Below are 123,641 nucleotides of genomic sequence, written 5' to 3' on the forward strand. Positions count from 1 at the left end.
GTCTTGGACATGTTTTAAAAATAAGAGGTCTAGCATTGTACACATTTTTTTTTATTGAGAATTGCCAATATGATAACTAACATGCCTTTTATTCTTGTTACAGGATCTCTTTCTTTATACAACAGAAATATCTGCCAGACTGTGCGTCATGTTGGAGAACCGTGATATTCAGAAGCTTGTATTGCCCTCTGGAATACCTGCCGAACTTAGCTCAATTGTGCAAGAGACATTTCAGCTTCAAAGGGATTTTAGTCTACAGTACATGGACAGTGATTCAGTTAGGTTTTTCATCTGAATAAACAATAATTATTGGACACCAGCTTTACCATGCTATCGGATGACACCTTCTCCTCTGGGTCCCATGACACTGTGATATTGTCCTCTCCAGAGTGCACCTCATCCAACGTTTACATCCATGGCGATCTCAATTTGAAATTCCGCTCTTTGCGTACGACACAGAGCTTGTTCTTGAGGCAGCAAATGAAGCATACAGACAGGATAGAACACTATTCAACAGTCCGGGTGGGAAGTCCGACATCCTGGAGAGACTGTCTGAATGTATATTCCAGTTTATAGCCTTCAAGTCTACAGATATGCCAAGTTGCAGAAGCCTTGGTACAAAAGCATCCATGCCTTAAGGAGCCTAAGTCCTTCTCAGGCATGTACGGGTGGCAATGCAGCCTGAAGTATAAGATGGGAAATGACAGTGCAAAACTGAGAGTAATCGGATGCCAAGAGCTGGATGTAAACTCTATGAAGAGAAAAACAGTCAATAATTACATTTGGTGACATTTATTTAGTTACCTGTAGTAAATACAACAATTTTTATTCCCGCATGACAGCGCAGCACCATAGAGAGACTGGGTGATCCGTAGCCTGATCATATACCTCGGCGAAAGGGTTTAAAATTATCAAGGAATACAAGAGAAATGTTTTTTTTATTTTCAATTTAAAAAAATAGTAATAATGAATTGACCTTGTATACAGTATGTACATTTACTTTGTTTTTAATAACTTCTCAGGATGCTGACGACAACATATCCCAAGAGGACCTCGCTCAGCATGTGCTGAACATGTTCGTGGTAATGGATCTGCATCGGATCCAGAGCATGGGAACTGCATTGAAGGAGCCAAGGTCCTGGCTGGTATTCACAGTGTTGCACAGGTATGTATCTTGCTTATGGGCCTTATCTATTGCTTAAAGGTTACAAAGGGCCAATTGCAAATCGTCCCCTAAACCCGACTCATTTGTTAAGATCTGAGAGGATTTGATTGGTATTCACAATATGGTGTAAGTACCAGCAAGGAAGGCAAGGTGTAGTTATTATCAGATTGATAACAAATGTCAAATCTTCTCAGTTCTCCACAAGTGCAGAGTGTCTGGTTTTGGTGATGAGTTGGTATTGGGCCTAACTTTGCCTGCTCATATTTGTTTAAAATCACATGATGAACATTACTGTAGCATCAGTTTCCAGTTTCATTAAAAACACTCATATTTTTTACTATAAAACATGACGTTTTCACATATGTTGATGTTGGGGAGCTCCTAGAGGACAAATGAGGTTGAAAAGTGATAAAATGTCCCTTTTGTTAACTTTGCCATTTAAACTTAATTATTTTGCCAGTTGTTTTCTCTTGCAGAAACACATTGCACTTACCATAAAATAAAGTTAACAATAAAAGTGAAGTTACAAAGTTCCTCTGATGTGTGTTACTTCTATGCATATTGCCATGTAATTAGGTGTTGTTGCATCAAACAAATAATGTTGAGAAAATTATCCAAAAGAAATTGAGGCAACTCTTTGCATCAGCTGTTTAAGTATATTTGTAATAACTATTTCAAGTTATAGGAACCTAATTGAAATGTATTTTACAAACCTGTATATTATACATACAAAAAACAACTAAAGTTGGAAATACTCAAAAAGCAGATGCAAATAGTTGCCTAATTTTTTAAAAGTAGTACAGGCACATAATGTTTTACAGTGCAAGCTTATCACCAAGCTGTGGACACTGGGACTGAACACCTCCCTCTGTAACTGGATCCCGGACTTCCTGACAGGACGGCCCCAGATGGTGAGAGTAGGCAACAACACTGGGGCCTCACAGGGGTGTGTGCTTAGTCCCCTCCTGTACTCCCTGTTCATCCACGACTTTGTGGCCACGCACAACTCCAACACCATCATCAAGCTTGCTGACTACACAACAGTGGTAGGCCTGATCAATGACGGCAATGAGCCAGCCTACAGGGAGGAGGTCAGAGACTTGACAGTGTGTTGCCATGACAACAACCTCTTCCGCAATGTCAGTAAGCCCAAGGACCTGATGGTGGACTACAGGAGAAAGAGGGAAGAGCACGCCCCCATCCACATCAATGGGGCTGTAGTGGAGCGGGTCAAGAGCTTCAAGTTCCATGGAATCCACATTACTAAGGACTTAACATGGTCCACACACACCTGCACAGTCGTGAAGAGGGCACGACAGCGTCTCTTCCCCCTCAGGAGGCTGAAAAGATTTGGTGTAACACGCAGGATATGAACCCGGGTCTCCCACAGGACCAACCAATATCTTAAACCGTTAGACTCTTGGACCGAGGGCAGACAATGGTTTTGAAGTTCACAGGCGGGGCTATCTCATCACGTGACCATGACCGACTCATGTCCACTACATTGGTATAGGCCCTCAGATCCTCAAAACGTTCTACAGATGCATCATCGAGAGCATCTTGACTGGCTGCATCATCACTTGGTATGGCAAATGCACCACCCTCGACCGCAAAGTGCTACAGAGGTTGGTGTGGACAGCCAAGTACATCACTGGGGTCGAGCTCCCTGCCATCCAGAACCTATATATCAGGCCTGAAAAATTGCCAAAAACTCCAGCCACCCAAGCCATAGACTGTTCACTCTGCTACCGTCCAGGAAATAGTACTGGAGCATCGGCTCTCAGTCCAACAGTCAATTAATGGTTACCCGGTCTATCTGCACTGACGCCATCTTGCACCGACTCTACGCAACTCACAAAACTATATATACCTTCAGAAAGTATTCATACCCCTTGACTTTTTCCACATTTTGTTGTGATACAGCCTGAATTTAAAATTGATTAAAATTGAGATTGTGTGTCAATGGCCTACACACAATACCCCATAATGTCAAAGTGGAATTATGTTTTTAGAATGTTTACAAATGAATGAAAAATTAACATCTGAAGTGTCTTGAGTCAATAAATATTAAACCCCTTTGTTATGGCATGCCTAAATAAGTTCAGGAGTAAACATTTGCTAAACAAGTCACATAAGTTGCATAGACTCACACTGTGTGCAAAAATAGTGTTTATTTTTGAATGACTACCTCATCTCTGTACCCCACACATATAATTATCTGTAAGGTCAAAAATATAACTGTTTGGCCATAATGACCATTGTTATGTTTGGAGGAAAAAGGCGGAGGCTTGCAAGCCTGTATCTATCCTACCCTGTCTTTCTAAGGTCTTCGAAAGCCAAGTTAACAAACAGATTACCGACCATTTCGAATCCCACCGTACCTTCTCCGCTATGCAATCTGGTTTCAGAGCTGGTCATGGGTGCAACTCAGCCACGCTCAAGGTCCTAAACGATGACATAACCGCCATCAATAAGAGACATTACTGTGCAGCCGTATTCATCAACCTGGCCAAGGCTTTCGACTCTTGTCAATCACCACATTCTTATTGGCAGACTCGACAGCCTTGGTTTCTCAAATGATTGCCTTGCCTGGTTTACCAACTACTTCTCTGATATAGGTCAGTGTGTCAAATCGGAGGGCCTGTTGTCCGGACCTCTGGCAGTCTCTATGGGGGTGCCACAGGGTTCAATTCTCGGGCCGACTCTCTTCTCTGTATACATCAATGATGTCGCTCTTGCTGCTGGGGATTCTCTGATCCACCTCTACGCAGACGACACCATTCTGTAAACTTCTGGCCCCTCTTAGGACACTGTGTTAACTAACCTCCAGACGAGCTTCAATGCCATACAACTCTCCTTCCGTGGCCTCCAACTGCTCTTAAACGCAAGTAAAACTAAATGCATGCTATTCAATCGATCACTGTCCGCACCTGCTCGCCCGTCCAGCATCACTACTCTGGACGGCTCTGAATTAGAATACGTGGACAACTACAAATACCTAGGTGTCTGGTTAGACTGCAAACTCTCCTTCCAGACTCACATTAAGCATCTCCAATCCAAAATTAAATCTAGAATCGGCTTCCTATATCGCAACAAAGCATCCTTCACTCATGCTGCCAAACGTACCCTCGTAAAACTGACCATCCTACTGATCCTCGACTTCGGCAATGTCATCTATAAAATAGCCTCCAACACTCTACTCAACAAATTGGATGCAGTCTATTACAGTGCCATCCGTTTTGTCACCAAAGCCCCATACACTACCCACCACTGCGACCTGTATGCTCTCGTTGGTTGGCCCTCGCTTCATACTCATCGCCAAACCCACTGGCTACAGGTTATCTACAAGTCTCTGCTAGGTAAAGCCCCGCCTTATCTCAGCTCACTGGTCACCATAGCAGCACCCACTCGTAGCACGCCCTCAAGCAGGTATATCTCACTGGTCACCCCCAAAGCCAATTCCTCCTTTGGTCGTCTTTCCTTCCAGTTCTCTGCTGCCAATGATTGGAACGAACTGAAGCTGGAGACTCATATCTCCCTCACTAGCTTTAAGCACCAGCTGTCAGAGCAGCTCACAGATCACTGCACCTGTACATAGCCCATCTGTAAACAGCCCATCTATCTATCTACCTACCTCATCCCCGTACTGTATTTATTTATTTATCTTGCTCCTTTGCACCCCAGTATCTCTACTTGCACATTCATCTTCTGCACATCTACCATTCCAGTGTTTAATGGCTATATTGTAATTACTTCGCCACCATGGCCTATTTATTGCCTTAACTCCCTTATCTTACCTCATTTGCACTCACTGTATATATACTTTTTTTGGATTTCTTTTGTTTTACTGTATTATTGACTGTATGTTTTGTTTATTCCATGTGTAACTCTGTGTTGTTGTATGTGTCGAATTGCTATGCTTTATCTTGGCCAGGTCGCAGTTGCAAATAAGAACTTGTTCTCAACTAGCCTATCTGGTTAAATAAAGGTGAAATAAAAAAATAAATTTAAAAAAAGCAGAAGAACACCATCCCATCCATGAAGCACGGGATGGCAGCATCATGTTGTGGGGGTGCTTTGCTGCAGGAGGGACTGGTGCACTTCACAAAATAGATGGCATCATGAGAAAGGGAAATTATTTGGATATATTGAAGCAACATCTCAAGACATCGGTCAGGAAGTTAAAGCTTGGTCGCAAATGGGTCTTCCAAATGGACAATGACCCCAAGCATACTTCCAAAGTTGTGGCAAAATGGCTTAAGGACAACAAAGTCAAGGAATTGGAGTGGCCATCACAAAGCCCTGACCTCAATCCTATAGAAAAGTTGTTGGCAGAACTGAAAAAGCGTGTGTGAGCAAGGAGGCCTACAAACAGGACTCAGTTACACCAGCTATTTGAAAGGAAACACTTTGAAGTTTGTGGAAATGTGAATAGAATGTAAGAGAATATAACACAATAGATCTGGTAGAAGACCAACCTTTTCTTTTTTTTCTCCCACCATGTTTGAAATGCAACAGAAAGGTCGCAAATCTAGCCATCACGCTGGTTGTAATTCCGATGGTGTCCACAAGATGGCAGCAGTGTATGTGCAAAGTTTCAGACTGATAACTTGAATTATGAGCAAGCTACATGACATTTTGTGTGAATTCACCCAGGTACATTTGGGAAAATCGTGAAGGACACGTTTACATTTACATTATTTTTTTCTGCAAGAATATCGTAAAATCTGTATACTTGCACTTTAGCTTTTCCAGTATTAGTAGCCATATTGTAAGTTCAACATTTGCAAAACAACCAGTTTTCATAACTTTATAACTCTCCAATTTCTTGCATTTTTTGTCCAAAAGGAAAAGGCTTGTTGTCGCACAAGGTTAGCAGCAAAATTGTGCGACAGACTCGGGATACTCCCGTGAAGCCCAGCTCATTGGCTATCTAGCTAGCTTTGTTCGACCCCGATTGGTGCTTATTTGACAAAGTTACAGTCAATTAAGTGAAGACCGCTCGTGTCATCGGCATGCCATGAAGGCGTCGCTCAGTGAAGTCTGGTTATGTTCTAGGATCTCTGAGGAATAAATATGAACGGAATTTGACTGGTTGAAACAACGTTTAGGCTTAGATTTTCACAGATTCCTTTCTTTGCAAATTTAACGAGTGGAAATACAAAATCGATTGTGCATGCTATATGGACCTTTTTAGGATACGATAAGGGATTTTATCTAACAAAACGACACTTCATGTTATCTCTGGGACCCTTGGGATGATAAATCAGAGCAAGATTTCAGAATGTAAGTATAGATTGGATTTTTTTTGCAGTAATAGCTACTGTAAATTGGACAGTGCAGTTATATTAACAATAATTTAAGCTTTCAGCCGATATAAGACACTTATATGTACCGACATTTGTTGTTTCTCTAAAATCTACGATCGTGACACATGGCGCTGCATGATTTACAACTGCCCCGTTGACCGGACGCCTATCCCGAAGAAGTTTAATTTTGCAGGGCCGACAGGCAAGTTCCTTAACTCCTCCCCCTTCCTCTTGCCTCCTCCATTTTTGCGGTAATGCTACAATCAGTTGGTTGTAATTTTGGATGGAGCAGACATTTCCATATATTTTTGTAAACTGCATGTGTGACATAACACCACCTGTCCTATTTATGATATAATTTACAAATATGATATATATATGTTTTTGTCCCCTGAATAGTTTTTATCAATTATTATATTTTAGTTTAACCATAATATTTGTTGTAATATTTGTTCTATCTTTCTTGTGGATTAAACTGCAGCCAGCTTTCTATGTCTTATTTTAAAAATAGCAATATTTTGGAGATTATTTCATTTTCAAATAACTGAAAGTAAGAGGTTGTAATCTGAATAAAGGGACAGTTTATTCCGGCACCGTAATAACAATAAACATTAGAATGCTAAACTACTATAAGTAGAGGGACAAACCTGTAGTTGAAAAATTGGATATGGGATATATGCATGATCTTATTGCTCTTTAAAGGCTGTCAAAGAAGTGTTAACCTCTGCTATCAGAGCCAGAGGTCTGAACAAGGCTGAAGTGAAGCAGTAGTAGTAGTACCCCCTGCATCTGTCGCTGTGAACTGGGCCCATGTAGAAGAGAGGCACTGCTGGGAGCCTGAATAATTCAAATGCTCCACTGCGCTCCGGTTGACAAGTAGAACAACAGGAGTGCGGAACCTGGTGTAAGACGAAAGAAGAGCGAAATCACTCCACAAAAGCAGAGAGGATGATACCATGGATGACTAGAAAGAGTATTTTGGGGTTTTCAAGTTCAGTGATAGCATGGTGTCACGTCCTGACCAGTAAAGGGGTTATTTGTTATTGTAGTTTGGTCAGGACGTGGCAGGGGTGTGTTTGTTTAGAGTGTTTCGGGGTTTGTTGGGTTATGTTCTAGTATGTCTATTTCTATGTGGTGTTTGTTGGGTTGACCTTCAATTGGAAGCAGCTGCTCCTATTTGCTTCTAATTGAAGGTCCTATTTAAGAGGGGTGTTTTTCTATGGGATTTTGTGGGTAGTTGTTTCTTGTTTAGCTGTGTGCCTGACAAGACTGTTATTGTCGTTATTTTTGTATATGTTTGTTTTGGTTTTCCTTCTTTCTGCCTAATAAAAGAAGATGAGTATACACATTCCCGCTGCATTTTGGTCTAATCCCTACGACACCCGTGACACATGGAAAAAGAGTTGTATGAGCAGTGTGTAAAAGGTGACAGAGGATTGTTTTTGTTGGGTTTAATTGCTGGCTCAGCATTCACAGTTTTGTCATACATTATTTCTCATACCACAATGTCAGTATGAGGCAGGTACCTATTCCTGTATGTTCATGTTCAATCATGATAAGGATAAGCATGCAATTTAAAGGATTGTGGAAACATCAGAGATCTGATTTTGAAAATGAATAATTTGAACAATGAGGGATTTAAATGAATTCGGAATTGCAGATACATGCATTTCTTGTTTAGCCTTTGAGTGTGTACTGTAGTCCCATTAGGATTGCAGATGATTTGATATGAGGAGCTATACTGTTTAGAGAGACGTGGTCTACATCAGGGGTCTCAAACCCTGTTCCTGGAGAGTTACCCTCCTGTAGATTTTCCCTCCAACCCCAGTTGTAACTAATCAGATGTGCTAGACTAGGGTTGGAATGAAAACCTACAGGATGGTAGCTCTCCAGGAACAGGGTTGGAGAGCCCTGGTCTACATCCTCCATGTTTTCAGAAGTAATATAGAAAAAAACACAATTAATGAGCAATTAGATACAATTATAAACAAAACCTCTTGAAAATGCATGCTTGCCACTTGCTTTTTGCAAAATGTGATCCATACATACCACCTGAGCAAGGATGTCATAAAGTCATGTAAAATAAAATGCTGAAATAACAGTCTGTTAAAATTCCATAAGGCCATATGTCATGGATATGTTTGCTACATTCTTATCATGCACAGGTTATTAACTTTTATGATCGCATCTGAACAACAGGAGAAGTTGCACACGTTCTCACTAAATATGTTGACGAAATCTGTTTAGGTGTTTTTCTTGTCAACGACTTTCCGGCCTTGTCAGCCAGATCCAGGCAAATTAGGTACGGATGCAGACGTGCACATAAATCTCACAAACACTGTGGTCATTTATTTCAAGGTTGCTTATCTTGTGTAATTTGTCAGAAAAGTCTCAGTTACACACAGGTCTCTTTGTAAATTCTTCCTCTGAGAAAAAAGCTCGTGCCATTATGCCATTATGTACTGTAATATACACATATAACATCTTACTCACAGCTCAACCCATCACTGGGATATTCATGGTTAGTCACAAAATTAGGCCCTTGCTGTAAAGTATCCAAATGAGTTGTATAATTACAGTGAACTGTTTAGGGGCTTTTGGGCTCATCTTGGTTGATTGATGGCCTCAGGATTAGCTTTATGTGCTGCTAATTTTAGATGGTTGTATTTAAACTGGCAGTCAGCACCTCATTATCACAAACAGCACAAGCCGTGCTCTATTGCTCTCTAATCACTGCGAGTGCACACTTGGTTACGGCTGTGGTGGTCATGAAATTTTGTCAGCTGGCGATTGTCATGCAAATAACTGCCGATCTCACAGTAATTGACCGTTAATTAACACAAATACGTTTAGCATCTCCTGGCTTCCATGCATAGCCTAGCATTGGAACATCTAGCCTACAATTTAAAAAGTCTAATAAATCAATTTAATATAGACTACACCATCACAATAAATCCATTACTTATTTAAGACACGTCTAAAGAAACATGATATGAAGAAATGCAGCCTATTTCAGATGAACCACCCATTGTATAATGCTTAATTATTTCATACTACGAAGAATACAATTGAACATAGCTGAACAAAGTACATTAAATAGTACCCGCAAAACACCAGTCTCAATGTCAACAGTGAAGAGAAGACTCCGGGATGCTGGCCTTCGAGGCAGAGTTGCAAAGAAAAAGCCATATCTCAGATTGGCCAATAAAAATGAAAGATTAAGATGGACAAAAGAACAGAGACACTGGACAGAGGAACTCTGCCTTGAAGGCCAGTATCCCGGAGTCGCCTCTTCACTGTTGACGTTGAGACTGGTGTTTTGCGGGTACTATTTAATGAAGCTGCCAGCTTAGGACTTGTGAGGCGTCTGTTTCTCAAACTAGACACTCTAATGTACTTGTCCTCTTGCTCAGTTGTGCACCGGGGCGTCCCACTCCTCTTTCTTTTCTGGTTAGCGCCAATTTGCGCTGTTCTGTGAAGGGAGTAGTGCACAGCGTTGTACGAGATCTTCAGTTTCTTGGCAATTTCTCACATGGAATAGCCTTAATTTCTCAGAACAAGAATAGACTGACGCGTTTCAGAAGAAAGTTATTTGTTTCTGGCCATTTTGAGCCTGTAATCGAACCCACAAATGCTGATGCTCCAGATACTCAACTAGTCTAAAGAAGGCCAGTTTTATTGCTTCTTTAATTAGAACAACAGTTTTCAGCTGTGTTAACATTATTGCGAAGGGGTTTTCTAATGAACAATTAGCCTTTTAAAATTATAAACTTGGATTAGCTAACACAACGTGCCATTGGAACACAGAAGGGATGTTTGCTGATAATGGGCCTCTGTACGTCTATGTAGATATTCCATGAAAAATCTGCTGTTTCCAGCTTCAATAGTCATTTACAACATTAACGATGTCTACACTGTATTTCTGATCAATTTGATGTTATTTTAATGGACAAAAAATTTGCTTTTCTTTCAAAAACAAGGACATTTCTAAGTGACCCCAAACTTTTGAATGCTAGTGTATATGAGAATAAATCATGAGAAAGGACTGATTGTAAGTGCGAGCTATTATGACAGTACCCCAGGAACCGTATTAGAATGTTTCAAAGAGTGGGGCTATCATGATTATGGTGAAAGACCAGATTTAAAAAAAAAAATTAATCACGTGAAGGAATAAAAGTGATACGAGTTGTGAACTCGCCATTAGAAGTAAAACATGGAAAACCAGTAAGAAGACAGCCTCACGAAAACATCAATGCTCACAGTCGGAGGGCTGTGCATATGCTTTAGAATAGGAAGTCGCAGGTAGTTTAGAAATTAAAACTAATGGGTTGCAATGAAGAAGAGTTGTGCTAATTGAATATGAATGGCAATGATGGCATGAGACAAAATGAGGCATTGAAATAATATGATTCGTCTAGTGTGTGACATGCTGTTGCTACGCCTAAGAATTAAGGCCCACTATAGCGAGTTACCAATTATCTGTAATGTAAGGCCAATGAATTTCAGACTACTGAGCCTGAATATCCCCCCAAATTAACAGATGGGAAGCATCCGTATTAAAAACTTGTCCTCAGAGGGCCAACTGTCCAATGCATAATGAGATCTTGAGATCAGGCACTGTTGCAATATTACCACGGAACTGTAGGACCACCCATGAAAAGGAACTTGAGTAAAAGTGTTATGAAAAATGTAGTGCTATTCAAGGATGCACAGGTTCCAGATGAATCTTGCACGTTAGCAGTAAGGGAACCAATCTGGTGAAACCCTTTGCTGGGTAGCCTTAATTTGCAAACAGAAGGTGGTGACTCTGTGACGGATGTTTGAAGTTTGCATAGAGAAGAATTTCCCCGAATCAGTTCAGGCAAGGTGTAACACGGCTCTTAAACTGAAACGCTACCTGTAACAATGAACAAATGTATTAGAATGATGACAAAAAAACAGTCAATTAGCATTACAGGTAACATAACTGAAGCTGAAAGCCACAGTTCTTATTTGATATATTACTGTCGATGGTCACCCTGCAACTTTGTTTGCTGCTGGGAGGCTGGAGAATATAGCCATTATTCGAAATTGAAAAAATTGCAAGGATAGACTCAACATAGCAAGTTATTGTAGAAGACATTTTGTTCATGACTAGATGAAATACAAATGAAAACACCTAGAGGGATGAGAGTTAAAGACAGTAGTAGGTCTACAGATATCACAAAGCATGGATTAAATATATTTTTTAAAAGATCACTGAAGAAACGACTAATATTGCAAAGCACCACATGTAAAATAGGCTATGATTATGAATGTTAGCCAACTCAATGTCAAATATGAATGACTATACTTTCAGACTTTAGGAAACATTTTGTCTCTGATTATTACACGATACCAATCCAGTATTACTGGCGATGGAGTGTCGGCAAGGTTGTTCGACGTCCTTCTCTTGGGTTCATCTTAATTCGAGTCCACTCCCTTGCAACCATACAGCTGTGAACAGCACGACAGCAATCGGCCTGTGTAGACCAGTGGACAGGAGTGCTCACGGCCGGCGGGGCATGACCATGTAAGTCCTGTATGGCGTTCCAACATTCCAATAGAATTGACAGAGAGGCAAGAGCAAAAGCGAGGGGAGAGGAAAAAGCACAACACTTTAAGGGGTAAGAGTAGGCCTGTGGGCTATACACCTGAAACCAAACATGAAGTCTAGACCGCAAACGTGCGCTAGAGCCATGCTACATCAACATGACATGATAAAAAACATAGCCCAATTAGTGAATAAGATTTCCTCCAGTAAGCATTTCATTGAACTGTGAAGCCTATACCACATACAGTTGAAGTCGGAAGTTTACATACACTTAGGTTGGAGTCATTAAAACTCGTTTTTCAACCACTCCACAAATTTCTTGTTAACAAACTATAGTTTTGGCAAGTCGGTTAGGACATCTACTTTGCGCATGAGACAAGTAATTTTTCCAACAATTGTTTAAAGACAGATTATTTCACTTATAATTCACTGTATCACAATTCCAGTGGGTCAGAAGTTTCCGTACACTAAGTTGACTGTGCCTTTAAACAGCTTGGAAAATTCCAGAAAATGAAGCTTAGAAGCTTCTGATAGGCTAATTTAAATCATTTGAACCAATTGGAGGTGTACCTGTGGATGTATTCAAGGCCGACCTTCAAACTCAGTGCCTCTTTGCTTGACATCATGGAAAATCAAAAGAAATCAGCCAAGACCTCAGAAAAAAAATTGTACACCTCCACAAGTCTGGTTCATCCTTGGGAGCAATTTACAAACGCCTGAAGGTACCACGTTCATCTGTACAAACAATAGTACGCAAGTATAAACACCATGGGACCACGCAGCCGTCATACCGCTCAGGAAGGAGATGCGTTCTGTCCCCTAGAGATGAACGTACTTTGGTGCGAAAAGTGCAAATCAATCCCAGAACAACAGCAAAGGACCTTGTGAAGATGCTGGAGGAAACAGGTACAAAAGTATGTATATCCACAGTAAAACGAGTCCTATATTGACATAACCTGAAAGGCTGCTCAGCAAGGAAGAAGCCACTGCTACCCAAAATGTTTGACCCAAGTTAAACAATTTAAAGGCAATGCTACCAAATACTAATTGAGTGTATGTAAACTTCTGACCCACTGGGAATGTGATGAAGGAAATTAAAGCTGAAATAAATCATTCTCGCTACTATTATTCTGATATTTCGCATAGTTAAAATAAAGTGGTGTTCCTAACTGACCTAAGATAGGGAATTTTTACTAGGATTAAATGTCAGGAATTGTGAAAAACTAAGTTTAAATGTATTTGCCAAAGTTGTATGTAAGCTTCCGACTTCAACTGTATATCCTGTACTTGTACATATGACAATAACATTTAATTGTATTGATTTGTGCAGGCACCATATCTGCTACAATCAGTGCTTGACTTGGACTGAAATGGGTGCTGGTACTCATTTTGGATGACGGTACTGTTTATATTTAGGTGCAGGAGCTCCACAATACGTTTCAGCTAATATTCTATAAGAGGAACTGGAGCTCAAGCAGGAGAACATTTGAGGTGCCAGTACTCAGCTCCAGTGAGCCCCTGCCCAAGTCAAGCACTGCCTACGATGAAGGCTATATTATAATGACTGTGCCTATGCATTGCGTGCAGAATTTAAGAATACAGTGACAATGAGTAACGATGAACATCGTCAGATAACTATAGTCTAATCATGAATTATACTTGCAAGCCATGACCAGCAGCATTTATGAGCCCTTTTTGCTGCAGAAGATAGCTACATTTAGAAATAACTCCATACACTACCTGCGAAATGCATTTTATGACGCAAGACAACATGCTGTTTAGCAAACAGCCATAGTAATATATTAATTGTAATGTTACTGATATTGACCACCTTGACAGCAGAGGGCGCACTGTTGGTAATGCCATTTACGTTATCATTGAAAAACAGGAAGTTAGTTAAAATCAAACTTTATGTGCCGAATACAACCTTACCTTGAAATGCTTACTTACAAGCCCTTAACCAACAGCGTAGTTCAAGAAGAGTTAAGAAAATATTCACCAAACTAAAGTAAAGAATTATAAAAAGTAACACAAAATAACAATAACGAGACTATATACAGGGGGTACCGGTACCGAGTCAATGTGCGGGGGTACAGGTTAGTCCAGGTAATTTGTACATGTAGGTAGGGGTGAAGTGGCTCCACATCACATAGATAATAAACAGCGAGTAGCAGCAGTGTACAAAACATATGGGGGGGGTCGTCAATGTAAATAGTCCTGTGGCCAATTGATTAATTGTTCAGCAGTCTTATGTCTTGGGGGTAGAAGCTGTTAAGGAGCCTTTTGGTACTAGACTTGGCGCACCGGTACAGCTTGTCGTGCAGTAGAAGAGAAAACAGTCTCTGACTCTGTCTGGAGTCTCTGACAATTTTATTGGCTTTCCTCTGACACTGCCTTTTAAATAGGTCCTGGATGGCAGGAAGCTTGGCCCCAGCGATGTACTGGGCTGTACGCATTACGGTCAGATGCCGAGCAGTTGCCATAACAGGTGGTGATGCAACTGGTCAGGATGCTCTCAATGGTGCAGCTGTAGAACTTTTTGAGGATCTGGGGACCCATGGCAAATCTTTTCAGTCTCCTGAGAGGGAAAGGGTTTTGTCATGCCCTCTTCACGACTGTCTTGGTGTGTTTGGACTATGATAGTTCGTTGGTGATGTGGACACCAAGGACCTTGAAACTCTCGACCCGCTCCCCTACAGCCCCGTCGATGTTAATGGGGGCCTGTTCAGCCCGCCTGTTCCTGTAGTCCAAGATCAGCTCCTTTGTCACACTCACATTGAGGGAGAGGTTGTTGTCCTGGCACCACACTCTCATGTCTCTGACCTCCTCCCTATAGGCCATCTCATCGTTGTCGGTGATCAGGCCTACCACTGTTGTGTCGTCAGCAAAATTAATGATGGTGTTGGAGCCGTGTTTCACCACGCATTCGTGGGTGAACAGGGTCTACAGAAGGGGACTAAGTACACACCCCTGACGAGCCACAGTGTTGAAGATCAGCGTGGCAGACGTGTTGTTGCCTACCCTTAACCCCTGGGGGCGGCCTATCAGGAAGCCCAGGATACAGTTGCAAAGGGAGGTGTTTAGTCCCAGAGTCCTTAGCTTAGTGATGAGCTTCGTGGGCACTATGGTGTTGAACGCTGAGCTGTAGTCAATGAACAGCATTCTCACATAGGTGTTCCTTTTGTCCAGGTGGGAAAGGGCGATGTGGAGTGTGATTGAGATTAGGGGCGGCAGGTAGCCTAGTGGTTAGTGCGTTAGACTAGTAACCGGAAGGTTGCAAGATTGAATAACCGAGCTGACAAGGTAAAAATCTGTCGTTCTGTCCCTGAACAGGCAGTTAACCCACTGTTCCTAGGCTGTCATTGAAAATAAGAATTTGTTCTTAACTGACTTGCCATAGTTAAATAAAGGTAAAAAAAAATATTATGGATCTTCTGGGGTGGTATGTGTGGACTGCCCTAGACCCACTCCAATTGGAGTGGGTCTAGGGCAGGGGTGGGCAGTTCCAGTCCTCGAGGGCCTGATTAGTGTCACAGTTTTGTCGACTCCAATTCTCACCTAATCATGATCTCTTCAGTTTAGAATGCAATTTGATTAAACAGCTGTATTTGCTAGGGATGGAGAAAAAGTGTGACACCAATCAGGCCCTCGAGGACTGGAGTTGCCCACCACTGGTCTAGGGTATCTGGGAGGATGTTGTTGATGTGAGCCATGACCAGCCTTTCAAAGCACTTCATGGCTACCAATGTGAGTGCTACAGTGAGGTAATCATTTAGGCAGGTTACCTTTGTTTCCTTGGGAACAGGGACTAAGGGACTGCTTGAAACATTTAGATATTACAGACTCGGTCAGGGATGGGTTGAAAATGTCAGTGAATACACTTGACAGTTGGTCCGCGCATGCTTTGAGTACACGTCCTGATAATCCATCTGGCCCCGAGGAGTTGTGAATTTGACCTGTTTAAAGATCTTGCTCACATCGGCTACCGAGAGCGTTATCACACAGTCTTCCAGAACAGCTGGTGCTCTCATGCGTGCTCAGTGTTGCTTGCCTCGAAGAGAGCATAAAAGGCATTTAGCTCGTCTGGTAGGCTCACAGCTGGGTTTCGCCTTGTAGTCTGTAATAGTTTTCAAGCCCTGCCACATCCGACGAGCGTCAGAGCCGGTGTAGTAGGATTCAATCTTAATACTGTATTGACGCTTTGCTTGTTTGATCGTTCTTCTGAAGGGATTTCTTATACACGTCCGGATTAGTGTCCCGCTCCTAGCCTTTAGCTCGATGTGGATGTTGCCTGTAATGTATGGCTTCTGGTTAGGATATGTACGTACAGTCACTGTGGGGACGACGTCGTCGATGCACTTATTGATGAAGCCAGTGACTGAGGTGGTGTATTCCTCAATGCCATTGGATGAATCCCGGAACATATTCAAGTCTGTGCTAGCAAAATAGTCCTGTAGCGTAGCATCCACATCATCTGACCACTTCCGTATTGAGCGAGTCACTGGTACTTCCTGCTTTAGTTTTCGCTTGTAAGCAGGAATCAGGAAGATAAAATTATGGTCATATTTGCCAAATAGAGGGCGTGTGAGAGCTTTGTATGCATCTGTGTGTTGAGATAAGCTGGTCTAGAGTTGTTTTTCCTCTGGTTGCACATGTGACATGGTGGTAGAAATGAAGTAAAATATATTTAAGTTTGCCTGCATTAAAGTCCCCGGCCACTAGGAGCGCCACTTCAGGATGAGCATTTTCTTGTTTGCTTATAGCCTTATACAGCTGGTTGAGTGTGGTCTTAGTGCCAGCATCAGTTTGTGGTGATAAATAGACGGCTACGAATAATATAGATAAGAACTCTCTTGGTAGAATGTGTGGTCTACAGCTTATCATAAGGTACTCTACCTCAGGCGAGCAATACCTCAAAACTTCATTAGTATTAGACATGGCACACCAGCTGTTATTGACAAATAGACACACACCTCCGCCCCTCGTCCTACCAGACGTAACTTCTCTGTTCTGCCGGTGCATGGAAAATCCCGCTAGCTCTATATTATCCGTGTCTTCGTTCTACTGGTGAGAGTGCGGGAGGCACAACATGTATTCTTTATCGGAGTTTTAATAAATAAGTTGAGTAACAATCAATTGTTATTATTACACCAGAAAAACATTAGATTCATGATAGTGAATATGAAATCCTGATGTCAAGAAAGCCCATATGGTTGAGTGTTCCTTATAAATAGCCTGGAGAGACTATGCGTAAAATGAGCATTTACGATAAATCCGACCAGATCTGATGGCTGAAATGAATATTATATATATCAACGTGGGATGACAGCTAACCACAGCCACAAATCATGGAAATGTAATTTATCAAGCTCTCTTCTCCTGAGGGTAAACATGGAGCAAAACATCACGGTGAAGCTAAATGCTACCACAAACCCTGCGATGAAAAGGCTATGCTGTAGCCTGGGATCAGAGGTTTTAAAGACATCTGGATAGCCGACAGTACCAGGTCGTTGGTTGTAGAAGCAGCGAGAGGTGCTCGGGTTGAGGTGGTGGAGGTGGCCGCAGCGCAGCATTGGCAGCGGAGGAAGAAGGACCAGCCTGGTCGGAGACACTCATAGACTCGTGTCTTGGAATTCCCTTTCACTGGCAAAGACTATTTTTTTTAGCTTTTTCTTGCCTCTGGGAGAAACAACCTCTTATCCCAAGAAAGGGATGACGTCTGGGAGTTGCGGAGATGAGCCGAGTAGCCTCCATTCATCGTCGGTTGAGAGGAGCTCATGGCTGGAAATATCTGGAATGACTGTGATGCATTTATCGGATGGAATTCCCAGAAGTTGAGCGTTGGAATATGGGCCCACTTGTCTAATGGCGATTCTCTAACTTCTCTGGGAAATCCTAGTCATGATGAATCACCTGGGAGTGGGTGTAGATCAATTGCTTGAATGAGGGACGTAGCATCTCCCAGGGGAGATTTCGGCATTTGACATGACTTAAACAACAGGGAAAGCAGAGACCGTCATTCAACAACTGTTGCTGAAAAACAGCAAGTGAGAGAACATGGTTAAATTGACATATAAATACATCTCAAGATTTACGCCCATTGGTTGAGAGAGAGGAAGGTGATAATTGCAGCAGTGAGCACATAGGTTGAACACCAAGCATGAGGAATGTGAATTATTGTGCCATGCTTATAGGCTATACGGTAAATAGGTGAATAACGTTCCGCACATGGCTAATAGGAAAGAGACGAAGCAAGTCGCTATGCCGATGATGATACCTTTGTACACATTTCCACTATGCCTGTATAATAGGAAACGGATTGAATTATGTTATGCTTACTCGATGAAGTTAAATGAGCATTCAGACAAGCCTTTCTGATTGAAAATGTGTAAACTACATTATCATTGAGGGGTTTCTCTGCAACAGGGAAATGCACACACACACACACACACACACACACACACACACACACACACACACACACACACACACACACACACACACACACACACACACACACACACACACACACACACACAGCTGAGCGCCGCTGCCGAGCCCTCGTTAGGATGCTGGAACAGTGACAGAAATGTTGACCAGGGAAAGCAAATTAAACTGAGGTTTAGGTGTTGACTTTAACTGCATGTTAATAAAGGAAAACATTTAGTCAATATCGCTGCTGTAGTTACAGTGGAGTTGATTTAGTCCCTGGAGCATCAGCCATATAACTACACCATAGAACAGAACAGCATGTTGATGGTTATGTAATTACCTCAACACAGAGAGAGGCTGCACGATGCAATAACCTATAAGAGTCATTCAATGATATTGAAGAATGTGGGTAAAGCAAGTGTAACATATTGCTTTTCATACCGTGTAGCAAGAGCAGGTGAGAATCCAGTGTAACAAACTTGCATAAACCACAAACTTGCCTGACATTAAACACTGGGGAACTTGGCCAGATCACTAATAGTATATTGATCAGAAAATAATTGGGGTTCAACATAAGCAACAAAATAATGATTCAGTGATCAACAAATGAGTAATCCTGTCGGGGCCAACAGTCCAAAGAACAAATGCACAATGTAAAAGAAAACCTAAGTCCTACCAGAAGCCATGGATTACAGGCAACATCCGCATCGAGCTAAAGGCTAGAGATGCCGCTTTCAAGGAGCGGGAGACTAATCCGGACGCTTATAAAAAAATCCTGCTATGCCCTCAGACAAACCATCAAACAAGCAAGCGTCAATAGAGGATTAAGATTGAATCCTACTACACCGGCTCTGATGCTCGTCTGATGTGGCAGGGCTTGAAAACTATTACGGACTACAAAGGGAAACCCAGACGTGAGCTGCCCAGTGACGCGAGCCTACCAAACGAGTTAAATGCCTTTTATGCTCGCTTCGAGGCAAGCAACACTGAAATATGCACGAGACCACCAGCTGTTCTGGATGACTGTGTGATAACGCTCTCAGTAGCCGATGTGAACAAAACCTTTAAACAGGCCAACATTCACTAAGCCGCCGGGCCAGATGGATTACCAGGGCGTATACTCAAAGCCTGCATGAACCAACTGTCAAGTGTCTTCACTGATATTTTCAACCTCTCCCTGACCGAGTCTGTAATACCTACATGTTTCAAGCAGACCACCATAGTCCCTGTGCCCTAGGAAGCGAAGGTAACCTGTCTAAATGATTACTGCCCCGTGGCACTCATGTCGGTAGCCATGAAGTGCTTTGAAAGGCTCGTCATGGCTCACATCAACAGCATCCTCCCAGACACTCTAGACCCACTCCAATTCGCATACCGCCCCAACAGATCCACAGATGACGCAATCTCAATCGCACTCCACATCGCCCTTTCTCACCTGGACAAAAGGAATGCTGAGAATGCTGTTCATCGACTACAGCTCAGCGTTCAACACCATAGTGCCCACGAAGCTAAGGACTCTATGACTAAACGCCTCCCTCTGCAACTGGATCCTGGACTTCCTGACAGTCCGCCCCAAGGTGGGAAGAGTAGGCAACAACATGTCTGCCACGCTGATCCTTAACACTAGGGCCCATCAGGGGTGTGTACTTAGTCCCCTCCTGTATTCCCTGTTCACCCACGACTGCATGCCCAAACACGACTCCAACACCATCATTAAGTTTGCTGACGACACAACAGTGATCACTAACAACGATGAGACGTCCTATAGGGAGGAGGTCAGAGAACTGGCAGTGTGGTGCCAGGACAACAACCTCTCCCTCAATGTGAGCAAGACAAAGGAGCTGATCGTGGACTACAGAAAAAGGCGGTCCGAACAAGCCCCCATTAACATCGACGGGGCTGTAGTGGAGCGGGTCGAGAGTTTCAAGTTCCTTGGTGTCCACATCAGCAACGAACTATCATAGTCCAAACATACTAAGACAGTCGTGAAGAGGGCACGGCAAAACAGTTTTTTCCCTCAGGAGACTGAAAAGATTTGGCATGGGTCCCCAGATCCTCAAAAGGTTCTACAGCTGCACCATCGAGAGCATCCTGACCAGTTGCATCACCGCCTGGTATGGCAACTGCTCGGCATCTGACCGTAAGGCGCTACAGAGGGTAGTGTGTACGGCCCATTACATCACTGGGGCCAAGCTTCCTACCATCCAGGACCCCCCCCCCCCCCGTACACTGCTGCTACTTGCTGTTTGTTTGCTACCTACAGTGAGGGAAAAAAGTATTTGATCCCCTGCTGATTTTGTACGTTTGCCCACTGACAAAGAAATGATCAGTCTATAATTTTAATGGTAGGTTTATTTGAACAGTGAGAGACAGGATAACAACAAAAAAATCCTGAAAAACGCATGTCAAAAAAAATTGAAATTGATTTGCATTTTAATGAGGGAAATAAATATTTGACCCCCTCTCAATCAGAAAGATTTCTGGCTCCCAGGTGTCTTTTATACAGGTAACGAGCTGAGATTAGGAGCACACTCTTAAAGGGAGTGCTCCTAATCTCAGTTTGTTACCTGTATAAAAGACACCTGTCCACAGAAGCAATCAATCAATCAGATTCCAAACTCTTCAATGAAGACCAAAGAGCTCTCCAAGGATGTCAGGGACAAGATTGTAGACCTACACAAGGCTGGATTGGGCTACAAGACCATCGCCAAGCAGCTTGGTGAGAAGGTGACAGCTGTTGGTGCGATTATTCGCAAATGGAAGAAACACAAAGGAACTGTCAATATCCCTCGGCCTGGGGCTCCATGCAAGATCTCACCTCGTGGAGTTGCAATGATCATGAGAACGGTGAGGAATCAGCCCAGAACTACACGGGAGGATCTTGTCAATGATCTCAAGGCAGCTGGGACCATAGTCACCAAGAAAACAATTGGTAACACACTACGCCGTGAAGGACTGAAATCCTGCAGCGCCCGCAAGGTCCCCCTGCTCAAGAAAGCACATATACATACCCGTCTGAAGTTTGCCAATGAACATCTGAATGATTCAGAGGACAATTGGTGAAAGTGTTGTGATCAGATGAGACCAAAATGGAGCTCTTTGGCATCAACTCAACTCGCCGTGTTTGGAGGAGGAATGCTGCCTATGACTCCAAGAACACCATCCCCACCGTCAAACATGGAGGTGGAAACATTATGCTTTGGAGGTGTTTTTCTGCTAAGGGGACAGGACAACTTCACCACATCAAAGGGACGATGGACAGAGCCATGTACCGTCATATCTTGGGTGAGTACCTCCTTCCCTCAGCCAGGGCATTGAAAATGGGTCATGGATGGGTATTCCAGCATGACAATGACCCAAAACACACGGCCAAGGCAACAAAGGAGTGGCTCAAGAAGAAGCACATTAAGGTCCTGGAGTGGCCTAGCCAGTCTCCAGACCTTAATCCCATAGAAAATCTGTGGAGGGAGCTGAAGGTTCGAGTTGCCAAACGTCAGCCTCAAAACCTTAATGACTTGGAGAAGATCTGCAAAGAGGAGTGGGACAAAATCCCTCCTGAGATGTGTGCAAACCTGGTGGCCAACTACAAGAAACATCTGACCTCTGTGATTGCCAACAAGGGTTTTGCCACCAAGTACTAAGTCATGTTTTGCAGAGGGGTGAAATATTTATTTCCCTCATTAAAATGCAAATCATTTTATAACATTTTTGACATGCGTTTTTCTAGATTTTTTGTTGTTATTCTGTCTCTCACTGTTCAAATAAACCTACCATTAAAATTATAGACTGATCATTTCTTTGTCAGTGGGCAAACGTACAAAATCAGCAGGGGATCAAATACTTTTTTCCCTCACTGTATGCATAGTCACTTCGCCCCCACCTACAAGTACAGATTACCTCAACTAGCCTGTACCCCTGCACACAGACTCAGTACCAGTGCCCCCTGTATATAGCATTGTTATTGTTATTCTTATTGTGTTATTTTTTATTTTTTTATTTTAGCCTACTTGGTAAATATTTTCTTCTTCTTGAACTGCACTGTTGGTTAAGGGCTTGTAAGTAACCATTTCACTGTAAAGTCTACACTTAAAGTTTGATTTGATTTGAACCTGAGTCTTTGTCTTTGAAACGAAATCCAAAGTAAATAGATTTAATCCAATAGAAACTCTTAGCGTCAATATTCCACAGAAATCCAACCGGTCCAATGGAAACAGATGCCTCTGAACTATTCAATATCTATTTCCCATCAAAGCAGTGTAAAATATATATATATATATTTTTAAAGGGGCCTGAAATCCCTCTTTGTAGCAAAAAGTGATGGTAGGCACCGCAAACAATGGGCCTGCAGCCTAATGTAAGATGGCACCTGTGGGTTGGACATGCCTCCAAACACAGCCATTGTCACGCCCTGACCTGAGAGAGACGGTTTGTTTCTCTATGTGGTTAGGTCAGGGTGTGGGGTGGGCATTCTATGGAGTCTATCAGAGGCAGCTGTCTATCGTTGTCTCTGATTAGGAATCAAACATTGGCAGCCTTTCGCTGTAGTTGTGGGATCTTATTTTTGTACTGTTTGTTAAGCCTGCAAGATGTGACGGTCGTTATCATTGTTTCTTATTTTGTTTGTAGTGTTCTGGTTTAAAATAAATACAACGATGAACACTTACCACGCTGTGCTTTGGTCCCCTCCTTTTGACGATCGTGACAGAAGATCCCACTACCAAAGGACCAAGCAGCGTGGGCCGATGGACTGGACCTGGGAGGAAATCCTGGATGGAGCAGGACCCTGGACAAGGCCTGGGGAGTATCGCCGCCCGCAGGAGGAGATAGAGGCGGTGAAAGTGGAACGGCGATACTGGGAGGAACAGGCAAGGAAACCACAGAAGCCCGAGAGGCAGTGCCCAAAACAATTGGGGGGGGGGGGGCACACGGGGAGATTGGCGAAGTCGGGGTTGAGACCTGAGCCAACTCCCCGTGCTTACCGTGGGGAGCGAGTGACCGAGCAAGCATCGTGTTATGCGGTGATGCGCACTGTGTCGCCAGTGCGCACTCACAGCCCGGTGCGCTCGGTGCAAGCTCCTCACCGTTGCCGTGCTAGAGTTGGCCGTCAGCCAGGAAGAAGTGTGCCGGCTCAGCGTATCTGGTACCTCCAGAGACGCTCTCCAGTCCGGAGCCTCCAGCGACGCTCTCCAGTCCGGAGCCTTCAGTGACGCTCTCCAGTCCGGAGCCTCAGTCCGGAGCCTCCAGCGACGCTCCTCAGTCCGGAGCCTCCAGCGACGCTCCTCAGTCCGGAGCCTCCAGCGACGCTCCTCAGTCCGGAGCCTCCAGCAACAGTCTGCAGCCCCGAGTGTTCAGTGGCGGTCTGCAGCCCAGAGTCTTCAGCGGCGGTCTGCAGCCCAGAGTCTTCAGCGGCGGCCTGCAGCCCAGAGTCTTCAGCGGCAGTTCATAGTCTCCGGCGATGATCCACGGTCTGGTTCCTCCGGCGACACAGAAGCGGGGGGATCAGCGGGTGGTGTGGGGGCTACGCCCTGAACCAGAGCCGCCGCCAAGTATAGATGCCCACCCGGACCCTCCCCTATAGGTTCAGGTTTGCGGTCGGGAGTCCGCACCTTTGGGGGGGGGGGGGTACTGTCACGCCCTGACCTGAGAGAGACGGTTTGTTTCTCTATGTGGTTAGGTCAGGGTGTGGGGTGGGCATTCTATGGAGTCTATTTCTTTGTGTTGAGCTAAGTATGGTTCCTAATCAGAGGCAGCTGTCTATCGTTGTCTCTGATTAGGAATCATACATAGGCAGCCTTTCCCCACCTGTAGTTGTGGGATCTTATTTTTGTACTGCTTGTTAAGTCTGCAAGACGTGACGGTCATTATCATTGTTTCTTATTATGTTTGTAGTGTTCTGGTTTAAAATAAATACAACGATGAACACTTACCACGCTGCGCTTTGGTCCCCTCCATCTGACGATCGTGACAGCCATACCTGCAGCCTAAGGTTGCATGCATCAACCAATGGTTGCGTGTCACGTCATCTACTGTGTCATCGAATGACAGATTGCTGTATCATATGATGTGGTTAGCTGATACTTAAAATACCTATCCAGGCAATGTAAGATCTGGCATGCGTCAGCAACACCTGCTCAGTAGGCACTTCAATACAGTGTGTTAACGTAGCCCATTATGTTAATAGTTTTCATAGTTTCATAATTTCCTTTATTTTAGGGGCAGTTTCATTTAATTTTCACTTTATGATTTCATGGTAATGCATGTTACACAGGTAATCAATAGTCTCTCTGCGTGAGGTAAAGAAACTCCTGTTTGAAGAAATCTGCTTTTGGGCAAACTTGAATTGCATGCACACAAGCACTGACGCACACACACACACACACACACACGCACACATGCACGTACACACACCCGCACCCACAGACACTTTTTCTCGTTTCTCAGAGCAGAGAAACAGCTTGTGATTGAATATCCTGTCCTCTAGCCAGTTACATAAATTCCACATTCTGTTGAGTAGTATTTCCATTAAACAGTATTTTTATTAATGTCAGGAACAGATAATGATGCTTTCCAATTACTGCTCTATTAGACAATGTGGAGCAATGTATGGCACACATGACCCTATGTGTTAATGATGTAAAGTACAGTATCTGACAGTGTTCTCCTCTCTCTCCCCACACTCCCAGAAACTTCACAGAGACGGTTTTGCTTTCTTATTGAGCAGCATCAGACAAATGTTACATCTGATTAGGATTACTTGGGGTTCTCCACAGGTTCCTTGGTAACCTGCAGTGTATACTACGGTTTTATTAAAGCTAATTACACAAATGAATATGATTAAATTGAATGGTTTAAATCTCTCAATGCTACACTGTGGGATTCCAGGAAGCTCCAGCTTGTGTAAAGGTGTGGACAAGGTGATACATAGAGCTGTCCATTCAGCACCTCAAGACTGGCCCAAAGCCTTTCAGCACCATGTACAGTCACTCGACTATCTTGTCAATATCAGGTAAGGCGCTGTCCATGGTCCAGACTGCCAGTGGTGCTGATTATGCAATCATCAAAGCAGTAAAAGGGTGACAGAACGGCTTTGGAGCTCACAAAGCCTTCTGTAAAGCCTGGGACAGTGCAGTACTGTACTCACAGCGTTATCTTAGTCAAATGTTTCTATGACCGCTCTGCCATCTACCAACTGATTGAAAATAAAAGAAATGGTGTTAGGGTTCCTGGTATACTATCAGACAAAATTCCTCCCAAAAAGTGAAAGAGTAAGACGTTTCTAAACCCACTTAATTTAACGATCCACAATTGGTCTTTCCAACCGCAAAAGTTTGTTTTTGTGAAATATTTGTGATCCTGCATTATTAAATGAGACATAAAAAGCAGACAAGACCAAATAAACCTGGGGGGGTTGTCTTCTGATACCAGCTTTAAAATGTTAGTATTCGTTCTACACTTGACTGAGGCAACGTTTTGCTGGAACTTTTTTTAATCAACGTGACACAGTCTGCCATTGGTGGAATCCCAAATAGCTGGGAAAACAAACACAGCACTAAGAACAAAGAAGAGACTTATAGATATAATAATGCCTGTTTGAGTTTAAAAACAGGTTAGCATTCGCCTGAGAGCCAGTCTGAGAAAGGTTCTTTGAAGTGAACTAAATACAGTACCTCATTTGGCAGCCAAAAAGAGTTAAAACATTGTGCATTGAGCATTGAGAAACAGGCAAACAGCATAATAATAAGATTGATTACCTTCTGTTTCTCTGAGATCCCCCAAAATCTACATATAACAAACTTGGCATTGCGAGATATTATATTGTTGCCTATTTGCTTGGCCTTTGGCAGAAATAACTCAATGGGTCACTGCAGCAACACCTCCCATAGTTCTCAGCTGAAAAGAAAGTTAAGTCCATACAATGTGGTCAAGATCAAGCGACATAACATGGACAACAATTACGAACTACCCTCTCCTTGTTCTTTGAGAGGCCATAGTCTGTCTGCATGCTAGCCCCATCTGGTGGTGGTGAATATCAAAAGCATATCTGTCTGAGTGAGTTATGTGAAATAAATAATTGATATATTTTGAAGTAATGCCTTGTTTTTGTCTCCATAGGAGTTTATTTGAATGGTGAGGGGTTTCAGCAACACATCCATTTCACAAAAAGTAACACCTTAAAAAGGTCTGTATGTCTGAAATAAACATTATCCCTACATCAAATACACTTTTTGTGTGCAGTTTCCCTCACAAGGAATGCAAGGCTAACTTCCTCTTAAGAAACGTGTAGATCCCCTTACTTCCCAATGACGTACACACCACAGGAGGTTGGCGGCATCTTAATTAATTGGGGAGGATGGGCTCATAGTAATGGCTCGGACGGAATTCATGGAATGGTATCGAACTCAACAAACAGATGGTTTCCATGTGTTTGATACCATTTAATTTACTCCATTCCAGACATTATTATGAGCAGTACTCCCCTCAGCAGCCTCCTGTGGTAAATACCAAAGTTACAATTACATCAATCCCCCCTTAAATCACACAGCAGTAATGTAGCTGGGAGGAAAGCTCAGTGATGAATGGGCTGCCAGTTTCTCTCTTTCACCAAAGCTGCACTCTCTTCAACATTGAAAGGGGGGTTACCCTGGCAACCTTATATCACAATGTCAAGGGGATACAATATGTTTCACAGCCTTGTTTTGTTTCTTCAGCCGATTACATGGTAACAAACTGTAACCTACATACTGTCCAAGCCAGAAACCATCTGTAAAGTAAAGTAAAGTCAACAGAATGTCACACGGTTTGGCGTTGACGAATTACAAAAAGAAAACCAGCCCCGTTGATGACATTGACGTCTTGCTCCCAGACGAATTAAACAATGTCTTTGTGCGCTTTGAGGACAATACATTGCCACCGACGCGGCCCGCTATCGAAGACTGTGGACTCTACTTCTCCGTGGCCGACGTGAGTAAAACATTTAAACATGTTAAACCTCTCAAGGCTGCCGGCCCAGACGACATCCCTAGCTGCGTCCTCAGAGCATGCGCAGACCAGCTGGCTGGTGTGTTTACGGACATATTCAATCAATCCCTATCCCAGTCTGCTGTTCCCACATGCTTCAAGATGGCCACCATTGTTCCTGTTCCCAAGAAAGCTAAGGTAACTGAACTAAATGACTATCGCCCCATAGCACTTACTTCTGTCATCATGAAGTGCTTTGAGAGACTAGTCAAGGATCATATAACCTCCACCCTACCTGTCACCCTAGACCCACTCCAATTTTCTTACCACCTCAATAGGTCCACAGATGATGCAATCACCATCATACTGCACACTGCCCTATCCCATATGGACAAGAGGAATACCTATGTAAGAATGCTGTTCATTGACTACAGCAGCATTCAACACCATAGTACCCTCCAAACTCATCTTTAAGCTTGAGACCCTGGGTCTCGACCCGCCCTATGCAACTGTGTCCTGGACTTCCTCAGGTTCTGAAGGTAGGAAACATCATCTCCACTCCGCTGATCCTCAACACTGGGGCCCCACAAGGGTGCGTTCTCAGCCCCCTCTTGTACTCCCTGTTCACCAACGACTGCGTGGCCATGCACGCCTCCAACTCAATCATCAAGTTTGCAGACAACACTACAGTGGTAGGCTTGATTAACAACAATGATGAGACGGCCTACAGGGAGGAAGTGAGGGCCCTCAGAGTGTGGTGTCAGGAAAATAACCTCTCACTCAATGTCAGCAAAACAAAAGAGATGATCGTGGACTTCAGGAAACAGCAGAGGGAGCACCCCCCTATCCACATCGGTGGAAAAGGTGGAAAGTTTTAAGTTCCCCGGTGTACATATCACAGACAAACTGAAATGGTCCACGCACACAGACAGTGTTGTGAAGAAGGCGCAACAGCGCCTCTTCAACCTCAGGAGGCTGAAGACATTTGGCTTGACACCGAAAACCCTCACTAACTTTTACAGGTGCATAAATGAGAGCATCCTGTCGGCTATATCACCGCCTGGTACGGAAACTGCACCGCCCACAACCGCAGGGCTCTCCAGAGGGTGGTGCAGTCCGCCCAACGCATCACCGGGGGCTAACTACCTACCCTCCAGGACACCTACAACACCCGATGTCACAGGAAGGCAAAAAAGATCATCAAGGACAGTAACCACCCGAGCCACTACATGTTCACCCCGTTTCCATCCAGAAGGCGAGGTCAGTACAGGCGCTTCAAAGCTGGGAGAGAAAGATTAAAAAACAGATTCTATATCAAGGCCATCAGATAGTTAAACAGCCACCACTAGCACAGAGAGGCGGCTGCCTACCTAGAGACTTAATATCATTGGCCACTTTAATAAATGTAACACTAGTCACTTTAATAATGTCACTTTAGGAATGTTTACATATCTCACATTAGTCATCTCATATGTACAGTTTAAGTCGGAAGTTTACATACACTTAGGTTGGAGTCATTAAAACTCATTTTTCAACCCCTCCACAAATGTATTGTTAACAAACTATAGTTTTGGCAAGTCGGTTAGGACATCTACTTTGTGCATGACACAAGTAATTTTTCCAACAATTGTTTACAGACAGATTATTTCACTTATAATTCACTGCATCACAATTCCAGTGGGTCAGAAGTTTACATACATTAAGCTGTCTGTGCCTTTAAACAGCTTGGAAAATTCCAGAAAATGATGTCATGGCTTTAGAAGTTTCTGATAGGCTAATTACATTTACATTTACGTCATTTAGCAGACGCTCTTATCCAGAGCGACTTACAAATTAGTGCATTCACCTTATGATATCCAGTGGAACAACCACTTTACAATAGTACATCTATATCTTTTTTGGGGGGGAGGGTAGGGGGGGTTAGAAGGATTACTTAATCCTATCCCAGGTATTCCTTAAAGAGGTGGGGTTTCAGGTGTCTCCGGAAGGTGGTGATTGACTCTGCTGTCCTGGCGTCGTAATTGACATCATTTGAGTCAATTGGAGGTGTACATGTGGATATATTTCAAGGTCTACCTTCAAACTCAGTGCTTCGTTGCTTGACATCATGGGAAAATCAAAATAAATCAGCCAAGACCTCAGAAAAAAAATGGTACACCTCCACAAGTCTGGTTCATCCTTTGGAGCAATTTCCAAATGCCTGAAGGTACGACGTTCATCTGTACAAACAATTGTACACAAGTATAAACACCATGGGACCACGCAGCCGTCATACCGCTCAGGAACGAGACGCCTTCTGTCTCCTAGAGATTAACATACTTTGGTGTGAAAAGTGCAGATCAATCACAGAACAACAGCAATGGACCTTGAGAAGATGCTGGAGGAAACAGGTACAAAAGTATCTATATCCACAGTAAAACGAGTCCTATATCGACATGACCTGAAAGGCCGCTCAGCAAGGAAGAAGCCACTGCTCCAAAACCTCCATATCAAAGCCAGACTACGGTTTGCAACTGCACATAGGGACAAGGATTGTACTTTTTGGAGAAATGGCCTCTCGTCTAATGAAACAAAAATATAACTGACCATCGTTATGTTTGGAGGAAAAAGGGGGAGGCTTGCAAGCCGAAGAACACCATCCCAACCGTGAAGCACTGGGGTGGCAGCATCATGTTGTGGCGGTGCTTTGCTGCAGGAGGGACTGGTGCACTTCACAAAATAGATGGCATCATGAGGCAGGACAATTATGTGGATATATTGAAGCAACATCTCAAGACATCAGTCAGGAAGTTAAAGCTTGGTCGCAAATGGGTCTTCCAAATGGACAATGACCCCAAGCATACTTCCAAAGTTGTGGCAAAATGGCTTAAGGACAACAAAGTCAAGGTATTGGAGTAGCCAACACAAAGCCCTGACCTCAATCCTATAGAAAATTTGTTGGCAGAACTGAAAAAGCGTGTGTGAGCAAGGAGGCCTACAAACCTGACTCAGTTACACCAGCTCTGTCAGGAGGAATGGGCCAAAATTCACCCAACTTATTGTGGGAAGCTTGTGGAAGGCTACCCGAAACATCTGACCTAAGTTAAACCATCTAAAGGCAATGCTGCCAAATACTAATTGACTGTATGTAAACTTCTGACCCACTGGGAATGTGATGAAAGAAATAAAAGCTGAAATAAATCATTCTCTCTACTATTATTCTGACATTTCACATTCTTAAAACTTCTTAGGGCTAGTGGGCAGTATCCTGAATTTCCGCCTGACTGACGTGCCCAAAGTAACCTGCCTGTTACTCAGGCCCAGATGCCAGGATATGCATATAATTGGTAGCATTGGATAGAAAACACTCTGAAGTTTATAAAACTGTTGAAATAATGTCTGAGACTAGAACAGAATTGATATGTCAGGCGACAATCCGAAGAAATTCCGACCAGAATTGGGGGGTTTTCAGCTCCCAGGCTCTTATTATGGAAACCTATTGGAAACCCATTTGTCCGTCACCCAAATTGCAATTCCTATGGATTAAATGTCAGGAATTGTGAAAAACTGAGTTTAAATGTATTTGGCTAAGGTGTATGTAAACTACCAACTTCAACTCTATATAGTCTATACTGTATCCTTCACTATATATTCTATACTATCTATTGCATCTTAGCCGCTCTGTCACTGCTCATCCATATATTTTATACTTATATATTCTCATCCCATTCCTTTACTAGATTGTGTGTATTAGGTTTTGTTGTGGAATTGTTAGATATTACCTGTTAGATACTGCTGTACTGTCAGATCTAGAAACATAAGTATTTCGCTACACTCGCAATAACATCTGCTAACCATGTGTATGTGACCAATACAATTTGATTTGATTTGATGGTGAGACAGTGAAGTGTCCTGATTTTGTGTGGGGATAACAGACATGGCTGTTCTCTAGTATACATCAACAAAGCATGTAAAACATAAAAATTACAAATCAGAATACTGTGATTGATCATCATTGAACAACAGATCATATAGCTAGTAGATCGGATCACATTAAACAGATCACAAACAGGCCATTGCCCAGTAACAACAGCATGGCAATTCTGCAGGCTGTTGAAGTTTCTTGTTTATCCTTCCTGTGTAATGAACTGTGAAGGGATAGCATTCACACATAAACATACCAAGAGAGAGCCACATATGGAAACCACAGTTCAGACAAGATGGGATAGAGAAAGATACACTACATGACCAAAAGTATGTGGGGACCTGCTCGTCAAATATCTCATTCCAAAATCATGGGCATTAATATGGAGTTGGTCCCCCCTTTGCTGCTATAAAAGCCTCTAGTCTTCTGGGAAGGATTTCCACTACATGTTGGAACATTGCTGCAGGGTCTTTGCTTCCATTCAGCCACAAGAGCAATAGGGAGGTCGGGCACTGATGTTGGGCGATTAGGCCAGACTCGCAGTCGGCATTCCAATTCATCCCAAAGGTGTTCGATGGGATTGAGGTCAGGGTTCTGTACAGGCCAGTCAAGTTCTTCCACACCGATCTCGACAAACCATCTCTGTATGGACCTCGCTTTGTGCACAAGGGCATTTTAATGCTGAAACAGGGAAGGGCTTTCCCCAAACTCTTGCCACAAAGTTGGAAGCACAGAATCGTCTAGAATGTCATTGTATGCTGTAACGTTAAGATTTCCCTTCACTGGAACTAAGTGGCCTAGCCCCAGACCATTATTCCTCCTCCACCAAGTTTTACAGTTGGCACTATGCATTGGGGCAGATAGCATTCTCCTGGCCTTCGCCAAACCCAGATTCGTCCGTCGGACTGCCAGATGGTGAAGCATGATTCATCACTCCATATAACACATTTCCACTGCTCCAGAGTCCAATGGCAGCTTGCTTTACACCCCTCCAGGCGACCATTGGCATTGCGCATGATGATCTTAGGCTTGTGTGCGGCTGCTTTGCCATGGAAGCCCATTTCATGAAGCTCCTGACGGACAGTTATTGTGCTGAGGTTGCTTCTAGGGGCAGTTTGGAAGTCAGTAGTGAGTGTTGCAACTTAGGACAAACGATTTTTACGTGCTTCAGCACTCGGCGGCCCCATACCGTGAGCTTGTGTGGCCTACCACTTCGCGGCTGAACTGTTGTTGCTTATAGACGTTTCCACAAGTACATGCATTTTGCGACACCCGCAATGACATCTGCTAAATATGTGTACGTGACCAATACAATTTGATTTGATTCACAATAACAGCACTTACAGTTGATTGGGGCAGCTCTAGGTCCCGTGTGGCTCAGTTGGTAGAACATGGTGTTTGCAACGCCAGGGTTGTGGGTTCGATTCCCACGGGGGACCAGTACGGAATTTCTTTTTAAAAATAAAATAAAATAAAAATGTATGAAATGTATGCATTCACTACTGTAAGTCGCTCTGGATAAGAGCGTCTGCTAAATGACTAAAATATAAAATATAAATATAAAATATAGCAGGGCAGAAATTTGACGAACTGACTTGTTGGAAAGGTAAAATCCTGTGACGGTGCCACGTTTAAAATCACTGAGCTCTTCAGTAATGCCATTCTACTGCTAATGTTTGTCTATGGAGTTTGCATGGCTATGTGCTCGATTGTATACACCTGTCAGCAATGGGTGTGGCTATAATAGCAGGATCCACTAATTTGAATGGGTGTCCACATACTTTTGTAGATATAGTGTATGTAATGTGTTTCACTGTGGGGTTTGTCTGTGTACCTGAGGAGTTTATGGCCCGCCCAACTAGCATCACTACTCTGGACGGTTCTGACTTAGAATATGTGGTCAACTACAAATACCTAGGTGTCTGGTTAGACTGTAAACTCTCCTTCCAGACTCACATTAAGCATCTCCAATCCAAAGTTAAATCTAGAATCAGCTTCCTTTTTCGCAACAAATCCTCCTTCACTCATGCTGCCAAACATACCCTCGTAAAACTGACTATCCTACCGATCCTTGACTTCGGCGATGCCATTTACAAAATAGCCTCCAACACTCTACTCAGCAAATTGGATGCAGTCTATCACAGTGCCATCCGTTTTGTCACCAAATACATTTTGTCACCCATATACTACCCACCACTGCGACCTGTATGCTCTCGTTGGCTGGTCCTCGCTACATATTCGTCGCCAAACCCACTGGCTCCAGGTCATCTATAAGTCTTTGTTAGGTAAAGCTCCGCCTTATCACAGCTCACTGGTCACCATAGCAACACCCACCCGTAGCATGCGCTCCAGCAGGTATATTTCACTGGTCATCCCCAAAGCCAACACCTCCTTTGGCCGCCTTTCCTTCCAGTTCTCTGCTGTCAATGACTGGAACGAATTGCAAAAATCACTGAAGTTGGAGACTTATATCTCCCTCACTAACTTTAAGCGTCAGCTGTCAGAGCAGCTTACCGATCGCTGCAGCTGTACACAGCCCATCTGTAAATAGGCCATCCAGCCAACTACCTACCTCATCCATATTTGTTTATCTGCTCTTTTGCACACCAGTATTTCTACTTGCACATCCTCATCTGCACATATATCACTCCAGTGTAAATTGCTAAATTGTAATTACTTCGCCACTATTGGTCTTTTTATTGCCTTACCTCCTTACTTCATTTGCACTCACTGTATACATATTTTTTTATTGTATTATTGACTGTACGTTTCTTTATCCTATGTGTAACTCTGTGTTGTTGTTTTTGTTGCACTGCTTTGCTTTATCTTGGCAATGTTGCAGTTGTTGGTTAAATAAAGATTAAATAAAATAAAATGAATTAAAAAACTCTACTGGTGTCTCTATGTAGGAGTTATTTCTAGCATGGCCAGAGCAGAGTAGAGTAGAGGAAAACCACAGTTATGTAGCTGGTCTGTTCTCTGGATGCCACAGCTGCAGAAGTGACTCCCCTCTCTCCCTTGTCTGGAAGCTGTTGAGCTGAGATCCAGATGTTCTCAACCCTTCTGGGACATGCGAATGTAACAGTAAATAACAGAGAGGGGTCTGCTCAGGAACACAAACACAGCTAGAAATCAACATTCAATGATATACAGTGGGAGGAATGTTAGATAGGCAACCATATGAATCCTCTCTGTGACATTCCAGGCCGGGTGCAAAGTCTGGAAAGGATACTGTTTTATGTCACACTTGTGATAATGCATCTATGTTCTTTAACTTTCTCATGTGAAGAAAACGCCCAACATTTTCTTTATTGGATTCCGAACAGATGAGAACCCAGCAAAAGGCCTCTAGGCCAGGTGTCTTTGACTTGGTAGCTCTCCAGCATGAGCAGATTGCATAGTCTGGAGAGAGAGAGAGAGAGAGAGAGAGAGAGAGAGAGAGAGAGAGAGAGAGAGAGAGAGAGAGAGAGAGAGAGAGAGAGAGAGAGAGAGAGAGAGAGAGAGAGAGAGAGAGAGAGAGAGAGAGAGAGAGAGAGAGAGAGAGAGAGAGAGAGAGAGAGAGAGAGAGAGAGAGAGAGAGAGAGAGAGAGAGAGAGAGAGAGAGAGAGAGAGAGAGAGAGAGAGAGAGAGAGAGAGAGAGAGAGAGAGAGAAAACAACTCCAAACAATGACTTATTGAGGAATCTCCGGGAAGCCTGTTATGTTGGAATGTAATGCCCCTCTCTTGTGTGGCTCAGCACTGGACCTCTAATCACTCAATATAGGGTCTCTGAGTCTCTTATACACACTACTGATCTGTGACAGAGGCTCACATCCTTTGTGTACTGTCCTCACTTGCCTCAATAAAACCTATTAGTCAAACACAGACAGGTAATGCTGCTGTCAAGACATGGCCAAGATATATCAAACTAATTGCTCCATTCTTTTTGTCACTAATCATCCCCATTTTATTGTGTTCCGAGTTAGGAAAAGAGTCAGGACCAGTGGTTGGTAGCATCTGTTTGGCTATAGCTTACTCTTAGCTCATGCCGTTCAGTTACATGGACTTTTCTCATGTCACGTTTTCTACTGCAACTCATTTGATCAAGATATACATTTTTCTTTTGAAGTTTTGGAATAAAACAATCAATTGCTTCAGAATTGTTTATAAGCCAATTTAGAGGTGAGGTTATCTACTTCGCTGTTGGCTATTTAGAAAAGTTGGAACAAATATTTAAAAGGAGGGGTTTTATCCAACTGGAATTTTCTAACTGTGCGGTATCTTACTTGTCCTCTATACAACGTGATGGAGAGGGAGGAGTTTTCGGTCTCCTCGCCATAGGATTGTAAGCGGTTGTTATTGAGCGTCTCGGTCCAGTCTAGCTGTTCTCATCCGGACACCCATGAGACTCAGGCAGGCACCGTAAAAGCTTTACAGTGGGCTAGAAGGCTATCTACAGAACTTCTGATGGTGACGACACTCGGCGGGGCAATTGTAGGATTGTAAACAGTGCGCTTTTAGACAGTGTTCTTAAATGGATGGAGACGTCATGGACCTCAGAGGAACACAATAACATTTGGAAAGTTTCACCAAATGCCCTCTTGGTACTCAGATGACTTTTTAATCTAGGCGGCAATTCTGATTTCGTTTTCACATTTTCAGATTTCGTTTTTTTTTATGATTCCATTGTGCCACAGAGAGAATGACCGCTTTCACCCCGTGCATAAATTAACTGAATTATTGTACGAGCTACTGCGTGGAGACAAGTTAATGTTTAACTTCTGAGTTCTTAGATTTCTTGGTGGGGGGCCAACGCGAACTGGAAATGGGAGCGTGCCTTTGCTGTGCCTTGTAAGTTTTTACAGCCTGGTGCCAAGGGACAACAACAACAACAACATGGGTAGCGGTAGTAGTCGAGGAAAGAAGGTTGCTCCTTCCAGTGTCAACGAGATAAACTCATTCAGAAGAGATGACAACACAGTCCACGTTTTGAAAGAGGAAAGACACTTGTTCAAACCATTGAAAATAACCAAATCTACGAATTTAAGTCAGTCACGAAATAGAGCGCAACACGACTGCCACAGTGAAGGACACGATTCTGAATTTTCCGTAGAGGATGATGACATTGATGTGGAACTGAATCGAGTTCTACAGGAATATGACAATCGGGAATTGCGTTCCAAGAGGAAAACGTATCAAACGAAACCTTTCATCAGGTCTAATACATATGGGTTATGTCATTCCAGTCGAGTCCACAATGAAAGCGTTTTCAATTCAACCCCACACTGGCAGAGTTCTGAATTGTCGGAGGGGAGTGGGGCATGTTGTCCAGATAACGGTTCTGTTGGAGTCAAGGACAAGAAAGGCATCCCAGTCTTCAACCAGTTTTGCAAAAATACACAAATTCAGTTCTCAAGCGGCGCTCAGGAAAATGTAAGAATATTATTTTATCTAATTCTGGTCAGTTGTGATGGACAAGGATAATCAAATTGACAGCATGTTGATCTACGATTTCCTGTTTTAAAATTACTTGTGCATGTTTTAAGTTATCTGCAAACTCTATATTGTTTTCTGCCAACTCTGTTGTCAAAACTCTTAACAGGACTTGTTGACAACGGGGTCAGCTTGTGTGGAGTCAGTGCCTCGAGCAGAAACAGACTCGTAAGTAGCCTATCCTGCTCTTTCATAAATTATTCATTTTTAGCTCAGTGTCGCACACACACGATTTCTGTAGTAACTGAAGATCGGGCAAGATCAAATTCACCTTGAGCATATCAAAATACCAAGCCATTGTGCTTTGGGCAGATCAGATTAGTTCCACGTCTGCAAACAACTTGTTTTATTGTGGCTCATTTATTTATATTCTTTACAACATGGAAATATGCTGTAAATAAAGACCGTAATAACATATCTAATTGTAAATGTAAATAATTTGGAAATAGACCGTGGCTATATAGATATGGCCTTTATGCCGTACTGATTGAGCCCATTTGCGCATCAGAATTTGGTCCACAGTTTCATTCAACCTATTTCTTTAGGCTATGTCTGAAACCCTCTCTGCCAGTTATTTTATTGTTCTTACAATTATTGAGATATCTATCGGTTCCTCCCCAGAGTCCTGGACGATGGCAATGGCCCCTCTCTCTCCATGCCTGTTATTCTGTACGATGGATCAGAAGTGGACCTGATGGAGACCATAGAGAGAGAGTTTAGTTGACCTCACAGGAGAGACTAAAATAGCAGGATAACTTTTTAACCAAATATTTGTTTTTTGAATGAATGAATGGTGGATGTGCATAATGATGGAGGAATTCAGATATGATGCCATTGTTTTAGCACTACCCACAGATTAAGTAACTGGCCAGTATTTCCAAATGTATATGAAATAGGACCTATAATTAACTACAATAGGAATTTAATAATTTTCCTTAAAAAAACTGGCAATTAAGTATGTTAAAAAGCAGTTTTTCTGTGTTGGAATGGTGTTGGCGTACTCCAACAACAGAATGGTGTGGGCGTATACCATTCATTAAAAATGTTAAGGCGAGTAGACTGCTGATTGCCCAGCTGACATCTTCCTCTATGAGGAAATAGCAACAAAATAAATGTAAACGGTCTGTTTGAGGTGGTTTTTTTCCCAATTTATGCTTTGGCCAAAAATAAGAGTATAGAATGAGTGAACAACATTATTTGAGTTAAGAGAATATTAACTTTTAAAAGTGAGATTTCCACAGGATAGTTACTTTAAACTAGGATATGTGACATGGTTCAATGTGCCACTAAATCAGCACAATCTACTTTTTAGTTTTTTCCAATTGCCGCCATCTTGGAGCTACAATCGGGATCAAGTTTACTGTGCTAAAGCAGATACAAAAAAAGAGTAATAGAGACCATTATACAATATAGCAAACTCTTTTATGCATGTCCACTATTGATCAAATCAAATTTTATTTTTCACATGTTTCATAAAAACAGCAATGCAGAGAGAAAAATCGAGAAAAAAAATATATATATTTAACACAAGGAATAAATACACAGTGAGTGATGATAACTTGGCTACATACATGGGGTACCAGTACTGAGTCGATGTGCAGGGGTACGAGGTAATTGAGGTAGATATGTACAGTTCATATAGGTAGGGTCAGTGTTTTATTCGAGACTGAGTCAAGACCGAGACCAGAAAAATGACAGTACAATTCAAGACCATGATTGTAATTGTGTAAAATCGGCACCATAATACAAGTTAAAAATGTCCAGTAATTCTGTGTTCCTATTTCAGAAGAACATATGGATTCTTTAGAACAGGGATTCGTAAACTTTTTCAGCCTGGGACCGAAATGAGAAATGCTGTGTTTTCCTGGGACCCAAACTTATGAAAACATGCCCCCTTTTCGAGATCCTAAGTGAGATTTGTTTGGGGCGGGCACCCCACCTCACGGGCAAACATTTTTAGTGGCCCTTCTCTTGACTGCATAGAGAAAAAAGTTTTAAAGTTAATTTCCAGCAATTCTACACATTCGGCAATTGGGAGAGAAAATGCTGCAGTGTTAAAGCACGTGTTCTGCACGTCTGAACATTTTGCCATGAGAGGGAGAAAGCATTTAGAAATTTTATAAAACATTTCATGCAATTCTACTCATTTTGCCATGTGGCAGAGATAAGAAAATTGCATTTTTAAAGCTAATTTCCTGCAATTCTACACATTGGGCCATGACTTATGCCTTGTTAATATAATATCTGAGTGAGAGTGACTAACAAAATCAATGTGGGCCCCCAGTAGGTCAGGGCCCATGGGCACATGCCCTGCTTGTCCGGTCGGTATTCGTCCATGAAAGCTACAAGTTTAGATAGCTGGCTAGACTAACTTACCAATCTAAAAATTGTTAGCTGAGATGGCTAATTGAGTGACAAACATAAAAAGAGAAAAGCTGCTGATGCACAACCAAATTTCAAAATTTCACCTTGTGTATTCTACTATTCTACATGAAATGTGTGGTCCTTTGTAGCTCAGTTGGTAGAGCATGGGGCTTGTAAGGGTAGGCAGTTCAATTCCCAGGACCACCCATAGATAAAATGTATGCACCCATGACTGTGAGTCACTTTGGATAAAGGCTTCTGCTAAATGGCATATTTTCTAACTCTCAACAGTAATTTGAGACCCTGACTCCCTACTAATAAAAAAAAACAACTGCAACCCATACTTTAAGAAAGGCTGCTTTAGACATTCAGAATGGTGAAAAAATGCCTGCTGAGTGCAAATAGGGAGCCACTCTACAAATCATCACTAACCCAAACAGATCTATAATAGATAAAAATACAACTTCCTCCGGTCTCCCCTTACTAATAGTGAGGACACAACTTTAAATCATTCCCCCCACTCTTCCCTACCAGCGAATTAAGGAAGTTCTGACGAGCGCGACAAAGTTTGAGGATATTTTTCAACAAAAGTTAAGGACAGTAATGTTACGAGTAAAGTAGGAAGCCCTGGTTTCGATAGGTGATAAGATATTGTCATAAAAGGGGTGTGGATATTTGGCCTGGCAAAGCGGCTTTATGCGCTGACTGAATGGGAGCCGAAATTCTGAAGGTTTTACTCTACTGGTCTCGTCTGGTCTCAGGAAGAAATTACAAGTCCTCATTGTCCGAGACCAAGTCAAGACCGAATAAATAAGTATCAGACACAGAGATTAGACGAAGAGACTCAATATCTGGTCTTGAGTACTACAACACTGGGTAGGGGTAAAGTGACTATAGGCAAAAGGATAAATAATAAACAGTAGCAGCAGCGTATGTGATGAGTCAAAAGAGCAAAAAGGGTGAATGAAGATAGTCCGGGTAGCTATTTGGTTAACTAATTATCAGTCCTATGGCTTGGAGGTAGAAGCTGTTCAGGGTACTGTTGGTTACAGACTTGGTGCATCTGTACCGCTTGCTGTGCGGTAGCAGGGAGAACAGCCTATGACATGGGTGTCTGGAGTCTTTGACAATTTTTAGGGCCTTCCTTTGACACCGCCTGGTATAGAGGTCCTGAATGGCAGGGAGCTCGGCCTCAGTGATGTACTGGGTCGTACGCATTGCTCTCTGTAGCGCCTTGCGGTCAGATGCCAAACAGTTGCCATACCAAGTGGTGATGCAGCCAATCAAGATGCTCTCAATGGTGTAGCTGTGGGACTTTTAGAGGATCTGAGGGCCCATGCCAAATATTTTCAGCCTCCTGAGATCGAAGAGGCATTGTCGTGCCTTCTCCACGACTGTTGGTGTGTGTGAACCATGTTAATTAATTCTTTAGTGATGTGGGCACAGAGGAACTTTAAGCTCTTGATTAGTGCCATATTGACGCAGATTTATATATATATATATATACACACACACTGTACCAGTCAAAGGTTTGGACACACCTAATCATTCAAAGGTTTTTCTTTAATTGTACTATTTTATACATTGTAGAATAATAGTGAAGACATCAAAACTATGAAATAACACATATGGAATCATGTAGTAAAAATGTGCAGCACTCTATCACTCTCCTTCTTGGTCAAATAGCCCTTACACAGCCTGGAGGTGTGTTTTGGGTCATTGTCCTGTTGATAAACAAATGATAGTCCCACTAAGCGCAAACCAGATGGGATGGCGTATTGCTGCAGAATGCTGCGGTAGCCATGATGGTTGTGTGCCTTGAATTCTAAATAAATCACATACAGTCACTAGCAAAGCACCTCCACACCATCACACCTCCTCGTCCATGCTTCACGATGGGAACCACACATGCGGAGATCATCCGTTTACCTACTCCACATCTCACAAAGACACGGCAGTTGGAAACAAAAAAAATCACATTTGGACTCATCAGACCAAAGGACAGATTTCCACCATTCTAATATGCATTGCTCATGTTTCTTGGCCCAAGCAAGTCTCTTCTTGTTATTGGTGTCCTTTAGTAGTGGTTTCTTTGCAGCAATTAGACCAGGAAGGCCAGATTCACTCAGTTTCCTCTTAACAGTTGATGTTGAGATGTGTCTGTTACTTTATTTGGGCTGAAATCTGAGGTGCAGTTAACTCTAATGAACCTACCCTCTGCAGAATAGGTAACTGGGTCTTCCTTTCCTGTGGCGGTCCTCATGAAAGCCTGTTTCATCAAAGCGCTTGATGGTTTTTGTGACTGCACTTGAAGAAAGTTGTTGACATTTCCCGGATTGACTGACCTTCATGTCTTAAAGTAATAATGGACTGTCATTTCTCTTTGCTTATTTGAGCTGTTCTTACCATAATATGTACTTGGTCTTTTATCAAATAGGGCTAACACAGCTGATTGGCTCAAACGCATTAAGAAGGAAAGAAATTCCACAAATTAACTTTTAACAAGGCACACCTGTTAATTGAAATGCATTCCAGGTGACTACCTCATGAAGCTGGTTGAGAGAATGCCAAGAGTGTGCAAAGCTGTCATCAAGGCAAAGGGTGGCTACTTTGAAGAATCTCAAATATAAACAAATCAAAATATATTTTAACACTTTTTTGGTTACTACAAGATTCCATGTGTTATTTCATAGTTTTGATGTTTTCACTATTATTCTACAATTTAGAGAAGAAAAACCCTTGAATGAGTAGGTGTGTGCAAACTTTTGACTGGTACTGTATATATAAATAAATTAAATACTGCATTTGCAGCACCATGCAGGGCTACAGACACCAACCAATCTAATAAACTATTAATTATCTCCATGGATATGTCTGTCAATGGGTAATAGACAGAATCATCCAGTGGTCTATTCCAATGTGGGATTCAACATCGTGTCAGCCCACAAAATTGCTGCAGAAACAATTCGGTCTTACAAAACATTTGGCATTGAGCAATGTCCTTGTAGTTTTGTAGTCTTAATGTTGCGAATTTCAAAGTCTGGCATTCTCTGGATTTATGGTGTTTTCAAAACAACTGGGAACTCGGAAACAAACAAGGCCGAATCATGATGACGTCATTGATCTTCAAGTCGTAGCTCTAGAAAGAGGCCGGATTTACTATTCTGAGTTGGATGACCGTTCAAAATGTATTTTCCCAGTCGGAGCTTGTTTATTCCGATTTCCCAGTCTAGAGTAAAACAGCTCAAAGACCACTTATTTCAACAAGGCTTATGGGCATGCTATAATAGTTGAGCGAAAGGCATGTTTTTCTCTCAATGCCTACTTTTAAAAGGTATGTGCTAGGGATGTGTATTTAAGTTTAATTTCCTGACCATAGTTCTTGCGGTGTTCCCACCCTTCTGAGGAAGGGTGGGGACAGTATCCAGCAGGATTTAGAGGGGCTGAATGTGACACATTCTTTGGCATCTCACTTTCCACTGACAGAGAGAAATCCAGTAAGAGATAGTGAGTTGTACTTCCCCACTGTGGTGAGAAAAGTTAATTGCATCTGCACACAGAAGCACTTAAACAATATTTTGAATTGGAATTCTGATACATGTGTTTAATTTCAAATTAAATAGTTGGAATGAATGAGGTACAGATTTGCAATGTGGTATTGTAATGGTGTATTACATCTGTCCTCTTGTATTTCATTCTGCTCAGCCTATATGTTCTAATAATGACAATAGACATTTTACAACACTGAATTAATATTTGTTTTATATTGTACGTAAATTCTAAATGATTGGTTTTACCCCTCACCTGTAAAGCTTTGAATAAATAAATGGAAATGCCAACTTGCCCACTATTTACTAAAACTACATACTGTGTACTAATAGTACAACATACTATTTACAATGTACTGTTTAGTAAAAATGTATGCAGTAAGCAACAAATATCAACATACCACTCAGCCATACTGAAAAGGCATCATCTAATGCTCAAACGCGTTTGTTCCCTGCTATTTATACATTTTTGTAGAGCGGGTCCCCTATTCTGATTATCAGCTGTTGTCAAATACTTGTGTGAAAAGACAATTATCTTCCTCAATAGTGTGCAGCAAATTCATAGAGCTAGTTAGAGGACACAACAATGTATCTGTCCCATTATGGCGTCTGTAAGAGCATGGGCAGCACCATTGAGGACATCTCCATTTTAAAGTAGTACATTTTAGTACAGTTGGTAAACAAACTGAAAGGTTGCATACTGCCATCCGGAGTGTGTTGTCTGAACAGGTATAAAGCCAAGGTTGGCGATTTACTGCCCCTACAGTTATGTAATGTTTGTGCACAAGTATAATTCATTGGCTGATCTATCCTTGGACCTGGATGGAATTATTTTAGCCTTCCTTAACCCATAGTAAGTCCCATCCAGTTAACTACTTCAAAATGGTGAAAGTCCTCAATGCCCATGATAAAACAAGTTTTTGGCCACTGGAGTCCTCTGTCATTCTCTATGCGCAAATTCTACTTGATTTAAAGCCAAAATTAGTATGACATCCTTGCACTTAAAGCATACTACATTTTCTAAATGACACATACTATAAAACATTTTTGCATACCCAAAAAGCCTTCTATTTAAGTATGGGTATTCGGACACACCCATAATGTTGTCCATTTAATTTGTTGATATACATTATTTATTAAGAATGCACCACTATTGTCATTAAAGTATAATGTTTGTAATTCTAGAGAGGGAGAGAATCTTAAGTGGACCAAGTTGAATGAATCTCAAAGAAACCTGTAACTCAATGATTTATTACTGTGTAATTGCCACTTCACACTGTAATGTGTTAGTAAATACAAACATAAAGCCTACTCTGGAACATGTTAGGTGACCCAGTTCTACTCTGGGCTTAGGGTCCTTCCTTATGGAATATGTAGCATAGCATTGTACGGAGTTCAATGCAAAGCTAATGAAAGGACTGGAAATAGTGTATATGAAGGATAGGACAGTGAGATACCCGTCTCATATGAGATCGTATAAGATATGTACTGGGTACAACCCTTATCTTCATCATCTGAGACATGTTCCACCAGAAATGACACAGTTGAGTCTATATAAATATAATTGATGACGTAACACACATTTGAAGTCTTATGAGATATTCTACAATGATCATCCCTCCATCTCTCCACTTCTCTCTGGTAATGGAGGTGAAAATCCCTCCGGTTCCTCGTCCTCCGATGGAAGCACAGGTGGTGGGGTGGTACTTTTACTAAGCTTCTTTCTCACTCTAGCGTACATTGGATTCCACCCCGTCACAGAAACCCTCCTCTGCCACTGAGAGAGGGCTTGTAAGGTCAAGCCCTTCTCCTGGCTCTGTGACTGTGGTTCTTATTGGCTCATCGTCAGGCAGTGTGGTTGCGCTCAATTTATGGACCAGTTCAGCAATGGTTTCATACGCAGGGGTTATCTGATCCCCTGGCTCTGTGACTGTGGTTGTGATAGGGTCATCGTCAGGCAGTGTGGTTGCACTCGAATCCTGGACCAGTTCAGCTATAGTATCATAGCCTGGGCTTTCCAGGTCCGCTGGCTCGGTGACTGTGGTTGTGTCATCGTCAGAATGTGTGGTGGAGTTATGGACCAGTTCAGCTATGGTTTGAGAGCCTGGGGTTGCCAGGTCCACTTCCAGAGGGTTCATCAGGATTGGGCTCCCCAATGATCTCATAGGTACGCTGAGGTTGGACACACAGACAAAGCCCCTGGTTCTGGTCCTCACCCTCCACATGAACCTCTACTTCAAGCTGAGGGTTAAAGCTGGAGCTGAACTCCGCAGGGTTCTCCAGGAGGTCAATGTCATTCATGATGGGGAATTCCACAGGTGCAAGGCTGTCCACAATGGGGACATCTATGATGGGAGCATCCAGCTCCAGGGTGTCAAGAATATTTATGATGGGGGTATCTGGAGTGTCAAGGTCATTGATGACAGGGATGTCCACAGGTTCAAGGCTGTTTACAATAAGAGCGTCCAGCACCAGTGTGTCAAGACTGTTGATGACTGGGGCATCCAGGTTCTCTAAGCCAACTGGAGCATTCAGGATATCAAGGTCATTCATGACAGTGGCATCTGCATGTTCAACAGGTTCAAGGCTGCTCACGATGGGTGCATCCACAATTGGGGCTTGCAGAGGTTCAAGGCTGTTCACAATGGTGACATCCATGATGGGGAGATCCACGATGGGGGCTTCCACAGATTCAAAACTACTCACGATGTGGACATTCACATTGGGGACTTCCACAGGTTCAAGAATGCTCACGATGGGGACAACCAGAGGTTCAAGGATGGGGACAGCAACAGGTTTAAGGCTGCTCATGATGGGGACCTCCACAATGGGGACATCAACAGGTTCAAAACTGCTCACGATTGTGGCATCTAGGGTGTCCTCTGAATAGACAGGTGGGGATAAAGATTCAAGGGGGGTGTCGACTTCCACCATGACAATGGGGGCTGGGATAAAGTGGAGCTCAGGTGTGAAGTTCAGGACATCACTCAGGTCACCTACAAGGTGAGAGAAGTAGTAAATAATTGAGAAGTTTCACTTAACCTGAAGCTTGGCCAAAGAGAGATTGAGCCCCATTAGTTTGAGGAAATGCACACGGATGATTTGAGATTGCCTACCAATGTCGACGGTTGCTGGAGGCGAAGGAGATATAATCGTCATGACCATGGGGGTTCTGTTGGCAATCTGCAAGGCACTTGGAGAATCACCTGCAGGGCATCAATAGACACCTGTTAAACTCACCCACTACACTTGTGCTATGTCCCAATAATATCTAGCTTATTCTAAAAATGTTCAGTTGTTCTACTTCCCACAAATCTAATAGAATTGGATTGGTGGAGGCAAGGGAGTTTATATCAATATTTCTTATGCCAGTAATTTCCTTTCAAGTCGGTGAAGGGAAGTGAACATGTTGGGAGGTAGGAGAGATTGGGACGCAACCAGACACATGTAAGAAATACGGAGGGAGAGAAACTTAGAGAGAGTGAAACAGAGATTGGTGAAGGTAGCACCTTGATCAGGTGCCTCCCTGTGGCTCCTCCAGGGTTTCAACCAGGTGACATCCTGCTCAGCAGGAGGCTGATCCGGTACACCAATGACACTGTCCTCAGGTCTGGGACTGAAATCTAACCAAGGAGGAGATGAAAACCGAACACACACTGTAAAACTACCATTTCTCCTCTCTGCTCGTTGTAATTACTTAACACCTGAAAAAAAAGTGGAACAGTTGGGTTTCCCACCACTCTCATCTTTTCTGATGTCATTGATCATTGGGTTCTCCCTGGCGGCCAGGGCATCTTCTAGCTTCACCTGTCAATCAAATATCATCATCAGCAAATGACATCACAGCTATACTGGGTTCAGAATAACCCATCTCTCACCACTGGTCTCTAGACAAAGTACTCACAAAATGATTCCATCCATTGCATCCCTCCCTTCACCCCCTTGAACCCTTCTACTCATTCCTTGCTTCCTACGTATCTCCCTACCTCCAATCTAACCGACTTCTGAGCGCCCACCCCAAGTGTAACCCTGGTCAGGACATAGCTGTCATCATTGTTGTTGCCCGTCCCATCTCTCACCACTCTGACCAGCTGTGACTGGGTTCTGTCCACCTCCTCACCACCATCCCGGAGCGTAAAGGAATGCCTGTGGAACAACACAAACTAGAGAATCAGAACTTGTACAAGAAATATCTACCAATGCTTACAGTACGCTTAGCCAGCAGCATACCACCCTGTATCCCAGTGCTGGCCTGCCTCTGAAGGTAGGCAGGGTCGGTCCCTGGATGGGGGACCAGATGCTGCTGGAAGTGGTGTTGGAGGACCAGTAGGAGGCACTATCCCCTCTAGCCTAAGAAGATCCCAATGCCCCAGGGTAGTGAAGGGGACATTGCACATTCATCTTTCGGATGGGACGTTAAACGTGTATCCTAACTCTCTGTGGTCATTAAAAATCTCATGGCACGAGTAGGGCTGTTAACCTCGGTGTTCTGGCAAAATTTCCAACCTGGTCGCATTTCCATAATAGCCACCTAATAATCCTACTCATTACTAATCGGCATATATCACTCCTCACCTCTCCACCATACTAACTGATGTGTGGTGAACGTTCTGCTTCTACAAAGCTACACACACACGGAAAGTATTTAGATCCCTTGACTTTTTACACATTTTATTACGTTACAGCCTTATTCTAAAACCGATAAAAAAATATATAAAATCCTCAAAACACACACACACACACACACACACACACACACACAATAATGACAAAGCAAAAACAAGTTAAGAATTTTTTGCCAATGTATTAAAAGCAACATTTTAAGTATATAACATTTACATAAGTATTCAGACCCTTTACTCAGAACTTTGTTGAAGCACTTTTGGCAGCGATTACAGCCTCAAATCTTGTATAATGCTACAAGCTTGGCACACCTGTATTTGGGGAGTTTCTCCCATTCTTCTCCGCAGATCCTCTCAAGCTCTGTCAGGATGGATGGGAAGCGTCGATGCACAGCCATTTTCAGGTCTCTCCAGAGATGTTCAAATCGGGTTCAAGTCCAGGATCTGGCTGGGCCACTCAAGGACATTCTGAGACTGGTCCTGAAGCCACTCCTGCATTGTCTTGGCTGTGTGCTTAGGGTAATTGTCCTGTTGGAAGGTGAACCTTTGCCCTAGTCTGAGGTCTTGAGCAGTATTTCATCCCATATCTCTGTACTTTACTCCGTTCATTTTTCCCCTCGATCCTGACTAGTCTCCCAGTCCCTGCCGCTGAACAACTTCCCCACAGCATGATGCTGCCCAACATGCTTCACTTTAAGGATGTGCCAGGTATCCTCCAGACGTGACACTTGGCCTTCAGGCCAAAGTGTTCAATCTTGTTTTCATCAGACCAGCTCATCTTGTTTCTCATGGTCTGAGAGTCTTAATGTAATTTTGGCAAACTCCAAAATGGGCTGTCATGTGCCTTTTACTGAGGAGTGGCTTCCGTCTGGCTACTCTACCATAAAAGGCATGACTGGTGGAGTGCTGCAGAGATGTTTGTCCTTCTGTAAGGTTCTCCCAACTCTACAGTTGAACTCTAGAGCTCTGTCAGAGTAACCCTTCAGTTCTTGGTCACCTCCCTGACCAAGGCCCTTCTCCCCCGCTTGCTCGGTTTGGGCGGGCAGCCAGATTTAGGAAGAGTCTTGGTGGTTCCAAACTTCTTCCAATTAAGAATGATGGAGGCCACTGTGTTTTTGGGGACCTTCAATGCTCCAGACATTTTTTGGTACCCTTCCCCAGATCTGTGCCTCGACACAATCCTGTCTCGGAGCTCTACGGACAATTCCTTCGACCTTATGGCTTGGTTTTTGCTCTGACATGCACTGTCAACTGTGGGACCTTGAATAGACAGGTGTGAGCCTTTCCAAATCATGTCCAATCAGTTTAATTTAACACAGGTGAACTCCAATCAAGTTATAGAAACATCAAGGATGATCAATGGAAACAGGATGCAACTGAGCTCAGTTTCACGTCTCATAGCAAAGGGTCTGAATACTTATGTAAATAAGGTTTGTTTTATTTTTAATACATTTGCAAAAATTTCTTAAAGCCCGTTTTCGCTTTGTCATTATGGGGTACTGTATGTAAATTGTGAGGAACATGTATTTAATCCATTTTAGAATAAGACTAACGTAACAAAATATGGATAAAGTCAAGGGGTCTGAATACTTTCCGAATACACTGTAGTTCCATACATTTTTGCAGCTGGTACTGGGGGACCTTCAAATGAGTTTTGGGAAACCTGTGGGCATCCTAGAGCAAAGCAACTGACATACATCTTTCCACAGATGGGGTCATGTTAGTGTGTAGCCAAAACTGTTTAGATGCTACAGGAAGTTGGCAGATCGGCTGTGCCAACTTCAGACAAGTCCCAAGACGCTTGTGGGGGTTGTAGAGCAAAACAGAACACGATTGTGTTCATGAGAGTCTCATTGGTCCATAGATGGGTCATAATTAGTAAGCCAAATTGGACGCTACAGACATTGTGAGAAGACTGATTTTTGGGATGTCTCATGGTCTGACAAACACCGCTGTAGCTCTGTTACCGCAGATGCGGAAGTGCGACAGGCGCATGCAGTGGACTGAGATGTATCCAATGCAAAAAAAAAATCATCTAGCTTAAACTGACAGATTTTTATTACTATGCTAATTAGATTTCCGCAAGGGCATCGACCTTAGGGCGTTAAAGAGCAACTTCTCCTAAAAATCAACTTCTCATTTAGAAAACAGCCTTTGGTATCGGTATTTACACTGACTACAACGTGTAAATAGGATCATTTTGGTCATAAAGTCAGTCTAATGCAAAGCAGAGTTGTGTGAGACTTCACAACATAAATGGGGTCAGTTCGGGATAGTCAGTAAATTACACATGGGACAATGTTAAAATTCCAATAGCTCAAAATTACTTAACCTCAAACCAACTAAATTGTATTAATTCATATACCAATACTGAAAGCATTTAATGAGAAAACTAAAAAAAGTGCGCAACTTGAACATTGTGTAATTTATTGACAGTCCCTAACTAGCCCAGAGACACCCACAAACCACACCAAAGTTTTTTTTTTTAAACTCGATTTAACTAGGCAAGTCAGTTAAGAACAAATTCTTATTTACAATGACGGCCTACCGGGGAACAGTGGGTTAACTACCTTGTTCAAGGGCAGAACGACAGATTTTTACCTTGTCAGCTCAGGTTACTGGCCCAACACTCTAACCACTACTGTAGGCTACAGTACCTGCCACCCCGAAACAAACTCCTGTTTGAATTCAGTCATGGCCGCTATAATTTGTTAATGAACCAAATCTAAACGACACCAAATCAGGAAGTGCAATTGCCTTGTAAAAAGGTCCAATGCAGTCGTTCTTAATATCAAATAATTTCTGGGTTACAATTATGTACATTCCAGTGATTGTTTTCAATTAAACTGGAAAAGAAATGAAAAACAAAAACAGCTTCTTAGCAAAGAGTAATTTCTCAAGCAAGAATTTAGTCAGGAATGTCTGGGAGTGGTGTGAGTGGGGAGGGGAAAACTGAAAACTAGCTGTATTGGCAGAGAGGTTTGGATCTCTTTCTTATTGGTCTACTAACTCATTTACCACCACATTTACCACCACAAAACAGGCTGAAATTCGTGTGGTCTTATTAAAACTGCTCTTGCACTAAATGGGAATTATCATAATTTTCACAGTACTATTCCAACCTCAGTGTTGAAATACACTGCTCAAAAAAAATAAAGGGAACACTAAAATTACACATCCTAGATCTGAATGAATGAAATAATCTTATCAAATACTTTTTTCTTTACATAGTTGAATGTGCTGACAACAAAATCACACAAAAATAATCAATGGAAATCCAATTTATCAACCAGTGGAGGTCTGGATTTGAAGTCACTCAAAATTAAAGTGGAAAACCACACTACAGGCTGATCCAACTTTGATGTAATGTCCTTAAAACAAGTCAAAATGAGGCTCAGTAGTGTGTGTGGCCTCCACGTGCCTGTATGACCTCCCTACAACGCCTGGGCATGCTCCTGATGAGGTGGCGGATGGTCTCCTGAGGGATCTCCTCCCAGACCTGGACTAAAGCATCCGCCAACTCCTGGACAGTCTGTGGTGCAACGTGGCGTTGGTGGATGGAGCGAGACATGATGTCCCAGATGTGCTCAATTGGATTCAGGTCTGGGGAACGGGCGGGCCAGTCCATAGCATCAATGCCTTCCTCTTGCAGGAACTGCTGACACACTCCAGCCACATGAGGTCTAGCATTGTCTTGCATTAGGAGGAACCCAGGGCCAACCGCACCAGCATATGGTCTCACAAGGGGTCTGAGGATCTCATCTCGGTACCTAATGGCAGTCAGGCTACCTCTGGCAAGCACATGGAGGGCTGTGCGGCCCCCCAAAGAAATGCCACCCCACACCATGACTGACCCACCGCCAAACCGGTCATGCTGGAGGATGTTGCAGACAGCAGAACGTTCTCCACGGCGTCTCCAGACTCTGTCACGTCTGTCACATGTGCTCAGTGTGAACCTGCTTTCATCTGTGAAGAGCACAGGGCACCAGTGGCGAATTTGCCAATCTTGGTGTTCTCTGGCAAATGCCAAACGTCCTGCACGGTGTTCGGCTGTAAGCACAACCCCCACCTGTGGACGTCGGGCCCTCATACCATCCTCATGGAGTCTGTTTCTGACCGTTTGAGCAGACATGCACATTTGTGGCCTGCTGGAGGTCATTTTGCAGGGCTCTGGCAGTGCTCCTCCTGCTCCTCCTTGCACAAAGGCGGAGGTAGCGGTCCTGCTGCTGGGTTGTTGCCCTCCTACGGCCTCCTCCACATCTCCTGATGTACTGGCCTGTCTCCTGGTAGCGCCTCCATGCTCTGGACACTACGCTGACAGACACAGCAAACCTTCTTGCCACAGCTCGCATTGATGTGCCATCCTGGATGAGCTGCACTACCTGAGCCACTTGTGTGGGTTGCAGACTCCGTCTCATGCTACCACTAGAGTGAAAGCACCGCCAGCATTCAAAAAAGTGACCAAAACATCAGCCAGGAAGCATAGGAACTGAGAAGTGGTCTGTGGTTACCACCTGCAGAACCACTCCTTTATTGGGGGTGTCTTGCTAATTGCCTATAATGTCCACCTGTTGTCTATTTCATTTGCACAACAGCATGTGAAATGTATTGCCAATCAGTGTTGCTTCCTAAGTGGACAGTTTGATTTCACAGAAGTGTGATTGACTTGGAGTTACATTGTGTTGTTTAATGTTCCCTTTATTTTTTTGAGCAGTGTATATAGAAAAACACAGGAAAATTACCTTGACGACTGCACTGGGCCTTTAAGACTCCATAATGCTCAACAACTGTGGGAGGCATTGAGTCAACATGGGCCAGCATCCCTGTGGAATGCTTGACACCTTGTAGAGTCCATGCCCCAACGAAGAGGCTATTTTGAGATCAAAAGTGGGTGCAACTCAGTATTAGGAAGGTGTTCCTAATTTTTGTTCACTCAGTGTATTGTTGAACATAAAAATACTCTACAGAAGTGGTCAAACTCTTTTGAGTCAAGATTACTTTTGCAGTCAAAAAGCAAGTCTAACTTTGATAACATAGATCAGTTGGTGTAGCACTTGCAGGGCACAGCTGAGCATAAATTGTAATAATTCCCTTTGTTACAGGACTGCTGGTACACTACATGACCAAAACTATGTGGTCACCTGCCTGTCGAACATCTCATTCCAAAATCATGGGCATTCATATGAAGTTGGTCCCCCCTTTGCTGCTATAACAGCCTCCAGTCTTCTGGGAAGGCTTTCATCTAAAATGTTGGAACACTGAAAACAAGTCCCCGCAACATTCATCCACAAGAGCATTAGTGAGGTTGGGCACTGATGTTTGGCGATTGCCCTGGCTCGCAGTCGGCATTCCAATTCATCCCAAAGGTGTTCGATGGGGTTGAGGTCAGGCCAGTCAAGTTTTTCCACACTAAACTCGACAAACCATTTCTGTATGGACCTCACCTTTGTGCACGGGGGCATTGTCATGCTGAAACAGGAAAGGGCCTTCCCCAAATTGTTGCCACAAAGTTGGAAACACAGAATCGTCTAGAATGTCATTGTACACTGTGGCGAAATCCTGCACGGAGCCGTCACCGTGCGCTGCCACTAAGAAAGCATCAGCAGTAAGGAAGGAGGAAATAAAGAGCTCTTTCAGCTCTCTGGGGAGGAGCTCTTGGTTGGCGCGACAGTTTGTGTGTGCTATGCTGCAGATGTCCTTGTTGATTTTCAGCGTGTGTAGTTTATAAAGTATTTAACTCAATCATCGGTGTGACCGCTCTAGGTCGTGGTTGTATCGCATGGATTAGTAGCAACATTGTTGCGAAGCTTTGACATACAAACCATCGGACGGTCAGACAGGACAACTACAAGCCTGAAGACCACAGCTAAACTCTCTCTTGCCCTCTCTCTTTCTTCCCTCTATCGTTCCAGTGCTTTACACTGCAGTAGACTTTCTACTTTTTCAGCTGCACTTCCCATTGATGTTCATTTGAGCTGGACTATTATTGCCCTGCCAGAAGTGTTTGGGTGAACATTTTAGTTAAAAGGGAGGTTGCTTGCAAGTTGTGTATTGTTATTTGAACTGTATTGAGGTGGTGTGTACTAATGACATGTGGCCGAGAAGATTGTGGACATTTAAGGCCTTTGTTTTGTCTATGAACACCCCCCACATTCATACCCTCTGCACTCCTCCACTGGAAGATAATACAGATTATTGCAAATCCTCTGATGACTGGGTTCTTTCTTGTAAATTGTTTCTATGAAGTTGCTGTTCATTTGCTCTGCCATTATTATTATTGTATGAGGTATTCTTGGTGGGGTTACCCCTGTGCTGTGATGTGGGTATTATAGCCAGTGGAGAGAATACACCCCCTATCTGGTAAACAGGCTACACTCTAGGCAGTCTCTTCTGCTGATGTGTGTGGGTCTGGTAGTGGTACTCTCGCTATTCTACTCTTTTACTTTCGGCATGGTTAATACCTGCCTGGCGCCCGAACAAAATCTCTCTTTACCCCTCTCTAATAAATACCGCTACAACTGTAGCATTAAGATTTCCCTTCACTGGAACTAAGGGGCCTAGTCCGAACCATGATTTGTCCATTGGACTGCCAGATGGTGAAGCAAGATTCATCACTCCAGAGAACGCGTTTCCACTGCTCCAGAGTCCAATGGCGGCGAGCTTTACACCACCCATCCGACACTTGGCATTGCACATAGTGATCTTAGGCTTGTGTGCGGCTGCTTGGTCATAGAAACCCATTACATGAAGCTCCTGATGAACAGTTCTTGAGCTGACGATGCTTCCAGAGGCAGTTTGGAACTCAGTAGTGAGTGTTGCAAGCGAGGACAGACGATTTTTACAGGCTACGCGCTTCAGCACTCGGCAGTCCCATTCTGTGAGCTTGTGAGACCCACTTCACAGCTGTTGCGCCTAGACATTTCCACTTCACAATAACAGCACTTACAGTTGACCGGGGCATCTCTAGCAGGGTAGCAATTTGACAAAGACTTGTTGGAAAGGTGGCATCCTAAGACAGTGCCACGTTGAAAGTCACTGAGCTCTTCAGCAAGGCCGATCTACTACCAATGCTTCCCTATGGAGATTGCATGACTGTGTGCTCAATGTTATACACCTGCCAGCAACGGGTGTGGCTAAAATAGACGAATTCACTAATTTTAAGGGGTGTCCACATAGCGTAAGTACCTGTCGCTGATTATCATGGTGCTTTCCAGACAACTAGGAATTTGGAAAAATATTATGATATCAGTGAACTTCAGGTCGGAAAGAGCTCTAGAAAGGTGCCAGAGTTTCCGAGTTGGATGACAGTTCAAAACAATGTTTCTCAGTTGTATTTAAAAACATTTTCCCGAGTACTCCGTTGTCTTGAACTCACTGAAGTTGGAAGTCTGAGATTTCTGAGTTCCCAGTTGTTTTGAACACAGCATTAGTCTCAGCAGAAAGAGGGCAGCAGAGGATCTGCCTCTCACGGTCCCACTCTCTCCTTCCTTTCCTCCAGCAAGGCTGACCAGAAAGAGGGGACACAGTCTTCCACCTGATGGCGAATCTCCAGTCGCACCACATCTGCCTCAGGAACAAATTCATGTTGTTCCTATGACCAGATAGTGAAATATTCCTCTAAAATAGACAGGACTAGCTGCTAATAATAATAATAATAATAATAATAAAACCGCAGGGCTATCAGCTACTCATTCATTGCAGCTGCAGCGCGAGCAGAAGTAGAGAGAAGCTTGTTTTATGTTTTGTAGTAGTGTTGAATAAAAAGTGTTGACAGTGTTGAATAAAACTTAGACATGAACTCACTCAAAAACAGCAGCTCTTTGCTGTATTATTTGAGTCTCTAGTCATGAAATCTATCATAGGCTAGTATCAAACTTTGCTGTGGCCGGGGTCATGGAGCTATACGTAGGCACAGTGATAACTAAAAGTAGCAGAGATCACACTCTGGAACTTTGATATGTAAAGTATATTATGTTCAACAATATTGAATTTTATATTATATCAATTTATATTTTCAATATTCATGATTATATTTTTATATTCATAAATGCATGTAAGAAATGTTATGGAAATCAATACTACTCATATTACAGAGAAAGCGGTAAAGCGTCATGTGATACCAACTTTTGCTTTGTAGCACCTACAGATTAAACATTATGGAGTTTTAAAGGAAGCCTGGGTTAGGCTAAAATGTCATAAATATGCCGACTTTGATTAATTATTTCTCAATTATGCTTCCAGATACAAATGGCAAATGCAGGTCAACAATCCTTCCACCAAAGGACCCTTCTATGGATATAATTTAGTGAAATGGTCTTTGTTTGACAGTTTCGTGAGGAATGACCCATTAGTCTGATTGAACAGTTTGAACTGTTGCACTGACACTATCAAATCATTGGAGACATGCATGGAATGCAGTGTTTGAAGGTATGTGTATTCTCTCCCAGTACAAAAAAATAAATATGAAATGTATGCATTCACTACTGTAAGTGGCTCTGGATAAGAGCGTCTGCTAAATGACTAAAATGTAAAAATGTCTCTCGCTCAATTTTTTTTTTCTTTCTTTCAGACAATGAGTGACCTACTGGTGGCATCAACATATACACTTTACATTATGTACATTATGTGAAATGTGTTGTCTCGTGATGTATCGCCAGAGCGATTCCTGGAGTGTGTGTGAGCATATTAGTGCATGCATTAGAGATATAGATAGGTTTATGATTATCTAGAAGACAAAACCACTCAATATGGCATTGAAAGACTGTCACCATCAGGTGTAGAGCATCAGGAGGCTGCTGAGGGGAAGATGGCTCGTAATAATGGCTGGAACGGTGCAAATGGAATGGCATCAAACGTGAACAAAAATGTGTTTGATACCATTCCCAAGATTCCACTCATTACCACGAGCCGGTCCTCCTCAGTTCACCCCTGGGGAGGACGCGTACTCCTGCAGTGTAGAGTATGTCATGATACTCCTGCAGTGTAGAGTATGTCATGATATTGATCAAGCACACATTGATAATGATCCATAAGTACCCAGTGAGCATTCCTACATATACATTACTTTTCTAGTCATGGTTTACATGTAAAACCACTCTCGCCATAGCCACAGTGGGTAGGAGAAAGTGTTCTGTTATTTTAACCTGAGTCTATCATGTTCTGTAGGGAGGGGTGAACTGGTTGTAGCCTGGAGCACTGAACTCCATGCATGTTTCATTCATACATTAACCTACACCTCATACCTGTAATCCTGCCATGTATGGTCATATACTCAGGCATCAAATACTCTCTCTTATGCAACAAAATAAGTTATGTTCCTTTAGAATGCAAAATAGTTGATCACTGACCTTCTACAGTTAGTGCAGAGGGCGAGGATGATGGAGAGGAGGAGGAAGAGCAGAGAGAACACGACGAAATCTGAAGAGAATGACCCCAACCCTGGAACTGCCCATGGCCCCATGACCTCTCTCACCTGCACCATGGCAACTGCTGTTTTAGGGGGACACGTTAGTGAGCGAGGTGGAGAGAAAGTGGGTAGGTGAATACATGCTTTCATGTGCTTGGTTGAAAGACAAGCATTTCATCTACTGAAATAAGTGTTTAGTTTGTGTATAGTTGGATTGATTGTCAATATGGACACATTTATGGTTACATGATCAAAGAAAAGTTGCCAGAGCAGAGTACACATTTGTACACAGGATTTAGCTACACCCTACCCATGTACAGTTTGCACATAATATTATTAAAGTAATGTTTAGAGTTCTTTGTATATTCACAATGTTGACTAAATTCTCATTGGGTGATTCCTTACGAAGCTATATGACAAAAAGACCATGTTTTGAGGATTTTCAAAAAATGTAATCCAAGAATGGTTCTTTGGATGAAGGATTGTTGACATATCTAAAAGCATAATTAAGAAATAATAAAAGCTGGTATATTTCCGACATCTGGCCTAACCCAGGCTTCCTTTAAAACTCGATAATGTTTCACCTGTAGCTGCTACAAAGCAAAAATTGGTGTCATGTGAAGATTTACCTCTTGCTCTAATATGAGTAGTATTTTGATTTCAATACATTTCCTTACAGTAAGTTATGAATATTGAAAATTATAAACATAATATTTAAAAAAAATATGATGGCTTATTTTTCAATAAATTGTTGAACATAATATACTCTACAGGCATTTCAAAATTACGGATACAAATGTTAATTATTTTTTCAAAAGGAAAACGTAAGAGTGACAGACTTGTTTTGCCCTAGTTTAGTAAGGAATCACCCTATTGTCATGTAAAACCCAGCTCTGTCTGCACCCATATCTACTTTAAGGAGGTGTTGGCTGATTGCTTATGCATTTGAGGGTGAGAGCCTGCTTAGCCCCTCACAGTAGATGGTAAGACAGCAAAAACATTGCCATGATTTTAAACAAAATAGTGAGGGATTTATATTGCTGGCAGTAATCAGCACCAATATTTCAACAAAAAGAAAGAAAATGGGCTTAAAATAATAAATGTGCACATGAAAAAACAAATATTTAAAAAAAAATATTAAATAAATTATTACCACCTCCCGGACCACATCACTTACTGATGATTAAGTAAGAGTAGCTGACTTTTCCAATCACTTACTGCACTTGCTCAATCAATGATTGTGATAGCAGCAAAAAGTGTGTCTGTAGGTAAATGCAGTTATCAACGAGTGTGCAAAACATTCTAATCAAAGTAAAACAAATTGAAATGGTGATAAACACATGTTCATTATATACATGGCTTCTACAGATTGTTACAAACTAAGCTACAGTATTTCATACAAAATAGCTTACCTTGTGATTCACAGGGATAACGTGTTGATTGTTACAATCCAATCAAACGCATAACCCAAGGCCATCTGTCAACATCCTGTGTCCAATAGCAGAAAGAAAAATACTCAGTTAACATTCAGATCAAATAAACATCTGACAACTGATATCATTAAGATTGTTTATATTCTACCATTCCAAGTGTGACCTAATGTCAGTTCCATTATGTGTTCTCTGAAACACTTTCACCTGGTGGGAGGGGTCTCACTGCCAATCAATAACCCATTGATTTGAGCCAATCAAAATGGGATGCTGTTCATTGAAACACATTTTTATAGGATGATACAAAAGCCAGTGCTCATAAAAATTAGGGCGCTCGTTTTACTCCTCGCTCTGTACCTGGGGTGTATTCACTAGGAACAGAACAGAAACAGAACAAAATGGGGAAGGGCCTACATGTATTTGTAAAATAGAACGTTTTTGTTGTAAAACACAACTATTTAACAGTTTGGACTAATGATTACACCCCTGATGCAAACAATCACAAAATCCAAACAGTATATTGCAGATAAATATTGAAATAATATTGAAATGTAACATTTTCGTCCATGTAACCCATGAGCAAACACTGTAATCCTTACACACACACCATGCATGCTTGCACAAAGGAACAGGTTGTTTCGGCCACACCAGAAAACTCACACTTCAAAGAACAGTGTTAATGAACAGGTATTCCCTGACACCTAAAGCTTTGACTGTAGCCTACGGCAATCTTACAATTCACAATGTGACCGTGCCACTGTATCGAAACAGAATTCTCCCTCCTCGAAAGCCAGCCAGCTTACTCATTGACAGCCTTGAACACACAGGACAGAGGGCAAATACTGAACAATACTGGCATTTGTACGTGTTAAAGGGACATGACTAACTTTCACTGTACAGACTGAAGGCTGTAATCCTGAAACACACCATCTTTCTCTCGCTCTCTTTCATTCATCTCTTTCAAGAGGCTCTTGTTTTGTTGTGTGTCTTGTGTTCTGGAAATTGTGATCAAGCAGTTGTTGATGTTCTCGTACAAGACCGACAGAGTATCTCTTGCTGTGCATGCATTTGGGACAGATAAGGGGTTACTGTACAATGATATCAAACTGACAACTATTTTATCAGTGCACAGCAGCCGCCAACTGACGTTTAACCCTTGATCACTGGTGGTGTGTGTGCCACTGAGATGATAGAGGGAGAGAAAGGAGATGAGAAATACCGATATTGTGTATGACACATGACAGTTTGAGGAGATTTAAAATGTGAACAAGCATATAGTTTTCATGGAGTATACAGTATTCACACAAGGTCCACAAGCACACACACGTAAAAAAACGAACAGGTGAAGAGAAATTATTACAAAGATTAAAAACCTTTTGCAGGGTCAGACCGCTTGACCTCTGACCTTGTCACAGACGGTCAACAGAGCGACACCTCACCCAAATGTGTCATGTCAATGTCAAACGGCAGAAGCTTTATTTCCTTTAACGAGTCCGACGAGCCCGACATGAACGACGTACTGTTTTCCCGGGAACAGGCCCAAATCCCCGTAAGTTGTGTGAAGAGATGATGGAGAAAGAGGACGGAGGTCGGACTGCCTTCTGAGAATTCGTAGGCGAATTCCATTCTTCTAGCTAACGTGCAATCATTGGAAAATAAAATCGCCGACCTACGAGGAAGATTAAACTACCAACGGGACATTTAAAACAAATATCTTATGCTTCACGGAGTAGTGGCTGAACGATGACATTATCAACATACAGCTGGCTGGTTATACGCTGTATCGGCAGGATAGAACGGCGGCGTCTGGTAAGACGAGGGGTGGCGGACTATGCATATGTAAACAACAGCTGGTGCACAATATCAAAGGAAGTCTCAAGGTTTTGCTCGCCTGAGGTAGTGTGGTCTACAGCTTATCATGAGATACGCTATCTGTATTTTTCGTAGCTGTCTATATACCACCACAGTCCAATGCTGGCACTAAGAACGCACTCAATGAGCTGTATTCCGCATTACGCAAACAGGAAAACGCTCATCCAGAGGTGGCGCTCCTAGTGGCCATGGACTTTAATGCAGGGAAACTTAAATCTGTTTTACCAAATTTCAGCATACTAAATGTGCAACCAGAGTGGGGAAAAAAAAACTCTAGACCACCTTTAGTCCACACAGACACGTACAAAGCTCTCCCTCGCCATCCATTTTGCAAATCTGACCATAATTCTATCGTCCCGATTCCTGCATACAAGCAAAAATTAAAGCAGGAAGCACCAGTGACTCAGTCAATAAAAAAGTGGTCAGATGAAGCAGATGCTAAGCTACAGGACTGTTTTGCTAGCACAGAATGGAATATGTTCTTCCTATGGCATTGAGGAGTACGCCACATCAGTCATTGGCTTCATCAATAAGCGCATCGCTGACGTTGTCCCCACAGTGACCGTACGTACATACCCCAACCAGAAGCCATGGATTACAGGCAACATCTGCACTGAGCTAAAGGTTAGCTGCTGCTTTCAAGAAGCGGGACTCTAACAGGGAAGCTTCTAAGAAATCCCGCTATGCCCTGGGATGAACCATCAAACAGGCAAAGTGTCAATACAGGACTAAGATCGAATCGTACTACACCGGCTCCGACGCTCGTCGGATGTGTCAGGGCTTGCAAACTATTACAGACTATAAAGGGAAGCACAGCCGAGAGCTGCCCAGTGACACAAGCCTACCAGATGAGCTAAACTACTTCTATGCTCGCTTTGAGGTAAATAACACTGAAACATGCATGAGAGCACCAGCTGTTCCGGACGACTGTGTGATCACGCTCTCCGCAGCCGATGTGAGTAAGACCTTTAAACAAGTCAACATTCACAAGGCCGCAGGTCAGAGACCTGGCAATGTGGTGCCAGGAAAACAACCTCTCCCTCAACGTGATCAAGTCAAAGGAGATGATTGTGGACTATAGGAAAAGGAGGAGCGAGCATGCCCCCATTCTCATCGACGGGGCTGTAGTGGAGCAGGTTGAGAGCTTCAAGGTCCTTGGTGTCCACATCACCAACAAACATGGTCCAAGCACACCAAGACAGTTGTGAAAAGGGCATGACAAAACCTATTCTACACCTGTTGTATTCGGCGCATGTGACTAATAAAATCTGGTTTTATTTGTATATGGTACACTACAGCCACCACTTCTCTTTGTCTGTCTGTCACAGTAACTTTGTCTGTTCGCTTCTCACTGATATCTGATTCCATGTGTCACTCAGCAGCAAGTAACTTTTGAATTTTACTTCCTCATTCCCAACTCTCTCTCACTCAATGTGACACACTTGTCATATTCTGGCATGCTTTATCCCTTTCTCTCACCCGTATCACCTTCCTGATAAGAGTTAACATGTCTGCCTTTAGCTTTCAGAATCACAACTACCAGAGCTCAACTTTATTATGTTAAGTTTATGAATATTTTGTATGTTAAGACCTGCACAGATTTTTGTAATTTTATGAAACACTTTACATTCAACCCTTACATTAGTGTTTTTTTATTACTGGGAAAGTCTTACTCTTAAAACAGTGCAACGAGTTTATTAAGTGTTGTTGCACTGTGCTTACAGCAGTGAAAAGTACTTACATCTTATAAAGCAGTAAAAGCCCAGTGTCATTATGTAAGAGATGAATACAGTGTGCAGGTTGGCATTTCTTGACCTGTAGGCAGCTCCAGTCATAAAATCTGATTTTAAACCTAACCTCAATCTTAACCCTAACCTTAACCACACTGCTAATCCTAATGCCTAACCTTAAATTAAGACCAAGAAGCTTTCATGAATTTTTACAATATAGACAGTTCTGACTTTGCAGCTGACCCATCTAGTGTTAGTGTGCCATTATGTGAGAGGTAAATACAGTGGCTGTGTGTTTGAGGCGAAGCTAGAATGTTGTGGAGGAGAAACATAGCTAATCAATCAAATGTATTTTATAAAGCCCTTTTTACATCAACAGTTGTCACAAAGTGCTTTACAGATACCCAGCCTAAAACCACAAAGAGCAAGCATTGCACAGTGGCTAATACAAACTCCCTAGACAGGCAGGAACATAGGAATAAACCGAGGGGTAGCCTGTCCTCTTCTGGCTGTGCCCAGTGTAGTCACAGAATCATTGTTCTTGGTGAAAAAGTATTTATATTTGCTTCACACCGCTCCCTGCAGTAGATAGTAATGACACACTGCCTCCCTGTGGCCAAAGGTGCACACTACAAATTAAACAACCATCAACATTTTCTAACATGCTGACCACACCAATCACGTTGCAAAATAAATGTACACATACATGTTATTCAATCATTGCACCCACACTGCTCGCGCACGTCAATGAGCATCTGCATAGCCAGGTGCTAAAATAGAACTTGGTTCTATTTGTGACGCTTGACTCGCTGCAAGTCCTGCCTCTCCCATCTCATTGGTTTTTAGGAGCATATACCCATGTGGGTGATTGAAAGATGAACTGAGGTCCACACTCCAGTCCAGTTGTTGGTGGTAATGCACCTTAAGGTTGGTTGACAACTGCCACATAAAGTCCCAAGAAAAGGAAGTCTAAAGGAAGAGAGATTACTAGAAGCAAACTCAGTTTACCCTTTTATCTGTGGATTAATTGTCAGAGTAGAGGACCTTGTGCATTTCAGGTAAAATAACAACCCAATGTTTATATCCCAGGACAAATTTAGCTAGCCACAGCAAGCTAGCTAGATAATTTGCCATAAATGTTTAATGCTTTTTGACCTGTCCCCAAATAAATATAGTTGGTTCAGAGTTTGTTTTGATAGTCAACCTTCGTGTCCTGATCGCGTCTGGTGTGGGTGGATAAAATCAACATGCGATGGCACGGTGTGGTCAGCATGTAAGCCGATGATCATCAATGGCTTAAAGTTAGATATCAAGTCATCGTAGGAAGGCCTTGCAATGTATTACAAATTCCAAATCTCTGTATCCTTCCTCTTTTACCCTTTCTTCCTCTGCTCTCTACCTCCTTCCATCCTCTCTTCCCTCCCACATCCTCCTTCCTCAGCCTCCTCTTCACCCATCTCCTCCTGACCACAGCTGTCAGCGTGCTACAGAACACTGTACAGGAAATGACATGGCTGCCATCAGGAGGCGGCACTCCACGTGCTCACTCGTCAGGGACACCCGAGGAAGTGGAAGAACTGGTGCCCGTGGCCGATCACGCCCTGGGAAGGAACACTCAGAAATGGAGAGGAAAAGCAGAACGCTGCCAAGTGGAACAGCAACACCTGTGTGTGATATCAGTGTCAACAAATGCACTCTACAGGCAGAATTCACTCACACACTCACACACCTGAATTGCGTGTGGGGTCATAGCAGAGTCGTCTCCTCAGGTCCCGCTGGCCAGGGGACTGAAGTTTGCATGTACGCCAGACCGGTTTTCACAACCTGGAATAGCTTGCGGCGGAGTGGGTACGGGCGGCGGTAACAGAGTTTGGCGCAGCAGTATGCACAGGGCAGCCAAGACCCCAAGTGGTGCACGTTTTGTTTTTTTGCCCTAGCACTACACAGCTGATTCAAATAATCAACTAATCATTAAGCTTTGATGATTTGAATCAGCTGTGTAGTGTTACGGCAAAAACCAAAACATGCCTTGGAGTCCCGAGGACCGAGTTTGGGAAACGCTGTGATATTGAGTTAGGTAGCGTTTTTTGAGGTGTTGCTTTGCTAAAAACATTGTTAACACAATAAGAGTTTTACATGATCTCTACATTTTATCCTCTGGCATACAATGTTCCTCTTTCATATCAAGCACGGGTACCATAGCAACCGGCTCAAAACAACATCAACAACATCAACATGGTACTGATTAATCAGGTTACATTTTCTTAACAGTGACATCACAAAGACAGACAAGGAAGTCAACTTTGTGAATATTGTAGAATATGCTAACATTTAGCAGTAAACATACTTTTAGATGTCCTGAATAAACATATAAACGCAACATGCAACAATTTCAGGGATTTTACTGAGTTACAGTTCATATAAGGAAATCAGTCAATTGAAATAAATTCATTAGACCCTAATCTATGGATTTCACATGACTGGGCACGGGCGCAGCCAAGGGTGGACCTGGGAGGGCATAGGCCACCCACTTAGGAACCAGGTCCACCCACTGGGGAGCCTGGCCCAGCAAATCAGAATTATTTTTTCCCCACAAAATGGGTTTATTACAGACAGAAAAAGTCCTCAGTTTCATCAGCTGTCCAGTTGGCAGGTCTCAGAAACTCTTGCAGTTGAAGAAGCCGGATGTGGAGGTCCTGGGCTGGCATGGTTACACAAGGTCTGCGGTTGTGAGGCCGGTTGCTGACAAATTCTCAAAAATGACGTTGGAGGAGGCTTATGGTATAGAAATTAACATTCAATTATCTGGCAACAGCTCTGATGGACATTCCTGCAGTCAGCATGCCAATGGTACGCTCCCTCAACTTGAGACATCTGTGGCATTGTGTTGTGTGACAAAACTGTACATTTTAGAGTGGCCTTTTATTGTCCCCGGCACAAGGTGCACCTGTGTAATGATAATTCTTTTTAATCAGTTTCTTGATATGCCACACCTGTCAGGTGGATGGATTATCTTGGCAAAGGAGAAATGCTCACTAACAGGGATGTAAACACATTTGTTCACACAATTTAAGAGAAATAAACTTTTTGTGCATATGGAAAATTTCTGGGGTCTTTTATTTCAGCTCATGAAACATAGGACAACACTTTACATGTTGCGTTTATATTTTTGTTCAGTATAAAAGCACAACCAAATTATAATATAAAAATGTCATCTTTTTGGTTTAGTTGTCATTTAAATTAGTTATTACTGCACTTTCAATCATTTAATAATAATTGGGTGGGTGCTTACATTTCTCCTATTTCACACATGTACAAATGTGTATTATATGTGAATTGGCTATTTTTTGTTTTGTTTTTGCATATCCCACCCCCCCTGAGACACCCTCGGAGAGTGGGGTCACGACCAGGGATCATCCATTATTAACGGTGACCCTGGAGCAATTCGGGATAAGTGCCTTGCTCAAGGGCACATGGACAGATTTTTCAACTAACCGGCTCAGGGACCCGAACCAGTGACTTTACGATCACGTAAGAAATGTAAGAAATGTCCCCATGCCAGAGTGCGTGGGGACATTTCTTACATGACAGGCTCATTGTCCACCCTCCCTTCCAAAAACCTAGAAGAGATGAGAGAGCCAAGCCTATGGTTCGTAGCTTAAACCCCTCACACACACACACACACACACACACACACACACACACACACACACACACACACACACACACACACACACACACACACACACACACACACACACACACACACACACACACAGACACACACACACACACACATCAACTGATTAATGGGCTGATGAATGTATATATTTTTTTCTTGCTTTGTTTGCTATTTTCCATTGTATGTCTCTCTGATAAGCTACCCAGGAAAGGGATGAAAATAGCCCATATTAATATATGTAGCCTCAGAAATAAGGTTAATCAAATCAATAATTTGCTGACATCAGATAATTAATATATTAGGCATTTCTGAGACTCACTTAGATAATTAATTTGATACAGCAGTAGCAATACAAGGATATTAAATCTATGGAAGAGACAGTTATGCTTATGAGGGAGGTGTTGCTGTATATATTCAGAGTCATATACCTGTAATTCTTAGTGAAGATCTTATGTCAAGTGTTATTCGAAGTGTTGTGGTTGCAGGTTCACCTGGCACATCTAAAGCCTTTTCTTTTGGGGTTTTGCTATAGGCCATCAAGTGCTAACAGTCAGTATCTAAATATGTGTGAAATGCTTGATAGTGTACAGTATTTGATTCAAACAGAGGTCTACTTTCTTGGGAACCTGAATATTGACTGGTTTTCATCAAATTGTCCACTCAAGAGGATGGTTCTTGCTGTAACCAGTGCCTGAAATCTTGCTCAGGTTATTAATCAACCTATCAGGGTGTTTACAAACACTACAGGAACAAGATCATCCACATATATTGATCACATTTTTACTAATACTGTAGAACTTTGTTCTAAAGTTGTATCTGTACCCATTGGATGCAGTGATCACAATGTAGTGGCTATATCCAAGAAAGTCCCAAAAGATGGGCCTAAAATGGTGTATAGATTTAGCTGTGACTCTTATGTGGATGGTGTTAAAAATATTGTGGAGATACTTAGGCAGGAAATGCCAACAACAAATGTATAAAAAATAATAATAATGGAAGAAAAGCATTGCAAGTTTGAATTTTGTAAAGGTAGTGTGGGAGAGGTGGGGAAATTATTGTTATCGATCAATAATGACAAACCTCCTGGCATTGACAACTTAGATGGAAAGCTACCAGGTAGCTGACTTTAGCCACTCTATCTGTCATATCTTTAATCTAAGCCTAGAGGAAAGTCTTTGTCCTCAGGCCTGGTGGGGAGCCAAAGTCATTCCACTACCCAAGAGTTGTAAAGTAGCCTTTACTGCTTCTAACAGCGGACCTATCAGCTTGCTGCCAGCTCTTAGCAAGCTCTTGGAAAAAATGGTGTTCGACCAAATACAATGCTACTTCTTTGTTAACAAATTAATAACAGACTTTCAGCATGCTTTTAGAGAAGGGCAATCAACATGTACTGCACTGAGACAAATGACTGATTGGTTGAAATAAATTGATAACAAGAAGATTGTGGGAGCTGTACTGTTAGATTTCAGTGCAGCCTTTGACATTATTGACCATAACCTGTTGTTGTCACACCCTGATCTGTCTCACCTGTCTTTGTGATTGTCTCCACCCCTCTCCAGGTGTCGCCCATCTTACCCATTATCCCCTGTGTATTTATACCTGTGTTCTGTTTGTCTGTTGCCAGTTCGTTTTGGTCATCATACCTACCAGCGGGTTTCCCCTTGCTCCTGTCTTGGCTATAGTTCCTGGTTTGACCTTTCTGCCTGCCCTGACCTTGACCCTGTCTGCCATCCTGTACCTTTGCCCCACTACTCTGGATTACCGATCTCTGCCTGACCTGAGCCTGCCTGCAGTCCTCTACCTTTGCCTGCCCGTGTTCGATTTAATAAACTTTTGTTACTTCGACACTGTCTGCACCTGGGTCTTACCTTCAAACCTGATAGTACGAACTGGCCATGACTGACCCAGCAGACCCGGGCCAGCTGTGCAACGTCATCTCCTCCCAAGGAGCCACCATCAGTAGGCACGAGGAACTGCTTCGTGGCCTTATGGAGGGGGTCCAAATGTTGGCTGAATGCCATGACCGGGCAGTGGCCATTTTGCTGGAGCAATTCCGCGGGTTGTCTGGGAGGCAGCCTACCATGGTGGTAACCCCACAGCCCCTCAGTAACTCGGCTGTTAGCAGCACCGTCTCATCGTTCACTCCACCTTCTCGGGAGCCACGCTTACCTCCCCCGGAACGCTTCAATGGAGAGCCGAGCACCTGTCGGGCGTTTCTAGCTCAGTGTGCCCTCATCTTTGAGCTTCGAGCCCTCCTTCTCCTTGGATAGCTCCAAGATAGCCTACCTCATCACGCTGATGTCTGGGCTACTGCTGTATGGTGAACAACTGCCGGTCATATGCGTTAGCCTGGTGGGGTTCGTGGGAGAGGTGAAGAAGGTTTTTGATGCACCGTTCTCCGGGACAGAAGTTGCCCGGAAGCTAATCCAGCTTCTGCAGGACTCCCGCAGTGTGGCAGACTATGCAGTGGATTTCCACACGTTGGCAGCAGAGTGCTTGGAACCAGGAAGCGCTGTTCGACATGTTCCTGCACGGCGTCTCGGCGGAGGTCAAGGACGAGCTTGCTGCTCGGGAGTTACCTACGGATCTCGATTCCCTCATCGCTTTGAACATCCGAATCGATGGGCGGTTACGGGAACGACGGAGGGAGAGGAAATTCAATTTCGCTTGCACGTCCAGGAATTCCACCTTGCCTCGGAGTCGTCCCCGACTTCCCGACCTCCCCCAACAGTAGCCAAAGATGGCTGAGTCGCCACTTCGCGAGGCTATGTAAACTAGGCAGAGCTGGGCTGTCGCCAGGGGAACTGGCAATACAGTATCAACACAAAGAGTTGTCTGTATTGTGGGACTCTTGGTCACTTAGGGTCCTCTTGTCCTTTAAAAGAACAGGCTCACTGGTAGGAGCGAGTATTCTGGTGGGCCATATGGAGAACTTTTCTGCTTCCCTTGCTTGCACTCCTTTTCATGCCATTCTCCTGTGGGGAAACCAGGCTAAATCTCTTCGGGTCCTCATAGACTCTGGAGCCGATGAGAGCTTTTAGGATGCTACCCTGGCTTCCGAGCTGAACATCCCCACTCAGCCCCTCTCCATTCCCATGGATGTTAGAGCGCTGGACGATTGCTCTATAGGCCGGGTCACTCATAATTAACACTCCCATCAACCTATTGGTGTCAGGGAATCACAGTGAGACTATTCAATTTCTGCTTATTAAGTCTCCTCAGATTCCCATGGTTTTGAGATTCTCCTGGCTCCAACGACACAATCCCCTCATCAACTGGTCTACTGGTGCAATCATGGGCTGGAGTCTGTTCTGCCACACCCATTGTCTGAAGTCAGGGCAACCTCTTCCTGGGGGCTTGGAAGGTGCCCCGGACCTCTCCGCCATTCCCGCGGAATACCAGGACATTTGGGAGGAGTTCAACAAGGCCCGGGCCACTTCGCTTCTGCTGCACCGACCATATGACTGCGGGATTGACCGTCTCCCTAGCACCACTCTGCCCCGGGGACGACTGTACTCGCTGTTGGGACCGGAGATCAAGGCTATGGAGACCTACATTGGGGACTCCCTAGCTGCAGGATTTATCCGTTCTTTGTCCTCTCCCGCCGGCGCAGAAGGACAAGACCCTGTGCCCGTGCATCCCGGTACGGGAGGTGCAGTGTTACCAGCCGAACCCCCGGGGGTGGTCCAGACAACCTGATGTTTGTGGCTGACGTGGTCCGCTCCAGGGCCCACTCCTCCAGACTGGCCTGCCACCCAGGCTCCCGTCGGACCCTGGCTTTTATGCGACAACGCTTTTGGAGGTCTACCATGGTCCCTGATGTCTACGCATTCGTTGCCGCTTCCACAGTTTGTGCACAAAACAAGACTCCTCAACAAACCGTCCCTGGTCTCATATCTCCCTGGACTTTGTCACGGGTCTTCCCCCATCTGATGGCAACACTGCCATCTTGACAGTGGTAGATCGGTTTTCCAAAGCAGCCCACTTCCTTCCTCTTCCCAAACTACCCTCTGCCAAAGAGACGGCCCAGCTCATGTTGCAGCACATCTTCTGGATCCATGGACTACCAGTCCTCAGTTCTCATTCTGGAAAGTGTTCTGCACCCTCATTGGGTCATCGGCTAGTCTGTCCTCCGGGCTTCACCCCCAGTCCAATGGCCAGTCGGGGCGAGCCAACCAGGACCTAGAGACTACTCTGTGCTGCCTGGTCTCCGCCAACCCCACCACCTGGAGCCAGAAGCTGGTGTGGGTCGAATACGCCCGCAACACCCTTCCTTGCTCTACCACCAGCCGATCTCCCTTTGAGTGTTCCCTGGGGTATCAGCCCCCACTCTTCCCTGAGCAGAAAGAAGAGGTTGGCATTTCTTCTGCCCAGATGTTTGTCCGCCACTGTCGTTGTACCTGGTGGAGAGCCCAGCCCCCATCAAGACCACATCCAGGTATCGATGACATGCGGATCGCCACCGGACCCCGGCTTCCCAGTATTGTCTCGGGCAGCGGGTATGGCTGTCCACCCGGGATCTACCCCTCCGGGTGGAATCCCGCAAACTCTCCCCCCCCGTTTCCCATCTCCAAAATCATTAGCCCCTCTGCTGTTTGTCTTCTGTTGCTCCAGACCCTTCGTATACATCCTACCTTTCATGTGTCCAGAGTTAAATCCACGTCTCATGGCCCTTTGTCTCCTGCTTTTCCCTTGCTCCTGTCTTGTCTATAGTTCCTATTTCCCTATTTTTCTGCTTTCCCTGAGCCTGCCTGCCGTCCTGTACCTTTTTCTGCCCATGTTCAATTTAATAAACGTTTGTTACTTCGACACCATCTGCACCTGGGGTCTTACCTTCAAACCTGATAGTGCTTGAGAAAATGTATGTTTTATGGCTTTTCAACCTCTGCCATATCATGGATTCAGAGCTATCTATCTGATAGAACTCAGATGATTTTCTTTAATGGAAGCTTTTTTAATGTCAAACATGTGAAGTGTGGTGTTCCGCAGGGCAGCTCTCTAGGCCCTCTACTCTTTATTTTTACCAATGACCTACCACTGGCATTAAATAAAGCATGTGTGTCCATGTCTGCTGATGATTCATTCAACCATATCAGCAACCACAGCTAAGGAAGTCACTGAAACCCTTTAAAGAGTTGTCTGTTTTGGAATGGGTGGCCAGTAATAAACTGGTCCTGAACATCTCTAAAACTAAGAGTATTGTATTTGGTACAAATCATTCCCTAAGTTTTAGACCTCAGCTGAATCTGGTGTGGTTATTAAACAAGTTAAGGAGACTAAATTACTTGGTGTTACCTTAGATTCTAAACTGTCATGGTCAAAACATATAGATTCAATGGTTGTAAAGATGGGGAGAGGTCTGGCCGTAATAAAGAGATGCTCTGCGTTTTTGACACCACACTCCACAGAAAGTCCTGCAGGCTCTAGTTTTATCTTATCTTGATTATTGTCCAGGTATATGCTACAACGAAGGACCTAGTAAAGCTGCAGCTGTCCCAGTACTTGCTCTTCATTGTAATATGAGGGCTAATATTAATATTATGCATGCCAGTCTCTTTTGGCTAAGAGTTGAGGAAAGACCAATTGCTTTACTTCTGGTTTTTATAAGAAACAATGTGTTTGAAATTCCAAATTGTTTGCATAGTAAACTTACACACAGCACTGGTTACAATGATGACATACTGTAATCATGTGGTTGAAATTCCACCCACAAAGCAACAGATTTGTGGTTGCGATGGAGACGTGAATAAAATCCAGTGTATTTTCCATGTAGAGTCCACAATATTATTGTATATTATAAACATATATATGGTTCAAAAAGTGTAAGAGAAGTGGGGTTTTAACTTGTTGGGGCAAGGGGGCAGTATTTGCACGGCCGGATAAAAAACGTACCCGATTTAAACTGGTTACTACTCTTGCCCAGAAATGAGAATATGCATATAATTAGTAGATTTGGATAGAAAACACTCTAAAGTTTCTAAAACTGTTTGAATGGTGTCTGTGAGTATAACAGAACTCATATGGCAGGCCAAAACCTGAGAAGATTCCATACAGGAAGTGCCTTGTCTGACAATTTGTTGTCCTTCAGTTGCATCTCTATCGAAAATACAGCATCTCTGCTGTAACATGACATTTTCTAAGGCTTCCATTGGCTCTCAGAAGGCGCCAGAAAGTGTAATGGGGTGTCTGCAGTCTCTGGGCGAAGTACTGTTTGTGAGTGGTCAGCCTGGGAACAGTGAGACTGAGAAGCGCGTTCATGAGAATTCTAAATTTTTTTCTTTCAGCCTTTGAATGAATACAACGTCACCCGGTTGGAATATTATCGCTATTTTACGAGAAAAGTCGCATAAAAATAGATTTTAAACAGCGTTTGACATGCTTCGAAGTACGGTAATGGTATTTTTAGAAAATTTTTGTCACGAAATGCGCTCGCGCGTCACCCTTCGGATAGTGACTTGAACGCACGAACAAAACTGAGGTATTTGAATATAACTATGGATTATTTGGAACCAAAACAACATTTGTTGTTGAAGTAGAAGTCCTAGGAGTGCATTCTGACGAAGAACAGAAAAGGTAATCCAATTTTTCTTTTAGTAAATCTGAGTTTGGTGAGGGCCAAACTTGGTGGGTGTCAAATTAGCCGTAAAGGCCGGGCTATCTACTCAGAATATTGCAAAATGTGCTTTCGTCGAAAAGCTATTTTAAAATCTGACACCGCGATTGCATAAAGGAGTTCGGTATCTATAATTCTTAAAATTATTTATGTATTTTGTATACGTTAATCATGAGTAATTTAGTAAATTCACCGGAAGTTTGCGGTGGGTATGCTAGTTCTGAACATCACATGCAAATGTAAAAAGCTGTTTTTTGATATAAATATGAACTTGATTGAACAAAACATGCATGTATTGTGTAACATAATGTCCTAGGAGTGTCATCTGATGAAGATCATCAAAGGTTAGTGCTGCATTTAGCTGTGGTTTTGGTTTTTGTGACATATATGCTTGCTTTGAAAATGGCTGTGTGATTATTTTTGGCAGGGTACTCTCCTGACATAATCTAATGTTTTGCTTTCACTGTAAAGTCTTTTTGGAATCGGACAATGTGGTTAGATTAACGAGAGTCTTGTCTTTAAAATGGTGTAAAATACTCATTTGTTTGAGAAATTGAAGTTATAGCATTTTTGAGGTATTTGTATTTCGCGCCACTCGATTCCACTGGCAAGCGTCCCACCTAGCCCAGGGAAGTTAAAATGCTTTTATTGCTCAAGTGGAAAACATTTATGAATACATAACATTTTAATGGTGATATTTTACTCAATTATTCACAGTCAATTCTTCTGGCTTTGTGGGATCAACAAATATTGGACTTCCTTGGAAGCTTTAAATTAAAATACATGAAATAACATTTTGATTGAATTAAATTAATAGCCAAACAGAAAGACCATACATATACTGTTCTGCAGACTACATCAAGAGGTTCTAGCCCAGGCACAGGTGCACCCCACGGCCACGGACAGGAAGGAGACGCTGTAGCACTTCCTAGTGGCTGAGATATGGAGCACCAGGACCTTCTGGTAGATAGGTACAGAGTTCTGCCGGTAGCCCACGACCTGGCTGCTGTTGGTGGGGTAGACACAGTACATAGAGCTACACTTGGCCTCCCAAATGGTTGAAGGAATACGGTTCTCCACTGTAATGGGTCTAGAGAAGGAACAGAAGGAGAGAAACCACTTAAGCAATAAATCAACAACAAATATTTAAACAGTAAAACTTACTAAATACTGTTTTAAGGGATAGTTTTCACAGGCTTTCCTTAGAGCTTGAAAATAACATTTTAAGACAGTCGCATAACTCCTCCCGAAGTCAGCATTTCTGAAAACTATCCCTTTAAGTACAGTATCAAATACTTTAGTGTATGTGTTGCTGTAAACTTACTTCCAGGTCCAGGCGGACAGGGAGCGTGTGTTGATGTTCCCGTTTCCCTCTGATTCCTCTGAAGGAGTCTTGTAGTAGTCTGAAGGAATGGTCAGTGTGTCCTCACACCTCTCCTTCTCCCCCACCTTCCCTTTGCCCATTGTCAGGCCCAGCAGCATAGACACACAGCACACAACCTGAGGATGGGAAGAGATGGAAATACAAGTAAATATTACAAGTTATGTAACAAATTAATAGTGCTGAAACTTAAGCAGAAACAGGCCGGATAATCAAAAACCATGGGACAGAAACTATTCTACTTGCATTTTCATCAATTAAATGAATATATTTGTCCAAATCGGATGTGATGCTGCAGTGTACTAATGAATACATGAGGCAATTTTTTTTTTAATATAAGATAAATCAACCAGCACATCAGAAGTATATGGCAACAAAAGTATGGCAAATGAATCAATTATTACCTGTGATTTTCAGTATAACAAAAAACCTTAGTAGTTGCTTTCTCACACATGCTGTCTATTTTACTCACCAGGTATTTCGACGTGTTGTTTTTGAGCTCCATCTCTGATGTCTTCCACATCCTTCTGTCTCCCGGAGTGGTGTATTTATATGATTGCCTTGAGTGGAGGAACTGCAAGTACTATTGATTAGAAATGATAATATTACATTTTTTAGCTTTGACCTGCATATCGATGGTAGACCATTGGAAACAACGGGAGATTCTGCAGATCTAAGTTAGTTGGCCTTGTCACCTTATCTACTACCAATGTCTTTGGGTGTTAAAGGGCATTTCCGCTACTTTTCAACCTCATAGTCATTATCTCCAGCACCATACCAGTGTGAAAATGGCGCGTTTTATATGATCTGTGTTTAAAACGTTTTGAAAAAATGCTTCTCTGTAACCAGTGGCGACCGGTCATCCTGTTTTGAGCCCCACATAGTATTTAGCAAAAAATAAATACAATAAAAATAATATTTATTTTGTGGGAGGGGGGGCCTTGCCTGTTTTGCATGTTATTTTGGCATTAATACATGTCACATATCAGTTTGAAAACAATGTAAAAAAATATATATATATTTAGTTTTTTTTTTTGCCATGTGTGTGTGTGTGTGTGTGTGTGTGTATATATGTATGTGTGTGTGTATATGTGTGTGTAAATATATATATATATATATATATATGAGTTAATAAAGCCGCATACAAACATGGTCTCTTTTTTGTTTTCTTGAGTAAGGCAGGTGTTTCAGCAGAGCTCAGTGGTTTCTGTGGTGGTGGGGCAAGACAGCAGAAAATACGGAGCGTTGTGCCATGATTAGCTCAGTGTTCTGTCACTCATGGGGACACCACATCACTGCCAAGACTAATAGGCTGACCACACTGCTCGCGTCGCGTGCGCAAGCATTGCAAAATAAATGTAGAAATCTATGTTATTCAATTATTTCACCCACACTGCTCGCGCATGTCAACGAGTGTCTGCGTTGCCAAGGGCTAAAATAGAACTCCTTTCTATTTCTGACGCAGATCGCGCTGCAAGTCCTGCCTCTCCCATCTCCTCATTGGTTTATAGAAGCAGGTACCCACGTGCCATCAACTCATTGGTTATACCCACGTGGGTGATTGAAAGATGAACTGTGTTACCGGTTGGTGTAGGAATACTATGAACGTTTAGATGCCAATCAACATATAAGTTCAAAGATGAAAAAGCCTGGAAGGAGGAAAGATGACTAGAAACAATTCGGTTGACCGTTTTATGTGTGGATTAATTGTCGGAGTAGAGGACCTTGTGTATTTCAGGTAAAATAACAACTCAATGTTTATATCCCAGGACAAATTAGCTAGCAACAGCAAGCTAGCTAAATAGGACAAATTAGCTAGCAAGTGCAAGCTAACTAGCTAAATTGCCATAAATGTTTTATGCTTTTCGACCTGCTCCCAAATTAATGTAATTGGTTCAGAGTTTGTTTTGATATTTTAACCTGCGTGTCGTGATCGCGTTTGTTGTAGGGGGACAAATTAAATGTATGCATGATGGTGCACACGCGCAGCCGGTTTGGGTTCCGTGTAAGCGTAGACCTCGAAAATTGTAGCCCTTGAGTGCTGCCATAGAGTTGCATTAGAAGTGCCCATCCAAGAAGGCTCAAGGTCATTGGCCACAGATAAAAGGACGTCAAATCACGTTATATCAGCAGTAGCTTTGATTGGACTGACATGTTAACATCATACTTTCAAAATCTTACCTAGCAGTCATCATCATGAATCAAGACGACAATCTACTGGCAAATCTTTTTAACCCTTGTCATATGAAGAGAAATAATGAAGATAGATTATAGATAAAACACATTGGTGCTCATCAGCCATTGGACGTAAACATTACACAGCAAGGGGGGGACCAGTACGGAGAAATAATGGGGGAAAAAAATGTATGAAATGTATGCATTCACTACTGTAAGTCGCTCTGGATAAGAGCGTCTGCTAAATGACAAAAATGTAAATGTAAATGTATGAAATGTATGCATTCACTACTGTAAGTCGCTCTGGATAAGAGTGTCTGCTAAATGACTAAAATGTAAATGTGAAATTGCAAATTCAACAATGAGTGGTTTGGACGGAATCAGTGACAGTGGCTGTGTGGTCCCAAATCTGGGATTAAGGGGCTCTTTACCAAGTTTAAAATGATAAACAACAACCTTGACTTTGGCCATGCTGTCAATGAGGCATGATTTGTGCCGCGCTCAAAACAACTGTTAACTTGGAACTGCGAAAACTTGACTTCAGTGAGTTCAAGACAACTGGGAAGTTGGAAAACAAATGAGCTGCGACTGGGAAAATAAATTTTGAACGGTCATCCAACTCGGACTTGTAAATCCGACCCCTTTCTAGAGCTACGACCAATGACGTCATCAAGATTCGACTTCGTTTTTTTTCCAAGGTCCCAGTTGTTTTGAAAGCACATCAATCCAGATAATGCCATACATTGATGAAAAATGTTTCACATGAAGGACCGCCGTGCCACCTTCCCGTTCAAGTGAACACAGCACAACAAGGTGAGTCCAAAAATATATTGTAAGCTACTGCATAAATTATGTAATATGCCAGGGAGGTAGGTATACTGTAGCTAAGAATGTAATACTAAGTGTATGTTGTTTTGTAGTAAGATGTTAGTAGCCCATCTGCCTCTAATAATTTTGGTCTATTTACCCCTCTTAATTTTGCCTACTGTTCTGACTTGTTGGTGCACATGTAGCCTATAACCTGTTTTAGAGAAATGTAATCATTGAATATTGTAAGAGCTTTCATTGTCTGCTTATTCCCATTTTATTTATCCTACGGTTCTGACTTGGTGTACAGGGAGAACACTGTAAGAATGGCCCATGTGCTCAATTCTGTCGCTGTACATTTCAAAAGTGCTAAACAAATAGTTATATTGACTATGTTCGTCCTAGCTCGCTCATTAATGTCTTAATCAAAATTACGGATTGCCTCTTAACCGCCTGCCCCACCAAGATTTATATGCTAAAATCGCCACTATCTATAACATCACAGGGTAGGATTAAAAGTAAGAAAAACTGTGATTTTCAAGACTAACGAGTTTCTAGCCAGAGGTAGGGTATTTTCTTGCTCCCCACATCACCGCAGATCTCATAGTGTTTAAAAATTACTGCTTTTGTGCTGTTGAAAATGAGGTTGAAAAGTGGTTGAGTTGCCCATTAAAACTGGATTACTAATTTCCCTCACGGATATTGTGCACCCTGTAAATAAAATAAAATACAATTTTATGCACATGGTTAGCAGATGTTAATGCAGGTGTAGTGAAATGCTTGTGCTTCTAGTTCCGACAGTGCAGTAATATTTAAAAAGTAACCTAACAGTTCCCCAACAACTACCTAATACACACACATCTAAAGGGGTGAATGAGAATATATACATTTAAATATATGGATGAGCGATGGCCGAGCGGCACAGGCAAGGTGCAATAGATGGTATAAAATAGTGTATATACATGTGATATGAGTAATGTAAGACATGTAAACATTATTAAAGTGGCATCGTTTGAAGTGACAAGTGTTCCATTTATTAAAGTGGCCAGTGATTGGGTCTCAATGTAGGCAGCAGCCACTCTGAGTTAGTGATTTCTGTTTAGCAGTCTGATGGCCTTGAGATAGAAGCTGTTTTTAAGTCTCTCAGTCCCAGCTTTAATGCATCTGTACTGACCTCGCCTTCTGGATGGTAGCGGTGTGAACAGGGAGTGGCTCGGGTGGTTGTTGTCCTTAATGATATTTTTGGCATTCCTGTGACATCGGGTGCTGTAGGTGTCATGGAGGGCAGGTAGTTTGCCCCCGATGATGCATTGTGCAGACCGCACCACCCTCTGGAGAGCCTTGCGGTTGAGGGTGGTGCAGTTGCCGTACAAGGTTGTGATATAGCCCAACAGGATGCTCTCAATTGTGCATCTGTAAAAGTTTGTCAGGGTTTTGGGTGACAAGCCAAATATCTTCAGCCTCCTGAGGTTGAAGAGGCGCTGTTGGGTGGACCATTTCAGTTTGTCTGTGATGTTTACGCCGAGGAACTTAAAACTTTCCACCTTCTCCACTACTGTCCTTTCGATGCAGATAGGGGGGGCTCCCTCTGCTGTTTCCTGAAGTCCACGATCATCTCCTTTGTTTTGTTGATGTTGAGTGAGAGGTTGTTTTCCTGACACCACACTCCGAGTGCCCTCACCGCCTCCCTGTAGGCTCTCATCGTTGTTGGTAATCACACTACTGTTCTGCTGTCAACAAACTTGATGATTGAGTTGGAGGTGTGCATGGCAACAGTCGTGGGTGAACAGGGAGTACAGGAGGGGGCTGAGCACGCAACCTTGTGGGGCCCCAGTGTTAAAGGTCAGCGAAGTGGAGATGTTGTTTCCTACCTTCACCACCTGGGGGCGGCCCGTCAGGAAGTCCAGGACCCAATTGCACAGGGCGGGGTTGAGACCCAGGGCCTCCAGCTTGATGATGAGCTTGGAGGGTACTATGGTGTTGAATGCTGAGCTGTAGTCAATGAACAGCATTCTTACATAGGTATTCCTCTTGTCCAGATGGGATATGGCAGTGTGCAGTGTGATGGAGATTGTATCGTCTGTGGACCTGTTGGGGCGGTTTGCAAACTGAAGTGGGTCTAGGGTGGCCGGTAAGGTGGAGGTGATATGATCCTTGACTAGTCTCTCAAAGCACTTCATGGTGACAGAACTGAGTGCTACGGGGCGATAGTCATTTAGTTCAGTTATCTTTACCTTCTTGAGTACAGGAGCAATGGTGACCATCTTGAAGCATGTGGGGACAGCGGACTGGGATATGGAGTGATTGAATATGTCCGTAAACACACCAGCCAGCTGGTCTGCGCATGCTCTGAGGACGCAGCTTGGGATGTCGTTTGGGCCAGCAGCCTTGCGAGGGTTTACACGTTTAAATGTTTTACTCACGTCGGCCACGGAGAAAGAGAGGGGGAGCGCAAGACGGTGGCACTGTAGCCAGTCCTTGTTAGCAGGCCGCGACGGTGGCACTATATTATCCTCAAAGCAGGCAAAGAAGGTGTTTAGTTTGTCTGGAAGCGTGATGTCAGTGTCCGTGACATGGCTGGTTTTATTTTTGTAGTCCGTGATTTCCTGTAGACCCTGCCACATACGTCTCGAGTCTGAGCCGTTGAATTGCGACTCCACTTTGTCCCTGTACTGGCATTTTGTTCCCTTTCTTGCGAAGGGAATAACTACACTGTTTATATTCAGCCATATTCCCAGACCTCTTTCCATGGTTCAATGCAGTGGTTCACGCTTTCAATTTTGCGTGAATGCCGCCATCCATCCACGGTTTCTGGTTAGGGTAGGTTTTAATAGCAACAGTGGGTACAACATCTCCAAGGCACTTCCTTATAAACTCAATCACTGAGTCAGTGTATAGATCGATGTTGTTCTCTGAGGCTGACCGGAACACATCCCAGTCCGCATGATCAAAACAATCTTGAAGCGTGGATTCCTGTTGCTCAGACCAGCGTTGAATGGTTCTTGTCACTGGTACAAGATGGTCGGATTTGCCGAAGGGAGGGTGGGGGAGGGAGGGCTTTGTATGCATCGCGTAAATTAGAGGAGCAGTGATTCTTAGAAGGGATGACTAGATTATATGATCTCTTGTGTGGCTCTGTTTGCTTCTCCTAGTGCAATGTTCTTGATTGCTGGTCATGGGGACCTACAGTTTGTGCATGCTTTTCTTACAGCTCAGGGCCCAGTTTCACGAGAGCGATGGAATTTAGGTTTAGGAGTGTTTTAACGATGCATCTTTCCTACAATGGCCGAAGATGTAACATGCGTTTCCCAAAGCACCACACAGAGATGACAGTTGCTAAGTGCATTGTTGGAGCATGTCTCAACTGATAGGATCGAAAGAAAGTCAGGGCTGATCTTGGATCAGTTTTCTCAATTTAAATGTTACCTTAACATTAGCATTATGTCACAATACTGATTACGGATCAGTTCCTATTACCACCTACAGCTGCAAATATCGAGGGCGCTTATTCTAATGCTTACCTAATAAAATGCACTAAGTCACCATTAGGCTACACATTACACATCATTAAATATATTGAGACAAATTACAGACAGTAGCCTACAAGTAGGAAAATGGAACTCAATTGATTGTATTGATTGTATGAAATGTATTTCGATAGGACTGAAATAGGCCTATAGCCTACTGTATTTATATTTTAACACAGTCATCTCGTTTTTTACTTCATTCATGCTTGTTTGTATCAATTGCAAAGACATTGGCAACTGTATTTATAGTACATTTTGTTCTGAAGTTATCAGCTGTCACAGAGAGCTGGATAAACCATGTGATTCTATGATTAGCGGAGATCTTCTATGTATAAAGTGACACGGGAGGGCAAAAAAGCATCTAACGATGCACTGTTCTATGAGTGGTCTGAGGCAGGCAGTAAATTTTGAGCGTTTTCAAGTGAAATATTAATAGCAATGGTTTTGGGAGATTAAACGTTGCTCTTTTGAAGTTTCTAACTATGAACTTAGCCTTAAAATGCTTTTGGGGAACAGGGCCCATCTCTGCAAAAAACACACCTGATTCAACTAGTGAACTCATCAAGATCTTGTTAAGGTAAATCGTGTACTATTGCTGGGCTGGAATGTAAGCCTGCACACACAGCGGTTATAGTGGATGGTCATTCCTGTAGCCAGTTGCATGCATCTATCTTCTTATCTCAGTGATCAACCACATAGGTTGAAAAGATCATATCAGAGAAGCAACGGTTGTGTGATACTCCTACCTCCTCCTACCCGGTTGTTGTCTAGTCATTCCCGTACACACTAGGCTATGAACTACACAACAGCTTTGCTATCTATCTCTCCATCTAGACGAAACTCTGTTCTAAATAGATGCCTCCAATGATATAGTTTCCCCATGTGCTCTCTACCACTCAACCACTGCACATCATCACACAGATGAGTGAGAGGCTGACTGCATCCAGCCACTGTCCTATTTTAGAACAGGCTACATCTACATCTACCATCTACCACCACCCAGAATGAGAGCGAGAGATGGAGAGAGAGCTCTTACAGGTACTGTACTATACAGTACTTTCCTTTATGGACTTCACCAACTTCCTGTGTCTTTCCTGCTGGTCCTGCCTCTTCCTGTGATGCCACCTTGTCACCCTGTGTGATGTGGTTCCTGTTGAGGTCTCTGTCAGAAGGTGTCGAGGTGTCATTCTGAGTCTGCTGCAGTGACTGGTTAGAGTCTTGCGTGTTGCTCAGGGCCTGTACAGCTTGGAAGCGTATCAGCACTTCTGTGACCCCATTTTGTCTGGAGAGAGGATGTGTGCATGTCGATATATAAAATGCGGCTTATTTATCTGCTACCCATGAGACAACAAAACACAAATAAAATAAACATTTTATTTGGAGTGCGGAGTGCAATAGAGATTGCCTCATCTGTGGATCTGTAGGGGCGGTATGCAAATTAGAGTGGATCTAGGGTGTCTGGGATGATGGTGTTGATGTGAGCCATGACCAGCCTTTAAAAGCATTTCAATGGCTATTTGATGAGAGTGCTACGGAGCGTTAGTCATTTAGTCAAGTTTCCTTGGCTTCTTGGGCACAGGGACTATGGTGGTCTGCTTGAAACATGTAGGTATTACAAACAGGGCCAGGGATAGGTTGAAAATGTCAGTGAAGACACTTGCCAGTTGGTCAGCGAATGCTCTGAGTACGCGTCCTGGTATTCCGTCTGGCCCCCCGGCCTTGCGAATGTTAACCTGTTTAAAGGTCTTACTCATATCGAGCGAAATCACACAGTAGTCTGGAACATCTGATTCTCTCATGCATGGTTCAGTGTTGCTTGCCTCGAAGCAAGCATAGAAGGCATTTAGCTTGTCTGGTACAGTAGGCTCGTGTCACTGCGCAGCTCGCGGCTGGGTTTTCCTTTTGTAATCCATGATAGTTTGCAAGCCCTGACATAGCTGGGGTGGGAGGATTGGATCTTATTACTGTATTGACGCTTTGCCTGTTTGATGGTTCATCGGAGGTTGTAGTGGCATTTCACATAAGCGTCCGGATTAGCATCCCGCTCTTTGAAAGCGGCAGCTCTTGTCTTTAGCTCAGTGAGGATGCTCACTGCCCTATCCCATCTGGGAAAGAGGAATACCTATGAAAGGATGCTGTTCATTGACTATAGCTCAGCCTTCAACACAATAATACTGTACCCTCCAAGCTCATCCTTAAGCTCGGGGCCCTGAGTCTGAACCCCGCCCTGTGCAACTGGGTCCTGGACTTCCTGACGGGCCGCCCTCAGGTGGTGAAGATAGGAAACAACACCTCCACTATGCTGATCCTCAACACAGGGGCCCCACAACGGTGCGTGCTCAGCCCCCTCCTGTACTCCCTGTTCACCCACAACTGCGTGGCCATGCACACCTCCAACTCAATCAAGGTTGCAGATGACACAACAGTAGTAGGCCTGATTATCAACAATGACAAGACAGCCTACAGGCAGGAAGTGAGGGCCCTGGTGGAGTGGTGCCAGGAAAACAATCTCTCCCTCAATGTCAACAAAACGAAGGAGCTGATCGTGGACTTCAGGAGACAACAGATAGAGCACGCCCCTATTCACATAGAGGGGACCGCAGTGGAGAAGGTGAAAAGCTTCAAGTTCCTCAGTGTACACATCACTGACAATCTGAAATGGTCCACCCACACAGACAGTATGGTGAAGAAGGCACAACAGCACCTCTTCAACCTCAGGAGGCTGAAGAAATTTGACTTGGCAACTAAGACCCTCACAAACTTTTACAGATGTACAATTGAGAGCATCCTATCGGGCTGTATCACCACCTGGTACGGCAACTGCAGCGCCCAACGCATCACCAGGGGCACAGTGCCTGCCCTCCAGGAAATCTACAGCACCCGAGCCAGGGCCTGTTCACCCCGGTATCATCCAGAAGGTGAGGTCCGTACTGGTCTATCAAAGCTGGGACCGAGAGACTGAAACAGCCTCTATGTCAAGTCTATCAGACTGTTTAAATAGCCATCACTAGCCAGCTACCACCCGATTACTCAACCCTGCATCTTAGATGCTGCTGCCCTATGTAAATAGACAAGGAATCACTGGTCACTTTAAATGGAACACAATTCATTTTAATAATGTTTGCATACTGTTTACTCATTTCATATGTATATACTGTACTCTACTGTATTTTAGTCAATGCCACTCAGACATTTCTCATCCTAATATTTATATATTTCAGAATTTAATTATTTTACTTTTAGATTTGTGTGTATTGTTGTGAATTGTTAGATACTACTGCACTGTTGGAGCTAGGAACACAAGCATTTTGCTATACCCCCATAACATCTGCTAAATATGTGTATGTGACCAATACAATTTGCTTTTATTAGATTTTTGTAATCCATGGCTTCTGGTTGGGGTATGTACAGTCACTGTGGTGATGACGTTGTTGATGCACTTATTAATGAAGTTGGTGACTGATGTGGTACTCAATGTTATTGGATGAATCCAATAACTCATCAATGTTATTGGATGAATCCCAGGACATAGTCCAGTCTGTGCTAGTGAAACAGTTCTGTAGCTTAGCATCCTGTTTGAGTTTTTGCTTGGAAGCAGGAGGATAGAGTTAGAGGGAGGGCCTTGTAAGCATTTCTGTGTGTGGAGTAAAGGTGATCTAGAGTTTTGTCGCCTCCAGTTGCACTGGTGACATGCTGGTAAACATTAGGCAAAACGGATTTCAGTTTCCCTGCATTAAAATCACAAACACTGCATCTGAATGCGCATTGTCTTGTTTGCTTATGGCCATATACAGCTAGTTGAGTGTGGTCTTAGCATTGGTTTGTGGTGGTAAATAGACAGCTACGAAAAATATAGATGAAAACTCTAAGTAAATATTATGGTCTACAGCTTATCACGAGCTTGTACCTGGAAACAGCTGATTTTTAATGGAATATCTACATAGGCATACAGAGGCCCATTATTAGAAGCCATCACGCCTGTGTTCCGATGGCACATTGTGTTAGCTAATCCAAGTTTATAATTTTATACGGCTAATTGATCATTAGAAAACCTTTTTTGCTATTATTTTAGCACAGCTGAAAACTTTTGTCCTGATTAAAGAAGCAATAAAACTGGCCTTCTTTAGACTAGTTCAGTATCTGGACCATCAGCATTTGTGGGTTCGATTACAGGCTCAAAATGGCCAGAAACAAAACTTTCTTCTGAAACTCGTCAGTCTATTCTTGTTCTGAGAAATTAAGGCTATTCCATGCGAGAAATTGCCAAGAAACTGAAGATCTCGTACAACCACTGTCACACCCTGATCAGTTTCATCTGTCCTTGTTATTGTCTCCACCCCCTCCAGGTGTAGCTTGTTATCCCTAGTGTATATATCCCTATTTCCTGTCTCTCTGTGCCAGTTTGTGTTGTATGTTCCAAGTCAACCAGTGTGGTTTTCCAGTTCGCATGCCTTTTTCTATTCTCTTTTACAAGTCCTCCCAGTTTTGACCCTTGCCTGTTTTCTGGACTCTGAACCTGCCTGCCTAACCATTCTGCCTGCCCTGACCTCGAGCCTGCCTGCCACACTGTACCTCCTGGACTCTGAACTGGTTTTGACCTTTTGCCTGTCCACGACCATTCTCTTACCTACATCTTTTGGATGTAAGATATATCAAAGACTCAAACCATCTGCCTCCCGTGTCTGCATCTGGGTCTCGCCTTGTGCCCTTACAACCACGTCAGCCACGTCTCTGAGAAACATAGGATATTACAGTTTTTCAGGTCCCTTTGATACGATATTCTTGAACAACTTTCATCCAGTTTGTTTTCCAGTAACTGCACATTTGCCAACAGAACGGAGGTCAATGGCGTCTATTTGTTTGCTGACGTAGTCTCGGCAGGATGCCATTTCGCCTGCCTCTTTTTCTGCCGCTACTTCCTCTTTCAAGTCCCGGGCATTAGGGCCTGGTCTGGAGTAAGCATAACATCCAGAGCTGCCAACTCGTTGAAGTAGAAATTCTCATCCAAATCGAGGTTAGTGATCGCTGTCTGATGTCCAGAAGCTGTTTTTGGTCATAGGAAATGATGGCAGAGACATTGTGTACAAAAAACATTAAGATCAGCTTCAAGAAAACACAAAATAGCGGAATTGGTCTGGAGCCTGTATGACGGCTGCTATCCACTTAGAGAAGTCAGGAAAGGAAAGAGATATTTGTGACTTGTTCTCAGCTCTTGATTGACCAGTGTAACTCACAGATAACCAGGTTTTAAATCCATATAATTGATATAAAATGCAATAGTTCAAAAATATGTTTTACAATTGTTTTTGGGGTCAGGTGACGAGGTTCCTAGATATTACTTAGCCCGCACTGGTAGGTTTAGTGGAGGAAGAAGAAGCAACTTCAGAGATTCCTGGATGTTTAGAAACCCCCATGTAGCTTAACCCTGGGCCTGACGTTCATATTTCCTCTGACTGTGGTGTCATAGATTGTCGCACTGTGTTGACATAACAAGTAGAAAGTCCTAGAAGGTCTGAGCCACATAAAACACAGGCAAGCCTTTCTGGAGTACCTGAACTGTCACTCTAAGATCTCTCGCTTTCCATTACTTTATGTATCGCAAACTGAATATCAAACCGGTTACAGTTTTGCAACTATGAGAATATGACCTTTTACTTCAGAAAGGGCTGTAAATGACTCGCCTAAAGCTTTTGGATTTTTCTTGTAACTGAATCAAACCAATGTGTCTGGCCTAAACTCAGTCCTTTGTTGTGACCAAAGGGGAACTAGTCATGTCCAGGCCCACTATTTGGGACACACTGTGTTAGGGTTCAGCTCTGTACAGTGAAAGGAATCATCCAAAACGCATCTAGATGTTATCTATCATGAATAGTTGGGAATCTACCCTTGCTGTTTTGTAAATGCCAATTGATACCAAAATATAACTACATTGTCTCGATATGATGTTGAACACGATCCGGGAGTGCAAAACCATGACAAAGCAATGTGAAATGTAAGGATGGAAACTCACGGTGCGGTCCTTCTGAATCTCTGCGTTTTGGTTACATAGTGATCGGCATGACAATCCAGGTCAGAGGCTGGTTTTATTATGTTCTGAGTGTTGACGCGTGGGCGTATCAAGAGCGAGGAAGCGTACGGTGTCTATGATTGCATAGTTGTATTATTACTGTTATACGATTTTAACTTTGCTATTTTCCCAGGACAATGAACATTGAGTCCTCAAAAATATTTTGATATCAAATTGCAGACAGACATACATCATCATTTGAAGCACATGACCAAATTAATTCCTCCCCTGGTGGGATAATAAAGTTGATCTGATCTCCAAAAGTCAGACTCAAATGATAATCACATGGCTTGACAATGGCTGTTTAAACTGACATGCTGTTGCTGTGACATAGATATCTTCTTACCTATCAGAGCTATTCATGACAAACTCTGGCCCATAACCATACATCTTGCCACAGCTGGCTGGTTGGCTAATGTCAGTATAAAATTATTTGGCAAACACTTTGTTGAGCCCTACATAAGTGATTTCTAGGCATAGACTAGAAATCACTGGGCACTTTAAGGAATGGAACACTAGTCACTTTAATAATGTTTACATATCTGGCATTACTCATATGTGTATATACTGTATTCTATACTATTCTACGGTATCTTACTCACTTAATAATGTTTCCATATCTTGCATTAATCATATGTGTATATACTGTACTGTATTCTATACTATTCTACAGTATCTTAGTCACTTAATGTTTACATATCTGGGATTATTCATCTCATGTGTATACTATTCTACGATATATTATTCACTTAATAATGTTTACATATCTGGCATTACTCATCTCATATGTATATACTGTTTTCTATACTATTCTACTGTATCTTAGTCACTTAATTTTACATATCTGGCATTATTCATCTCATATGTATATACTGTTTTCTATACTATTCTACTGTATCTGTCTGTTCTGCTCTGATAGTGCTCGTCCATATGTATATTGTCATAATTCATTCCTACTTAGATTTGTGTGTATTGGGTATATGTTGTGTAATTTGGTAGACATTACTTGTTAGATGTTACTGCACTGTTGGAGCTAGAAGCAAAAGCATTTCGCTACACCCGCAATAACATCTGCTAATCACGTGTATGTGACTAATAAAATCAACTACATTTTTATTTGTCACGTGTCGAATACAACAGTTACCGTGAAATATTGACTTACAAGCCCTTAACTAGCAATGTAGAGTTTTTAAAAAGTAAATACGAAAATAAATTAAGGAAAAATAGTAACACAATAAAATAACGAGGCTTAATACAAGGGGTAACTGTACCGAGTCAATGTGCAGGGGTACGGGCTAGTCGAGGTAATTGGTACTGTACATATTACAGTATCTCAATCAAAAGTTTGGACACACCTGCTCATTCAAGGGTTTTTATTTATTTGTACTATTTTCTACATTGTAGAATAATAGTGAAGACATCATAACTATAAAATATGGAATCTTTTAAGCAAAAAAGTGTTAAATCAAAATATATTTGAGATTCTTCAAAGCAGCAACCATTTGCCTTGATGACAGCTTTGCACACTCGAGGTAGTCACCTGGAATGCATTTAAATTAACAGGTGTGCTTTGTTAAAAGTTAATTTGTTGAATTTGTTCTTATACCTAAGATAGCCCTATTTGGTAGAAGTCCATGTTATGGCAAGAACAGCTTAAATAAGCAAAGAGAAACGACAGTCCATAATTACTTTAAGACATGATGGTCAGTCATTCCGGAAGATTTCAAGAACTGAAAGTTTCAAGTGCAGTCGCAAAAACCATCAAGCGCTATGATGAAACTGGCTCTCATGAGGACCGCCACAGGAAAGGAAGACTCAGAGTTACCTCTGCTGCAGAGGATAAGTTCATTAGAGTTAACTGCACCTCAGATTGCAGCCCAAATAAATGCTTCAGAGTTCAAGTAACAGACACATCTCAATATCAGCTGTTCAGAGGAGACTGCGTGAATCAGGCCTTCATGGTCTAATTGCTTCAAAGAAACCACTACTAAAGAACTCCAATAAGAAGAAGAGACTTGCTTCGACCAAGAAACACAAGGAATGGACATTTTACCGGTGGAAATCTGTCCTCAAAGCTTGCAGACCAGCTGGCTGGTGTGTTTACAGACATATTCAATCGCTCCCTATCCCAGTCTGTTGTCCCCACATGCTTCAAGATGGCCACCATTGTTCCTGTACCCAAGAAGGCAAAGAACTGAACTAAATGACTACTGCCCAATAGCACTCAGTTCTGTCATCATGAAGTGCTTTGAGAGACTAGTCAAGGATCATATCACCTCCACCTTACCGGCCACCCTAGACCCACTTCACTTTGCATACCGATCCAACAGGTCCACAGACGACGCAATCACCATCACACTGCCCTATCCCACCTGGACAAAAGGAATACCTATGTAAGAATGCTGTTCATTGACTACAGCTCAGCATTCAACACCATAGTACCCTCCAAGCTCATCATCAAGCTGGAGGCCCTGGGTCTCAACCTGGCCCTGTGCAATTGGGTCCTGGACTTCCTGACAGGCCACCCCCAGGTGGTGAAGGTAAGAAACATCTCCACTTCGCTGACCCTCAATGCTGGGGCCCCACGAGGTGCGTGCTCAGCCCCCTCCTGTACTCCGTTCACCCACGACTGCGTGGCCATGCACGCCTACAACTCAATCAAGTTTGCATACGACACAACAGTAGTGGGCTTGATTACCAACAACGACGAGACAGCCTACAGGGAGGAGGTGAGGGCACTCAGAGTGTGGTGTCAGGAAAACAACCTCTTACTCAACATCAACAAAACAAAGGAGATGATCGTAGACTTCAGGAAACAGCAGAGGGAGCAGCCCCCTATCCACATCGAAGAGACAGCAGTGGAGAAGGTGGAACGTTTTTTTCTTTTTTTTTAAGGTCCTCGGCGTACACATCACAGACAAACTGAAATGGTCCACTCACATAGACAGTATGGTGAAGAAGGCGCAACAGCACCTCTTCAAACTCAGGAGGCTGAAGAAATGTTTCTTGTCACCCAAAACCCTGACAAACTTTTACAGATGCACAATCGAGAGCATCCTGTCAGGCTGGTACGGCAACTGCACCGCCCTGAAACGCAAGGCTCTCCAGAGGGTGGTGCAGTCTGCACAACGCATCACCGGGGTCAAACTACCTGCCCTCCATGACACCTTCAGCACCGGATGTCACAGGCAGCCCAAAAAGATCATCAAGGACACCCCCCAAGCCACTGCCTGTTCACACCGTTACCATCCAGAAGGCGAGGTCAGTACAGGTGCATCAAAGCTGGGACCGGGAGACTGAAAAACAGCTTCAAGGCCATCAGACTGTTAAACAGCAATTACTAACTCATTAGAGGCTGCTGCCTACATTGAGACCAAATCACTGGCCAATTTAATAAATGGGTCACTTGTCACTTTATACAATGCACTCTAAATAATGCCACTTTAATGTTTACCTATCTTACATTACTCATATCACATGTACAGTTGAAGTCGGAAGTTTACATACACCTTAGCCAAATACATTTAAACTCAGTTTTTCACAATTCCTAGTAAAAATTCCCTTCTTAGGTCAGTTAGGATCACCACTTTATTTTAAGAAAGTGAAATATCAGAATAATAGTGGAGAGAATAATTTATTTTAACTTTTTTATTTCTTTCATCACATTCCCAGTGGGTCACAAGTTTAAATACACTCAATTAGTATTTGGTAGCATTGACTCTAAGTTGTTTAACTTGGGTCAAACGTTTCAGGTAGCCTTCTACAAGCTTCCCACAATAAGTTGGGCAAATTTTGGCCCATTCCTCCTGACAGAGCTGGTGTAACTGTCAGGTTTGTAGGCCTCCTTGCTCGCACATGCTTTTTCAGTTCTGCCAACAAATGTTCTATAGGACTGAGGTCAGGGCTTTGTGATGGCCACTCCATTATCTTGACTTTGTCCTTAAGCCATTTTGCCACAACTTTGGAAGTATGCTTGGGGTCATTGTCCATTTGGAAGACCCATTTGCGACCAAGCTTTAACTTCCTGACTGATGTCTTGATGTTGCTTCAATATATACACATAATTTTCCTACCTCTTGATGCCATCTATTATGTGAAGTGCACCAGTCCCTCCTGCAGCAAAGCACCCCCACAACATGATGCTGCCACCCCCGTGCCTCACAGTTTGGATGGTGTTCTTCGGCTTGCAAGCCTACCCCTTTTTCCTCCAAACATAACGATGGTCATAATGGCCAAAGAGTTCTATTTCTGTTTCATCAAACCAGAGGACATTTCTCCAAAAAGTACGATCTTTGTCCCCATGTGCAGTTGCAACTGTAGTCTGGATTTTATGGCAGTTTTGGAGCAGTGGCTTCTTCCTTGCTGAGCGGCCTTTCAGGTTATATCGATATAGGACTCATTTTACTGTGGATATACATACTTTTGTACCTGTTTCCTCCAGCATCTTCACAAGGTCCTTTGCTGTTGTTCTGGGATTGATTTGCACTTTTCGCACCAAAGTACGTTCATCTCTAGGAGACCGAACACGTCTCCTTACTGAGTGGTATGACGGCTGCTTGGTCCCATGGTGTTTATACTTGCGTACTATTGTTTGTACAGATGAACGTGGTACCTTCAGGCGTTTGGAAATTGCTCCCAAGGATGAACCAGACTTGTGGAGGTCTACAATTTGTTTCTGAGGTCTTGGCTGATTTCTTTTGGTTTTTCCCATTATGTTAAGCAAAGAGGCACTGAGTTTTAAGGTAGACCTTGAAATACATCCACAGGTACACCTCCAATTAACTCAAATGATGTCAATTAGCCGATCAGAATCTCCTAAAGCTATGACATATTTTTCAGGATTTTTCCAAACTGTTTAAAGGCACAGTCAACTTAGTGTATGTAAACTTCTGACTCACTGGAATTGTGATTAAGTGAAATCTGTATGTAAACAATTGTTGGAAAAATGACTTGTGTCATGCACAAAGTAGATGTCCTAACCAACTTGCCAAAACTATAGTTTATAAACAAGAAATTTGTGGAGTGGTTGAAAAACAAATTTTAATGACTCCAACCTTTGTATGTAAACTTGCGACTTCAACTGTATATACTGTATTTTATACCATCTATTGCACCTCGCATATGCCACTCGGCCATCGCTCATCCATATACTTACATATTCTCATTCACCCCTTTTAGATTTGTGTGTATTAGGTAGTTGTTGGAAATTGTTTGATATTACTGCACTGTCTATCATGACACTAGGCGAGACCCAAATGCAGACACAGGAGGCAGATGGTTGGAGTTTTATAAATTCAAAAGGAATATTCAAGAGAATGGTCGTGGACAGGCAAAAGGTCAAAACCAGTTCAGAGTCCAGGAGGTACAGAGTGGCAGGCAGGCTCGAGGTCAGGACAGGCAGAATGGTTAGGCAGGCGGGTACAGTCCAGAAAACAGGCAAGGGTCAAAACCGGGAGGACTAGGAAAAGGAGAAAAGGCAAAGCAGGAAAATGGGGGAAAAACGCTGGTAGGCTTGGACATACAAGATGAACTGGCATGGAGAGACAGGAAACAAGGGGATAAATACACTGGGGATAACAAGCGACACCTGCAGGGGGTGGAGACAATAACAAGGACAAGTGAAACAGATCAGGGTGTGACACTGTCGGAACTAGAAGCACAAGCATTTCGCTACACTCACATTAACATCTGCTAATCATGTGTATATGACAAATGAAATTTGATTTGAGTCCAAATTTGAGATTCTTGGTTCTAAACGCCGTGTCTTTGTGAGACGAGGAGTAGGTGAACGATTTGTTACTCAAGTCCAAGTCATGTGACTCGAGTCCACACTTCTACTTTGCTTGTAACTTTGTTTGTGACACCATTAATGATTTATTTAGAATTTAAGGCCCACTTAACCAGCATTGCTACCACAGCATTCTGCAGCGATTCGCCATTCCATCTGGTTTGCAATTAGTCCCACTATCATTTGTTTTTCAACTCCTTCTAGACTGTTGGAAAAGCATTCCAGGTGAAGCTGGTTCAGAGAATGCCAAGAGTGTGCAAAGCTGTCATCAAAGCAAAGGGTGGCTACTTTGAAGAATCTCAAATATATTTTTATTTTAACACTTTTTTTGTTAACTACATGATTCCATCTGTGTAATTTCCTAGTTTTGATGTCTTCACTATTATTCTACAATGTAGAAAATAGTAAAAAATAAATAAAAACCCTTGAATGAGTAGGTGTCCAAACTTTTGACTGGTACTATACATGTAGGTAAGGGTAAAGTGACTGTCCATAGATAATAAACAGAGTGTAGCAGCAGCATATGTGTTGGGTGTGTGTGTTGGAGTGTCATTGTAGTATGTGTTAGTGTCCAGTGAGTGTACATCGAGACTGTGCAATGATAATGATAAAAATGATAATACTTGCCATTAAGTAATTCTTGTCATTAACTAAGTCCACAACTGATATTAGCCTTTTGCCACTGACTTTGTCATGGAACAAAGTTATCTGGCCCAAATATGGACCACATAATGGACTTGAAATTCCCAAAATAAGACAACAACATTTCCATATGTCAGCAGTATCTATGTGCACTACTTTTCATGCTGTGTGGTTACTTAGTGCTTACTAAGCACAGGATGAAAGTCAATCGCAGCGTCACAGGAAGTGAACCAAGTGACGAAGACACATGGTCACTAGGCAACTACAGTATAAAACTAACAGCATCACCTCAGACAACCAGACCAGGACCACAACACAGCAACAGAACAACCAGACCACAGTACAACACAGCAGCATCATGGTATCTACTTTAAGCTTCCAGTCTTTGACGGTAAGTGATGACTTTAGTTTCTTCAAGATATTACTGGATTTTGCCACCTGTGTCTGTATCAGCTGGGGAAGACATTAAAATGTGTGCTGTTTGAAAAGTAAGAGTCCCAATGAAACCTGGGGTAAAGATCCATTTCAGAGGTGATACCAGGCTACTAACAGTCCCTCGGTTCCTCAGGTGCTGTGTATGAAGGGGATGTTGGTGATGATGATGGGGGCAGAGGTGGCCCCCCGTGCCCATTCAGAGAAGACAGAGAGCCACACACGGACCACACTCCAGACACACAAGAAGCCTACAGAGTCTACAGGTCCCGACACAGTAATTCTCTCCCTGCACCTAGACCCAAATTACTTGGTTCCTTTCCATTCCATCAGACCCATTTGGAACCATTCAATCTCCCCGTGGACTTACAAGTAAGAACCAACACACTGTTTTTATACCTTTCATACCTTTAAGACGCTTGCTTTGAAATAAGTATGAGAAATTATCGACTGTGCTCTGTTGAATACATTGATCTCTAATATCGTCCTCTCTCTCCAGCACTACCTATGACGATCGACGCTTTCCCCCCATCATCTCGGAGGTCAGGTGCTCTCTGAAGGGATGTCTGAACATCAAGGGTAAGGAGGACAGGAACCTGAAGTCCAAACCCATCTTCTACCAGATCCTAGTCCTGAGGATGGTGATGGGAAGTGGGAAGAAATGCCACTACCGGCTGGAGTCAAAGGTCATCTCAGTGGGCTGCACCTGTGTCAGGCCTACCATCGAACAGTAATGATATTAGAGTGACGAGGTCCAGCCTGGTGGCACAGCTGGTTGGGCCATGGTGCTGGCAATATCAAGGTTGAAGGCTCAATCCCTACATGCGTAGAATGTATTGAAAGTATTTGTGTAGCTTTGGCTGTGTCATTAAAAGATTGATTTGAATAATCAAACATGGATATATTTTCTATTGAGCTTTAAAATGCATTGTTTATTTAGGATTATTTAATGTATTGGATAATATTTTCGGATTTATTTCAATAAAGAAATTCACATATTCAAAACAATTCTTTTTATTCCTTTTTGTCATCTGAAATGGAGCACAATTTCTGTACAGTAACAAACAGCCACATCATACCCTGACCTCTGTTCATCTCAGTAGAGTTACAATGATGTTGGCTCAGACAGACTCAAGTTTACAAACCAAACTCATTAATGAAATTTAAGTTAAAACCTTGCCTGAAAGTGTGTGCTCAAAGCACAATGTGATATCAAAGTGGTTTTACTGAAGCATACACACTCAGGCTCATACTTACGCTCACGCACATGCCCCCACTTCCCCCGGCCCTCCAACCACAAACTCCACACACACACACACACCAATGGCACTGTCGGCACATTACTGAGAATCCTGAGCAGAACTCTGATGTTTCAGCTCAATCTTTTTTGTTGTACTGGTCAGATCCTAAAACATTCCACTTCAGTCGTTGACTTGACCACCTCTCTCATGTGTCATCATTAAAATCTCATAGTCTCAGAGTCTTTTCTCCAAAGAACTGAACCCAGAGGGCTACAGGCTGGCGAATGGCCTCCCAAAATGGCTTCCAAAATAAGTTCAGCTTGTGTTGTGATCAGGCCGTCATGACACCTACAACACAGAGTTCAGAGATAGGGCAGTTAGCTAAGACACAAGCGCACGCACACGTGACTAGTGCACATGTAAGTAAGCATACAAACAACAAGGATCTCTTATACTGACTTTTACTTTTTAATTGATATTGAGTGACATATCACATACATCTGTAAGTAGTACATATACGTGCAATGCAGTCTATTCTACGACTAATCACAACTACTATGACTGAAAACATACAAAGAAACTAGCAGTACAGATGTAGGATCTTAGTTTGCCACAACAGGAAAATAATCCTGCAGCAACAGGAAATGTGATTATAATTCATAGAGATTTTGTGGGGGTTGATACATTTTTCATTAGGGCAAATCAAGTCTGACATTTCAAAGTGGAAATTACCGACTTTAGAAGCCTTTTAAAACTGAAATGCATCACAAGTTGCATTTCAGCATGTTTTAGCTTGCGCAATACAGTACTAGGAGTTTTAGTTAGCTAAAACATCAACCTCTAAGAAAAATGTCAGAGGCAATAACTTATTTTTCTGCTTCTAGTACTGTAGTCAGCTGAGTTAATTCATATATTTTTCCATATCATACCTATATCTTTCACTACTGCAGAGAGAGAATACTCTCCTTAAAAACCCTTATTTTAATATAAATTCTCAGCAACAAAAGAGTGATCAAATTAAGACCCTACATCTGTACAAAAGATCAACACCAGACTACTCACTTATTTATGTACATAAGCTGACATGCCAAAAAGTGTTGAAAAGTGTGATCCAGAATGATGTGTAGAATGCTTTAAATTTAAGTATGTGTGTCAGTGATTTTATTGACCAGAATATATTTCAATTTCTTGCAAATAATGATGTATTCATTTTATTGTATTTTCATTTTATTTAGCCAGGATAGTCCACTCAGTTACAATTTCCACTGTTTTCCAGAGAGTCCTGGGTTCATGGTCTATTATAAATGCCAAGCCTATAAAATGTGCCAATATCTACTCAGTGTGGTTTATAAATTGTGCATAGCGCTCTTATACTCCGCTACACTCAAGGGCACTACAAAAGTACAACTTGATTTTCTGTCTCTCCACCATTGCTCTGAGGAAACCACATCAGCCTGCTCTGAAAATAACCAACTTCCATTTTTTGCTTTTGTTGACACAAAAAGATTGTATGCACACCTCCTATTCCATCACTGTGAATTCTCGTATGTCAAACAAATCCCATTTCCATTTTAAGAAACTGTCTTTTTTTGTTGTCTTTTCTCTTCTCTCCTTTTCTCACTCAACAAAACAGAGGCCCCACGCTCTCTCTCCATCTCTCTCTCTCTACCCGCTCTCCTCCTTGTGCTCTCGGTTTTTCCTCACCTCCACAGCGTGCTTGTCCTGAAAAAGAAACACAGAAACCACCCTTTAGATTTCCTGTCCGTTTCATATCAGGGAAGAAAATATTGGTCAAAAGTAATGATGATCTATGGATGTTTAGTCAGTAGAGTGTATCTCAATTGATTGTTTCTCAAACCAGCTACATTAGAAAGGGACAATAATAGTTTCAAATGTGTTACACAGTATTCATTCTGAACTTTAATATCACAAAAAAGAACATATCTCAACTGACTAGAACTATTCTGCCATAATATAGATGATATCCATGACAGATTAAAAAAAGGGAGCTAGAGTCAGGGTTGGACTCGATTCCTCTTAAATTCACTTCCTGTATTGAGTGAATTGAAATGGAATGGACCCCAACCCTGCCTAGGGTATCAGCTGAGTGTAACTCTACCTTCTCCTGCAGGCGTTCCAGCATGGCGGCCAGGTGTGCCTCCCGTTTCTCCTTGTTGTGCTCCATGCGCAGCTCCAGCCGCTCCTTGGCCAGCCGGATGAAGCTGTTGTGTTCCTCCAGGGCCTTCTGGGCCACCTCACGCTCATGTTCCCGCTTTTCTGCCAAGTGCTTCAGCAACTCAGCCTCCTGGCACTAGGGGGTGATAGAGGGTGGAAGAGAGAGGGGTGAGTGGATAAAGAGAGACCAGAGTGGGCAGAGAGCCCCACCACAATCCCTATCGCTTCGATAAAACAAAGCAGTCCCAATTAACAGTGCAAGAACTTCCACCTATACCCCAACAAACTGGGAACAGACAATTCTGACCAACATTCGGTGAGCAATCCACCATACCAATCTAGAAACAGTCAATGCCGTCTTTCTGTCTGTCCTTTCTGACCCCTGACCTTTGACCCCTCACCTTTCTCCTCTCCTCCGCGGCGTCCAGCTTCCTCTGGATCTCCTCCAGGGAGGGCTCCCTGCGTGGGGGTGTGATGGCGAGGGTGTTCGGACCCCCGTCGAACGAGGGTGGCTTCAGGATGACCTCAAAGGCCTGGCCGGACCTTCTCTTGTTCAGCTCAATCACCTCCATATCCCTGATGATGCACAGGTTCAGGTCCACCACACCTGCAGAGGGCAGGCAGAGATTAAGTAAAGTGTGAGATTGTATAAAGGAAGAACCCAAAGGAAATTGGGGACCGATGAAGGGGGGGTTGCCATTTGTGTAGCTGCCATTTTTAGCGGCCTCAAAAAACAATATTATATTTTTCTGATTACTGGCTCATTGACTGAAATGGCTTATATGATGTGCTGTGGGAATGGTAGGTTGATGATTGTGTTAGAATTGTGTAAAACCGTTTACCTTCTTTCTTGGTGGGCTTTTCTTTGGGTTCAGATAGGATGCAGGAACAGAAGATGGAAGCTAGAGGGAGCTCCCGCATCTTGTCTCTGTACGCTTCAGGGGAGAGAATATTAAGTGAGATCAGCATTAGTCTCTCTCTATCTCTCTCACTCACACATGAGCACGCAAGCACACACACACACACGTACCTGCAAGAGTCATTCTGCCTCTTGTTTTTCTTCTAAAGACACTGTGGTGAATCAGATATTTCTGAAAGGCGAGACAAAGAAAGTTGCTTTATCATCAGATCCTGAAATCTGCAAACACATGTTAAATCGCTGTATTGCTACAGAATCCCACTACCATTACAATAAAACTGGCCCATCGTGAGCTACTGTGAAGCCTTCATTCAAACCCACTCATCAAGAGCACTTGAGGCCCTGTGCTTGTCATGAAACGAGATAGGGAGGGGTGTGAAAGAGATCGGGGGGTGGAGGGAGAATGGGTGAGAGTACCATCTGTATTCTACCGCAGAAGTGACCTAACCATTCTCAAGCCCTCTGTCTCTCCTCGTGATAATCAGATGGACAGATCACACTCATTATCAGAGCATGATGGTACTGTATTGTTATGATAAAACAAGGCAGGGCCTACATAGCTTGCTCACATAACATACAGGCCTTATTGTCTACAGCAAAAAGAAGAGAGTAATGGAAGGAGAGAAAAATACATCTATTAAATTCTTGATAATAACTTAAATAGATGTTAGATCCTGCTCTTCAAGCAATCACTGTGACTCACTTGTGGTCCATTCATTTCACCACAAAGACAACAAAAGAATCCACACAGAGAATCTGAATATTTTCTCTCGCTCTCTATTTGTTTTTTCTCCTCTTTCTCTCCATCCACTCTCTTTCTTACTGCCCCCTCATCTCACATGCTTACACAAAGCTACTTCACAACAGTAGCTAGGCCACTAGGCCACACAATACATTCCCCCCTACATACCCAGGAAGAGTAGCTGCTGATTTCGCAACAGCTAGTGGGGATCCTAATAAAATACCCCCCCAAAAACTTCAGTCACGACTAGCTGTAGGACTACTGTTCCATATTGAACATTGCTGTTGTTGAGCCTGCCTACTGTGAGCATTGACTGAGAAGTAAATCATTCAGGTACTTGAAATCAACATGCTTTTCTGACTTACACTGGCTTCCAAACCAAAAGCCCCCACACTATTTTACACACAGGCGTGAACATGCACACACACATACACTGAGATCTCTCTCCACTATTCAGACTCACAATCTCCTCATTGCATAACAACATGCATAAAGTCATCTCAAACATCCTGTACTGATCATCAACGTCAGCTTTCTCACATTAAACTCTTTTGTCAACAAGTAAAGCACTTTTTAATAAATGCATAATAAGCAATGCACGCTGTATGAATTGCATAAACTGCATTTATGTGAATTAAAGCCACTTTACAAAATCATCTAGGGCAGACTGTTTCTTGTAAGCATCACTACATTTCAATGTATTATTTCCATCTGTGGTTAATCTGTTCAGCCAAACACTGAGCACACACCTCTACAGCAGAGGTGATGTAAACTCCCTGTGCATCTCGGGGGATGTCATAGTCAGTGTTGCACAGAGAATGTCCATCATCTGACTGCAGCAGAGAGGCATCTCATACATACACTCAGATAGCTAAAGCCTTTTCAAATATGAAACAGCCCAATATTTAGTGAATACACAACAGACAGACTTAAATCAGCAAAATATACAACAAAATAGCTTTGGAAATTAATATAACATTTTGAAATTAATATAATAGGACAATTATCCTGGATGCAGAATGCAACCTGCCATACTTTTTGTTGTTGTTTCGGTAGTTCAGATGGACTCACCGTGTGCTGAGCAGTGCTGGTGGTATTCTCCTATGTCTTTATCTTGCTTTTTTCTTCCCTCTTTCTCTACTGTTTGGGCTGTGCTCTCAGCAGCATCAGCACCACAACCAGCTATTACTGCATGACATCACCTCCTAGCCATCTCATTGGCCCAGAGGAATCCAGGCCCCTGATTGGCTGGAGAGCTGGTGGAGAGGAGGGAGCGGGGGTAATGTGGAGGAGGAATAGGCAGGGGTTAACGGGATGTTCTTTAACCCTTTGCTGAGTGGAGGCAAGCTGCAAGGATGGATACATCCTAAATAGTGAGAGAAACAAGATAGGGGTATTTAGTTGCATGTACTTTTTCCTTTGCAACGCATCAGGGCTTGACTTGGGCTGAAATAGGTGCCAGTACTAATTTTGGGTGCCGGTACTGTTTATATTTAGGTGCAGGAGATCCACAATACTTTTGAGCAACAGGAGATCAAGCAGTAGAACATTTGAGGTGCTGGTATCCAGCTCCAGTGAGCTCCTGCCCAAGTCAAGCAATGCAACGCATACAATGCACTCTATACAAAAAGTTATTTGCAAAATCAGAATCAGAATCATGTTGAATGAAGAGCTGGTTGTGGCTGGTTTGAGTCAGTCAGGTTTTAGCAGTAAATGTCAGATCTATTACTGTCAGCACAGATGGATCTATGTCTCATCATCTTCAGTCCCAGAGATATTGATGTCTAGACTACACTCACCTCACCAACAGCACTGTCTCGATCAGCTACCGCACACACACGCACAGACACACTGTGTCTGGATCAACTGTGGCCTGTCAAAGGCTATTTAAAACAGTCCATCTGTTCTTCTGGTTCTCCTCCAAGTGTCTCAGTTTTAATGGTATTTAAATAAAGTTGAGATGTAAATTGATTTTTCAAATAGTGATCAATATATACACTGAGTGTAACAAACATTATGAACACTTACTCTTTCCATGACATAGACTGACCAGGTGAATCCAGGTGAAAGCTATGACCCCTTATTGATGTAACCTGTTAAATACACTTCAATCAGTGTAGATGAAGGGGAGGAGACAGGTTAAAGCAAGGATTTTTAAGCCTTGAGACAATTGAGACATTGATTATGTATGTGTGCCATTCAGTATGTGAATGGGCAATACAAAATATTTAAGTGCCTTTGAACGGGGGTATGGTAGTAGGTGCCAGGCACACTAGTTTCAGTGTTTCAAGAACTGCTGCTGGGTTTTTCCACACTAAACACTTTCCCGTCTGTATCAAGAATGGTTCACCACCCAAAGGAAATCCAGTCTACTTGATACAACTGTGGAAAGCATTGGAGTCAACATGGGCCAGCATCCCTATGGAATGTTTTTGACACCTTGTAGAGTCCATGCGCTGATGAATTGAGGCTGTTCTGAGGGCAAAAGGGGGTGCAACTCAATATGAGGAAGGTGTTCTGTTTTGTACCACAGTGTAATTTGCTTGCATTGAAGTACTTTTATTGGTTCCATAATATAATGAAAAACACTAGAGAACATGCAGGGTGTGCAGGTTTTGATTCCAGCCCAGTACTACCACACCTGCCTCACTATCAATGGGATGTGTTTGTTAGTGCTGGGCTGGAACAAAAGTCTGCAGACCCTGCAGCACTGTGGGACCAGGACTGTTCAGCCCTGTACTGACAGTGTGAGACACCACGACGCTAGATCCCATTCAAAACTACATGATTCTTGATGCCATGCTTGGAAGCGGTGTATGGAACAGATAGGGTTGCAAAATTCTAGGAACTTTCAATAAATCTCATTTTTGGAGGATTGGAGGATTCCCGGAATCAAGAGGGAATAAGCAGGCAATCTGGAATCCTCCAACCAGGATTTCTGGAAAACCAGGGAATTTATTGAAAGTTCCTGGAATATTGCAACCCTAGGAACAGAACACTAAGTGCTCTAAGAACATCCCAGTAACGTCAGGAACACAGACTCCCAGCATGACCATGTCATCACTCAGGGTTCACAGCACAAACAGGGAGAGACTAGCTGGAGAGAAAACAGATAAAGGCAGGATATGAGAGATAAAAGAGGGAGAATTTGATACAATAGGATGAAAGGAACCCGAGCCATCCACCAATTTACATCAATTAAATTATCTAAACATTAAAACCTACATTTCTGTGTGAAGACTAACAAGCATCAATAGCAGGCAACATTAATATTGATGATTGTGCCCTCAAGGCGAGAAGTCGGCTGCATTCGAATGATGTCATAATACATGAGTGTTGTAAGGCAGGGGTGGAGGGCAGGGACTGCAGAGTGCAGTGATTCAGGAGGCAAATGAAACAAACCTATTAACACAGCACGCAGTAGAGAGAGGTGGTTTTATCATCTCAAGGTGCATTGTAATTAGACACAGAGTGTTGGGGGTGCAAAGAAGGGAGGGTGCCGACACACACGGTGTCCTCATCTGCTATTCTGCTTGCACCAGCCCAGATGATGTCATGCAGCTTCATGCCAGCAGGAGAGTCGTGTGCAGAGGGGAGAATGTGAGAGACAGAGAGAGAGCGAGAGGGGATGAGAGTGGGTGCTGATGAGAGAATGCGCCTGTGTGGGTTATGAGCAGAGGAGAGAGATACAGTGCATTTCAAAGGATGCGGAGAGAAAGAAGAGGAAGGAAAGAAAGAAAGAAAGAAAGAAAGAAAGAAAGAAAGAAAGAAAGAAAGAAAGAAAGAAAGAAAGAAAGAAAGAAAGAAAAGAAAGAAAGAAAAAAGAAAGAAAGAAAGAAAGAGAAAGAAAGAGAGGGCGGAAGAGAGTGGGAGCGGTTATGTGCGGAAGAACAGCCACAGAATTGGAGGCAGGAAAGAGAAAGAGATTGATGGCGAGAAGATGGATGATATTGTTTGTATTACACATCTCCATTGTCTATCACTGCGTTGGACTGTGCAGTCTTACCCCTGCAGAAGTGACAGAGCAAACCCATACACATTTGTTCAGTGTAAAACAATGACATAAACATTCCTAGAAGGGGGAGAGGGGGATGGGAAGAGGAGAGGAGGCTAGGGTAGATGACGATGTGTTGCAAGGAAAGCCTAATCATCACCAGTAACACTCCAACTATGTCATGTCCAGCCAATCACGGATGCCTCTTGTCTTTGCAGATGCAGTGCATGTATCTGACCCCTAATCCACATAGATCACATAATGACACAGCAAACAATGAGGACAATGTCACAAGGAAAGATAGGCATTATTTCACTTAAATGTAAAAATCATAAATACCAGACGTTAGATGATGCAACAACAGTCATGTTTGCATGGGGTGGAGTGGAGACCCACATGGTTTAACAGTAAATCTATATAAGGGTTGTGAGGGGAGAAGGGGGACACAGGTTTTCAGTGCTATAACGTGTTTGTAAGGGGGTGGCACAAAGGTGACATAGGTTTACGATAAAGATATTCATTTATCTTGGTATGGTGGGACAGTCTCTTGTTTGTGTGAAGGGGTGGGGAGGTCTGCAGTAAATCTATAAGTGCTGTTTGGGGAGTTGGGGTGGGGGGCTTGTCGGTCTGCAGCGAGCCTCTGTGTAGTGGGATGATGAACTCACTGCTTCAGTCCCGTGCTGTTGACCACTCACCCACACCAAACTCCATCCACTATTCATTAGACTGTCATTATTCCTCTCTCTCTCTCATTATACAGCCTCTGCAGTGACATTAGAATTCAGGGTTTCAATCAATCTAATTATTATCTGAAAGAGCCTAGGGCAGGATATAGAAGAATAATATGTAATATGTACGCCACAGCAATGCATATCATTCCTTTCATCTCCATCAGATACAGTACGAATGGATGATATGCTGTATTCCAGAGGGCCAGGTCAACACACTTCCTGAATCCACTTAACCTCCTCACACCCAAAGGATTATGTCATAAGGTAAGACTCAATATTGTAATGGTGGCATGAGTCATCTGGCTAAGTGAGACTGCTGGACCAAAGTTACCCTAACGATAAATCATATGAAATCAATTCTATGACGTAAACCTTATTTCATATTTCTAATATGCCCGCAGGACAATATAATGATGACATCTTGCAAAATGCATGTCGTCATTGGACACAACAGATATATCCTCTTCACTGAAAACAAAGCTTAGGTCTTTGTTACGACGTGAGAAATTAAACGTGAAGGCAAGTTAATGCATGAAATAGGAAGCACCAAGTTAATGTTATTGCATGAAAAAGATAAGTCCGCTATGTTGTGCACAGACAAAAGCTTATATGACATTTGACCGCATTCTCTAGTCCCCAAAAAGAGTTCAGTTGTTTCAACTTGTCGTGCAAACTAGATTTCTGTAGATTGTAGTTACACCATCCTCCTCATACAGCTTTGAATTTTTCCTTGTAGACGTGATCACTAGTAGGCGTTTTGACATTTTCCTGCTGAGCTGTGAATTCCTCTGCCACTCTCCATATCCTGTTTTAGTTCTGTGTCTAGCGGAATTTGTAGTCCACGAGCTGTGAGGGGAGCGGAGGGTGTCAGGGAGAGGGCTGAGTGTGAAGTGTCCTGTAAATGCCATTGCGGAGGTGAGTCACCATCGCCGGAAGAACACAGCGACACAAGAGGCATCTGGCTGCTGCAATTGTTTGTATTGTCACAACACTTTTATCTTATCTCTTCTGAGAGTCGGGGATTGTGTGTGTGTGTGTGAACCTGTGGTAAAACCCATTAATCTTGAACAAACTAAGGGAAACTTTGGCCATTAAGAGTAAAGACCGATCCGTGATATAATCCACCCGTCTCTCTTAAGGCTATATCAATTATTGTTGTGCAAAAAGCAGAGTTGTCAGAGCAGATGAAAACTACATCTACGGTACAGATCTGGAAACATTGAAGAGTTAGGACCGAATGGAGAGTCAGGGTGTGATTGGGCCCAGCCGACTCACCTAAGGCACTAACAAATGTGCTAAAAGTCATAAGCGGTCCTTCTGTAGGCTAATGATGTCATTTGCCTGCAGAAAGGCAAAAGGCTGTATTCTCAGTCTTCACAGAATACCATGCTGCTGTATTTGTGAACGTGGGAGAGACCGTTTGATTCTTAAGCCAGGAGAGAAGGCCTCGAATCCAGAATATTTTGTCTGTCCTCCCTCCACGTTTCATTCACATATGGCAGTATGCATCTCACGCAGCCAGCCACACAAGACTAGGATGAACACATTCATAACCACTTTATTTTTATTTTAGAGGATCGAGACAACCAACACCGAAGAACTTTCACAAACATGAGTACATTTGTAATACAATAGAAAAAAAACGACTTGTTAGATCATGATATAAAAATATATACACTACCGGTCAAAACGCTCATGGCATTCTCTCAATCAGCTTCACCTGGAATGCTTTTCCAAAAGTCTAGAGGGAGTTCCCACATCTGCTGAGCCCTTGTTAGCTGCTTTTCCTTCACTCTGCAGTCCAACTCATCCCAAACAGGCTGGAGTTGTGTTGGGTCATTGCCCTTTAGAAAAACAAATGAAAGTCCCATTAAGCGCAAACCAGATGGGATGATGTATCGCTGTAGAATGCTGTGGTAGCCATGCTGGTTAAGTGTGCCTTGAATTCTAAATAAATCACAGACAGTGTCACCAGCAAAGCACCCCAACACCTCCTCCTCCATGCTTTACGGTGGGAAATACATATACGGAGATCATCCGTTCACTCACACTGCGTCTCACAAAGACATGGCAGTTGGAACCAAAATTCTCCAATATGAACTCCACACCAAATGACAAATTTCCACCGGTCTAATGTCCATTGCTCGTATTTCTTGGCCCAAGCAAGTCTCTTCTTATTATTATTGGTGTCCTTTAGTAGTGATTGCTTTGCAGCAATTCGACCATGAAAGCTTGATTCATGCAGTCTCCTCTGAACAGTTGATGTTGAGATGTGTCTGTTACTTGAACTCTGAAGCATTTATTTGGGCTGCAATTTCTGAGGCTGGTAACTAATGACCTTATCCGTTGCAGCAGAGGTAACTCTGTCTTCCATTCATGTGGCGGTCCTCATGAGAGCCAGTTTCATCATAGCACTTGATGGTTTTTGTGACTGCACCTGAATAAATGTTCAAAGTTCTTGAAATGTTCTGTATTGACTGACCTTGTCTTAAAGTAATGATGGACTGTCGTTTCTCTTTGCTTATTTGAGCTGTTCTTGCCATAATATGGACTTGGAGTTTTACCAAATAGGGCTATCTTCTGTATACCCCACTACCTTGTCATAACGCAACTGATTGGCTCAAATGCATTGAGGAAATAAATTCCACAAATTAACTTTTAAGAAGGCACACCTGTTAATTGAAATGCATTCCAGGTGACTACCTCATGGAGCTGGTTGGGAGAACGCCAAGAGTGTGCAAAGCTGTCATCAAGGCAAAGGGTGGCTATTTGAATAATCTCAAATATATTTTGATTTGTTTTAACACTTTTTTGGTTACTACATGATTCCATATGTGTTATTTCATAGTTGTGATGTCTTCACTATTATCCTACAATGTAGAATAATAGTTAAAAATAAAGAAAATCCCTTGAATGAGTAGGTGTTCTTAAACTTGACTGGTAGTGTACTTTCAGGACTCAACATGACTGTTGATGAGCATTCAACAGGTAGGAATGGCTAACAGATGTGTGTGTTCTTCCACTGGAGAAAAAGCTTCATAGTTTTAGGTTCTAAATAAAGAGTAAAAACTCAGACGATTAGTAAAGCTCAAACCAAGTTTATTCCCCCAATGGGTCAGACAGCTGAACAGGCAAAGACATGTTTCCACTACCACAAGTATATATACCCCAATTTGGATGAAGTCTCCTCCTTCCCTATAAACATTACATCTTTATTGCTAGGCAGGAAGTTAAGTGAGGCGGGTAATAAACTGTTCCTTCTCCCTTAATGTGACCTGACCTCGGCCCCCATTCCTCACTAATCCACAGCTCTCCACCTTTATCAGTGACTGCAACCATGTGATCGCCTTTCCTTTACTCTGTACAGTCCAAGCCCGTGGCTCTTATCCAACCTTAATTGACCCCACCATATACATTCCTCCTACAGATAACCATTAACTTATGGTGTACAAGCCAGACTGTGGCACTCCTCATTTCCATAGGATACCTGATTATTAACAATATTTCAAGTTTAGAAGTCAGAACCCATCAATATAATTAACTTACACTAAACAAAATATAACAAAACCATTTACAGATGAGGATATTCATTTGAGGCAGTTTCCTACAGCAGGCAACAGGACATATGAATTATGTGGATTATAATTAAATGTATGTTTTTGTATGGGTTGATAAAACATTTTGAAAAGGGAAAATTCAAGTCTGCAATTTCAAAGTGGAAATTATCAACTTTAGAAGGCTTTTTATTAAACAAACACACTACAAGTTATAAATTCTCCTGCAACTGGGTGATCAAATTAAGATCCTACATCTGTAAAATAAAAAAAGGATACAAGCACATTATTCCATCAGTCATTACCCCACCTTTTTAACAAAATGAGGCTCAAACTTCTGACAAGAAAACAGGAAACAAGGGGTTCACTTTGTCCAACCTTTATGCAAAAACATCACTTGTTAAGTTTCAGTCAGTAAGAGCAAACAAAAAACCTACTTAAGTGGCACTGCAACACTGCAATAGTCCAAGGAGCTTCAGCAGTTCTGAAGCGGGGACCAGTAGGCATGCAGGTAGGGATAGAATTCCCAGTAGCCAACACACCAAGGTGCATCTTCATAATCTAAAATGGCCTCCTTACATCCTCTCCTTCAGTTGCTGCTGAATGGAGTGAGCTGGTAGGACTATACTACATCACACCTTACCTGAGAGGTTACAGTAGATCAGTGCAGATGAAGAAGAGGGAACCACATTGGACTAATGAGATACAGCCCTTCCCATTTAATTAATGGGGGGGGGTTCTTACAGGTGACGTATGAAAGTTCAGGGTCCTGCGGTAGTCACTGAGACTTCCTGTTTCGTACCTGCACCCATTCCTTTCTCTATTTCAGGAAGTTCCCAAAGCTCGTGCCCTACTTGCTTTCCTCACTCACTGTAAGGGAAGATGGGTAACCTTAACAGGGGAACTTATGTTTCTCTTTATTTTTACTACAGAATGCCAAGAGTGTGAAAAGCTATCAAAGGCAAAGGGTGGCTGCTTTGAAGAATCTAAAATATATTTTCATTTGTTTAACACTTTCTTGGTCACTATTTGATTCCATGTGTTATTTCATAGTTTGGATATCTTCACTATTATTTTACAATGTAGAAAATTGTCAAAATAAAGAAAAACCCTGAAATGAGTAAGTGTGTCCAAACTTTTGACAGGTACTGTACTTATTCATTTTTGGTACCGGGGTCAGACGGGTCTTGTGAGGCCTGTGGGTGTCCTAGAGAAAAACAACATGTTGCTGAGAGTCTCACCTTTCCACAGCGGGGTGATGTTAGTGAGTAGCCCGAACTGTTCGGATGCTACAGACAGAAGTTAGCAGATCGGCAGTACCGACTTCAGACGTGGGGGTCGTAGAGCGAAACAGAGAACACGTGAGAGTCTCAAGGTCTGACAAACACAGCTGTAGCTCTGCCACCTTTTACTGCGGATGCGGAGGATGTGGTGGATTGAAACCAGATATCTCTATCTTAAACAGGCTGATTTTTATGGGGGCGGGACATCGACTCATGTGGGTTATGTCTTGCCCCCGTGGAAATCTAATTAGCATAAAAAAATCCCTCTACAAATCCGTTAATTTAGGGGCTCCCGAGTGGCGCAGTGGTCTACACTGCATCTCAGTACAAGAGGCGTCACCTGGTTCGAATCCAGGCTGCATCACATCCGGCCGTGATAGGGAGTCCCATAGGGCTGCGCACAATTGGCCCAGCGTCGTCTGGCTTTGGCTGGGGTAGGCTGTCATTGTAAATAAGAATTTGTTCTTAACTGACTTGCCTAGTTAAAGGTTAAATAAAAAATAAAAAGATTAAGCTGGAGACAAGTTTTTGCATTGGATGCTTCTCAATCCACCGCATCCACCAAAGTAGCACTTCTGCATTTGCGGTCTGGTTTGGAATCATACAACACTGTTCAGTCCAGAACATTGAGAGATATACTGTATTATTAAATAATAATCCAGAGAGAATTATCTTCGGTCATCGTCAAAGCCGTGTATATTCACCCTCAAGTGGATACCATGACGGCTCTCAAGGAACTACACTGGACTTTGTGCAGCCAGGAAACCACATATCCTGAGGCTGCATTTATTGCAGCTGATGACTTTAACAAAGCAAATCTGAGGAAAACACTACCAAAGTTCTATCAACACATTGGCCTGTAGTACTCGTGCTTCAAAAACTCTCAACCATTGTTACTCTCCCTTAACGATGGCTACAAGGCCTTCCCCCGCCCTCCTTTCGGCAAATCAGATCACGACTCCATTCTGCTCCTCCCTTCCTATACGCAGAAACTCAAATCAAATCAAAGTTTATTTGTCACGTGTGCCGAATACAACAGGTGTAGACCTTACAGTGAAATGCTAACTTACAGGCTCTAACCAATAGTGCAAAAAAAGGTATTAGGTGAACAATAGGTAAGTAAAGAAATAAAAACAACAGTAAAAAGACAGTGAAAAATAACAGTAGCAAGGCTATATACAGTAGCGAGGCTACATACAAATCCGCCAGTTTAACCTAGATACAGTGTCTCAATCCACCGGATTCACCAATGTTGCACTTCCACATCTGTGGTGAAAGGTGGCAGAGCTAGAGCGGTGTTTGTCAGACCACGAGACATCCTAAAAATCAGTCTTCTCACAAAAACGTCTGTTCCGTCCGAACTATTACGACAGCTCCATGGAATGGGGAGACTCACGAACATGATAGTCATCGCCGTTCTGCTATACGACCCCAACAAGTGTCACGGAACTCGTCTGAAGGTAACCGGTACCAGTTAAAAAAATTAAATAAAATGGAAGTATGACGTAGTTTTGTACCTACCCCAAAAAAGTGGTTAAATGTGTGTAAAATAAATATATGTATTTCCTGAGCTTTCTTATAGTGCATCTCTTAGCTATAGGACAAACACTTCAAAACCTTGTTTCTTGTGATTTATTTTTTGACTGTCTTTTTTGCCATTTATGAATGTGCTATTCAAAGCGTTTCTCTGGGCTATAGTATTAAAGGCAAAATTCAATACTCTTATAAAATAATAATATATATATTTTTTTATACCTAAAAGGTGTCCTATAATTCAAATAGCTAAATGATCCATAGTATAAACCATCTTAAAAACGTATAATTTTGCACGACTTCAAAATTTAATTTCAATTAATGGAATGATGAGGATGAAGGTGATTAAATTTAGAACAATAGTGTAAGAATTGATATGCCTCTGTCCAGCACGCGCACACCCTGAAAAATACACTTATTTTTTTTGTATTTTAGTATTACATACTAAAACTGTTGTTACACTAAGGTTTTTATTCTAAGAGAAACTAAAATGTTCAATTATATTCCATGATATTCTTCAAATATATGTGTTGACACAGTGCTACAGACGTGGGAATATAAGCAAGTGAGGTCTGCTAAATAATCAAGTTGATGGCGTAGTCATTTTTCCTCGCTCACTTTAGATTATTTGAAAACGAAATAATCTCCAAAATATAGTTATTTTTTAAACAAAGCAATTATTATTATTAATTAATTTAGAATGATATAAAAGTCCCTTAGATATTCTCACAGATATCTTATTAACCCTGTTTTTCACCAGCGTAGCAGGCTGGGAATTCTGCAAACAACGTTTCTAGGATGGGCTATTAGCAGGACAATATAAAGACAATATATACAGTAAAATTCTCTAGTACATCCAATATTGAAGGCTATCAAATGCTTCTCAAAGATGCACTCTGGTGGTCAAACTAGCACATGGTAACAATGGCTGACAATTAGAATTCTGTGGCAGCCCGCAAGGTGTGCTGCAGTATGACACAACTTTTACAGGAAGAACCACTGTAAGTGGCAGGGACTCCAGACAATCCAGGATTACAAAGGGAACCAGCCACGTCGCGGACACCGACGCCGTACTCTCAGACAAGCTAAACACCTTCTTCGCCCGCTTTGAGGATAACACAGTGCCACAGACGTGGGTCGCTCCCGAGGACTGTGAGCTCTTGTTCTTCGTGGTCGACGTAAGACATTTAAGCGCGTTAACCCTCGCAAGGCTGCCGGGCCCAGACGGCATCCCGCATTTACGGACATATTCAATCTCTCCCTATCCCAGTCTGCTGTCCCCACTTGCGTCAAGATGTCCACCATTGTTCCTGTACCCAAGAAAGCAAAGGTAACATCTAAATTACTATTGCACCGTAGCACTCACTTCTGTCATCGTGAAGTGCTTTGAGAGACTAGGTAAGGAGTGTTTCCTACCTTTCTTAAAAACTACAAAGAGTCACTCATTGGCCCCATTACTAAGGTCACCAACACATCTATTGGTCTGGGGGTGTTTCCAAGGGTATGGAAGTCAGCCATAATAACGGCCATCTTTAAATCGGGCGACCCTGCTGATGTGAGTAACTACAGGCCCATTAGTATACTACCTGTAGTGTCGAAGGTTGTTGAAAAGTGTGTAGCAGAACAACTGATTTCCCACCTCAACAACAGCCCCTTCACATTACACTCCATGCAGTTTGGCTTCAGAGCGAAACACTCCACAGAAACGGCCAACTGCTTTCTTCTGGAAAATGTGAAGTCCAAGATGGACAAAGGGGGCGTTGTTGGGGCTGTGTTTCTGGACCTAAGGAAGGCTTTCGATACTGTTAACCATGAGATTCTCATCACAAAATTGTCCAAGTTCAACTTTTTCCCCCGATGCCTTGAGATGGATGAAATCATACCTTGAAGGCAGAACTCAGTGTGTCAGAGTGAGCAATGAGCTGTCGCCCACTCTTAGCTATGATGTGGGCGTGCCCCAAGGGTCAATACTGGGGCCCCTCCTGTTCAGCCTGTACATTAATGATCTGCCTTCCGTCTGCACTGGGTCTGAAGTTCAAATGTATGCAGATGATACAGTGATATATGTGCATGCAAAGAGCAAACAACAAGCTGCACAAGAACTCACTACTGTAATGGTCCAGGTTACAAAGTGGCTCAGTGACTCGTGTTTGCATGTTCTTCACAAAGAGGGCAACAGATGCTACTGAGCCAGATGTCTATGTGTCAGGGGAGAAGCTCCAGGTGGTATCTGATTTTAAGTACCTTGGAATCATACTTGATTCCAACCTCTCTTTTAAAAAGCATGTGAAAAAGGTAATTCAAATAACCAAATTCAACCTAGCTAATTTCCGATATATACGAAATTGTTTGACCACAGAGGTAGCAAAACTGTATTTCAAATCGATGATACTCCCCCCACTTAACATACTGCTTGACTAGTTGGACCCAAGCTTGCTATACAACATTAAAACCTATTCAGTCTGTCTACAAACAGGCTCTCAAAGTGCTCGATAGAAAGCCCAATAGCCATCATCACTGTTACATCCTCAGAAAGCATGAGCTCCTGAGTTGGGAAAATCTTGTGCAATACACCGACGCATGTCTTGTATTCAAGATCCTAAATGGCCTAGCTCCCCCTCCACTCAGTATTTTTGTTAAACAGAAAACCCAAACATATGGCAGCAGATCCACAAGGTCTGCCATGAGAGGTGACTGTATAGTTCCCTTAAGGAAAAGCACCTTTAGTAAATCTGCTTTCTCTGTGAGAGCTTTCCATGTCTGGAATACACTGCCATCAGACACACATAACTGCACCACATATCACACTTTCACAAAATGCATGAAGACATGGCTAAAGGCCAATCAGACTTGTGAACATAATCCCTAGCTGTGTATTGCCGCTTTCCATGTTGTCTGTTGTCTGTAGCTTGTGAGGTGTGGAAACACTTTGTTGGTTTTATGGATTTTGTCTTGTTGCTTTTTGTTCTATGTTGCTCTGTCTGTGTCCTATGTTGCTCTGTCTGTATGCTATGTCTTGCTTGTCCTATGTTACTCTGCGTGTGCTCACTGTTCAATGATTGTCTATATTGTAATTGTTTTTAATAACCTGCCCAGGGACTGCGGTTGAAAATTAGCCGGCTGGCTAAAACCGGCACTTTTACTGAAACGTTGATTAATGTGCACTGTCCCTGTAAAAATAAAATAAACTCAAACTATTGCTGTACATATACTATTCTATCCTACGTATTCTTCAGACATACTAAATATTCTATCCACAATGTCTATACATCCCATCACACATACATACATATTTTTATACTCCAGATTCCAACATTGCTCATCCTAATATTTCTCAATTCCATTCTTTTAGATTTGTGTATTGTTCGATATTACTGCAGTGTTGGAGCTAGGAACACAAGCATTTCGCTACACCCGCAATAACATCTGCTAAATATGTGTATGCGACCAATAAAATTTGATGTGAAATGGAAAACATGCATTTCCTTTGATCACTTAAACACTTCAGAGTGCCCTCAGTGCAGACCTACAGATGAAAGTGTGATTGTTGAAAGTGTTGCAGCCAATCCATACCTTGTTCATGACGACAATCAAGGGCAGCTTCATCTTGTACAGAATTCTGCAGTAAAAAAAAACAACAGTCAGAGTGAATAAGCAAATCAACACCCTACACAGGACCTTAAAATTCCACAAAACTTTGGGATTTGATTGAATTGAAACCCTAGTCTTCACATGTATGATATAACCACAGATGGCTATAGTAGCTATTGAAAAGCCTGCATAGATAATGCATAGGTAATGTCCCCACAGTTTTGCAGTATCAAAAATCTAAAATGGCCCCTAGTGTGTCATACCTGCAGGCGTAGAGCATGTTAGACATGAAGTTGACGGGGTTGACGCTACGAGACGTATCCATCATGTACACCAGCACACAAGGGAAGGAAGAGGCCTGAGAACACATTAACACAGACACCAAACATATCACAACACTGATAACACTTTTGTAGAACCTAGTCATATGATTACATGTTTTTAACAATACACATTACTACTACACACCAGAGTTTCAGTGATGATGCTTCCGGACTCTGAGCAGGTAAACACTTCTATTTGTCCAGGAGTGTCAATCAACACATATCTGCAGACAAAGGTCAAAGGTTTGGACAGGTAGGTACTGGGGCTGGGCGATATATCGAATTAATTTGATTAATTCAAATGTATCTTTTTGCGCAATATCCAAATCAAATAATTGTATTGGTCGCATACACATATTTAGCAGATGTTTTTGCAGGTGTAGCGAAATGCTTGTGTTTCTAGCTCCAACAGTGCAGTAACATCTAACAATACACACAAATCTAAAAAGTAAAGCAGTTCAAACAGTTGGAGACGGACAGAAGGGTGTGTTCATAATAATTCAACTGTTCTGCCTTGTTAGCTAGCAAATAGATCCAAGTTTGCTAAACTTGAATATAAAGATTAGCTGACTACTCACTAGCACATGGGCTTATGAGATTGTTTATGAGACTTGTGTTAATTTTATATAATGCCTGCTACAAGAAGTTAAGGTGCATTATACATGGTTCTGGTTAAAATTGAACAAAAAGGGCATTTTCATTGACAACAAACCAGATCAATGAGTATAGCAAAAAGCAGGATCAACTATTTTGATAAAATAATTAAATTATTAGTGTGTCTTATGGTTGTGGAAAACTTCAGTATAATTTCACAAGCCCAATATTCATTCGATTATTGCTGACTGTTTGAAATGCAGTGTATTTTACATTTGACTGTACAACAATGCTTATTTAGAGAAAACATAAACAAATAGAGATGATTTTTAGGCCATATCACCCAGCCCTAGTAGGGAAACACCAGAACAGTACAATGCTGTACTAAGTACTATAATTCTTCTATGGTTACCAGGAGGTCATCAGCTGACTTTCAGATAAAAAGAATATATATAGTTACTCATGATTGTACTGTTTCTTCCCAATGAATTTCATGGCCTAAGGTGGCAAAACATGGCGATTTTGATTTATGCAGCCCAAATTGGACAAGTAATAACAATGGTGACATCTATTGGACAGTCAATGTATCAAATAAATACACATCCTATTCTGTTGTGAGCAGAAACTGAGTTAGCCTACCTGATCAAATCTTGTAGCGAAGAGATTCAATGACGTGACGATTCATCCAGGCCATATTGCTTCATGACTTCTTTGTAATTCACTGTGTCACAGATATCTGCGAGGGGACAAGGAGGAGCTTTCTGTAACTTATTAGCTACGGTAGCTAATAATAGAATAAGGCAGTGGGTAGACCAACATAATTATAATGATTGAATTCTATGAACAGAACATCCAGGAAACATTCAACTAATGATTAGCATTATCGACATGATGCCAGTGCCACACATTATGCAGGGTAGGTGCTTTTAGCAACGCGGGTATATTTACATATACTACCATTGCTTAAAATTGTATTGGGGGGCAAAAAAACAGTCCGTGAGAAGCCAGAGGTTAAATACAATTCCATTTCAACTTACTCTGCCTGTGGGCAGGACTGTTGGTCATTATGGCAGGGGAAATTAAGAATCATATTATTTTCAGACTTTCCAAGCGTGGGTCTGTTGTAGACCCACTTCCACTCTGCTTAACTCATGTCAAAATAAAAGTCCCAAACAATTTATTCCCTTTTTGTCCGCATATGGCGCACGTGCAGGACTTTTATTTTGACATGAGGTAAGCAGAGACGTTCGGAAAGTCTGTTTAATAATATGCTCCTTAGATATTTTGTCCCTGTCATGAACAACCATCCTACCATCCTAAGTTGAAGTGTAATTGTATTTAACTTATGACTTCCCACAGGCTGTTTTAGTGCAACTAACACTAGTGTAGTTATTTTAATATTCGGCATTGTTAAAAGCACCTATATGCATGGTGGTGGGCATGATGATTTCTTACCGATGTTGGCTGGGAAAGGGACTTCGTGCACGGCAGGGTCTAGGTTGATAACATATGGAAGAGACTTCTTGGTGTGAAGATGAGCAGTGAGTCACTGAGAAGAAACATTAACAAAGTCAGAGCTAGCATAGCTAGCTAAGTAACGTTAGCATAGCTAGCTACCAGATGGCCGTTACCAATGTGATTTTTGGGGGCACTGAGCAAATTTAAGGTCTTGTGAGCGGAAACTTGAACGTTGTGAGAATTGTGTGCAAGTTCTCATGCGTGTTTACAGTGAACACTGAGGCTGTACCCTTACAGTTTTAGACAGTAGCCAATACTATTGTGGCTATTTGAGCATAATGTAGACCTACCAATGGAACTTATTTGCATATTCAAGCCCGTCTCAAAATACAACACTGCCCCTTTAATTACGACAAGCGTTTTACCTGATTTGCTTTTCAAAGACAACTTGAAATGTAGCCTACACGTTTTGTGCTCTTGTAGGAAGCAGTAAATCCTCATTTCTGACCTCTACTTATATATAACTGGGCTAATAACTCGCTAACTAGCAAAGAATATCAACAAAAGTCCACACGCGCGACTCTGATCTGAAAAGCGCATTCATTTGCGGGTGATTGACAGACCGCTCCTGGGCTACCCGCCAATAGAAATCTGCTCCCTTGCGCTCTGACTCTGCCTACAACAAAATCAGACTCAATCTTGCAAAGTTATATTTGTTTTCGTTGCATTGAAAAGAGGCTGATATAATGTTGATACGATTACGGAAAAAACACACACACACATACATACATACATACATACATACATACATACATACATACACTGCTCAAAAAAATAAAGGGAACACTAAAATAACACATCCTAGATCTGAATGAAAGAAATAATCTTATTAAATACGTTTACATCTGGCTTTACTCACCTCATGTGTATATACTGTTTTCTATACTATTCTACGGTATGTCATTCACTTAATAATGCTTACATAACTTGCATTACACATCTCATATGTATATACTGTTTTTCTATACTATTCTACTGTATCTTAGTTCGTTCCGCTCTAACATCGCTCGTCTGTATGTATATAGTCTTAATTCATTCCTCCTTAGATTTGTGTGTATTGGGTATATGTTGTGTAATTTGTTAGATATTACTTGTTAGATATTACTACACTATCGGAGCCAGAAGCACAAGCATTTCGCTACACCCGCAATAACATCTGCTAATCACGTGTATGTGACCAATAAGATTTGACTTGAAGTGAGCACAGCACAGCTGAAAATGTCTTGAATGCTGCTACATAAATTATGTAATATGCCAGGAAGATATGTATACTGTGGCTAAGAAAGTAATACTGTTGGTAGCCCATGTGCCTCACCTTAATAATTTGGTCCCTTTCTCTCTCATAACTTAGCCTACTGACTTGGTGGTGCATATGTAGCCTATAGCCTGTTTCAGACAAATGTCATAATCGGATATTGTAAGAGCTTTCATTGTCTGCTTATAATCCCCCTTTATTTATCCTACGGTTCTGACTTGGTGTACATGGAGAATACTGTAAAAATGGCCCATGTTCTCAATTCTGTCGCTGTACATTTGAAAGGTGCTGAACGAATAGTTACATTGACTAAGTCCGTCTTAGCTCGCTCATTAATGTCTTAATTGAAATTACGGATTGCCACTTACCCGCTCATTATTCCCTTATGACATAGTTTGTACATCTCAATTATCAGTTTCAGCAAGTCAGCCATATTATCTATGTTTTTAAAAAAGGCAGTAAAGGAGGCTGAATGAACTGATAGCCAGGTGTAGCGGTGGTAAGGATTCACTCCATGGTGCTGAAAAGAAAGTTCTATTGTTGGGACAGCTTTATGTAAGCCCTAACAGTTTATGGGCACCTTTCGTCACCGTTTTAGTGCAATTAATGTATTGTTTAGTGTTGTGTTGTGTATATGTCTATATTTAAAAAAGTTTACTTGAACATGTGTAAAAGCCTTTAATTAGCCACGTCATGCCATTAAGTGTTCTCTGGTCTGATGTGCTGTGTACCTGTCTGTCACTCCAAATTTGTTTGGGGGAAGTTTGCCCCACCAAGATTTACATGCTAAAATCACCACTGACCGGGATACAAGCTTTTGTGAGTTATTGAAAATGGGATATGATGTTTATATCAGTCAACTCAAAAACAGAATGCTTGTGTAGCCCTGAATAATTAAGGGATATTGTTGCATGTAAACATTATAAGTGTTGCTAGCTATCTGAGTTGCATTCAGTTCGCTTTAACGTTTGCTATGTTAAGGAACGTTTGTACTGAATAACACATTTCCCCAATACATCCTTTTTCGTTCTTGAACAGGGATGTGTTCAGTACGTTTTTACCTTCTGGAATGTTAAATTGAACAACCAGTTGAAAAACGGGTGGATTGAGGACTGCTGTCAATATGGCCACTGCCCTTTAAATGCATCACTCATTGCTTCAAGCCACACCTTGCCACTCCCACCAAATGGGAGAAAACGTACCTCAAAGTCTGTTCAAGAATGTACAAGAATGTTTTGGGAAAAGGTGTTGTTCAGAACAAACGGTTATGCAACGTAGCAAAAGTTCATGCGAACTGAACGCACCTCATATATTTGAGGTACGTTTGCTCCTATTTAGTGGGTGTGATGAGGTGTGGCTTGAAGCAATGAGGGCAGTGGCCATTAGGGTTGAATATTTTCCCTGTATTTTACAAATGTTCCATCCCCAGAATAAATCACTTTTCTCCCGGATAACCGATATAGATCGTGACAAGAATATACAAAACATAATAACATAGGTTGGAGAAGGTTTGAGCAGAGGGAAGAGATGATAGGATGGAAGAGGAGAGAGTAGCGGGAGAGAGAGAGCGAAGGTTGCGACGGCGCAATACCATCCGAGTAGGGGCAGAGTGAGACGTGTTGGAGGAGAGCGAGAGGGAAAAGGATACAAGGTAGTGGTCGGAGACTTGGAGGGGAGTTGCAATGAGATTAGTGGAAGAACAGCATCTAGTAAAGATGAGGTCAAGCGTATTGCCTGCCTTGTGAGTAGGGGGGGAAGGTGAGAGGGTGAGGTCAAAAGAGGAGAGGAGTGGAAAGAAGGAGGCAGAGAGGAATGAGTCAAAGGTAGACGTGGGGAGGTTAAAGTCACCCAGAACTGTGAGAGGTGAGCCATCCTCAGGAAAGGAACTTATCAAGGCGTCAAGCTCATTGATGAACTCTCCAAGGGAACCTGGAGGGCGATAAATGATAAGGATGTTAAGCTTGAAAGGGCTGGTAACTGTGACAGCATGGAATTCAAAGGAGGCGATAGACAGATGGGTCAGGGGAGAAAGAGAGTAAGTCCACTTGGGAGAGATGAGGATTCCAGTGCCACCACCCCGCTGGCCAGATGCTCTCGGGGTATGCGAGAACACGTGGGCAGACGAGGGGAGAGCAGTAGGAGTAGCAGTGTTATCTGTGGTAATCCATGTTTTCGTCAGCGCCAAGAAGTCGAGGGACTGGAGGGTAGCATAGGCTGAGATGAACTCTGCCTTGTTGGCCGCAGACCGGCAGTTCCAGAGGCTGCCGGAGACCTGGAACTCCACGTGGGTCGTGCGCGCTGGGACCACCTGGCTGTGCCGGGTGGAGATTATAACAGAACATGGCCAAGATGTTCAAATGTTCATAGATGACAAGCAGGGTCAGATAATAATAATCACAGTGGTTGTAGAGGGTGCAACAGATCAGCACCTCAGGAGTAAATGTCAGTTGGCTTTTCATAGCCGATCATTCAGAGTGTCTCTACCACACCTGCTGTCTCTAGAGTTTAAAAACATATAGATTCAATGGTTATAAAGATGGGGAGAGGTCTGGCCGTAATAAAGAGATGCTCTGTTTTTTTGACACCACACTCCAAAAAGCAAGTTCTGCAGGCTCTAGTTTTGTCTAATCTTGATATTGTTCAGTCGTGTAGTCCAGTGCTGCAAGGAAAGACTTAGTTAAGCTGCAGCTAGCCCAGAACAGAGCTGCACGTTTTTTTCTTAATTGTAATCAGAAGGCTGATAAAAATACTATGCATGCCAGTCTCTTTTGGCTAAGAGTTGAGGAGAGACTGACTGAATCACCTTCTTTTTGTAAGAAACATTGTGTTGAAAATCTGAAATTGTTTGCATAGTCAATTTACACACAGCTCTGACACACACACTTATCCCACCAGACATGTCACCAGGGGTCTTTTCATAGTCCCCAAATCCCGAACAAATTCAATAAAGCGTACAGTATTATATAGAGCCCTAATTGCGTGGAACTTCCTTCCATCTCATATTGCTCAAATAAAAAGCAAACCTGGTTTCAAAAAACAGATAAAGCAACACCTCGTGGCACAACCCCTCTCCCCTATTTGACCTAGATAGTTTGTGTGTATGCATTGATATGTAGGCTACGTTTGCCTTTTTAAAGCATGTATGTAGTTCTGTCTTCGAGCTGTTCTTGTTTATTGATGTTCTGTATTATGTCATTCTGTTTCATGTTTTGTGTGGACCCCAGGAAGAGTAGCTGCTGCTTTTGCAACAGCTAATGGGGATCCTAATAAAAATACCAAAACACCTGGCATCTTTCATTATGCGCACCTGCACGTCCTCCATTACCTCACTTATTACCTCCCCTATATCTGGCACTCCCTTAGGTTCCTTCCCCAGTCAGTATTGTTCCTGTGTTTACGCAAAGACACTACTGTTATATTGTCTTGTTCCATGTTTGTTGTTTTATTAAACGTTTCACCTGCACCTGCCTCTCGACTCTCAGCATCTCTGTTACATTTAAGTCATTTAGCAGACGCTCTTATCCAGAGCGACTTACAAATTGGTGCATTCACCTTATAATATCCAGTGGAACAACCACTTTACAATAGTGCATCTAAATCTTTTAAGGGGGGGTTAGAAGGATTACTTTATCCTATCCCAGGTATTCCTTAAAGAGGTGGGGTTTCAGGTGTCTCCGGAAGGTGGTGATTGACTCCGCTGTCCTGGCGTCGTGAGGGAGCTTGTTCCACCATTGGGGTGCCAGAGCAGTGAACAGTTTTGACTGGGCTGAGCGGGAACTGTGCTTCCTCAGAGGTAGGGAGGCGAGCAGGCCAGAGGTGGATGTGTCAGGCAGAGTGGCAGTGTCAGGCAGAGTGATTCCAAACTAGGGATTAGTGACCTCTAGTCTGTATGTGTGTGTCAGGGGAGAATGACTGCCCCCTCTCATCGAAGCCACGGAGGTTCACCGCCAACCGGGTACTGCAGGCATTGTTAGCAAAAAACAGGATCCCCAATTACAGTGAATGGGAAAATGGCAATATTCGTGGTCAATCTTCATGTAAATAAACAATTATTTGCTTTTAATACACCAGATATGTCCTTTCAAAATTGCACACAGAAGAATTTATGAGGATAAGTAAACAAGAAAATGCTCATCCAGAAGCTGCGCTCCTAGTGGCCCAGGGGCTTTAATGCAGGTAAACTTAAATCTGTTTTACCTAATTTCCACCAGCATGTCAAATGTGCAACCAGAGAAGAAAAAAAACTCTAGACCACCTTTACTCCACAAACAGAGATGCATACAAAGCTCTCCCTCGCTCTTCATTTCGCAACTCTGACCATAATTCTATCCTCTTGATTCTTGCTTACAAGCAAAACCTAAAGCAGGAAGTACCAGTGACTCGCTCAATACAGAAGTGTTCCGATGATGTGGAATGCTACGCTACAGGACTGTTTTGCTAGCACAGACTGGAATATGTTCCGAGATTCATCATATGGCATTGAGGAGTATACCACCTCAGTCACCGGCTTTATCAATAAGTGCATCGACGACATCGTCCCCACAGTGACGGTACGTATATATCCCAACCAGAAGCCATGGATTGCAGGCAACATCCACACAAGCTAAAGGCTAGAGCTGCCACTTTCAAGGAGTGGGACACTAATCCGAACGCTTATAAGAAATCCCGCTATGCACTCAGACGAACCATTAAACAGGCAAAGCGTCAATACAGGACTAAGATTGAATCCTACTACACCAGCTTTGATGCTCGTCGGATGTGGCAGGGCTTGCAAACTGTTAAGGACTACAAAGGGAAACCCAGCCGCGAGCTGCCCAGTGACGTGAGACTACTAGACGAGCTAAATGCCTTTTATGCTCGCTTCGAGGCAAGCAACACTGAAGCATGCATGAAAGCACCAGCTGTTCCAGATGACTGTGTTATCACGCTCTCTGTAGCCGATTTGAGCAAGACCTTTTAACAGGTCAACATTCACAAGGCTGCGGGGCCAGACAGATTATCAGGACGTGTACTCAGAGCATGCACGGACCAATTTTTTTTACCCAAGTGAACATGGCCAAAGCCGTGACTTAAACAGGAACCAACTTTGCCTCAATTCTAAAGCTACATGGGATACAAATGAAAGGGATATTTGAGACCTCTCTCTATTAAAGAGATACTTTGGGATTTTGGCAATTAAGCCATTTATCTACTTCCCCAGAGTCAGATGAACTTGTGGATACCAATTAAAATGGATTAAATCGATTTTTCTTCTCACCCATCTACACACAACACCCCATAATGACAAAGCGACTACGTTTTTAGAGTTCTTCGCAAATGTATTGAAAATGAAATACAGTGTTACTTATTCTGTTAGAACTTTTGTGCCGAATCCACTGTGCTGTTTCAGGTGCAACATTTATGGTCATGGTCACAGCAGTTTGTAGGAGGGAGATTCCAAGATGTGAGAAGTGTGCAGGAGGGCATGGGATAGAGGATTGTGTTGTTTTGGGGGATAAAGTTGTGTGTGTTAACTGTAGGGGTGCCCATGTTGCCGGGGATCGGGTGTGTCCGATGCAAGAGAGGCAGGTTGAGGTGTCTAGAGTCAGAGTAGTGCAGTAGGTGTCGTATATTGAAGAAGTGAAGAAAGAGGAGGGTTCCTGAGAGGATCCCTGTGAGTAGTAGATCTGTGCCAGCACAGGAGTGATCTATGGTTCAGTAAGGTTGGCTTCTTTGCGTTCACAGCTATGGTGATCAGCTGTACTACAGAAACAGAAAATATATGTTGTGGTGGCAGCTGCAGAGAGGTATTTGGGTATACAAGATTTGACTTCAGAAGAATTACAGGGTGTGTTGAGTGGTGGTGTCCCATCCTCCCAATCTGTTGGTGTGGTGGTTAGTTGGAAGGGTGTTTTTTGTGTATTTTATTTTGTGTTTTTGTTTAGTTTTTCCTTTTCCCATTTTGTATCACAAAGTATAATGGATTTATATTATAGTCCAGTTGGGGGCAGTAATGCAACATATCAAATGCCAACCGCAGTTAAACTCCGAAGAAGAAGCTACTTATCACTATTGGCTATTAGTCAGTAGTGATGTGTCTAGGCCTTCCAGAAGCCTAATAAACTGCATGGTTTCCCTAGTCGTAGTGGGAGGACCACACACCACATAATCGCGTCACTCCAAGTTTGCTTCGATATGATGATTATTATATCAGTATTTGCACATAAAGGTGTTTCCACCTCCATTTCTCACATAATATATTTTAAAGATACAAATGATCCCATCATGTCAAATTAACAAATGATCTGTCTGCATTCATAAAATTGTACAGAAACTTCCTGTTTCCATCACAGCGGCATTGATTTATTTTTATACGGTATGATTTTACGTGCAAGAAAACTGTGGATGTTAATGTGGTTAATATGATACAATATTCACTGCTAAAATGATAATGCATATAGTATACCTTTCTATTAGTAGTGGTACATTTCTCAAGGACCTCAAAAAAGCCTGGGTGGTTCCACTCCACATGAAGAGCAGTAAAACAAATGTAGGAAACTACAGGCCTGTGTCAATCCTCAGCACCTTATCCAAAGTTGTTGAGAGATTAGTTTTTAATCAACTTGAGGGATACCTTCTTGAGCAGAAACTTCTTTATGAACTACAATCTTGCTTTAGAACAGCACATTCCAATGATACTTGCCTTCTCCACCTTTTTGACCACATTAATCAGGAAATTGAGAATTGAATTGATTTTGTTTGGAACAAAACGTAGATTGCTTTGGGTTGACAAGATAACGGTAAACTGTGCAGGCAAAGAGATTGAATCTAAAACAAGTGTATCTTATTGTGGTGTGTCCCTTGATCAATCCCTTTATGGAGACCTGATTGCTGCTAAAGTTCTTTCTAAAATGGCGAACAAATTGAAATGTTTATATTGTAACACTAGATATTTTAACATTAAGTTAAAAAAACTGCTTGTCTCAACCTTAATTCAGTGTCATTATGATGATGCTTGCTCTGCTTGGTATAGTGGGCTTTCAAAAAAGCTGAAAAAGAGAATGCAGGTCATGCAAAGTAATGTTATCAGGTATATGCTGAATATCTTCCCTAGGACCCACAGAGGGGTACAGGAGTTCTGTGGGGTGGGCTTGTTGCCTTTGGAATCCAGAGTGGACCAACTTAAACTTAATCATATGTTTGACATCTTAAGTGATTGTGCCCCAGGTTACATGAAAAACCACATGGATATGGTCTATAACCAACACAGTCACAATACCAGAGCTAGTGTTATGTCTTGTAAAATCCCAA

At 42.6% G+C, this 123,641-nt stretch overlaps 5 protein-coding genes across 12 annotated transcripts; 2 read left to right on the plus strand and 3 right to left on the minus strand.

Moving 5' to 3' along the window:
- Positions 1-35,666: 35,666 nt before the first annotated feature.
- On the plus strand, positions 35,667-37,936 carry LOC106611161 (uncharacterized). The gene is made up of 3 exons (XM_045723566.1): positions 35,667-36,752; positions 36,922-36,980; positions 37,434-37,936. The coding sequence occupies exons 1-3, from the start codon at positions 36,216-36,218 to the stop codon at positions 37,534-37,536; spliced, it is 699 nt and encodes a 232-aa protein (XP_045579522.1). The 5' UTR covers positions 35,667-36,215; the 3' UTR covers positions 37,537-37,936.
- A 6,019-nt stretch (positions 37,937-43,955) lies between these two features.
- LOC106611162 (uncharacterized) lies at positions 43,956-58,398 on the minus strand. 4 transcript variants are annotated; one of them, XM_045723563.1, is made up of 8 exons: positions 58,334-58,398; positions 58,165-58,240; positions 56,694-56,835; positions 46,711-46,870; positions 46,462-46,531; positions 46,234-46,347; positions 45,841-45,930; positions 43,956-45,720 (listed from the first exon to the last, which is right to left on the minus strand). In XM_045723563.1, the coding sequence occupies exons 3-8, from the start codon at positions 56,825-56,827 to the stop codon at positions 44,810-44,812; spliced, it is 1,479 nt and encodes a 492-aa protein (XP_045579519.1). In that variant the 5' UTR covers positions 56,828-56,835; positions 58,165-58,240; positions 58,334-58,398; the 3' UTR covers positions 43,956-44,809. The 4 variants fall into 4 exon arrangements, with proteins under 4 accessions (XP_045579519.1, XP_045579520.1, XP_045579521.1 ...); XM_045723564.1 differs by having other exon boundaries at positions 56,694-56,832; positions 58,334-58,380; XM_045723565.1 differs by having other exon boundaries at positions 46,804-46,870; positions 58,165-58,392.
- A 13,338-nt stretch (positions 58,399-71,736) lies between these two features.
- LOC106611151 (interleukin-17F) lies at positions 71,737-93,903 on the plus strand. 2 transcript variants are annotated; one of them, XM_045723567.1, is made up of 4 exons: positions 71,737-72,039; positions 92,760-92,857; positions 93,035-93,270; positions 93,398-93,903. In XM_045723567.1, the coding sequence occupies exons 2-4, from the start codon at positions 92,825-92,827 to the stop codon at positions 93,630-93,632; spliced, it is 504 nt and encodes a 167-aa protein (XP_045579523.1). In that variant the 5' UTR covers positions 71,737-72,039; positions 92,760-92,824; the 3' UTR covers positions 93,633-93,903. The 2 variants fall into 2 exon arrangements, with proteins under 2 accessions (XP_045579523.1, XP_014066528.1); XM_014211053.2 differs by lacking the exon at positions 71,737-72,039 and having other exon boundaries at positions 92,382-92,857.
- LOC106611214 (interleukin-17A) lies at positions 72,710-86,067 on the minus strand. The gene is made up of 4 exons (XM_014211192.2): positions 85,980-86,067; positions 73,933-74,043; positions 73,404-73,579; positions 72,710-73,169 (listed from the first exon to the last, which is right to left on the minus strand). Exons 2-4 carry the CDS (start codon positions 73,981-73,983, stop codon positions 72,938-72,940), a joined length of 459 nt encoding a protein of 152 aa, XP_014066667.2. The 5' UTR covers positions 73,984-74,043; positions 85,980-86,067; the 3' UTR covers positions 72,710-72,937.
- LOC106611163 (stathmin-4) lies at positions 93,897-115,636 on the minus strand. 4 transcript variants are annotated; one of them, XM_014211074.2, is made up of 13 exons: positions 115,462-115,636; positions 115,034-115,127; positions 114,218-114,314; positions 113,130-113,208; positions 112,925-113,019; positions 112,644-112,689; positions 99,047-99,341; positions 97,345-97,405; positions 97,157-97,249; positions 96,716-96,921; positions 96,259-96,450; positions 95,844-95,861; positions 93,897-94,487 (listed from the first exon to the last, which is right to left on the minus strand). In XM_014211074.2, exons 8-13 carry the CDS (start codon positions 97,355-97,357, stop codon positions 94,479-94,481), a joined length of 531 nt encoding a protein of 176 aa, XP_014066549.1. In that variant the 5' UTR covers positions 97,358-97,405; positions 99,047-99,341; positions 112,644-112,689; positions 112,925-113,019; positions 113,130-113,208; positions 114,218-114,314; positions 115,034-115,127; positions 115,462-115,636; the 3' UTR covers positions 93,897-94,478. The 4 variants fall into 4 exon arrangements, with proteins under 4 accessions (XP_014066549.1, XP_014066547.1, XP_014066546.1 ...); XM_014211072.2 differs by lacking the exon at positions 93,897-94,487 and having other exon boundaries at positions 94,595-95,861; positions 99,047-99,231; positions 115,462-115,635; XM_014211071.2 differs by lacking the exon at positions 93,897-94,487 and having other exon boundaries at positions 94,595-95,861; positions 115,462-115,635.
- Between the last annotated feature and the right edge of the window lie 8,005 nt (positions 115,637-123,641).

This window comes from Salmo salar, chromosome ssa09 (genome assembly GCF_905237065.1).
Source record: "Salmo salar chromosome ssa09, Ssal_v3.1, whole genome shotgun sequence".
NCBI lineage: Eukaryota > Metazoa > Chordata > Actinopteri > Salmoniformes > Salmonidae > Salmo > Salmo salar.

Coding starts and splice junctions, on each gene's coding strand:
- LOC106611161 (XM_045723566.1), top strand. CDS start 36,216: ATGGGTAGCGGTAGTAGTCGAGGAAAGAAGGTTGCTCCTTCCAGTGTC. Junction 36,753..36,921: donor CAAGCGGCGCTCAGGAAAAT/GTAAGAATATTA, acceptor AACTCTTAACAG/GACTTGTTGACAACGGGGTC. Junction 36,981..37,433: donor CCTCGAGCAGAAACAGACTC/GTAAGTAGCCTA, acceptor GTTCCTCCCCAG/AGTCCTGGACGATGGCAATG.
- LOC106611151 (XM_014211053.2), top strand. CDS start 92,714: ATGGTCACTAGGCAACTACAGTATAAAACTAACAGCATCACCTCAGAC. Junction 92,858..93,034: donor TAAGCTTCCAGTCTTTGACG/GTAAGTGATGAC, acceptor TCGGTTCCTCAG/GTGCTGTGTATGAAGGGGAT. Junction 93,271..93,397: donor ATCTCCCCGTGGACTTACAA/GTAAGAACCAAC, acceptor CTCTCTCTCCAG/CACTACCTATGACGATCGAC.
- LOC106611162 (XM_045723563.1), bottom strand. CDS start 56,827: ATGGTGCAGGTGAGAGAGGTCATGGGGCCATGGGCAGTTCCAGGGTTG. Junction 45,931..46,233: donor CAGGGAGGCACCTGATCAAG/GTGCTACCTTCA, acceptor GATGCCCTGCAG/GTGATTCTCCAAGTGCCTTG. Junction 45,721..45,840: donor TCCAGCAACCGTCGACATTG/GTAGGCAATCTC, acceptor CTCACCTTGTAG/GTGACCTGAGTGATGTCCTG.
- LOC106611214 (XM_014211192.2), bottom strand. CDS start 73,983: ATGTGGAAGACATCAGAGATGGAGCTCAAAAACAACACGTCGAAATAC. Junction 73,580..73,932: donor ACAACACGTCGAAATACCTG/GTGAGTAAAATA, acceptor TCCCATCCTCAG/GTTGTGTGCTGTGTGTCTAT. Junction 73,170..73,403: donor CTGTCCGCCTGGACCTGGAA/GTAAGTTTACAG, acceptor TTCCTTCTCTAG/ACCCATTACAGTGGAGAACC.
- LOC106611163 (XM_014211073.2), bottom strand. Junction 96,922..97,156: donor AAAGCCCACCAAGAAAGAAG/GTAAACGGTTTT, acceptor TGCCCTCTGCAG/GTGTGGTGGACCTGAACCTG. Junction 96,451..96,715: donor CCGCGGAGGAGAGGAGAAAG/GTGAGGGGTCAA, acceptor ATCACCCCCTAG/TGCCAGGAGGCTGAGTTGCT.